Here is a 144,179-nt window from a genome sequence, read left to right as displayed (position 1 = left end):
CCAGTAGAGGCTTGAGCAGTCGTCGCCACTGGACGTGTCGCACACTCGAACAAGGCGCGAAAGAGCCCCACCTTTTTTATGTTTATGAGTACTTCTTTCTTGATCTGGGGATCAAACTACCCTTCTCCCCTTTTTTTTGCCAGGTTTTGAGGGAGATTAATGTAGCCCCAAGCCAACTTCACTTGAACGCCTGGGCTTTCATTTGATGCTACAAGATTCTGTGTGATGCCGTCAACCTTGAAGCCAAAACCTCCCATTTCTTTTACTTCTACGGCGTAAAGCCAAGATCCTTGAAATCCGAGACTCCCGGGTGGGTCTCCCTGAAGTCCCGAACGGGTCGGCAACGTCTCCAACCTTATAAGAGCAATATCAAGATGGGGCCCGGGCGCCGATATTTTCGCATAGTCGTGCACCCCTCCTATCCTGAAGCTTTCACACGTCGGGATGGGACTGCTTCATTTCCTTTTTACTGGACCGAGGATCCCCGGGACGTTCCTCCGCCATCCGATGTATCACTGAATAATGAAGACAAAGCAATCCTCGGCTTCCTCGCCGGGTTCCCCATCCTTGAATGCTCCCAGTTGCTCGAAGCCGCTCGTGAAAACACACTCCACACCCTCCTAGAAGGAATTGACTTTACTGTGGCCGCACTACAGCGCGCCTTAACTGCCGATTCACTCGAGTGTCCTCCTGTTTTCAATACCCAGGTGAGCAAGAGGAAACGCATCGTCGCCGATTCTGACGCCGAGACTGTCGTTCTTCCGTTGAAGAAGGTTAAAGGATCTTCTTCAATTGACCCTGTTCCAGGTGCAACTGAGTCTGATAAGGCTACACCGGGTGTCGCCCCATTGCAGCCTACTGACGATCTGGTTCCCAGATCCCATGGTGACGTCGCTCCGCCTTCCCCCCCGAAGAGGTCCCAGAAATCCAAAAAAGTTAACCCCGATCCAGACGGAAAATCTGGGGTCGAGACTTCCTCGCCTCAGAAGTAGAAAAAGAAGAAAAAGAAGGGCGAGAAACCTCCAGCTGGCGAAACGTCCGCCCCACACCTGGCCGGCGAAGAGACTTCGAAGCCCTTGGGCGGTGCTGAGTCCTCACCTTGTCCAGAGGGGGTTTCCGCTGGTCAACAACCACCTGAAAATTCTCCCCAAACAATTCCTTTTCCTGATCCAGTCGGGGCGGACCCAGCTGGAGCATCTTTCTCCCGACCGGTGAACCCTCAAGACGAAGGCGCAAACCCCCAAGCATCGCCAGTCTTTTGCCCCCCAGTCCTGAAACCAACCATGCTACTACCGGCGATCAAACGGGACCTTCACCAAGCTAACAACCTTCCACCATCGACTTCATGTTGTCCAACGCCTTTCTCGGCAATATGAGAGCAGCTGAGATTCCTGACCTTGACATCACAGCGTAGGAAGCCCTCAACCACCTCTTGCGAGCGGGGTGCCTCTTTGCCCAACTATCCCAAGAGTCAGCTTCTTCTGCAGAAGTGGAGAAACTTCAACAAGAGGCTGAAGGTTACTGCGTGGCCAAGTAGGAGGCTCACAAGGAATGGGACAAGTTGCTGACCCAGGTGGTAGCTCAAACGAGGAAACTGACCAACGTAGGCATTGAGATGAACTACCACGAGGAGGACCTGGCTGCTTGCAAGGAAAGGACGGATGAATTGGAGTTGGATTGGTATGAACTTCAGCAGGAGGTGGAGGCAAAAACGGAGACAATCAACGCCGGCAGGGCCGCTTGCATCGTTCAAGGCAAGGAAATTGCATTCCTTCAGAGCGAGTTGGGAGCGACGAACGAGGCCCTGGCTGATGTGAGGTCACAACTTGTGGCAGAAAACCAGGCCCTCACGGATATGGACTCCAAGATCAAAACCTCTCAAGCCAGGTTGGTAGCTGACGTTGCTGCTGAGGTCGTGGAAGAACGTGGCCACGGCTTTTTTCTCGCCAAGGCTCAGGTTCAACATCTCTATCAAAGAATTAACCTTGATGGAATGGGAGCTTTCAAGAAGATTATCTCGCATGGGCTTGTTGGCCTTGACGATCCTCCGGGTTTCACTGCCGAGTGTTTCGCCGCTGCTGAAATTGAGAGGGAAAAATTGTCAATGTAAAAATAGTTATTTTTTTTTAAAAAACTCCCTTTTATCATCTTTTGTAATCAATTAATGTTCTTATATTTTTCTTTATTTTGATTTCATCTCGCGTCTGCCCATCGCCATTTAGGCAACTTTTTAGGAATTTTCGCCTTGCGTTCGCCCGTCGCCATTTAGGCAATTTTTTAGGAATTTTCGAGCGATTTTGTAGGTGTGCCGAAGAAACTAGGACTTTTGCTCATTTTGAGGCTTTTATTCACACCAATATTTCCCGTAAGAGCAGGTGTTGCCTTGGCGGTTTCATCCCGCCAAGGGCTTACACTGCTGCGGGCCCAATGGCCATATGGGTTTACCCAGACTTATACCGAGTTTATTTTCTCGCCCATATTTCGGGGATGCCTCGTATTCCCAGATTTCGGGGAGACTAAGGGGATAAGGGACCCACCCCATTTTGGGGATGAGTCGCTTTCCCGCACACATCGCCAACGAGAGGTCAGCGTTTCGCGCCGGACTTTCCCGGAGCAATCCCCAGACATCAAGGTCGTGCTGGGATTGCCACCTTCGGTGATTTTTTCCCACCGAGCAAACGTGACGTGTTAATTGAGTTGCTAACTGGGTAGCATCGGTTCGCGCCGGACTTTCCAGGAGCAATCCCCAGACATCAAGGTCGTGTTGGGATTGCCACCTTTGTTATTTGAGTTAGGAGTATTGCTAATGAATATCCTTTTGCATTTCATCTGAATAGAAGTTTTCTTTCTACATCGAGGGATGTCTCGTTAAAAAACTCCTGTGTCGGAGAAAAAGAGTGCATCTTTATTTTTGATCCTACTTGTTTTGACCTGACCCTTCCGCTGCGCTCTCGCCCTTGTCAACGAACTTCCAGGTCAAAGTATTGTGCCCAGAGCCTCATCCTTTGTTTCTGACGTGCTCGGCACCCACTCCATGCTGCCGCGGATTTGGCGTTCTTGCCAGCGGGTTGTCAATTCGCTCTCTTGCATGCTCCTCTTACCTTTCTTGCCCCTGAAGACCTCTCCTTTCGCCGACTTCCGCTGCCTTGCAGGGCCTTACCCTTATCCTTGATGCGGTAGGTCGGGCCTCTTCGCCCTGCCTCTAGCTTATCCCAATCCTATCCAAACAGCTCTGTTCTTTTCTCCCCGCCTTCCTGGCGTTGGAGAATTCTTAAGTCTGCCCTGGGCTCACCGCCCCTTTTACCTCCCGCACGCTCGGTCCCTTGCTTATCAGAGCTGGTGTCCTGAACTGCGGAAGTTCCCAAAATTCCATATCTTTAGGGCTCCAGCTGAAGAGGTCAAAATTTTCCTCTACCAACTTTTTCAAACGTCGTTCCTGTTCAGACGTGAGCCTGGGCTCAATTGCCAACACTCCTCCACTGAATTTGTACCTTTCTAGATCATCAACTATCCCTGCCCAGCGCTCCTCTGCCATAATGTCTTTGAACAGTCCCTTTCTTTCTGTTTCCTCAACCTCTTTTACCTGCCTTTGATTCTTCCGTTGTCTCTTTACCTTTTCACCGGGGCAGTCTCTCCTATCCTGCGCTCTTATTTACCCTTCTTGTTCTGATTTCCCTCCTGAATCTCTATTTCATGACACCGATGTCCCTCGTCAGCTCATTTTTTTTCCGTACATGCTGAGGCATTTATTGTAACATTCTCTGGCTCGCCTTTGGTCGACTGCAATCTTTCCCACTCTTCCGCACATCAGCGAATACTTAACCGCCAAATGAGTCGTGGAGATTACCGCACAAAGACGGTTAAGTGTGTTCCTTCCTATAATGACGTTGTATGAAGCTACGACCTGTATCACGATGTATCTCACACGAAGGAGCTTGGCATTCTCATCGATCCCAAATATTGTGTCCAAATCTATGTACCCCCGCACCCAAACTTGCTCGCCTGAAAACCCCACCAGAGTTCCTGTATAAGGCATTAAATCTTTATCCGTTAATCCCAGCTGATCGAATGCATCTCCATAGATGATATCAGCAGAGCTGGCTTGGTCTAGAAGGACCCGTCGGACATTGAAACTGTTGATCCTGATCATGACGACTATAGGATCATCCTTGTGCGTTTTAACCCCCTTAAAGTCTGTCGTTGAAATTACTATGTCGGGATGCTGGAACCCAAAAGGAGTCTCGTATTGTTGCACCGACGTCACCGCCCTAGCGTGTCTTCTCCTTGCTGAGGCTGTTACACCACCCCCGCCGAAATCACCTGCAATTGTATTTATCGTGCCAACCGGTGGCTCAATATCCTTATTAAAGGTTTCCTCTGCTCCTTTCTTCCGTGCGGCCAGCGTCTCCTTTTTGTCAGTATTCGGCGTGTGGCGACGATCCTCCCGCCGGCGATCGTCTTGCGGGCGAGACCCCCTGTACCTGTTCCCCTGCTGTCGCTCCCCGTTCCAGCGATCGCCACGTTCATTCAGCTGTGACCCCCCCCGCTCGGATGAGCCTCTCGATCTCATTCTTCAGAGTAAAGCAATCCCCTGTGTCATGTCCTGCTGAACGGTGGTACTCACACCACTTGGTCTTGTCTGTCGTTGCCCGCGGCGGGTCAATCCCTCTTTCGCCCTCCTCAACTGCGTGCGTCGCCTGAACTTCACGAAGCAGCTCTGTCAGGTGGGCGTTCAAGCTTTGCCCTGCCTCCTCTCGGCGACGAGGGTCAGCCTGATGCCCAGGCTGGCGCTGCTCAAAATTTTCCTTTTTGGGATACAAAGATTCCCTCGGCGCCCTTTCCCCTGTTCGAACCTTCTTGTCCCGTCTTCTGCTTCCTTCTACTTTCTCCTTGCTCGGCTTATCTTCAGGTGACACGTCCCTCTGGTCGCCATCCTTCTCTACCTTCGCGCGTCTCCGCTTAAAAGCGTCATCCTCCTCGTCAAGTATGTACGTGTTCACCGGGCTCGCACCTCCGCCATTGACTTGGCTGGCTTTCGGCTCAATTTACTATTTAGCTTTCCTGGCTGCAATCCGTTTTTAAAGGCGCGGGCACAGGCATTTGGCTCGGATTCCTCTATCTTTATTGACGCAGCGCTGAACCGCTTCACGTACTGCTTCAAAGTCTCGTCCTCAGATTGACGCACATTGTACAATTCTTCAATCGTCACCTGCTTAGTTTTGCTCGCCGAGAACTGGACAAGGAATTTGGATGAGAAGTCACGAAAGTTCGTGATGGATCCTCGTGGTAGAGTCGTGAACCACGCCATTGCTGTGCCTTTAAATGTGGCTGGAAACATCCTACACTTGACCGCATCAGAAGCGGCGCTGATCACCATCTTCGTGTTGAAATACAACAGGTGCTCCTTGGGATCAGCCTTTCCACTGTAGGTTTCCAGCATTACATTATTGTCTAGAATGGTAACTTCTCTTACCGCCGCTGAAAACGGTTCGAACTCAGCCACAGCCTCTGCCTCGCGCTCTCCTTCATCTTGCTGCTCAAAACGATAATACTCTAGCTACTCTTGGAGATACTCGTTTCGTTGTCGTATATCGTCAATACTACTAATTAGACGTCTCAAATCTTGGCTGGAGATCGGTGCCTGAGTCTCTCCTCCTGACGCTGTGGGTGACCTCTGCCGCTCTGGCGAGGACGGCGATGGGGGCAACGGAGGCATCGGAGAAGGAGGAGGTGGAGGCGGAGCAGGAGGATTCACCTGATCCGTCTCCTCACGTTGAACCTGCGCACGTCGTGGCCTGCCTCTAACGCGGCGCGTCGGCGAAACATGCCGATGCTCAGGATCCTCATCACGTCGTCTGCGACGTGTTTCCATCGGAATTGGAGAATTTCTTCGGAAAAACTCAGAAACGGAAGAAACTGTACGGAAAATCAAAGAATCTTCTTCTAGATCACAATCTCCGGAAAACTCGAGAACAATTGCTTAGAAGAACAAGCTTCACTCTTCTGAATATTGATCCACGTAGTCCGGGAATGGAAATCAACCGTTCCCCACAAACGGTGCCAAATGTTCCATGCTAGAACATAGAGAGGGAAGGTAGTACCCAAAGTGTGACGAAAGTGATGTGAATACTTAGAGAGAGAAGCTTTAACCGCTAAGAGAGAGAAAATATAAATGAATTTCAATGCTATCATTTCTCAAATGAGCTAAGAGTCCTTTACAATTGACATTCCCCTCCTATTTATAGAGGTGGAGTTGGGCTTTGGTGCCTCTATCCTATCCAAATGGGTCAGTTGGACCTCGGGAAGGGAGGCCCAAGGTCATGGCGCGTTCCCCGCCTATGGTCAGGTCTCCTGGGTGAGGGACCCTGGGGTCTCGCCCAGTCCAACGACGTTACGCCGTAGGAACATCATAAAACCCTCATAAGGTTAGAGTGAGAATTTAATTTCTCCTATGCCCTTATGTTATTGTATATTTAATTTGATGAAGAATGAGTGCGGTAATCTTTGTTGTTATTATTATTTTCTTCTTAAACCAAAAAAAAGAGTAAAATACACTTACCCCCCTCAAGGTTTGCTAGAAAAACACTCCACCCCATTCTTATTCAAAATATACACTCCACCCCACTCATTTTATCAAGTTAACCTCATTCAAAAAGATGCTAACGGAATATTCCATTCAAATCAAAATTATTTAATGTAAACTTATTTTTCCTTTTTTTTCTGTTTTTTTTTTAGAAAAAAACGTCACTTTCTAATATTTGACCAAACAAATATTCTCAATGCTTACATACTGTTGGAGCTGGTATATAAAGTAACCATTTTATAAAATAATTCAAGAATAAATATGTATGAAATAGTTTTAAATTAAAACTTATGGTAAAAGTACGTTAAACTTCCATTCCATAAAAGAATATAAAGTTATATTATTATTTTAATTAATTAATTAATTTGGATAGCGTTGGTTATAACATGTTAAATGTTAAAGTATATATTACTTTTAGTAATTGAAAATGAGGGATGTTATTGATATATGATAAGAGAATTTTATTAAATAATATCCATACATTACTCAATGAATTCATAAGCAACATTTTTTTTATAAATCTAGGAAAAAGAAATTTAATTAGTATTTATTTGGTGAAATTTTAATTAGTATGAAATTAATTTCGAAATATTTTTATATAATTCACTATTTATAAAAATCTTTATAATCTGGGTATTACTAGTAACTGTGATGTTATATTCTTTTTTGTTGAAACTAACGTTTTTTTTTAAATGGAACTGACGTTAAACGATTTTTATTTGAAAGTGAGGTTTTTTTTTAGAAAAAAATAAAATAAAAAATAACCAGAAAAAAAAGAAATGAAAAAATATGTTTACATTAAATAATTTTGATTTGAATGGAATATTCCGTTAGCATCTTTTGGATGGAGTTAACATGATAAAATGAGTGGGGTGGAGTGTATATTTTGAATAAGAATGGGGTGGAGTGTTTTTCTAGCAAACCTTGAGGGGGGTAAGTGTATTTTACTCAAGAAAAAAGGAAAAAAAAAAATAAAAGAAGAAATATTGAGGGAGGAGTCACGTAAGTGACTAGAAATAGCTAATATATATAAAAGAAGAAAAATGCTACGTACACAGAAGTGGTAGAATATATATATATATATATATATATGTATATATATATATATATATATAACTTGTTACCACTTTTACAGTTGATCACTTAAACTTGCTCAAAGTGATCTTAAATTATATTACAGAGTTCCTCATAATTTTTAAGATATTGTTTCATCTTCATAATATTTTTTCTATAGCTTTATGAGTTAAATTCTACACTACCTAATGCAAGTTATTATATTCTTACTCACGACACCTCCACACAATCTGGTAATTTGGTTTCTCGAGGGTCACCTTAGTAATCTTTATCCAAACTAAAGGAGAAGTAGAGTCTTGTGTAAGGTTGTAGCATTTTGGGTAGGGAGCTTACCGTTTTTTGGTTGAAGCTTGTAGGATGATCTTATGAGTCTGTGTTTCTCTTTGATTTAGAGAACGAGTAGGTCTCGATGTGCGTTGTTTTGTGGTCTAGCGTAGAGATCACAGGAAGCTTTTCAAGCATAAGAAGTCTTTCGATATTTCTTTTTAAAGACTCAATTGTATCTATACTTTTGGATATAAAAATATATATTATTGGGTAATTACTGTGCATTCGCTTGAGCATGTTTTGGAAAAAAAAAACTACTCACATTTTTGGACTCCGAAAAATAAGTCAGCATATTTAGTTTGGATAAAGGTTACTAAGGTGACCCTCGAGAAATCGGGTCGTTACATTGTGGTATCAAAGCTGACCTCTCCCAGTACGGTGTGGTTCGGGGACGAACCAAGAGGAAGTTGGTGGGCATGTGATGCCCGGAGCTGACGAGGGCGGGGAGTGATCTCCGGTGCAGTGAGGCACGGACAAGAAGCGGCTCTTGGCAGGCTTCTAGGCGGAGGGGCACATGAATGAACCGATCTCACACCTGAACAAGAGGTATTTCGAGACTGTATGGGGATGGACTATACAATTGAGGAGGGCATAAAACATTTGATTGGTACTACTCATGACATCAAGTTGCAACTTCTTTTCGGGAGCCCAACTCATAAGAACTCCATGGTTAAGTATGCTAGCCTTGAAGTAATATTGGGATGGATGACCTCATGGGAAGTATTCCCGGGAAGCGTGTAAGGGAGGATAAAGCGCGCTGAAAAGGCTCGTGTTGTTAGCGTGAGGCCAGTCGTCAGATCGGGATATTACATATTTCTTAATTAGTGCAGGTAACAATTACTTTTCAATGTAACTTTGTTTTATTATGTCTTTGTTATCAATCTAAATGTAACTTTATCATGTAACTTTATTAATTAGTGCAAAAATAGAAGATTATTTTCAAGAAAAAGAATAACATTGTACGGGGCATATTTTCCAACCAACACGAACATGGTTTTAGAGCTCACAATCAAAGTCAATAGGAACCTTGATGATCTTTGAAGGGTCACCTGTTAGATTTATTTATAATTAACTCTTTTTTTGTTATGTGAATTAACATTATCAATTAATTAAAATATATTTTGTTTGGTCATTAATATCAATTATGTGAATTATTAAATTAATTCAATTACATGTAAACTGCTGGTCTCAATTGGTAATATATAAACTGCTGCCCAATTAGACAGTTCCATCCGAGAACGTATTACCAGGTTCTGAGAGCAGTTCCATCCTTTGGTGTCTCTTTTACTTTCATTATCTGGTCAAACAACATACTCATGGATTCTTCAATCCTTTCAAGTGCACAATTCCTTTTACACTATTGAATCACAACATGCTATAATTTGTATCTATCTCTATCTAATCTATTTGGGTCAATCAAAATTTAGCACCACCATTTTGCACTACAAAGCTTCACATCATTTTGTAGACAAACAACAACCTATATATATAAAACAAAACTGAACAGACCTGTGAGTGAAAACAAAGAGAGGGGGGGAGGCAAACAAGCTATTTATTATAGGCTTAATCCATTATAAATATGGCTTTAGTCCCTCGTCGAAGCAAAGGTAGGGATTGGTCCCCAGTTTTTGGCAAAATAGTTGGCTTTGGTCCTTCCGGCCGGTTGGGTCAACGCCGGAGCTCCGCCAGCTAATGTGGCTCTTGCCATATCAATTAATGAACTTAGGTGGATTTTTATTTAAATCATTAAAAAATTCAGCGAGTTAATTAGGGGTTTAGTAAAACCCCCCTTAACTATTAAAATTTAACAACATTTGCGGGGTTACTAAAACCCCCGCTAAAAAACTTTCACTATATGACAATTTTTTTGTAGTGACTGGATCTGCGGATGACCTCAGCGTTGCTGATTGGTTTTGGGGTGGGGTGGGGTGGAGGATTGGAGAAATTGAAAGACTTTTCACTGGGTTAAGCTGCTCTGCTTAAATTTAAGACCAGTTTCCCTTAGATGAATCATGAATGGGGTAAGTACTGGGATAGTGGAACTAGAGGGGACTCAATTTTTAAATTCCTTCAGTTAGATATCTAGGACTAGGTGTCAAAAATCAACTTTGGGTGTCTGATTTGGTAATATTTTTTCATAATTATTTTTTTCCCTTCCATATGAATGATTGTGCTATCTTGCCATTCCCCTCTCCACTTTTCCTTCAATTTGAATGTGGTCATATTAATGATTGTGCTCTTCACATTCTCATAATTGCTAACTAGTGAAATATTGCAGATCATAAAAATGCCTCTTACAACAGTCAAAACTGCTTATTATCATGGTTTTGTTCGGTTCCTATGTGTGTCTTCAGCTTAAAACCAGAAGCTTCAGTTTGAGAAAAATGGAGAATTCAAGATATTGCAGGTTGCAGACATGCACTATGCAGATGGCAAGACCACACTTTGCTTGGACGTGCTCACTGCCGAGAATGCTTCTAGTTCTGACTGATAGAATAGAATATTCTTGTATTTATTCTTATGTAATTATGCCTATAATTAGGGTTTAGATTTTATTAATAGTCAACAGTGTCATTGTATAAATAGGGTATTTACCCATCAATAATATTCACGGAAAACATTTCCTTCATGGTATCATTGAGCAGGTTCAGATCCTCTCCTTTTCTGACCTAATTTTAATTATTTTTTTTTTCTCCTCCTTCAACCACCCAAAACCCTAGCCGCCGCCTGCAGCCTCCTAAGGGGCCGCCGCCGCCGCTCTTCCAACCGTCGCTGCTCCGTTGCTCGTTCGTCAGCCACCGAGCCGCCGCTCCTCCCCTCCAGCCGCGCGTCTGCCCGGCCCGTGGTTCTTCCACTCTTCGCGCGTCCCTCCACCGCGCTAGAACCACCGCCCCGACCGCCCGCTCCGCCGCACGTCAGTCGCGCCGCACTTCGCCAGCCGCGCCGCCACCGGCCACTCCCTCTCTCGGATCTGCGCCTCACAGCCCAGGTGAGGCCGATCCAGTTGTAGAGAAGAGACCCGACCCACCTCAAGATCCGGGTCTGTCTCTTGCTTCTGGTTCGCCAGCAACCGATTCGCCAGACCGGACCGGTTCAATCCGCCCGGTCCAACCGCTCCAGCCAGAAACTTTCAAAAAAAAAATTAATTTTTTATTCTGTTTTGCAGTTTCTATGGCTACCTCCGACTCGACCACTGGCTCTCCAACCAACGACACCACTATGGTCCCTACGCCCACGGCACCGTCGTCCTCCTCTACCAAGCCGAATTTTCATCCGGCCCTTGCTGTCACCAACATCAAAAACAACATTCCTTTCAAACTCGAGATTGACAAGGATCATTATGCTTTGTGGGCTGAATTGTTTGAAACTCATGCTCACGCCACTCAGGTGCTTCACCACATCATTCCTCAAGCTGGCTTTGAGCCTCCTGTGCGCACCGATGCTTCCTATGCCCGGTGGGCCACTCTTGACTCTACTGTCAAACAGTGGATTTATTCCACCATCTCCTTTGACCTTCTCTCCACTGTTATGGAGAAAGGTTCTACTGCTATGGCTACTTGGAACCGTATTGCTTCTATGTTTGAGGACAATCAGAACTCCCGTGCTGTCGCTCTCGACCAGGATTTCATCTCCACTCGCATGGAGAATTTTCCTAATGTTTCGGCCTATTGTCAGCGTCTGAAACATATCTCTGATCAGTTGAGGAATGTTGGTGCCCCCGTTAGTGATCATCGTCTTGTTCTCCAGTTGGTCTCTGGTCTCACTGAACCTTTCCGTGGTGTTGCCACCCTGATCCGTCAGAGTGAGCCTTTGCCTCCTTTCCTCAAGGTCCGCTCCATGCTGATTCTAGAGGAATCCGGTCTCACCAAGATGACCGGCCCTGCCTCTCAGACTGCTTTGCACACTTTTGCTTCCTATCCACGGGACTCTGATGAATCTTCTCTGCAGCGCACCACCAATCGCAGCAATCAGGGATACTCTAACTACCGTTCTGGGTCAGGGCAAAATCATAACTATCAGGGTAGTTCTGGTAAACCTAAAAAGAAAGGTGGCTCCCACTATACTGAATCATCTGCCTCCTCTGGTTCCCACGCTGCAGCGCCTCCACCATGGCGCCCACCTCCGCAGGCATCCTGGAATCCCTGGGGTTGGGCTCCTCCCCCTGGTTGGGCTCCTCCCCCTTGGGGCATGCCTCCCTGCCCTTACCCGACATCTCAGTGGTCACGTCCCATAGGTCCTCTGCAGCAACCCAACATTCTAGGTCAGCGTCCTCAGGCCTACACCGCTACTGCTTCTCCAGCACCCACTGATATCGCTGCTGCCATGCACACCATGTCTTTGACTCCTCCAGACACCACATGGTACATGGACACGGGCGCCTCATCCCATACTACGGCATCTCAAGGTACTTTTACGTCTTATTCTAATTTAAGTCATTTAAATCAGCAATTGATAGTTGGTAGTGGTCAGGGCATTCCAATTCGGGGTTCGGGACACACTTCTATTCCTACCCCACACAAACCTTTAGCACTCAATCATGTCTTGCACACTCCGCGAATTATTAAAAACTTAATTTCTGTGCGACAACTCACTACTGACAATAATGTTTCTGTTTCTTTTGATCCATTTGGATTCTCGGTGTCGGACTTCCAGACGGGGATGCCTCTCCTGAGATGTAACAGCCTTGGCAACCTCTACCCAGTCACCCGTTCCTCTCATTTTGTTGGTCTTGCTTCTGGTGTCTGGCACAATCGCCTTGGTCATCCTGATTCCTCAGCTTTAAATCACCTTAGGAATAATAAACTTATTTTTTGTGAACCTTCGAGTTCTAGTTCTGTTTGTGATTCTTGTGTTTTAGGCAAACATGTTCTGTTGCCTTTTAGTTCATCTGAAACTATTACTTTGAGGCCATTTGATATTTTACTTTGAGGCCATTTGATATTTTACATCGTCATTACGTTTTGTTTTTGGATGATCACACTGATTTTTTATGGACGTTTCCAATTGGTACGAAATCTCAAGTTTATGAAACATTTACTTCTCTTGCTACACTTATTAAAACTCAATTTTTAGCAAATATCAAATGTCTCCAATGTGACAATGGACGTGAATATGACAATGCCTCTTTCCACCGGTATTGTAATGCTAATGGACTTATTTTTCGCTTCTCTTGCCCTCACACTTCTTCTCAAAACGGCAAAGCAGAACGCAAAATCCGCACCATTAACAATATGATATGCACCCTCCTAGCGCATTCGTCTGTTCCTCCTTCTTTTTGGCATCATGCCCTTCAAATGGCAACGTACCTTCTGAACATTTTTCCCCGCAAGACTCTTCAGAATGATTCTCCTACTCAGTTGTTGTATCATCGTGACCCTTCATACTCACACTTACGTGCCTTTGGTTGTCTATGTTTTCCTCTCTTTCCTTCCGCTACAATTAACAAATTACAACCACGATCGACTCCGTGTGTTTTTCTGGGGTATCTGATGAATCACAGAGGTTATAAATGTTATGATTTGTCAAACAGAAAAATTATAATATCGCGGCATGTCATTTTTTATGAAACCCGATTCCCCTTTGCCGACTTGTCCTTGAATCCTGCCCCTTCTTATGAGTGCTTCACCGAGGACCTCCCTCCTTATTTGATTCACCATTGGCACACTGTGTCCTCCCGACCACCTGACCCTCCGGTCCCGCCGTCGAGTCTCACTAACTCTTCACCTTCCTTATCAGCTCTCGTCTCCCCTCTTGCTTCTCCCTCGCCTTTGCCTTTGCCTCCGGTCCCACCTGCACCACCTGTACGAACCATGACAACCCGTAGCATGCACGGCATCTCCAAACCTAAAAAACCTTTTAGCCTTTCGGTCTCTATTGACGACTCGTCCATCTCACCCTTGCCTCGTAACCCAAAACAAGCCTTATCCGATCCCAATTGGAAGTCCGCTATGCAGTCTGAATTTAATGCACTTATTAGAAATAATACGTGGGAGTTGGTTCCCCATCCTTGTTATGTTAATGTTATTCGCTGTATGTGGATTTTTCGCCATAAAAAGCAGTCTAATGGTTTGTTTGCGCGTTATAAGGCTCGTCTTGTAGGTGATGGCAGGTCTCAGATTGCAGGTGTGGATTGTGACGAGACGTTTAGCCCCGTGGTGAAACCGGCTACCATACAGACAGTTCTCAGCATTGCTCTCTCCAAATCCTGGCCCATTCATCAGTTGGATGTCCAGAATGCCTTCTTACATGGTGATCTCCATGAGACTGTCTACATGCATCAGCCATTGGGTTTCCACGACTCTCAGCACCCGGACTATGTCTGTCGTCTGAAGACGTCTCTTTATGGTCTGAAATAGGCGCCTCGTGCTTGGTATCAGCGGTTTGCTGACTATGTTTCCTCTATTGGCTTCCAACACAGCAGTTCCGATCATTCCCTTTTTATCTTCCGGCGGGGTACTGACGTTGCTTCTTCTCATGATCTCCGCAAATCCTTTATGGCACTTCTTGCATCTGAATTTGCTATGAAGGATCTGGGTCCTCTGAGTTATTTCCTTGGCATCGCTGTCACTCGGCATGCCGGTGGCCTTTTCCTCAGTCAGAGCACTTATGCTAGTGAGATCATTGTCCGCGCCGGCATGGCGTCGTGCAACCCTTCTGCTACTCCGGTTGACACCAAGCAGAAGCTCAGTTCTTCTTTCGGAACTCCTTGTGAGGATGCCACTTTGTATCGGAGTCTTGCTGGTGCCTTACAGTACCTCACATTCACTCGTCCTGACATTTCCTATGTTGTTCAGAAGGTGTGCTTGCACATGCATGCTCCCCACACCGAGCATATGCTTTCTCTCAAGCGTGTCTTACGCTATGATCGTGGCACTCTGACTTACGGTCTTCACTTGTATCCCTCCCCTATTGAGAAACTTGTTTCTTATACGGATGCTGACTGGGGGGATGTCCTGACACTCGACGCTCTACTTCTGGTTACTGTGTTTTCCTCGGTGACAACCTCATTTCTTGGTCATCCAAGCGGCAACCCACTCTCTCTCGCTCTAGCGCTGAAGCTGAATACCGGGGTGTTGCTAATGTTGTCTCCGAGTCCTGTTGGATCCGCAATTTACTTCTGGAGCTTCACTTTCCTCTATCTCAGGCAACATTGGTTCACTGTGACAATGTTAGTGTCATCTACCTATCTGGAAATCCAGTGCACCATCAGCGTACCAAACATATAGAGATGGATATCCACTTTGTTCGGGAAAAGGTCGCGCGTGGCCAGGCTCGCGTACTGTAAGACCCAAGTTTTTAAGCTTAGAATAAGTGGAAGAGATTTCCATTTACGATTAGGTTTGACGTATCGTGAAGGGAAAACCTGAACAAGAGTTTATCGAATGGAATAAATTTGTGAAGGAGAAAGTTCAGGAAAAGTCTAAGGATTGTATCAGAATCGATAAAAGGTATAGCACGATCGATTCGCTAAAACCTAGGACAAGAACCTTAGGATAAGACTATGTTCCACCCTTGGAACACTGTAGGAATTTAGTCCAAAAATCTTCAGAGAAATGTTAGAACTTCTCTTATTCCATATATCACAATCGTTTCGATGCGAAACTCTAGGATCTACGAACGTCCGATTCCAATCATCGGAAGTTTGCCGAAACTAAAACCCTGATAGTTCAAGAACCCTAGAATCAACCGACGATGAAGACTTTTTCTATTCGGAACTTCAGATGAAGATTCTACACGCGTACACCCATTTCTCTTGATGATTTCAATCTTTCTTCAGAAGGAAGTTTTCTCTTCCGACATCCACTGCAAAAAGTAACTTATCGGGTAAAATAGTTTTACCCCGACTTTGCGTTAGTCACCTAAAATACCAGGAAACCTCTTTTGAGTTTTGGATTTATGTCGCCAAAACCTATCTTAGAATTCACGGAGAATGAAGCCGGAAAAATCGGAATCACTCTTATATTTTTATCTTAACTCTGAGTTAAATCCTCCGATATCTAAACAAAACTGTACCAGTTTACAAAATATCTACTCATTCTTATCCTATCTCTGATAAATATCTATTCAACCTTATCCGATCTTTGATATATATCTACTCATTTCTTGGTTAATGGATCATTTTAATTTGCTCAAAGTGATCATAATTTATATTTTACTATTTCATAAAGTTCCTCATAATTTTTAGTATAGTTATATATCCATTAGATATTTTTCTCTTAACTTTATGAGCTAAATTCTTAAGTGTATAAATCAATTTATACCAGTTTACAAATATCTTTCTTAAATATCTAAACATCCCTATCCTCTCTGATTCTTTTCTTTTCTGGCAGCACCCATAAACACACGCACACCACGGTCCCTCTCTTTCTCTCATTCTCGTCGACTGTCTTGCTCAATTCTGACTTTTCCTTCTTTCTCTTCATAATTATCTTTCTTTCTTATTCTTCTTCTTCTCTATTTCTATATATATATATATATATATATATATATATATATATATATCTCACCATCCTTATCCCCCATCCACTGTCATACTCGACACACCCATTCCTTTTTCTTCATTTCTTCCATGCCAACTTCATCACCATATATCATGTTCTTCTTTCTCCTTCAATCAAAGACAAACCACCACCGTCCATTCTTCTCCTTCTCCTCTCTATGGCCTCAAAAGGAGCAGCACCCACACGCACCACATGAGCCACCACCTTCACGTTTTCTTCCTCTCCATGGCAGCACCTCACCATCACCACCGCCCCTCCTCCTCACCATGGCTGTTGTGTCCAGCCAAGAGGCCACCACGAGGAGGCCAGCACCACAAGGAACACGTACAGCCCCATTCATCATATGGTATTGTTCAAGCTTCATCATCCATATCATGACAAGGAGACACCATCACCATGCCACTTTACTTCCTCATGTGGTAAAACCTTTTTCCTTCCTATCTCTGATTGATAAACTTCATTTACATGCTTCAAAATTCTTAGAACAAGATTTGATCATTTCATGAAATAAGGATTTAAGCTCCTTCACCATCATCTTCTCATTTTCCTTGGTAAAAGCCTTAATTTCTTGATTAGTATGTCTGTATATTTGATTTCAAAATTTATCTGGTGTTTGAGATAGTGATATGGTGCTGAGAACATGTTGGAAATTTCAAAACCACGTTCTGTTATGAATTCCGTCACAAACATCAGTTTTTCCGTCACAAAGCTCTGTTTTTCCGTCACTAACAGAACCTGCAGGGGACAATTTCCTGTTTCGGTTCTCCAACTTGAAAATTGCATAACTCTCTCATCTTTTATCCGTTTTAGGTATATGACCACTTTTTAGAAAGCCCCAAGAGTCTACTTTAATATAAAATATATTTGAAACTCTTTCTACTGCTAATTGGCTGAAGAAAATATATATTTCTAACGTAGTATGTTTTACTAATCTCTTTACAAAGGTTGTTGTGGTTGAGTAGAGTTTCATGTTAATGTATTAAGTTTTCTAAAAATTTGTTTTCTTTGAGTTAAGTGGTTTTGGGGTTTTAAGGATTTTGTTTTAAGCCTTAATTAGTTGTTTTAAGTGCTAAAAATAGCTTTGAAATAGATTTGGCGAAAAAGGAAAATTTGTACATGGTTATGTAGGTGTGGCCGAGACTATGGTACGTGCTTTGGGTTTGGAAAATTACTTCTGAACTTGTTTTTTTTCTTTAATGAAAATCCTAAGTTAAGTTTGAGGACTAAAAGTTTATTGTGGGAAAACTTTGGACTTAAGACACAAGAGGTTGAAGAGTTTTGGGTTAAACTTGAGTTTTAAAAGTCTTGGGGTTTGTTTGATAAATTTATTAAAGATTGAGGGTTGAAAAAGAACTTACTCTTAGATGAGGACCTTTGCGTGATTATGTGTTTGTCAAGGGACTAGGGTTGAATTACTTAAAAATTGAGGGGTTGTTTTCCTTATGGGCTTTTGAAGGACCGTTCTTTAACTTGCAAATATCTTCTCTTTGGACTTTAGTCCTTGAAACATAAAGCATATGCATTAACCTAAGTGAGTTAGAATGATTAGCTAAACTTGTTTTGGAACTTTAGATGTGACCTTAGAGGCTAAGGTTTAGTATATGAACTTGTGAAGGGTACGAAGGACGAAAGCGCCTTGCGGCGAAGCTAAAGAATAAAAGGAAGCGAGCCGACGTGGAAAACAAAGATGTGATTGGATTGAAGTTGCAGTTTAGGAAAGAAATTGGCTAAGGTAAGGGCAACTTACCTTACTAGCTAATGCTTTAGGTGTCGACGAATTCGACTTGATTTATTGTTTATGCACTTGTTTGTGATTGACTGGGAAAAGTTTTCTGAGGCTTCGGCTGACAATGTAGATGATTCATCTACTGAATGTTTTTGGAGATTGACTTACATGCTATGTGCTATGTGGGTAATCTAGGATGTGTGGTGCATGCCTTATATGCTAAGTGCTATGTGGTTATTGCTTATTATGTTGATATATGACATGTTGATTGATGGTGCTGAGTTATTTATGCTTTAGCAATGAAATCTGAGTTTCTGAATAGTGAGAATAGCGAGCAGGTCATGCCGATTTTATTTTGAGAGTTTTGGGGAAAGTTTGATAGGACGAATGAGATTTGGGACTTGTTATGGTGTTTTATGGATCGAGACATTCTCTGGTGTCATTTGGGGATTAGAAGATCCCGAGAACTGATAGGATTTGCGATAAGACTAAAAGGATACTATTTTGTAAAGAAAACTCATAAGACATTAAACAACCTCTAAATCTTCACATAAGGATAATAAACTCGAGAGGAAGCTTCGGATGCAAATCTTAGTTTTGGAAAACGAGAAGTGTCGTCGGATCCAAGTGTTGATGGAGTTTGATAAGTTTTGAGTATGTTGATACTCTTGTGCTGTTGGAGCAGCTATGTGTTGTTGGGCTATCCGGGGGATAAGTCCGGAAAATTGATATTTTCCGAGTATGTTGATACTCTTGCTCGTTGAGCAGTTTTGACCATCGGATGGAGATGAGTCGGATGATTTGGAGATCATCAGGAGATACAGTATATGCCTTCGGGTACAGTATATGCCTTCGGGTACAGTATATACCTTCGGGTACAGTATATCTATATACCTTCGGGTACAGTATATCTATATACCTTCGGGTACAGTATATGCCTTCGGGTACAGTATATACCTTCGGGTACAGTATATCTATATACCTTCGGGTACAGTATATGCCTTCGGGTACAGTATATGCCTTCGGGTACAGTATATCTATATACCTTCGGGTACAGTATATCTTTATGCCTTCGGGTACAGTTTATGCCTTCGAGTACAGTTTATGCCTTCGGGTACTGTTTATACCTTCGGGTAATTCGGACATCGACGGGGGATATGATCAACCGTGAGGTTAGGATCGACCTGTTGATTGTCGGGCATGGCGGAGGGAAAAGTCGACTCGCAGGGTTAGGACTGATCCGGCTATGTCAAGGTTGTAAGTGACACCCGAGGGTTATGGTCGACACAATGCCAGTGTTAGGACCGACTCGATCGTGCCCAGCCTACTTCTTCCGGAACCGTTGAAATTGACGTTGCATTGACATATCATGCACTCTAACTATATTCGTTGAGATTCTGATGATTTGATGTTGATAAACATCGTTATGTGTTTTGATGATTTGATGTTGATAAACATCGTTATGTGCTTTGATGATTGAATTGTATTAGAGATTTGATAACATGCTATGTTTAAACCTTAGGGTAGACAGTGCAGAACTCATACGTATATATACAACATATATATATATACCCCTTATACTTTACTTGTTGTCTTGTATTCTTTATACCATATTCCGTAAGTTGACCCTTGCACGTGCTACCTGTGTTTGGGGGGCTATGTATGCCCTTTTTGTCAGATGCCGTTGACGGATTGTTTCGTGATGCTTCGTCGTACGGGGAAGACCCGGAGCGAAATGACTACTACTGAGCCTTCGACGTGGACCCGGACTGAATGCATGACCAGATGAGGGTCGATGATGGAAGTATAGGGTATGGGTGTTTAGAGTCTACTAAGGTTGGGTGTTAGTGTCCTAGCTCTGACTTATTCTTATTTTTGAGGGCTTGTGTTGCTGACACTTGACCTTTCTTTTGGTTTGTACTTTTGCCTACGGGCGTTACCTTTTCTTACTTCCCGTCACTGGAGTTTTACTCGTGACGTGGTTTACTACTTACAGCGGGGGCTGTAATATATATTGTGTATTAGTTCTGCTATCTCTCGCATTTGCGTTTATTGATTTTAGTCTTGTTTATATTATCAAAAAAAAAATAATCCATGTTTTTCCGCCTTAAGTTTCTTTTGGTTACTAAAGTGACGCCACCGAAATCGGGGTGTTACATTGTGGTATCAGAGCTTGTCGAGTCTTTCGGGAGTCTTTGGGGAATAGGTCTTCTGTGCTAGGTTGTGTGACTCTGCAAAGAGTGAAAATTGATTGTCTGCAAGCGATTTTTCGCTTAGAATTGATTGAAGTTATTGCTTAATCATATTGTATAGCATGCTAGATGCTATCTTATGATGAGTACTAACTGTTTGATTGACTTAACATAACCTAGATGTTATCCTAGGAATGAATTAGTTGTCCCACTATCATTGTCTTTTGGACTGCAACCGAATAAGATGATATGTCTGTTGAGACGCCGTCGGTCAACATTGGGACTAGAAGAGTGAAACAATCGAAGGGAAAGCAGAGTGCTTTAGTAAGAGTTATTTGGAACAAAGACACAGACGGTGCCATATGGGAGTTAGAGGAAAAGATCAAGAACAATATTCAGAACTTTTACTGACCCTTAAGTTTCGAGGTCGAAACTTTCTTTTTGGAGGGTAGTAATGTAAGACCCAAGTTTTTAAGCTTAGAATAAGTGGAAGAGATTTCCATTTACGATTAGGTTTGACGTATCGTGAAGGGAAAACCTGAACAAGAGTTTATCGAATGGAATAAATTTGTGAAGGAGAAAGTTCAGGAAAAGTCTAAGGATTGTATCAGAATCGATAAAAGGTATAGCACGATCGATTCGCTAAAACCTAGGACAAGAACCTTAGGATAAGACTATGTTCCACCCTTGGAACACTGTAGGAATTTAGTCCAAAAATCTTCAGAGAAATGTTAGAACTTCTCTTATTCCATATATCACAATCGTTTCGATGCGAAACTCTAGGATCTACGAACGTCCGATTCCAATCATCGGAAGTTTGCCGAAACTAAAACCCTGATAGTTCAAGAACCCTAGAATCAACCGACGATGAAGACTTTTTCTATTCGGAACTTCAGATGAAGATTCTACACGCGTACACCCATTTCTCTTGATGATTTCAATCTTTCTTCAGAAGGAAGTTTTCTCTTCCGACATCCACTGCAAAAAGTAACTTATCGGGTAAAATAGTTTTACCCCGACTTTGCGTTAGTCACCTAAAATACCAGGAAACCTCTTTTGAGTTTTGGATTTATGTCGCCAAAACCTATCTTAGAATTCACGGAGAATGAAGCCGGAAAAATCGGAATCACTCTTATATTTTTATCTTAACTCTGAGTTAAATCCTCCGATATCTAAACAAAACTGTACCAGTTTACAAAATATCTACTCATTCTTATCCTATCTCTGATAAATATCTATTCAACCTTATCCGATCTTTGATATATATCTACTCATTTCTTGGTTAATGGATCATTTTAATTTGCTCAAAGTGATCATAATTTATATTTTACTATTTCATAAAGTTCCTCATAATTTTTAGTATAGTTATATATCCATTAGATATTTTTCTCTTAACTTTGTGAGCTAAATTCTTAAGTGTATAAATCAATTTATACCAGTTTACAAATATCTTTCTTAAATATCTAAACATCCCTATCCTCTCTGATTCTTTTCTTTTCTGGCAGCACCCATAAACACACGCACACCACGGTCCCTCTCTTTCTCTCATTCTCGTCGACTGTCTTGCTCAATTCTGACTTTTCCTTCTTTCTCTTCATAATTATCTTTCTTTCTTATTCTTCTTCTTCTCTATTTCTATATATATATATATATATATATATATATATATATATATATATATATATATCTCACCATCCTTATCCCCCATCCACTGTCATACTCGACACACCCATTCCTTTTTCTTCATTTCTTCCATGCCAACTTCATCACCATATATCATGTTCTTCTTTCTCCTTCAATCAAAGACAAACCACCACCGTCCATTCTTCTCCTTCTCCTCTCTATGGCCTCAAAAGGAGCAGCACCCACACGCACCACATGAGCCACCACCTTCACGTTTTCTTCCTCTCCATGGCAGCACCTCACCATCACCACCGCCCCTCCTCCTCACCATGGCTGTTGTGTCCAGCCAAGAGGCCACCACGAGGAGGCCAGCACCACAAGGAACACGTACAGCCCCATTCATCATATGGTATTGTTCAAGCTTCATCATCCATATCATGACAAGGAGACACCATCACCATGCCACTTTACTTCCTCATGTGGTAAAACCTTTTTCCTTCCTATCTCTGATTGATAAACTTCATTTACATGCTTCAAAATTCTTAGAACAAGATTTGATCATTTCATGAAATAAGGATTTAAGCTCCTTCACCATCATCTTCTCATTTTCCTTGGTAAAAGCCTTAATTTCTTGATTAGTATGTCTGTATATTTGATTTCAAAATTTATCTGGTGTTTGAGATAGTGATATGGTGCTGAGAACATGTTGGAAATTTCAAAACCACGTTCTGTTATGAATTCCGTCACAAACATCAGTTTTTCCGTCACAAAGCTCTGTTTTTCCGTCACTAACAGAACCTGCAGGGGACAATTTCCTGTTTCGGTTCTCCAACTTGAAAATTGCATAACTCTCTCATCTTTTATCCGTTTTAGGTATATGACCACTTTTTAGAAAGCCCCAAGAGTCTACTTTAATATAAAATATATTTGAAACTCTTTCTACTGCTAATTGGCTGAAGAAAATATATATTTCTAACGTAGTATGTTTTACTAATCTCTTTACAAAGGTTGTTGTGGTTGAGTAGAGTTTCATGTTAATGTATTAAGTTTTCTAAAAATTTGTTTTCTTTGAGTTAAGTGGTTTTGGGGTTTTAAGGATTTTGTTTTAAGCCTTAATTAGTTGTTTTAAGTGCTAAAAATAGCTTTGAAATAGATTTGGCGAAAAAGGAAAATTTGTACATGGTTATGTAGGTGTGGCCGAGACTATGGTACGTGCTTTGGGTTTGGAAAATTACTTCTGAACTTGTTTTTTTTCTTTAATGAAAATCCTAAGTTAAGTTTGAGGACTAAAAGTTTATTGTGGGAAAACTTTGGACTTAAGACACAAGAGGTTGAAGAGTTTTGGGTTAAACTTGAGTTTTAAAAGTCTTGGGGTTTGTTTGATAAATTTATTAAAGATTGAGGGTTGAAAAAGAACTTACTCTTAGATGAGGACCTTTGCGTGATTATGTGTTTGTCAAGGGACTAGGGTTGAATTACTTAAAAATTGAGGGGTTGTTTTCCTTATGGGCTTTTGAAGGACCGTTCTTTAACTTGCAAATATCTTCTCTTTGGACTTTAGTCCTTGAAACATAAAGCATATGCATTAACCTAAGTGAGTTAGAATGATTAGCTAAACTTGTTTTGGAACTTTAGATGTGACCTTAGAGGCTAAGGTTTAGTATATGAACTTGTGAAGGGTACGAAGGACGAAAGCGCCTTGCGGCGAAGCTAAAGAATAAAAGGAAGCGAGCCGACGTGGAAAACAAAGATGTGATTGGATTGAAGTTGCAGTTTAGGAAAGAAATTGGCTAAGGTAAGGGCAACTTACCTTACTAGCTAATGCTTTAGGTGTCGACGAATTCGACTTGATTTATTGTTTATGCACTTGTTTGTGATTGACTGGGAAAAGTTTTCTGAGGCTTCGGCTGACAATGTAGATGATTCATCTACTGAATGTTTTTGGAGATTGACTTACATGCTATGTGTTATGTGGGTAATCTAGGATGTGTGGTGCATGCCTTATATGCTAAGTGCTATGTGGTTATTGCTTATTATGTTGATATATGACATGTTGATTGATGGTGCTGAGTTATTTATGCTTTAGCAATGAAATCTGAGTTTCTGAATAGTGAGAATAGCGGGCAGGTCATGCCGATTTTATTTTGAGAGTTTTGGGGAAAGTTTGATAGGACGAATGAGATTTGGGACTTGTTATGGTGTTTTATGGATCGAGACATTCTCTGGTGTCATTTGGGGATTAGAAGATCCCGAGAACTGATAGGATTTGCGATAAGACTAAAAGGATACTATTTTGTAAAGAAAACTCATAAGACATTAAACAACCTCTAAATCTTCACATAAGGATAATAAACTCGAGAGGAAGCTTCGGATGCAAATCTTAGTTTTGGAAAACGAGAAGTGTCGTCGGATCCAAGTGTTGATGGAGTTTGATAAGTTTTGAGTATGTTGATACTCTTGTGCTGTTGGAGCAGCTATGTGTTGTTGGGCTATCCGGGGGATAAGTCCGGAAAATTGATATTTTCCGAGTATGTTGATACTCTTGCTCGTTGAGCAGTTTTGACCATCGGATGGAGATGAGTCGGATGATTTGGAGATCATCAGGAGATACAGTATATGCCTTCGGGTACAGTATATGCCTTCGGGTACAGTATATCTATATACCTTCGGGTACAGTATATCTATATACCTTCGGGTACAGTATATGCCTTCGGGTACAGTATATGCCTTCGGGTACAGTATATACCTTCGGGTACAGTATATCTATATACCTTCGGGTACAGTATATGCCTTCGGGTACAGTATATGCCTTCGGGTACAGTATATACCTTCGGGTACGGTATATCTATATACCTTCGGGTACAGTATATCTTTATGCCTTCGGGTACAGTTTATGCCTTCGGGTACAGTTTATGCCTTCGGGTACTGTTTATACCTTCGGGTAATTCGGACATCGACGGGGGATATGATCGACCGTGAGGTTAGGATCGACCTGTTGATTGTCGGGCATGGCGGAGGGAAAAGTCGACTCGCAGGGTTAGGACTGATCCGGCTATGTCAAGGTTGTAAGTGACACCCGAGGGTTATGGTCGACACAATGCCAGTGTTAGGACCGACTCGATCGTGCCCAGCCTACTTCTTCCGGAACCGTTGAAATTGACGTTGCATTGACATATCATGCACTCTAACTATATTCGTTGAGATTCTGATGATTTGATGTTGATAAACATCGTTATGTGTTTTGATGATTTGATGTTGATAAACATCGTTATGTGCTTTGATGATTGAATTGTATTAGAGATTTGATAACATGCTATGTTTAAACCTTAGGGTAGACAGTGCAGAACTCATACGTATATATACAACATATATATATACCCCTTATACTTTACTTGTTGTCTTGTATTCTTTATACCATATTCCGTAAGTTGACCCTTGCACGTGCTACCTGTGTTTGGGGGGCTATGTATGCCCTTTTTGTCAGATGCCGTTGACGGATTGTTTCGTGATGCTTCGTCGTACGGGGAAGACCCGGAGCGAAATGACTACTACTGAGCCTTCGACGTGGACCCGGACTGAATGCATGACCAGATGAGGGTCGATGATGGAAGTATAGGGTATGGGTGTTTAGAGTCTACTAAGGTTGGGTGTTAGTGTCCTAGCTCTGACTTATTCTTATTTTTGAGGGCTTGTGTTGCTGACACTTGACCTTTCTTTTGGTTTGTACTTTTGCCTACGGGCGTTACCTTTTCTTACTTCCCGTCACTGGAGTTTTACTCGTGACGTGGTTTACTACTTACAGCGGGGGCTGTAATATATATTGTGTATTAGTTCTGCTATCTCTCGCATTTGCGTTTATTGATTTTAGTCTTGTTTATATTATCAAAAAAAAAAATAATCCATGTTTTTCCGCCTTAAGTTTCTTTTGGTTACTAAAGTGACGCCACCGAAATCGGGGTGTTACACGTACTTCATGTTCCTTCCCGCCATCAGATTGCGGACATATTTACCAAGGGCCTTCCTCAGGTCCTCTTTGATGATTTTCGTTCCAGTCTCAGCGTCGGTGAACCTCCCGCTTCGACTGCGGGGGTGTGATAGAATAGAATATTCTTGTATTTATTCTTATGTAATTATGCCTATAATTAGGGTTTATATTTTATTAATAGTCAACAGTGTCATTGTATAAATAGGGTGTTTACCCATCAATAATATTCACGGAAAACATTTCCTTCATGGTATCATTGAGCAGGTTCAGATCCTCTCCTTTTCTGACCTAATTTTAATTAATTTTTTTTTCTCCTCCTTCAACCACCCAAAACCCTAGCCGCCGCCTGCAGCCTCCTAAGGGGCCGCCGCCGTCGCTCTTCCAACCGTCGCTGCTCCGTTGCTCGTTCGTCAGCCACCGAGCCGCCGCTCCTCCCCTCCAGCCGCGCGTCTGCCCGGCCCGTGGTTCTTCCTCTCTTCGCGCGTCCCTCCACCGCGCTAGAACCACCGCCCCGACCGCCCGCTCCGCCGCACGTCAGTCGCGCCGCACTCAATAATATTCACGAAAAACATTTCCTTCACTGACCTCAACACCACTGCTTTCAGTCACCGGATGATTCTTGGTGCGAAGCAAATTCAGTTACAATCGCATCTAAGTATCAAGCAATTGCTGCTGTCATATATTGTGTGGCACATTTTCTTGGAGAATCTAAAATTTGTAATCATTTATTAATTTTAGTTCGCAAAAGGTCTGCAATTTCTACTTTGAATGCTTTGATAAGTACTAGGAAACAAATGCAGCGAAACAACTCTCGTCTATTAAAATTTGTAAATAGGTGGTGCAAAGTTTCTGCATTCTGGTGAGTGACTAGTGACTCATTTGGTCATATACTATGCAACACACTTTCTTGGAGAATCTAATAAATCTGTTATCATTTATCTTTCGTTAAAACTGTAACGGATTGTAAGAAATATTCGTGGTGCAATAGAACTGAATCTTTATTATAGTGCCCTTAATCTAATTTTAGATGAGTTTTTGTACTGTACTAGTAATTTATAGAGTGATATGCTCATGGACCTTTTCTACAGTATGCATCATATTTCTCCACTTGATGGTGTCTTGGAATGTTATATTATTGCTAAATTAATCTTAACTGTTTGGGGTATTCTTGATAGCATACATTAGACTCCCCCACCGGGATCACTAGAATCATATTAACCTTTCCATTTTAGAGGTATAATAGAGTAATAGTTGTGTTGTGGGTGTCCACAATAGAATATAATGTATTTTTTAAACTATATATTTCACGTACCCTTCCTCTATTTTGTAAAGACTTTTGTGTTACAGGGACTCTCAGGAATGTCATATCCTCCAATTCGATTTGCATTACCAGCTGTAGCGCAGCTATTGCTGATAGGATCACTGAGAAGGTTCTCTGCCAGAGTTTGCCTTCCTCAGTAGGAGACTATCTGATCCATACCACGAAGGAGACTCTTGCTGCTTGAGGTTTTTGAGTCAGGTTTGGATTGAGTGATGTGTCTGCATGTAGGGTTCGAACCTAATCTAAAGACCTTCTTGTTGTGTTGGCTCCGGAGCGGTTGAACATTAGTTTACCCTTATGTCTTTAAAATTGAAGGAATAATCAAGCTTTTATTAATAAAATGGAATTATTCAGTCCATTTATTCCTTCAATTAACTCTTTTATTTGTCAAGTTACGTTTTAAAAATGTTTTTATTTCGGCAAAAACTCACCCACATTTTTTAAAATGGTTACTAAAGTGACACTCGAGAAATCGGAGCGTTACAATATTTTACATAAAAGTGTTTTAATCCATCTTTTCTCTATATACAACGTACTATATTCATTGTGTTTGGCACGTTTGAGGTAATTGTTAGTACTAATGATTGGTTCTATTATGACCGTAAATGTCATAGAGTTGCATACTCTGACGTAACACTCTTTTTTGGTTCAAACGGTAACATTCACATTAATCTTACCACCCGGTAAATTTCAATTATCTTTGTTTTTTTGATTAATTTATTTCATATTCATTTTATTTTTCATTCATGTTTTCTGCAAGTATAAGCTGCAGATTAATGTCGCTGATAATACTGAACTGTAACGCTGGTCATATTTAATCACGATGGATGTGCTCTGATTAATAAAAAAAACAAAGAAATACTGGAAAAAAATAAGAAAGGTGAACATGTTCATGTTAATACAACTTCATTTTAATTTATCAATCAATTAATTAGATATTAATTTGGCTTAATTGCATTTTTGATCCCACACGAATTGCGTTTTTACATTTTTTGTCATACACGAATGAAAATAGCAGACCGAGTCCTAAACGAATGGCTCCGTTAGCATTAATGGTCCTTCCGTCAAAATTCTAACATAAGTTTATTTCTAAACCGCTCATTTTACTATTCTCACCCTTCTCTTCATAAATAAATTAAAAAAATTAAAAAAAAACTCAAAAACTTCTTTAACTCCTTCATCTTCTTCTTATTCTTATTCATCTAGTTAACTTTTGTTTTCCATTAACTAGTATTTCAGAACTTCAAACCATAGAAAACTACTACTACGACCATTTAATGAACATAGTGCTAGTGCCTAGTTATGCTGAAGATGATGCTTGTTTTATTTTTAAACAATTAAGTTGGCTCATTTAATGCATCTCCACTCACTGTTGCTATTTTTGGGTTAAAGAATAAGAATAAGATGAAATGATTGAAGAAAATGGCGTTAAAGAAGTTTATGGGTTTTTTATTTTTTAATTCATTTTTTCTTTTTTATTTATGAAGAGAGGGGTGAGAATAGTAAAATGAGGGGTGTAGTAAGTAATTTCTGTTAGAATTTTGACGGAAAGACCATTAATTCTAATAGAGTCATTCGTTTAGGACTCGGTTTGCTATTTTCATTCGTGTAGGACTAAGAATGCAAAAACGCAATTCGTGTGGGACCAAATGTGCAATTAAGCCTATTAATTTTCTCCGTTTGTTTTCACTTAATCAAGAATGGCCGCATGACACACCATCCCACAAAAATATGTGATTTAGTTCACAAACAACTCATGTTCAAGGTTGAAACGAAGGGCAAATTTGGAAGGGCGTTTGATCCAGGCTTTAACTTTCCGAAATTTGCAAAGACCCATCTTTAATTTAAAGTTCAATTCCAAGGTTAAATTTTATTGCTAAATCATGGTTGTTTAGATAATAGTTACAATCTTTGATGTAAACATGGAAGGGTTTTGAACTTGCCTTTGGGAGCTCTAAAGCCTCATGATCATTGATGAAACTTTACTATAAGGCGTTTATCAAGGTTCACGACAATTGTACACAATAGAAAAGCCTTTGAAGGAAAATTTCTAAAGTTGTTTGCACAGTTTATCTAATTATTTTTGGGTTTTCTAAATACCTTTGAATTTTAATTAATTTATTGTCACATGACACCTTTTGAAGGATTCATTATTTCAAATGAATATCTATTATAATTCATTTTGCTTCATTTATTCAATCTACAAAACACATATTTTATAATTTACAAAAGAACTTAAAATCATGCCGCCGACAAATTGACCCTAAAACGTTGTACTTATAACACCAACTTCCCCAATGTTGACCTCTTTAAAGGAATGTTAGTAACATTTGGATCCCATATTTTCAGTGAGTCCACTTGAATTTTAAAGAGTTGTGTTGAACGGTGCCGTCTATGGTGAAGCACTAGCCAAGTGGTGCACTCGTACAGCACTTGGTTTTAACCATTGGATTTATTATTTATTTATTCAAGGGCTGAGATCTAAGACTGGTAACCTGTTTAATTAGACAGATTTGTGAAAATTCTACTTGCGTCCGCTGAGATAGCAACTTGTGATAAAAATTCTTCTGTATTTAGAATTGCTTAATTAAGTTCTTATGTGGAGGTAAAAAGATAGCAACTTGTGTTGGTGGAGGAAGGGGTTTCTAGATTACAACAAAGGCTCCATATGACACATGTGAAAATCAGTGGTAATTGGCCTTGATGAAGAATTAGAGGAACTCAACAATCAAAGTGAAGTCAGATCTATTCACGGTGTAAAAACATTTGAAGAAAACATGCCTTCTAAGAAAGAACAAATTTATGCTGAATAAAAAAGTTGACTCACCCTCAAATTAATCCTTTACTCAGAAAGACCCAATTTTTCCCTACCCTTACGTCGGCACCTAATTTTCCCATGAGAATCTTAGTTTGGCATGAAGAAGTTTGACATCTCAGGAAGCAGAAGAGAATAGATCTGTGTTTTACGCATTTGCTGAAAATGAAAGCATACTTTTATGATTTTAAAATCTTGGAGAACGTAACAGGTCATTATCAGTGGTGTACTTCACCGTAGAAGCCACCGCATTTTTCTTTCTTTCATCAGATGATGAATTCAGTGGCGGATCTAGGACCCCGGGGTCAGGGGTTCAAATTTTTCACATGAACACAACGGTAAAAATAGTTAGATTTATACAAAAGAAAGAGAAAAAAAAAAAGGAAGTGAAGCTTCATTTTTTTCTTTTTGTTTATTCAATATAAAAAGTGAGGGAAACACGATCATTGGCACATTCATAACCACAGCAAGATATGCAAATACCAGTGCAGAGAAACACGATCATTGGCAGAGAAGCTGCAGGGAAAATATGCAGCAAATTATTTCCAAATCATATGAATATCCTTACTTTACTGCCATTGAACATTTGCAAGACTATACAAACAATAGGACAAAGCTGTGATGGACAAAGTGCAGACAAGGATACAATTCATAGAGGCTTCAAATCCATAACTAGCTAAAGGAAGTGAAGCTTCATTTTTTTCTTTTTGTTTATTCAATATAAAAAGTGAGGAGAAAAAACATGGGTGATAAGGTGTTAAGATAATCATGGAAACAAGATGAAAAAACAGAGGAGAACAAACAGGAAGACAAAATGGGGGAACAAATCAACTCATGATTGCATGAACAAGTAACTATTTACACATGAAACAGAGTTCTAATAATGTTATCATCCTTTAAATTCACTAAAATTTGGGGATTAATGAAATGAAACAAAATCCGTGACCAAAGAAAACAGCTTTATCACATACCACATGAATTGCCTCATCATCATCATCCTCATACCCTGCTCCAGCATGATTAATCTGGTTCCACTTCGCTGTGACTTGCCAGAATTTCTCTAAAAATGAAGCGCGTTCACCTTCAGCAAGGTCAATGTACTAAGATATAGGGAAAACAAAAAAGTTGAATCAGCAAGCACAAAAAATTGAGCAGAAAATTGTGAAGAGGAGAACGGGACCAACCAATGCAAAAGAGGAAATGAAGGGGAGAACGGGACCAACTAAAATTCGTCGACCCACCAAATCGAGAAGATCAACCAGCATTTGCTGCAATGAAATTACGCAACTGTTTTCAGCAAACACAGTTTCAGGTTCACGAATTGAAGAATTGAATAAGAAAATACCAATTTGACTTGAAGCCTGTCTACTGCGAGGTAGAAATGGCGTGAGTGACTGAAGATTCATGAAAAAGAAAGGGTTAGACAACGAGATCTGGAGAAGACGAGAAAGAGAGGCAGAGGCGCGGCGCAGGGTGCGTGGTGAACTGGTGGTGGAGTGGTGGTGGCCGGTGGTGCACTGGTGCGTGTGTGTGCTTGACCTAGGGTGAGAGAAAGAGGGTGAGGACTGAGGGCTGAGTAGTGAGTGCGTGTGTGAGAGAGAGGGTCTTTGGTGCAAATTGAAATTTTCAGGGGGTTCAAAAAAAATATTATATAGAGGGGTAAGTGAGAAATAGTTTTTTTTCAGGGGGTTCATCTGAATCCCCTGGGTCTAACGTGGGTCCACCCCTGGATGAATTGCATGTAATGCCAAATTCTTTTCACATAGCTTTTTAGATTCTACCTCCTGCCACTATACCATTTTTTTACGTACACCTAAATAGGCCATTGAATACTCTATAGAAAAGGAGGAAAAAGAAATCTGTGCCAGAACAAATAGACGTTGAGTCGAGATGTTCAAAGTAAATGAGGAAAAATAGGGGTACACGGGGGCAAATGGTAGAGAGAAGGATGTCTCATTCAAAGAAGAAACCACACCACATAGGGTCGGAGAGGAGCAAACGGTGAAACCACACTACAAGGCTTTTCACAGCCTTCTTAATGTTCCTCTACTTAATTTGTACTGCTATCATTACCTAGCTACATGTAAATAGCTAGTAATTATGATATATATATTCCTTATTTCTATTTTTTTTTTGAAAAGCTCTATTTATCTATATACTTTATAAAAGAAAATCTTTATCCACAAAAATTTAACAAATGACATTCCCACAATGATTTTCCTCCCACCCCTCTCTCTGGCTGACAAGTGTCACAGCCAGAGAGACTTTCACACATTAATTATACAAACATATTTTCCTATAATTTTGATTCTTTGTCCCCTATTAAATGACCTCTACCAAATAGAATTCATGCACGGCCCACCAAGAATTATATTGGATTTTGCTTTTTCTTATTTAAAAAAATGCATTTATTTTCCTTAATGGAGATCTGATATATATATTATTTCCGAAATTAATTTTTAATGATTAAAATATAATAGTGAGATTTGAATTTGAAATATATAATGTCGTGATGCATTTCCTTTGATTTAGGTGGTGATGCTCATCGTTGACAACCTTAATTTTGCTTGACTTTTTGTGTTTAATGCTTGACTTTTTTCATTTAAAATATAAATTAAAATTGATTCTAATTAATGCTTGACTATTATTTGTATGAATTAGAATCTAATCAATGCTGTCGAATTTGAGCTAACTCGAATGGAAAAAAAATCCCTTATGTTTAGTCATCATATTCAAATTATACATAAAAAGTCATTACAATGAAAAAAAATATTCTACTAAAAAGTCAATGAAATATTCTTTTCACCTTTTCTCATCATTAACCCTAATTCCAACTCAACTATAAATACTTCCTTAAGTTGCCTCTCTCCTCCATCATTCCAATAGTTTTATAACGGTTTAATAAGTTGAATGTTTTTTCAATTGCGGATGATGATTATCAGAACATGGTTTGGAACTATATGCACAGGTGAAGTCGATTTTTGATTTTTCATTGTTTATAATTTTCAAATCGATTTTTTTATCTCCCTGTAATGTTCACTCATAACGTATTGATTTTAGGAAAAAAAATTCATGTGATATATCATGTGCGTTGAATGTGTCTAGGATTATAAAAGGTAATTTTTTGGTATATCATATGCGTTTAATGTATCAGGTGGACGATGATGGACTCAAACTTACAAATAATTTTAAATTATGAGTACCAAGTCTACAGAACTCCCCAGATCACAGAGTTCTACTACGACCCAGATTCCAGAGTACCAAATTATCAGCAAATTCACAAACATCACGTCCAGAAACGTTTTAATTTTCTGATTTGATTTCCTAATGCACAAACATCAGCAATTTCCTATTATTAAATTTGTAGTATAAACTTTTGATTTGATTGTGTCTAATTAATTTTCAAATCTCAATATTTAAATTAATATTTGACTAATATTAAATATTTTTTTATTCAAATGTGTATATTTGGTATCAGAATATAATTACTTAATGGTTTAAATCTGCAAGATTTTCCACCATTTAAATGCTATATTCGAATTTTTATAAAAAAATCTTTTGACCAAACTTATTTAATGATTATTTCAAAAATTGAAGTTAGTCAAATATCAGCAAAATTAATGTTAGTCAAAATTAATGCTATATTCCAGGTTAATTAATTTTATTCAAATACTATATCTCTTACGTTTTCTTTTTTAATTTTAGTGATTAGTGAACTTATTTAATGATATTTGAATTAACCTATTTAATGATTATTTCAAAAAATAAGTTAGGTAAATATCAAAAAAAATTAATTGCTGAATTAATTTCACTTTATAATAAAAACAGTTTTAGTACACTTATTTAGTAATTCTTAAATGCATTAATTTTTACTCAATGGTTTAATAAAGTTATTTTTGCTTTCGAAAAAATTGATCAATGAAGACAAATTTTAAAAATAAATAAATGAGAACATGTACCAAATTATGAGAAAACTAAAGTTTGTTACCCGCGCGTTGCACGGGAAATATGACTATTGTATTTGATACATTAATTAATACTTTGATTATTAAAAATATATTAAACAACGAATGAAATAGAAAAGTCATAATTGATGAGTAAAGTGGAGATAAATACTTCTCTTCTAAGCCCGATTGAGACCAAGAGGAACTCATTTCACATTCTTCGTAAATATGAAGACGATAACACAAATCATAGATATAATGAATTATCAACATATTAATCTTAAAAAAAATTAATGTGATAGTAGCACAAATCAGGATTGTGTAAGATATATCATAAAGTATAACATTATTGTGTTTATTCCAACTAAGTAGGGATGACAATGGGTAGGTACTATAGTACCATCTCCATACCCGCGTTTTTAAAAATTACATGTACTCGTCTCCATACTCACGTGGATAGCAACTCGAAGCTCCCCACCTTTAGACAATTCAATGTCATTACAGGAAGCTATCCATCTTTGCCAAAATCTAAATCTATGGATGACAATGGGTCTCAAAATCATAGGGTACCTGTAAAAAATACCCACTATGGGTATGGTAAAAAACCGCTAAATGGGTATGAGGTTGAGTATAGATAATTACCCGCAAAAAATAGTGGGTATGGGTGCGGGTTGGGCACTATAGTACCTAACCGGCCCATATCCGCACACATATGTTTTAATTATTATTAGGCTTAATTCCACTTTGGGCCCCTGATCTTTAAAACATGATCGATCGGGGCCCCCGTGTTTAAACGTAGCGGTCAGGCACCTCAACGTTTCAAAAACGTGCGTTCCAAGCCCTTCTGTTAAGTGTCGTTAGTTTGACCAATGGAGCTAGTGACGTGGATTTTCTTTTTCATTTTAACATTATATTTTTTACCCAAAAATTCCCCCCCAATTCTCTCTCAATCTCGACATCTCTCCCTCTCTCACTTTCTTCTCCATTTTTCTCTGAAAACCCTAAAACCACACAACATCATCTTCTTCTTCATGGTCGCCGCCACTCCTCTTCGGCCAAGCCGCCACCACCGCGAGCTTCCTCACGCGAGCCCGCCGCTGGCCGCATCACCATCATCGCGCATCCTCCTTCTTCTTCTTCTTCTTCTTCTTCTTCCATGAGAGCCACCGCCGGTCACACCATCACATCCTCATCATCCTCGCGCGAACCTAAAGGGCAGCCACCATGGACACCACCTGGAAGCCATCACCACCATGAAACCCTAGGATCGCCGCCTTCAAAGTCCGATCTACGGCGAACCGCTCACGATCTCGACAAACCAACACCACTGCTGTGCTCCTCTCCTCGTCCGCAACAAAACCCACAAAGAAATTTTTGATTCCGACGACCTCTGTAAGACCTGGATTTTCAGAACAAGTTAAGTTTCCGACTCACGCGTAGAATCAGTGTAAGCGTGACAGGAGATTGATATTTGAGAAAGATTAATGAAGAAGAAAGTTCAGGAATTACTTGAGGAATGTTGCGTGGTCGTTTTCGGAGTTAGTGCGAGTCGTCCGCACACTTGCCTTAGGGCGAGCGTGTCCAGAATAGGCTATTTCGCTCTTAAAGCAACGTTTTAAGTGAGATTTCGAACTCTTGGAAAATTTAAAGATTCTCCTTATTTTTCCATCGACCAGTGTTTCATTTCAGAACTCTGGACTGTACGCACGATAGTATTTATTTTTCGGAAGTCCGCCGACGCTAATTTCTTTGCTTCGAAACCCTTGTTTCGAGCGGTGGATGAAGACTTTTTCTATTCGGGACTCCTAACGAAGTTTCCGTCCGCGTTGCCAGATTTGTTTCGACATTTCCAATCTTTCTTCAGAAGGAAGTTTTGTCGTCTGAGCATCACAGCAAAAAGTAGTTTTTCGGGACAGATTAACTTACACCGCCTTTGGGATTTTAGATATCGTTTTTCCCAAATCATAGATACTTGTTTTGAGTTCTGGAATTCTGACGCCAGAATCTCTCTTAGAATTCCTCGGTGAACGTGCTGCAAAAATTGGAATCGCAAAATTTTCATTTTCCCGCGATTTCGCCTGCCTATAAATAGCTCAAAAAGCAAAAATTCCTTCATTTTCTTCCTATTGTGGCCGAATTTCGTGGAGAGCAAGGGGGGAAGAGATTTTCGCGAAAACTTGACTGATCTTCGTGCAGTTCGTCCCTACTTCTAGGTATCGAGGTAACTAGCATGAATCCTACCTCTGATTACTGTTTCTGTTGCGTTTCTGAAGTCGTTTCTGTGCTCACAGTTTTGAGCTTTTTGTAAAACTGTCTGATTTCTCTGATTTCTTGCTTGGGTTATGTTCCTTACGTTCCCATGAGCCTAAAACCTCTGTCAGTAATCGCCGATTGTGATCCAGTTGTCCAGGATCTGAAAAACTGTTTCAAAACCTTTTTGTCTCACATTTCGAAACTTTATTGTCGAAAAGTCATAATCTGACTTCGTGCCTTTAGGATTTGTTGTCACGGATGTCGTTAGGATCATTGCTGTCAAATTTGTTTTCCGAACTGATAACTTTGAGGTTTTGAGCTTTTATTTTGGACCAAAATGCCCCTGGATAGCCGTATTTCGACCCGATTGTCCGAAAATTGTTCCGACAGTTTCTTTGCCTTAGTTTTACCCCAAAACTACCTTGTGAATTGATTTGGTCGAAGAAAAAGAGCCGAAGCCCTTTTTCCTTTGTGGCCGTGACCTTGTAGTGTTGGGGAGGGAGTTTTCGTTTTCGAAAACTTGTCTTTTCGTACCCGATTGTCGTATTCTGAAGCTTTAATGCTTTGTCTATCGTTTATGTGTTGTTTTGTGATCGAACTAATCGATATTGTTTGGATTCTGCTTTGTTTTCTCCGAGGTTCAGTTGAAGGAACTTTGGAAGGTTCAGAGCACTTGAGTGAAGGAGCTTGTGATTTCGAAGCTGGATCAGCTCGAGGTTAGGGAAACTTGCTATATTTAGCTATGATTGCATGATAGGCGTCGATAAACTCGACCTATGCTTTATCTGATGTTGTATATGATGATGATTTATTGTTATGATTGTTTCATAACTTATGATATTGATGATGTGTTGAATTGAGCGTTTTGACGCAACTTCGGAGTGGAGGTTCATTGATCTGGTGATCTTTGACATTCGGGTTGGATGAACAACCCTAGGCAAGTCCAAATGTGGGGTTTGAGTCTTAGCCATTTGTTGGGATTCGTTGGAATTCCTAGACTTTCCCCGGGAAATGTATTTTGGGTGGTTGATTTTTGGAAACTTAGAGTGATAGAGCTTTCGAAAAATAAAGACTTGGGAAACTTAGACTTTGAGAAATAAACTCATAATTTGAATAATTTGAATTGAAATCATTTTTATTAACGTTTAAGCATAGGAGAACTGAAGGGGAAAAATATTTACGAAAGGCGGGGAAAAGTCGACTTATGTTGTGGGTTTGGAGAGTTTGGAATTGGGGAAAGCCATCAAGGTGGGCTATGGTGATGATTGAAGGTCACCGAGTACTCTAGTACTCCTGGTAGTGTTGTTCGAGTCGTGTTGTATTGACCGGCACAGACTCTGGGTTTTGTTTGGGCTGTGTTGTATTGACCGACACTAGACCCTCGTGTATTCTTGTTGGTGGAGTTGTGTTGTATTGACCGACACTAACTCTTGGGTTGTTGTGAGTTTGGGTCTGAGCAGTTTTTGACCATCGAGATTTGATGAGTCAGATGACTCAAGAAGTCATCAAGGGTGATCGCACTCCTTTCATAATTAATTGTCTTTTGTCGCCGAGTCGACATATACCTTCGGGTACAGTATATCTATATACCATCAGGTACAGCATATACCTTCGGGTACAGTTTATCTATATACCTTCGGGTACAGTATATACCTTCGGGTACAGTATATCTATATACCTTCGGGTACAGTATATACCTTCGGGTACAGTATATACCTTCGGGTACAATATATCTATATACCTTCGGGTACAGTATATACCTTCGGGTACAGTATATCTATATACCTTCGGGTACAGTATATCTATACCTTCGGGTACAGTATATACCTTCGGGTACAGTATATACCTTCGGGTACAGTATATACCTTCGGGTACAGCATGCCTTCGGGTAACTCGGGCATTCGATTGGGGATATGATCGACCGTGTGGTTAGGATCGACCTATTGATGTCAGGCATAGCGGAGGGAAAAGTCGACCCGCAGGGTTAGGACTGATCCGACTATGTCAAGGTTGTAAGTGACACCCGAGGGTTATGGTCGGCACAATGCTAGTGTTAGGACCGACTCGATCGTGCCCAGCCTATTTCTTTCGGAACCTTCTTAATTGACGTTGCATTGACATATTATGCACTCTAACTATATTTGTTGAGATATTGATGATTTGATGTTGATAAACATCGTTATGTGTTTTGATGATTGAATTGTATTAGAGAGTTGATACAATACATAACTTATATGTATATATACAACATATATATATATACCCCCTTTATCGCATGTTGATTGTATATCTATTGTATTCTGTAAGTTGACCCTAGCACCTTGGCTTTGTTTGTATGTTTGTGTTTGGGCGGTCGGCCTGCTGCCAGGCGTCCGTCAGCCGGTTCGTGATGATTCGTTGTGCGGGAAAGACCCGGAGCAAAATGTCTATTACTGAAGCTTTCGACGAGGACCCGGACTTCATGGCTGATCGAGGGAGAGTCGATGATAGTAGTGTGAGATATGGGTGGTTAGAATCTTTTGAGTTGGTTGTTACTGTAATAGCTCTGATTCGTTTTGCTTTTGGGACAGGGTAGGTTCCCGACGCGTGGCTTTTGTGTGGTTCTCTTACTGAGGGATCACAGTGAGTCAGTCGGACCATAGGGGTCTTTGCTTAGGCTGTTTTGAGGCCGACTTTCTCCTAGTGGTTTGTAATTATAATTTTTTTCTCACTTACACTTCTGGGTCTGTATATATTTGCCTACGGGCTCACTATTTTGGAGTCACTGCGAGTGCGCGTGACGTGGAAGTGCAGCTGAGGCTGTACATGTCTATATTTGATGTACATTGGTTAGTTAGTGGTTGGGTTATGTTGTTATTTTATATTGCTTTGATTAAAAGGAATCAATCGAAAAAAAAAATACCTGCATTTTCTTTACTCTATTTTCAAGTTACTAAGTGACATCTGGAAATCGGGGTGTTACATTGTGGTATCAGAGCTTGTCGAGTCTTTCGGGAGTCTTTGGGGAATAGGTCTTCTGTGCTAGGTTGTGTGACTCTGCAAAGAGTAAAAAATTGATTGTCTGCCAAGCGATCTTCGCTTTAATTGATTGAAGTTGCTACCTAATCATATTGTATAGCTATGCATAATACTATCTTGTGATTGGTACTGACTGTTTGCTAAACGAATACAGAACATGGTGAACGCGAACCAACTTGCTGAGATGGTGGCCACTTTGGTCCAAGCAATGACTGTACAGACGAATGACAATGCACATAGGCGTGCTACTGAGGATGCACGCGAGCTACACCGGCTTCAGAGAGAAGCAGCCCTGGACCAGAACAGGGGATTGAATGATTTCAGAAGACAGAATCCACCCAAGTTCACGGGTGGGACCGACCCGGACGAGGCGGAGCTCTGGATCCAAGAGATTGAGAAGATTTTCGAAGTACTACAGACTAGTGAAGGGGCCAAGGTGGGCCTGGCAACTCATCTACTGCTGGGCGATGCTGAGTACTGGTGGAGGGGCGCCAGAGGGATGATGGAGGCAAACCATGTTGAGGTGAACTGGAATTCTTTTCGTGCTGCTTTTCTGGAGAAGTATTTTCCTGATAGTGCTCGTGACGAGCGTGAGTCGCAGTTTCTGACTCTTCGCCAAGGGAGCATGACTATTCCGGAATATGCTGCTAGGTTGGAATCTTTGGCCAAACACTTCCGATTTTTCCGTGATCAGGTTGATGAACCCTATATGTGCAAGCGCTTTGTGAGGGGACTGAGAGCTGACATTGAGGACTCAGTGAGACCGTTGGGGATTATGAGGTTTCAAGCTTTGGTTGAGAAGGCCACCGAGGTGGAACTGATGAAGAATAGGAGGATGGACCGGGCTGGAACTGGGGGACCAATGAGGTCGAGTTCCCGGAGCTATCAAGGAAAAGGAAAGTTTCAGATGAAGAAGCCTTATCAGCGTCCTATAGGGGAAGGTTTTACCCCGGGACAGTACAAACCGATGACCATTGCTACTGGAGGTGCAGGGAATCAAACCGGCAACAAGGGTGTGACATGTTTCAGGTGTGGGAAGACTGGACATTTTGCTGACAAGTGTTCAGCGACTGGACCAAGATGCTTTAATTGCAACCGAGTGGGGCATCTAGCCGTGGACTGTAAGGCGCCCAAGAGGGAGCTATCCGTTAACACTGCAAGGGTAAAGCGCCCTGCTGCTAGAGGAAGGGTTTATATCATGGACGGTGAAGGAGCTGAGGGGTTAACCAGAGGAGAGCATAAGAACGATGGTAACCTTCTACCCATTCTTTCGCATTTCAGTATAATACGCTTCATTACTCTCGTAGCGTGTGCAACACGCCTAACTTAGTTATACTGTTTGAGCTTTGACCTTACAGTTATTATACCTATTAAGAATTTATTTGACTGCTACTCGTGTTTTAACTATAGAAGTTACGCGAGGTTTAGAATAACACACTAAGTCTAGAAAGTAGTCTTCCACCAATGCGATTATAAGGAAGCTAGTAGCTGGAGAACGAATCTTAGAGAGATTCCTTATGGGTAGTATACGTGTTATGTTGAGGGTTTGTAGTTCCGTAGCGGGACCGTTAAGGATTGGATGTTGGGATAATTGTGACTACTGGATGATAGGAACTCATTGACTGTTCCAGTGGGTTTTTCTAAATTTCACCTTCGATGTATTGGGCCTGATCAACCTAATATTGAGGGGGTGATATTCGGAATCACAGCTGGTAATGGACTTTGATAGAAGGACGTGTAAGATGAATTTGAATTGATTGAGGATTAGTCGGATTTGGGAGGAAAGTTCGTGTTAAGCATTTGATTGTAAAAGATTAAGATTTAAATCTTTGGAAGTCGATGAGTGTCGTATAGACATTGATTGGTTAGTTCGTGTGATTACTCCAAGTAGAGGTAGACTAAGTCAAGAGATTTAATGCTGGAAAAGTATTAAGTAGTTTCTCGGAATTATGAAGTCATAGGTTATGTGATTACTGAATGGAATTGTTAGAGACTAAATAGGTTGGATTTAATCAGGTTTTAGATGATAGCTTGATGGTAGCAAGATTGAGAAGAATTACCTCTGAATTAGATTGTTATAGTTGAGTTCGAGGAATAAGTTTTGCTAAGCGTTTGATTAATATGTGGAGACATTATAGTCTTAAGAGATGAATTTTCACTTGAAAAGTGTTGGATTAATGATTAAGTTGGAAGAAGAAAGTTTTAGCATAAGTTGAATATTTGAGGTTGTTGATATGGATTCCAAAGAAATATGCTAAGATTACTAAGTGAGATTTACTAAGTTGGAATGAAATCTTAGGGTTAAGATTGATCTTGAGGGTCGAGAATCGCGTACGAGTGGGAGATCTTATGGTTGTAGGTGTGACAATAGGAGTTGAATCTTAGAAGATTGAAGACCTGAAGGTGAGTTTCGGGTTAAGACCATTGAGGTGTAGTATAAGAGAGATCTTGAAGTAAAGGAATTCTGGGTTGTGTGGAGTGTTAAGGTCGGTGATCGATTGATGTTGATTATAAGGTTGCGGACATAATGACATGTGATAAGATTTGAATGATGTTAGCATAATAAGTTATGATTATGGATATCAAGATCAAGTGGTGAGTGTGGAAGCATGACGACACTTATCAGGTCGTTTGGGTAAGTGAAGGAGTTATAGTTTTAAGAAACGGATATTCATTTAAGAAGTATTGAAGGATTAAAGGTCATTAGAGGACCAAACTTGGTGAAGGTTTAGGTTTTAAATCTATGAATGTCTGTCTAAGGTGTGTAGGACTCGAAGTTTGTCAGAATTTGATTGAGAGATTAAGAAGTTGATTGACGAGATGGTGATTGAGTCCCAAAAAGGAAGGTGTTGGTATTAAGATGAATATCTGAGGTTGAATGATGTTTTGTCTTTTGAGACGCCGACAGTTAGCAGTGGGGATAGAAGAGTGAAACAATTAAGGGGAGAACAGATTGCTTAAGTAAAGGTTATGAGGAACAATGACACAGGCAATACTACATGAGAATTGGAAGATAAGATCAAGGAACTGTACTCCGGACTTTTTGCTGAACTCTGAGTTTCGAGGACGAAACTTTCTTTTTGGAGGGGAGTATTGTAAGACCTGGATTTTCAGAACAAGTTAAGTTTCCGACTCACACATAGAATCAGTGTAAGCGTGACAGGAGATTGATATTTGAGAAAGATTAATGAAGAAGAAAGTTCAGGAATTGCTTGAGGAATGTTGCGTGGTCGTTTTCGGAGTTAGTGCGAGTCGTCCGCACACTTGCCTTAGGGCGAGCGTGTCCAGAATAGGCTATTTCACTCTTAAAGCAACGTTTTAAGTGAGATTTCGAACTCTTGGAAAATTTAAAGATTCTCTTTATTTTTCCATCGACCAGCGTTTCATTTCGGAACTCTGGACTGTACGCACGATAATATTTATTTTTTGGAAGTCCGCCGACGCTAATTTCTTTGCTTCGAAACCCTTGTTTCGAGCGGTGGATGAAGACTTTTTCTATTCGGGACTCCTAACGAAGTTTCCGTCCGCTTTGCTAGATTTGTTTCGACATTTCCAATCTTTCTTCAGAAGGAAGTTTTGTCGTCTGAGCATCACAGCAAAAAGTAGTTTTTCGGGACAGATTAACTTACACCGCCTTTGGGATTTTAGATATCGTTTTTCCCAAATCATAGATACTTGTTTTGAGTTCTGGAATTCTGACGCCAGAATCTCTCTTAGAATTCCTCGATGAACGTGCTGCAAAAATCGGAATCGCGAAATTTTCATTTTCCCGCGATTTCGCCTGCCTATAAATAGCTCAAAAAGCAAAAATTCCTTCATTTTCTTCCTATTGTGGCCGAATTTCGTGGAGAGCAAGGGGGGAGGAGATTTTTGCGAAAACTTGACTGATCTTCGTGCAGTTCGTCCCTACTTCTAGGTATCGAGGTAACTAGCATGAATCCTACCTCTGATTACTGTTTCTGTTGCGTTTCTGAAGTCGTTTCTGTGCTCACAGTTTTGAGCTTTTTGTAAAACTGTCTGATTTCTTGCTTGGGTTATGTTCCTTACGTTCCCATGAGCCTAAAACCTCTGTCAGTAATCGCCGATTGTGATCCAGTTGTCCAAGATCTGAAAAACTGTTTCAAAACCTTTTTGTCTCACATTTCGAAACTTTATTGTCGAAAAGTCATAATCTGACTTCGTGCCTTTAGGATTTGTTGTCACGGATGTCGTTAGGATCATTGCTGTCAAATTTGTTTTCCGAACTGATATCTTTGAGGTTTTGAGCTTTTATTTTGGACCAAAATGCCCCTGGATAGCCGTATTTCGACCCGACTGTCCGAAAATTGTTCCGACAGTTTCTTTGCCTTAGTTTTACCCCAAAACTACCTTGTGAATTGATTTGGTCGAAGAAAAAGAGCCGAAGCCCTTTTTCCTTTGTGGCTGTGACCTTGTAGTGTTGGGGAGGGAGTTTTCGTTTTCGAAAACTTGTCTTTTCGTACCCGATTGTCGTATTCTGAAGCTTTAATGCTTTTTATATCGTTTATGTGTTGTTTTGTGATCGAACTAATCGATATTGTTTGGATTCTGCTTTGTTTTCTCCGAGGTTCAGTTGAAGGAACTTTGGAAGGTTCAGAGCACTTGAGTGAAGGAGCTTGTGATTTCGAAGCTGGATCAGCTCGAGGTTAGGGCAACTTGCTATATTTAGCTATGATTGCATGATAGGCGTCGATAAAATCGACCTATGCTTTATCTGATGTTGTATATGATGATGATTTATTGTTATGATTGTTTCATAACTTATGATATTGATGATGTGTTGAATTGAGCGTTTTGACGCAACTTCGGAGTGGAGGTTCATTGATCTGGTGATCTTTGACATTTCGGGTTGGATGAACAACCCTAGGCAAGTCCAAATGTGGGGTTTGAGACTTAGCCATTTGTTGGGATTCGTTGGAATTCCTAGACTTTCCCCGGGAAATGTATTTTGGGTGGTTGATTTTTGGAAACTTAGAGTGATAGAGCTTTCGAAAAATAAAGACTTGGGAAACTTAGACTTTGAGAAATAAACTCATAATTTGACTAATTTGAATTGAAATCATTTTTATTAACGTTTAAGCATAGGAGAACTGAAGGGGAAAAATATTTACGAAAGGCGGGGAAAAGTCGACTTATGTTGTGGGTTTGGAGAGTTTGGAATTGGGGAAAGCCATCAAGGTGGGCTATGGTGATGATTGAAGGTCACCGAGTACTCTAGTACTCCTGGTAGTGTTGTTCGAGTCGTGTTGTATTGACCGGCACAGACTCTGGGTTTTGTTTGGGCTGTGTTGTATTGACCGACACTAGACCCTCGTGTATTCTTGTTGGTGGAGTTGTGTTGTATTGACCGACACTAACTCTTGGGTTGTTGTTGTTGGGTCCAGGTGGGCCAGCATCCTGCCTGCAGGTAGCATTCGAAACGGGGCGCTGTCTGCTACGCTATAAGAAATAACGTTGCGCCCTCACTAACACCAATTGGTTTTGGCGTAGTGGTAAGCGCGTGATCCTACAAGTGGTATCAGAGCCAGGTCCCGTGTTCGAATCCCACGGAAGGCATGCTGTGCAGCTAGTTTGGCTGGCAGGTGCTGGGGGGGGGGGGATTGTTGGGTCCAGGTGGGCCAGCATCCTGCCTGCAGGTAGCATTCGAAACGGGGCGCTGTCTGCTACGCTATAAGAAATAACGTTGCGCCCTCACTAACACCAATTGGTTTTGGCGTAGTGGTAAGCGCGTGATCCTACAGTTGTGAGTTTGGGTCTGAGCAGTTTTTGACCATCGAGATTTGATGAGTCAGATGACTCAAGAAGTCATCAAGGGTGATCGCACTCCTTTCATAATTAATTGTATTTTGTCGCCGAGTCGACATATACCTTCGGGTACAGTATATCTATATACCTTCGGGTACAGCATATACCTTCGGGTACAGTATATCTATATACCTTCGGGTACAGTATATACCTTCGGGTACAGTATATCTATATACCTTCGGGTACAGTATATACCTTCGGGTACAATATATACCTTCGGGTACAGTATATCTATATACCTTCAGGTACAATATATACCTTCGGGTACAGTATATCTATATACCTTCGGGTACAGTATATCTATATACCTTCGGGTACAGTATATACCTTCGGGTACAGTATATACCTTCGGGTACAGCATGCCTTCGGGTAACTCGGGCATTCGATTGGGGATATGATCGACCGTGTGGTTAGGATCGACCTGTTGATGTCAGGCATAGCGGAGGGAAAAGTCGACCCGCAGGGTTAGGACTGATCCGACTATGTCAAGGTTGTAAGTGACACCCGAGGGTTATGGTCGGCACAATGCTAGTGTTAGGACCGACTCGATCGTGCCCAGCCTATTTCTTCCGAAACCTTCTTAATTGACGTTGCATTGACATATTATGCACTCTAACTATATTTGTTGAGATATTGATGATTTGATGTTGATAAACATCGTTATGTGTTTTGATGATTGAATTGTATTAGAGAGTTGATACAATACATAACTTATATGTATATATACAACATATATATATACCCCCTTTATCGCATGTTGATTGTATATCTATTGTATTCTGTAAGTTGACCCTAGCACCTTGGCTTTGTTTGTATGTTTGTGTTTGGGCGGTCGGCCTGCTGCCAGGCGTCCGTCAGCCGGTTCGTGATGATTCGTTGTGCGGGAAAGACCCGGAGCAAAATGTCTATTACTGAAGCTTTCGACGAGGACCCGGACTTCATGGCTGATCGAGGGAGAGTCGATGATAGTAGTGTGAGATATGGGTGGTTAGAATCTTTTGAGTTGGTTGTTACTGTAATAGCTCTGATTCGTTTTGCTTTTGGGACAGGGTAGGTTCCCGACGCGTGGCTTTTGTGTGGTTCTCTTACTGAGGGATCACAGTGAGTCAGTCGGACCATAGGGGTCTTTGCTTAGGCTGTTTTGAGGCCGACTTTCTCCTAGTGGTTTGTAATTATAATTTTTTTCTCACTTACACTTCTGGGTCTGTATATATTTGCTTATGGGCTCACTATTTTGGAGTCACTGCGAGTGCGCGTGACGTGGAAGTGCAGCTGAGGCTGTACATGTCTATATTTGATGTACATTGGTTAGTTAGTGGTTGGGTTATGTTGTTATTTTATATTGCTTTGACTAAAAGGAATCAATCGAAAAAAAAATACCTGCATTTTCCGCTTTACTCTATTTTCAAGTTACTAAGTGACACCTGGAAATCGGGGTGTTACAACCTCCGTCGTGTGCTGCCGCCGAAGGCGATTTCCGGCGACTCGCCCTCTTCTCCTCTTCTCTCTTTCTCTTGCTAAATTAGGGTGAAATTAGGGTAAAAATTGGGGGGAAGCGTGTTTGTGAATTTGGGGGGAATTTTTGGGCGAAAAAGATAATGTTAAAATGAAAAAGAAAAGCCCTGATCTGGCTCCGTTTGGTCAAACTAACGGCACTTAACAGAAGGGCTTGGAACGCACGTTTTTTAAACGTTGGGGTGCCTGACCGCTACGTTCAAACACGGGGGCCCCCGATCGCTCATTTTTTAAAGATCAGGGGCCCAAAGTGGAATTAAGCCTTATTATTATTATTATTATTATTATTATTATTATTATTATTATTATTATTATTATTATTATTATTATTATTATTATTATTATTATTTGGGAATATATTAAAAAATTAACTTAAGCTATAGCTTTCAAACTCACTCTTTTTTAAAAAAAGTTATGGATATATTAATTAATACTCTAAAAATAAATAATAAATAAATTAAGATAAAATCAAGAACTAAACCACCTAAATCCTAATCAAATCTAAAATTTAAAAATGTATTTTTTTACTCTAAAAATAAATCAAAAATGAATTAAGATAAAATCAAGAAATATACAATATAAATCCTAATCAAATCTAAAATTTTAAAATGTATTTTTTTTATGAGAATTAATCTGAGAATGACACATGTTATTTTTTTTTTCCAATTAGTGAATATTCGGCACCCTAGAAGATTTTCTTTTCCTCAATCCTTTTGCTTTTGATTAAGAAGAGAAAAGCAGGAACTCTTGAAGCATATGACATCTTACAATTAGTTTAAGAACAAAATCAATTCATGAAGAAGATTGAAACAGAAACCCAAAATGAAGTCTTGAAGAATAAAATACCCTCCTTCACCAATTTGAAAGGACTGTGGTGAAAGAATTGTATTTAGTGTATTTGTGAATCTTGGGGTGGAACCCTACTGAAACAAAAAATCAAAGACACATTTCAGTCAAGAGAAACAAAAAAATGGTGTATTGCCCCATATGTGCGCACCCCAACAAATTATCTATATATGTGAGAAAAAAACAAAATAATTCTCTCACCCAAAATAATTGTGGTTACTGTAGGATCACGCGCTTACCACTACGCCAAAACCAATTGGTTTTGGCGTAGTGGTAAGCGCGTGATCCTACAAGTGGTATCAGAGCCAGGTCCCGTGTTCGAATCCCACGGAAGGCATGCTGTGCAGCTAGTTTGGCTGGCAGGTGCTGGGGGGGGGATTGTTGGGTCCAGGTGGGCCAGCATCCTGCCTGCAGGTAGCATTCGAAACGGGGCGCTGTCTGCTACGCTATAAGAAATAACGTTGCGCCCTCACTAACACCAATTGGTTTTGGCGTAGTGGTAAGCGCGTGATCCTACAGTTGTGAGTTTGGGTCTGAGCAGTTTTTGACCATCGAGATTTGATGAGTCAGATGACTCAAGAAGTCATCAAGGGTGATCGCACTCCTTTCATAATTAATTGTATTTTGTCGCCGAGTCGACATATACCTTCGGGTACAGTATATCTATATACCTTCGGGTACAGCATATACCTTCGGGTACAGTATATCTATATACCTTCGGGTACAGTATATACCTTCGGGTACAGTATATCTATATACCTTCGGGTACAGTATATACCTTCGGGTACAATATATACCTTCGGGTACAGTATATCTATATACCTTCAGGTACAATATATACCTTCGGGTACAGTATATCTATATACCTTCGGGTACAGTATATCTATATACCTTCGGGTACAGTATATACCTTCGGGTACAGTATATACCTTCGGGTACAGCATGCCTTCGGGTAACTCGGGCATTCAATTGGGGATATGATCGACCGTGTGGTTAGGATCGACCTGTTGATGTCAGGCATAGCGGAGGGAAAAGTCGACCCGCAGGGTTAGGACTGATCCGACTATGTCAAGGTTGTAAGTGACACCCGAGGGTTATGGTCGGCACAATGCTAGTGTTAGGACCGACTCGATCGTGCCCAGCCTATTTCTTCCGAAACCTTCTTAATTGACGTTGCATTGACATATTATGCACTCTAACTATATTTGTTGAGATATTGATGATTTGATGTTGATAAACATCGTTATGTGTTTTGATGATTGAATTGTATTAGAGAGTTGATACAATACATAACTTATATGTATATATACAACATATATATATACCCCCTTTATCGCATGTTGATTGTATATCTATTGTATTCTGTAAGTTGACCCTAGCACCTTGGCTTTGTTTGTATGTTTGTGTTTGGGCGGTCGGCCTGCTGCCAGGCGTCCGTCAGCCGGTTCGTGATGATTCGTTGTGCGGGAAAGACCCGGAGCAAAATGTCTATTACTGAAGCTTTCGACGAGGACCCGGACTTCATGGCTGATCGAGGGAGAGTCGATGATAGTAGTGTGAGATATGGGTGGTTAGAATCTTTTGAGTTGGTTGTTACTGTAATAGCTCTGATTCGTTTTGCTTTTGGGACAGGGTAGGTTCCCGACGCGTGGCTTTTGTGTGGTTCTCTTACTGAGGGATCACAGTGAGTCAGTCGGACCATAGGGGTCTTTGCTTAGGCTGTTTTGAGGCCGACTTTCTCCTAGTGGTTTGTAATTATAATTTTTTTCTCACTTACACTTCTGGGTCTGTATATATTTGCTTATGGGCTCACTATTTTGGAGTCACTGCGAGTGCGCGTGACGTGGAAGTGCAGCTGAGGCTGTACATGTCTATATTTGATGTACATTGGTTAGTTAGTGGTTGGGTTATGTTGTTATTTTATATTGCTTTGATTAAAAGGAATCAATCGAAAAAAAAATACCTGCATTTTCCGCTTTACTCTATTTTCAAGTTACTAAGTGACACCTGGAAATAGGGGTGTTACAACCTCCGTCGTGCGCTGCCGCCGAAGGCGATTTCCGGCGACTCGCCCTCTTCTCCTCTTCTCTCTTTCTCTTGCTAAATTAGGGTGAAATTAGGGTAAAAATTGGGGGGAAGCGTGTTTGTGAATTTGGGGGGAATTTTTGGGCGAAAAAGATAATGTTAAAATGAAAAAGAAAAGCCCTGATCTGGCTCCGTTTGGTCAAACTAACGGCACTTAACAGAAGGGCTTGGAACGCACGTTTTTTAAACGTTGGGGTGCCTGACCGCTACGTTCAAACACGGGGGCCCCCGATCGCTCATTTTTTAAAGATCAGGGGCCCAAAGTAGAATTAAGCCTTATTATTATTATTATTATTATTATTATTATTATTATTATTATTATTATTATTATTATTATTATTATTATTATTATTATTATATTAAAAAATTAACTTAAGCTATAGCTTTCAAACTCACTCTTTTTTAAAAAAAGTTATGGATATATTAATTAATACTCTAAAAATAAATAATAAATAAATTAAGATAAAATCAAGAACTAAACCACCTAAATCCTAATCAAATCTAAAATTTAAAAATGTATTTTTTTACTCTAAAAATAAATCAAAAATGAATTAAGATAAAATCAAGAAATATACAATATAAATCCTAATCAAATCTAAAATTTTAAAATGTATTTTTTTTATGAGAATTAATCTGAGAATGACACATGTTATTTTTTTTTTCCAATTAGTGAATATTCGGCACCCTAGAAGATTTTCTTTTCCTCAATCCTTTTGCTTTTGATTAAGAAGAGAAAAGCAGGAACTCTTGAAGCATATGACATCTTACAATTAGTTTAAGAACAAAATCAATTCATGAAGAAGATTGAAACAGAAACCCAAAATGAAGTCTTGAAGAATAAAATACCCTCCTTCACCAATTTGAAAGGACTGTGGTGAAAGAATTGTATTTAGTGTATTTGTGAATCTTGGGGTGGAACCCTACTGAAACAAAAAATCAAAGACACATTTCAGTCAAGAGAAACAAAAAAATGGTGTATTGCCCCATATGTGCGCACCCCAACAAATTATCTATATATGTGAGAAAAAAAACAAAATAATTCTCTCACCCAAAATAATTGTGGTTATTGTAGGATCACGCGCTTACCACTACGCCAAAACCAATTGGTTTTGGCGTAGTGGTAAGCGCGTGATCCTACAAGTGGTATCAGAGCCAGGTCCCGTGTTCGAATCCCACGGAAGGCATGCTGTGCAGCTAGTTTGGCTGGTAGGTGCTGGGGGGGGGATTGTTGGGTCCAGGTGGGCCAGCATCCTGCCTGCAGGTAGCATTCGAAACGGGGCGCTGTCTGCTACGCTATAAGAAATAACGTTGCGCCCTCACTAACACCAATTGGTTTTGGCGTAGTGGTAAGCGCGTGATCCTACAGTTACTTCACCAATAAACTTATACTAACAATCAATTTAAATTGAACTTAAAGGAAATATATAGAGTAAAGTAAGATAAGTCACCCAATTGGCATACTAAAACATGAGTATATGCAAAACTAATGAGTTTGAGGAAAACATGAACCAACCTTAAGAATGAGCTTAACATACTCATGAAGATTAAATGTGAGCTCTTCATATGCTTTCATCAATTTGACTGACATGTGCATCATTAAAAAAAATAGTAAGTTGTGCATCATTCACATACAGTGCAAATAGTATGCTTATACACACAGCTCAAACATGAAGAATAAAAACGAGAAAAATTTGAGAAATGAATATAAATTCAGGCTATCCTAAGTTTCGTAAATTTCTATAAATTATACCAAAATCTGGTTTAGAATGGTTTCACACGCATGGATTTCTACAAACTATACTAAAATCTGGTTTAAAAAAATACAAAAGCGGAAGAAGAACAATAGAAAAAACATTACATCAGAATCAAAACATTACGTCTTCAACAATGATTCGTCAAAGGGTCTATGCAAAAATTTGTAAACTTTTGGATCAAAACACAAAATATGTGAAATTTTAGAATCCAGGATTGAATTTACGAACAAAGGATAAACTGAAATGGCACAAACCATCAATCACAACATGATAAACTCTTCTTCACGGAACATCATCTTACGGCATACCTCTGTCCTGATCGCGACATGTGGCAGAGGTAGAAATAGCAGCTATCAAATCTCTGCGTGTCCATGGTAGCTTTGTGGACCCTCAGCACCAAATCAACTCTCTTTTCTTAGAATTAGCATTAAATAAATAATAAGATAAATTAAGATAAAATAAAGAAATAAACAACCTAAATCATAATCAAATCTAAACTTTAAAAAGGTACTAAATAAAGATAGATAAAAACTACCTGCAATTCGTATTCACCTAGGACAGATGTGATACACAATGTTGAAACAATGTGTAGCACAACAAAACACAATCAGAGTATTAAAAATAAACAAACAGTTAAACAGACAAACACAAGGAGTTGTTAACCCAGCTCGGTGAACATCACCTACGTCTGGAGGATACCAATCCAGGAGTCAATTCACTATCAAATAATAGTTCTCAGGTCACATGAAAGTCCCTCCTATACCTAAGTACTCCCCCTTAGTATAGAGCCTCTTTTATGTCCACCACTATTACACAAGTGAATCTAGCTTAGCCCTTCTCCTCTAAGCTATGAGAAAACTTTCTCTAACCCCTAATGACCACTGCCACAGCGATCAAATCATGTTTATCAATAAACAAGTTTGATGAGATTACAACTCAACTAAACAAATCAACTTAGTACTTTGATGAACGTAAGCACTAAGTTGGTACAAAACTCACAAGAGGACTCACAAATAAAAACCCTAAGATCAGTATATATCTCTCTTAATCCGTGTGCAGCTAGGGTTTATAAGTTCCTTTATATAGACGTTCACTTGAGGCTTGGATCTTCAATGGGCTGAACGTCATAGAGTCCACTAACACACCTCTGGAAAGAATCTTCAAGGAATCAAATCTTACCAGAATAAAATAACAGAACCAAGTAAAACAGAATTCAAACTTTGAGATAGACTTGGTTCACACGTTATCAATCTTGTTACTTCAGCCAAGATTAAAACAAACACGCCTTCAGAAGATAAAACGCACAGCATAGAATAAATCTTCTGAATCCCCATACAATCAGCAACCTCACAACAAACTTGACTTTAACGACTGAACCAACAACATATGTAATTCCACCATGTTGCTCCAGATGTTGGAACATATGGTTGCACATCATGGTTTGAGCAAAATGCAGCCAATCAAAAGAACTACAATCTCCCCCTTTGGCAAATTTTTGTTAAAACATGATCAGAAAGCCAAACAATGCAAAAACAACAATACTCATCCATTAACACAAAACAGCACACAGCATATGATGAACTGAACACACTACTGAGTCAGAATACAGAGCACCATACTTAGTCTGAATACCAGAAACACTCAACAACAGCAACAACAGCACAAACACAAGCAACAATACCATTCTCCCCCTTATTAGTAGAATTTGTCAAAGGGTGCAGAGAGCCAGCAGAAGCCAACAAAATATTACAACCAGATTGAATGAAGAATGAACAAATACACTAATCACTAGCAATAGTGTCATCATCAGAAGTACCAGCATCATCTTGATCATCAGCAGCATTGTCTTCACGAGGCCTCTTGCCTTTAGTCAACTGCAGAATGAGAGTGTCCACATTCTTCTTCCTCAATGTACAACTAGTAATTTTGTCCTAAAGCATCTTAGACACGGCAATGAGCGCAGCAATAGGAGTCTCAGGAGTCTTTTGAGAGGAAGCACCCTCCCCCTGAGTCATCTCAGCCAAACCAGCAACATCAGAAACATGGGCACCAACTAGCAGCCTGTAATCAATAGTGAGAAAACTAGCCTTCTTGCTAGGAACCTCATCAACAAGGAGAATTTGAGGATGTTGACTCAAGATAATCCCACAAAGTAAACAAGGAAACCCAATAGGGAGCTTAACAGCAAAGGTGTCAGCATGCTTCATAGTTTGAGAAAAGACATATTCACCAAAATCAAACTGAGCCTTAGTACCAATCAGATAAATTAATTTTGCCAAACCTGAAGAAATATCTGAGTTGTGGGTGGTAGGAGCCCAATTTGCAGCACTAATGCGATTCAAGATAGCATACTTCACACTCAAATGAGTAGAAGACAACAAGCCTTTGACAGGCCATTCCATAACCTGACCAGCCGTGAGTTCATGAGTGATAGCACTCAAGGACAGCTCTTCATTTCCTGTGGCAATAGTGCTCCTTCCCAAATACTGATTAATGTTCTCAGGTGAAAAGTGTACACACCTACCATGCACAAAAACTTTCCTGAAATCAGGATGTCCAGACACAGTGCACTTTGTAGTCACATTCACAATAAATTCTCTCACCAACTTGTCATAGCAGCCACCAATCTCAGTAACAGTTTTCAACAACCCAGCAGCCTCAATAAGTTCCATAATTTCTTGACAATGCAAAATCTCACCAGTCAATTCCCTCTCTTGAGTAATCCTACGCTGATAAACATACTTCCACTTACCAACACTTTCTTCAGAGTGAAAGGAAATGTTATCCAAAGGAGCAGCAGACCCATTTTCTAGAATTCGTTTCCCAATCTTGCGCTTTCGAGCAGTAGAACCAGTATCTGACTTATCCAACTCCACAGTTGGAGTCTCATCAACAACAGGAGTAGCATTATCTTTGTGAACCTTTCTTTTGAAATTCTGTACAACAGGAGTATCATCATCAAGAATAATGACCTTCTTGCGCTTCTTGTTCTCACTCAAACCCAAACCTAACTTCTTGCCAGAGGAACGCGTAGAGTACTTACGAACAACAGTCATCTTTCGCCTCTTTGAAGCAACAGAAGCAGAAGTACCAAGGGTGTTAATCAACACCTCATCAGATTCTGAGTTTTCAATGACATCCTGAACATCCTCGACATGCATATCTTTATCAACAGAGGGAGTAGAGTTGGGAACCATTACCTCTTCCTCAAGATGATCAGAATCCTTGTTGCAATCAGTATCAACACCGTGGCTTGATTGATTGTTGCTTGGTGATGGAACAATTGGATCTACATCTGCATGTAAAACTTCCTTGAGAGGAGTTTCCAACACTTCAATGATACGAGGATCAGCAACATCATCACCTGTACTTGGGTTGATTTCAGCCTCGGAATTCACTCCCTGGGTAGCCTCAGAGCTTCTCGTTACCATCTTCTTCTTTGCTTTGGACGCATCTGACTTGGATCGTGCCTTTTTCCCTTTCTTCTTGCACGGATCAGACGATGGTTGAGGAATACCTTGAGCAATTGCGATTTCAGAGGTATGAGGAGAGGATTTGGAAACCCTTGAAGATTTTGAGGTTTTGGATTTCAAACCCATTACCTTTACCCCGTAAGCATTCATCTCAGGAGTGAGTTTCTTGCTAGAATCTTGACTCATGGTGAAGAGGACACAAAGAAGGAAACACGGGTCTTCAAGAAAAGGATGGACGGTTTTGGAGTGAGTTTCAGAGATTTGAAGTTGTGCAGTGGAGGTTGCAGGAGAGGTTATCAAGAAACAATGGAAATTCCTGATTAAGCGTGCCTCAAAAGTAATGACAAAATAGTCGTTGGCACACCAAAATCCCTTTGATTGCTATAATTTCTCAAATAGGCAGATACCCAATAACTGTCTCAATTTTTCAAACTGTGTGGCATCCAGAGCTTTGGTAAAAATATCTGCTAACTGCTTTTCAGTTGAGACATGTTCCAAAGTAACAGTACCATCTTCAACCAACTCCCTGATGAAATGATGACGAATATCAATATGTTTTGTTCTGCTGTGCTGAATTGGATTTTTGGATATGTTGATAGCACTTAGATTGTCACAAAACAATGTCATAACATCTTGCTGCACATTATACTCCTTTAACATTTGTTTCATCCACATCAACTGAGTGCAACTACTTCCAGCAGCTATATATTCAGCTTCTGCCGTAGAGAGAGAGACACAATTTTGCTTTTTACTGAACCAAGAGATCAGATTGTTTCCAAGAAAAAAACATCCACCTGATGTGCTCTTTCTATCATCAGCACTTCCAGCCCAATCTGCATCACAGTAATCTGTTAGCACTGAATTAGTGTTGTGAGAGTACAGAATGCCATAATCACTTGTACCACTGATATACTTAATGATCCTTTTCACTTGAATGAGATGACTAGTCTTTGGTTCTGCTTGATACCTAGCACAAAATCCAACTGCAAAAGTAATATCTGGTCTGCTGGCAGTGAGATACAAAAGACTTCCAATCATACTTCTATATAAACTAGGATCCACATCAGTACCTTTCTCATCCTTTGTAAGCTTGATATGAGTTGCAGCAGGTGTTCTTTTGTGACCAGCATTCTCAAGACCAAACTTCTTAACAATCCCCTTAGCATACTTACTTTGTGTGATGAATAAGGTATCTTCCATCTGTTTTACCTGAAGTCCCAGAAAGTAAGTTAATTCACCTACAAGACTCATTTCAAACTCAGATTTCATTTGTTCAACAAATTGTTCCACCATCTGGTTCGACATGCCACCAAACACAATGTCATCAACATAAATTTGAGCTACCATAAGTTCACTGCCATTTTTCTTAACAAACAAGGTCTTGTCAATGCCACCTTTGTCATAACCATTGTTGATCAGAAATTCTGTTAATCTTTCATACCATGCTCTAGGTGCTTGTTTTAAGCCATACAAAGCCTTTTTCAATCTGTACACATGATCTGGAAAGCTTGGATCTACAAACCCTTTAGGTTGTTCCACATAGACTTCTTCATTCAAGTAACCATTCAAGAATGCACTCTTGACATCCATCTGATATAGTCTGAATTTCAGCAAACATGCTACTCCCAACAGCAACCTGATAGATTCAAGACGAGCAACAGGAGCAAAAGTTTCATCAAAGTCTATTCCTTCTATTTGAGAGTATCCCTGAGCAACTAGACGAGATTTGTTCCTTGTCACACTACCACTTTCATCAGACTTGTTCCTGAATATCCACTTAGTTCCCACAACATTTGCATCATCAGGTCTTGGAACCAATTCCCACACTTCATTCCTCTTGAACTGTCCCAGTTCCTCTTGCATGGATTGAATCCAGAACTCATCATTCAGAGCTTCTTTGACGTTCTTTGGTTCTATTTTTGATATGAAGCATGCATTAGAAACTAGATCCCTTGACCTTGTAATAACCCCATCATTCAGATCACCAATGATATTTTCCTTTGGATGTATCTTCTGAATTCTAATAGAGGGTTCTTTGGTAGCTAAAGGCGGTTGAGAGACAGTGTTTTCTTGCTCATTTGGGAATTGAATTGCTGGCTCATCTGGTTCCACATTTGTACACTCATATGGTAGATCATCTTCATCATGAGCTTGTCCCGTTCTCTCATTGGATGTATCATCAACAACTACATTAATGGATTCCATCATGACTTTAGTACGAATATTATAAACTCTGTATGCTCTGCTGTTTCCAGAATACCCCAGAAATATTCCAACTTCACTTTTAGGATCCAGTTTTCTCCTGTGTTCTCTATCAGACAGAATGTAACACTTGCTGCCAAAAACATGGAAATACTTCACTGTAGTTTTTTTCCCTTTCCATAGTTCATACTGAGTGACTGTATCTCCTTGACGAATAGTGACGCGATTGTGAATGTAGCAGGCAGTGTTGATAGCCTCAGCCCAAAAATGATATGATAGATTTTTAGCATGCAACATAGCTCTGGCAGATTCTTGCAATGTTCTGTTCTTCCTTTCAACCACTCCGTTTTGCTGAGGAGTGATAGGAGCAGAGAATTCATGTTTGATTCCTTCAGAGGATCAGAACTCAGAGAATTGACCATTCTCAAATTCTTTTCCATGATCACTTCTTATTTTAACAATCCCACTCCCTTTTTCCCTTTGCACTTGGAGACATAGTTCTTTGAACACTTCAAAGGTGTCTGACTTCTCCTTCAGAAATTCTACCCAAGTGAATATGGAAAAATCATCTACACAGACAAAAACGTACCTTTTTCCTCCCAGACTTTCCACTTGCATTGGCCCCATCAAATCCATGTGCAGTAATTCAAGCACTTTTGATGTAGTCAGATGTTGTAGCTTCTGGTGGGACATTTTGACTTGCTTCCCAATCTGACATTCACCACAAACCTTTCCTTCTTGAATTTTCAACTCTGGTATTCCTATAACTGCTTCCTCAGCAACAATTCTTTTCATACTCTTAAGATTCAGATGACCTAACTTTTGGTGCCAGATTCTAACTTCATCTTCCTTAGACATCAAACATCGAGCAGACAAGGATGTTGTTTCAGAGGTCCACATGTAGCAGTTGTCCTTTGATCTAGCTCCTCTCATTAGCACATCCTTGTTCTTATTTTTGACAACACATCCAGATTGTTTGAACACCACCTTCAAGCCTTGGTCACAAAGTTGACTTATGCTGATCAAGTTTGCAGTTAATCCTTCAACTAACAGAACATCATCAAGGTTTGGAGATCCTGTGTCAGACAATTTTCCAATTCCTCTGATCTTTCCTTTGGCTCCATCACCGAAAGTAACAAAGCTCTTAGCATGTGGCTTCATTTTCTCAAGATAACTCTTCACTCCTGTCATGTGTCTGGAACATCCACTATCGAAGTACCAGTCTTCTTTTGATGATGCACGCAGAGAGGTGTGAGCAATGAGAGCAGTAGCATTAACCTTAGGCTTCCACCTGATTTTGCCTGGACTTTTCTTTTCATACTCTCGTGATACATCTTGAAGTATAGGATATCCATAAAGCTTGAAGCAATATGGTCTAATGTGACCAAATCTCCCACAATAATGACATCTCCAAGTTGAATTTTGATAGTTCCTGACTTGAGCATACGAATGTGTAACTGATTGCTGGGGCCTGCGGTTCCACATTTTGACATTTGACTGCTTTCCAATCTGCACATGTTCCTTGGTCATGTTCTGGCTTGCCTTGTTAACAGCACGATAATCAAATCTTATCCCAGTCTTATCACTTGCACTTTTTCCAACATCAAGAATTTCATCCAGAATATCAGTGCTTTTACTCATCATGTGAATGGACTTGGTCATTCCTTCCATTTTTGAGTTCAATAAGGCCACTTCTTCAGTTAGCTTCTTCTTCTCAGCTTGAAGCTCAAAGACTTGCTTCTTTTGTTGCTGACCGTAGATACATGCTTCTTTCCACTTAGTGTAGAGAAGCTTATAGGCTTCAGCAAGTTCCTCATCAGAGATCTCCTTGTCACTGTCCCCATCATCTGAATCACATCTAACCATGAATGAAGTTACTCTGTTTGCTGTTACATCTTCACCTTCTGTATCAGATTCATCATCAGACCAAGTGGTGACCATCCCTTTCTTTTGTTTCTTCAAATAAGTGGCACATTCAGCCCTGATGTGGCCAAAGCCTTCACATTCATGACATTGAACCCCTCGTCCATTTCCTGTCTTGTCTTCATCTTTCACTTTTCTTTGAAATTGCTGATTCTTGAAGTTGTCAAGCCGTTTGTCTTGCACATTTGGCCTCGATCGCTTATCCAGCCTCTTCAAAACCTTGTTGAATTTTCTCCCCAGAAAAGCTATGGCTTCTGATATGCTTTCACCAGTTTCATTATCAGACATATCATCATCTAAATCTGTGCTTGAGACAAGAGCAATGCTTTTATTTCTTTTCTCAGGTCTATCATTTTGAGTCATTTCAAAAGTCATCAAGGATCCAATAAGCTCATCCACCTTGATACTGCTTATGTCTTGAGCTTCTTCAATAGCAGTTACTTTCATGTCAAACTTCTTAGGAAGAGATCTGAGAATCTTTCTCACAAGCTTCTCCTCTGACATTTGTTCTCCCAAAGCGAAAGAGGAGTTTGCCATATCACGCAGTCTCATATGAAAATCAGAGATGGTCTCATCTTCCTTCATCTTTAAGTTCTCAAACTGAGTTGTTAGAATCTGAAGCCTTGACATTCTAACCCTGGAAGTCCCCTCATGAGCAGTCTTGAGAATCTCCCAAGCATCCTTTGCCACAGTGCAAGTGTTGATCAATCGGAACATGTTTTTATTCACTCCATTGAATATAGCATTTAGCGCTTTAGAGTTACCCAACGCCTCCTCATCCTCTTCTTTGTTCCATTCATCCTCAGGTTTCAACTCACCGACAGATGACCCTTCCTTGGGTATGTTCACCGGATGTTTCCAACCTTTGACAATAGCCTTCCAGGTCTTGCTGTCAATTGATTTGAGAAACGCAATCATACGAGCCTTCCAGTAGTCGTAGTTGGTGCCATCCAGAATAGGTGGTCTATTCACAGAGCCACCTTCCTTTGAGTTGTCCATTGGAACCGAATTTGTCTTCCCTGGAGCTCACCCAACCAGAACAGGGTGCCTGCTCTGATGCCAATTGCAATTCGTATTCACTTAGGACAGATGTGATACACAATGTTGCAACAATGTGTAGCACAACAAAACACAATCAGAGTATTAAAAATAAACAAACAGTTAAACAAACAAACACAAGGAGTTGTTAACCCAGTTCGGTGAACATCACCTACGTCTGGAGGATACCAATCCAGGAGTCAATTCACTATCAAATAATAGTTCTCAGGTCACATGAAAGTCCCTCCTATACCTAAGTACTCCCCCTTAGTATAGAGCCTCTTTTATGTCCACCACTATTACACAAGTGAATCTAGCTTAGCCCTTCTCCTCTAAGCTATGAGAAAACTTTCTCTAACCCCTAATGACCACTGCCACAGCGATCAAATCATGTTTATCAATAAACAAGTTTGATGAGATTACAACTCAACTAAACAAATCAACTTAGTACTTTGATGAACGTAAGCACTAAGTTGGTACAAAACTCACAAGAGGACTCACAAATAAAAACCCTAAGATCAGTATATATCTCTCTTAATCCGTGTGCAGCTAGGGTTTATAAGTTCCTTTATATAGACGTTCACTTGAGGCTTGGATCTTCAATGGGTTGAACGTCATAGAGTCCACTAACACACTTCTGGAAAGAATCTTCAAGGAATCAAATCTTACCAGAATAAAATAACAGAACCAAGTAAAACAGAATTCAAACTTTGAGATAGACTTGGTTCACACGTTATCAATCTTGTTACTTCAGCCAAGATTAAAACAAACACGTCTTCAGAAGATAAAACGCACAGCATAGAATAAATCTTTTGAATCCCCATACAATCAGCAACCTCACAACAAACTTGACTTTAACGACTGAACCAACAACATATGTAATTCCACCATGTTGCTCCAGATGTTGGAACATATGGTTGCACATCATGGTTTGAGCAAAATGCAGCCAATCAAAAGAACTACACTACCAAAATCTAGAAAATCACAATAAAAAAACTCATAAAATCCTGAATTAAATAAAAATATGAAAATTCAATAAAAATACCATAAAAAATCATTTATACTCTAAAAGTAACTCAAAAATAAAATAAAATATTTCATGAAATTAAAATTAAAAATAAACAATAAATAAGGATAGTAAAAAACTATCAAAATCTAGCAAATCACAATAAAAACTCATAAAATCCTGCATTAATTAAAAATCCCAAAATTCAATAAAAATTAATTATTATACTCTATAAATAAATTTAAAATAAAATATTTCCCGGAAGTAAAATTAAATAAATAATAAGATAAAATTAAGAAATAAACAACCTAAATCATAATCAAATCTAAAATTTAAAAAGGTACTAAATAAAGATAGATAAAAACTACCAATTCTAGAAAATCACAATAAAAACTCATAAAATCATGAATTAATTAAAAATCCGAAAATTGAAGAAAAATTAATGAATATACTCTAAAAGTAAATCTAAAATAAAATAAAGTATTTCCTGGATTTAAAATAAAATAAATAATAAGATAAATTAAAATAAAATTAAGAAATAAACAACCTAAATCCCAATCAAATCTAATATTAAAAAAGGTATTAAATAAAGATCCATAAAACTAACAAAATCTAGCAAATCACAATAAAAACTCATAAAATCTCGAAATAATAAAAAATTTGAAAATTCAATAAAAATTAATCAATATATTGTAAAAATAAATTTAAAATAAATTAAAAGACCAAATCTTATCTTTTAAAATAATATCAATCAATTATTTTAGAATACATAAAATTAAAACATATATCAATTGAAAATAATATCTTCTAAAATAATATCAATTAATTAGGTTAGAATATATAAAATTAAAACATATATCAATTGAAAATTATATCCTCTAACAAATTGACACGTGGAATAATTTTTATGAGAATTAATCTGGTGCTGACACGTCACTAAGAATTAATCTAGTGCTGACACGTCACTATGGAAGTTCTTCTTTTCTAATATATATTGATTGATATTGATTGATATTGATTTTATGAAAAAAAATTCAGAATAATAAGATAAGTTAAGATAAAATCATGAAATAAACAAGCTAAATCCTAATCAAATCTAAAATTTAAAAAGGTACTAAATAAATATAGATAAAAACTATCAAAATCTAGCAAATCACAATAAAAACTCATAAAATCCTAAATTAATTAAAAATCCGAAAATTCAATAAAAATACCATAAAAATTAATTAATAATCTAAAAATAAATAAAAAATAAAAAATAAATAAATAAAAAATAAATGAAGATAAAATCAAGAAATAAACAACCTAAATCCTAATCAAATCTAAATTTTAAAAATGTAATTTTTTATGAGAATTAACTTGAGAATGACACGTGGAATTTTTTTTATATGAGAATTAACGTGAGAATGACACGTCACTAAGAATTAACGTGAGAACGACACATCACTAAGTCAGCCTGATGGAAGTTCTTCTTTTCTAATATATATTGATATTAATTGCGATAAATAGACTTTTAAAAAATAGTGAGATATTCTGTTTAGGAATTTATGCTGTTTTTTATGGTATTATTTTTCACTACAACCTAACATAAATTTTGAAAACCATAATAATAGTAAATAATTTCGATGAGATATTATCAAGCTTAATTTCATGTTTTTAATGTGCAAAATATTTAATAGGATAACAAAGGTTTTTGCATACGATTAATATGCTTTCAAATGAAATTCTTTAATGAAATCAATTATGATTAAGCTTCAAATTTGGCATAATCCAACAATCTATGCACATATTAATTATGATTTGTTTTCTTAAATAATAACTAACGTTTTTACCCCGTGCGTTGAACGGCGATATTTGATCTCATTATTTAGGCACGTATTAATAAATTAAAATATAAAAAAATGAACATTCAACCAAACAAAATCACAATGAGTGTCACGCACACGCACACGCACACGCACACGCACACGCACATGCACACGCACACGCACATATATAATAGTGTTTTCAATTTCAATTTATCATACCATTACTTATATTTACTCTTAGTTTTTTTAAAAAAATACTTAAGTAATATGAAAAATCATTTTGATAATCACACAAAATTTTACAAGTTGTGTGACACTCATTGTGATTTTTTTTTGTTGAATTTTTTTTTCATGTCTTAATTTATTAATACATGCCTAAATAATGAGATCATGTTCACCGTGCAACGCACAGGGTAAAAACGCTAGTTTCTTTTGAAAGTCAAATCATTGTATTCATTGCAATCGTGAGTGTTGGTTCATTCAGGTCTAAAGGAAGAAGAAACATTCTCAATAATAAAAACTACCCCAAATAAACTCCATCTTCCTAACTATTTTACCATTTCATTCTCTGTTATTCTCACATTTCTCCAACTGAATCACCCTCTTCCTCTACTGCATCCGGTCTCCCAGGAATGGAATTCTCCAATGGGCATTACCCGTACAAGCTCCTCCACCGTATATATATGTGCATCACTAACTTGACACATAAACATTGTAACTAACTTCTCACAACTGTAACATATACAAGTCTCCAAAAATCACCTCTTCCTCTACTGCATCCAGAAATGGAGTACTCTATATTCATGCTCCCGTTGCTCATTGCTTGCTCCACTGTTACTTCTACTGGTAAGAGTTTTTTCATACTTTATTTCAACTCTAGTTCTTTCATATCTTGTTGAAAATTACTCATATTTTTAATTGAACTACTTTCCCGGCTTGTTCATGTACAGAAGGATTTGATACATTCGACCCAACAGGCAACATAACTATAAGATGGGATGTTAATGAATGGACATCAGACGGCTATATTGTAAGTGACCAGAATTGATCATAGGCATTAAGTAATAATTAAGACCATATATAATATTTCTTTTGAAATAATTTTTTATTATGAATGCATTAGATTATTTATAGTAGTTGGTTTACTATATAACTACTAGTTTTTAACCCGTGCCTTGCACGGGGAATTTAATTTTGGATTTTTTTTTATTTTTGTTAATCAATTAATATTTTTTTTAATTTATTCTATATAGGTATTTGGTTTATTTTTTGTTTTTTATACATTTGTGGTGTAGGTTATTTTTTTTTGCAAAGTAATGTGTTTAAGGGTCGAAAGCACATTTAAATTGACGTATGCACGAATATTTGCAAACATAAAACGATTTATTGAATATTTTAGTAACATGGTCAATATACGAAAAACAAATGTCAAAATGTTTGAAAGTTACCACCGAGGTCAATTTATCAAAAAAACACATTGTCAACGTGGGTAAAGACATAAAAGTGAAAGTTTAGTACATAGGCTCTTTATTTGTAAACCATCTTGAGGAAATGCTACTAATTCTTTGAAAACTTGATCTTTTTGAATATTTTTGCATCGTTACTTCCAACAACTTCTGTTATGGATCCATCGTCTGAACGACGTTTAATAAGTGTGTTGGAGTCTTCAATTATAGGTGGAGGTGTGTTTCGTTTAACACTTTTAGTGATTGTCTGAAAAACAAACATATTTTGAAATAGTGATGACCAATGTCTAAAACAAACCTAATTGACAATAGTGATGACCAACACCTCAATCAGAGATTTTACATTTGAATCGGAAATATCAAAATTCATTATGTAGATATAAATAATCATTATTTAGCAATAAGAGTTTAAAATTTTACCTTTGTTTTGAATTTTGAAATTATTTGTGGGTCCTTGCAAATTTTCAAGACGTTAAATGCTGATTTAAACCACCTTCCGCATTTATCCTTCCCTTCAATCTTCCATGTTCCCGATCTAAACTGAATTTAAATTAAAATGAAAAAATTAATATATTATGAATTAAGTGAGCAAGGAAAATGTATCTTTTTTTACATGACTATGTTTACCTTTTCCATTTTTTCCAATATCTCGTTGTCTTTTTTGTTCATCAGATAACAACCATCGCGATAAAAAACGGTAAACGTTGCAGATCCAGTATCATCAGCAACATTAAGCAACAATTTGTACCTGATGTAAACATTAATAATTAAATAAACTGAATATCTTACAAATTAATTAATTTATCGAATTTGTAGATTATCGTATGGTAGGAGTGACATGCTTGTTACATTTTTCACAATAATATTGTGCTCCGTCAGAGTATGCTGCTGAGTGACATTCACAGTTATGGTAATATCAATCATTTGTGCTCTAAATTTTCTTAATCATGGCATATATAATGAATATTGTATGCTGTAGAAATGAATAAAATGCAAAAAAAAAAAAATCGTAGTTACAACTGATTGTTAACAGTGATGATAACATATGTAAATGTAATACGTTTAAATGTAAATACTTAGTAACATGTTTTTTTTAAATGGGAAATGATTGTACTTGATTTTGTTGTTATTTTTTTAGATAGTTATTTTTTTATAGAAAAAGTAATTAAATTTGTATAGTGTAAACTTTATTTTTCTAAAAGGAGTGATTATAGAGTCTACTGTTTTTATAACTCAATATAAAACACACCATTTAAGATCCATTAAATATGTTTATATAGTAACAAAAAAAAATACGTTTATATAAGAGTTTTTATATTTATTAAATGATAATTAAAATACTCGTTAAAATAACTTTAAGTAGCTTTTTTTTTCTTTTTTAAATATGGTATTTACTTTTACAGAATTTTTTTTAAAATTGATTAAAATTTAAATTTTTTTTAAAAAATTAAATAAGTGTTCCATCATTTTTTTTACAATAAAAATTAAAACCTTTTTTTTTAAGAATTGAATATATTAGTTGTTGTTTTAACTGTTGACTATGAATTAATCTTTTTAAAAAATGTTCAAAACGTGTATCAAAATCTTTTTTCCTATTATAACGTTATGAATTTAAAGCAATTAAATTCAATGAAAGAGTATAAGAGTTTATGGTCTAATTAATTGATATTTTATCTCATTATTCATGTGTTGTTAATTTCCCATAATAGGTGATTATTAAATTAGTTTAATAAGTATTTAAGTTTGTAGTTAGTGTTTAAAAAACTCTAACCCCATGAATTTTGTATTTAAAATGCATTTTTGTTTAGTGTACTAACATTAAATGTTTATTTACTAATTTAATAATTTATTCACTAATACTAAGTTAATAATATAATAAGTAATTGTTTTATTTAATTAAAACATTGAATGAAAATCAATGTCTGTTTTTTTTTAATAAAAAAATGTCTAATAAATTAAATTAAAAGTGATGAGAACATACCGATCTACAAGTAACTAAATTTTTAATACTTGTGCTTGGGAAAAGCGTTAGGAACTCATCTTTTTCAGTAACGTTTAATCTTTCAATCACAACGTTCATTACTTGAGTATGAACTGCGTCACACTCAAATAATCTGCGAAGAAACAGAAATTATGTTGTTATTTGTCATCTAAATTTGTTCAAAGTAATGTGAAATCCACAGTACATACATACCTTTCTCTGTAGGACACTGCTTGTGGAATGTCAGGATTGAACAATACTTTAGTGTAGTTTAACCCAGCAGTTAGTTTATATTCCACTGGAAAAAAAATTAGCGATCGATTGTAAGTTTAAGTTTGAACATGTTGATTTATCATATAGAAGTTTATGTTTGTTTGTTGCTCAAAATAATTAAATGTACCTTGATGAATTGTTAAAATTCCCAACAATATGATAATAACAACATGTTTGTGGTCTTTTGAATTTAGAAGTGCATCTAATTCGTCGACAAATTAGCCGTACAAAAAACATTTAATTTTTTTTGCTGGAAAAAAATTAAATAAAAGTTGTTAACTTTCTTCCGTAGGAATTTATAGAAATTAATAATACTAATTTGTTATTGATAAAAGCAAATTTACCCTTGAGATTCAATTTCAATGTCTCTGCTCTGTGTATGGACTCTGTTCCGCTCAAATTTGTTGTAATATCCGACGTGCGTTACTTCTCCCATAACATATGTTTAATGGTAATGTCAATACATGGAAGTGTTGATGTATTTGAAGTTATTTAAATGAAGGTATTTACATACCAACTAAGAACCGCTCATCAAAGTCAGGATTTAGAATTTCATGCACGTTGTCAAATATCAGATCACGCATAGGAAACACATCTTTATTATATCGAATCATCCTTGTCCTACTTTGCAAGTGTATCTTGTAGATATTCCTAGATGCACTAAGACCTCGGAAATTATGTCATACCCAGAAATATTCAAAACGCTATACCAAACCTTCCGTGATTCTGTTGGCAAAACGTTCATGAAGGTTACGCCTACACTCTGCATGGATTGTTTGACCCTAGAAATGAAGGAGTTACATATGAATTTATGTCCGTGAATTAAATTAAAATACAATTACATATTTAATAATAGCGAAATTGTTTCTGGTTTACATACCTTTCGATCCATCAACAACAGATTATAGAACGAACTGTCGTGTCCTTCCTCTTCTTCAGCAAACCACACCCTTATTACTCGAACGACAATTTTCCAATCATGTGCTTAAGGAGTTAGTTGGTCAAGTAGGCTATAGTTCGGATTCATGATGCAAGGAAGTTTTGGAGATGAAAACTAACGTCTATTGATTTTGGCCTGAAATTGTGTATCAAAGGAGATGTATACTAAAGTATATATATAGGCTTATTGCTCTACTGTGATTCCTAATTGATTTTGTTTTGATTTTTATTTTTGGTTGAAGCTCGAATTTTTATTAGTATAAGTTGAAAAATTTAAAATTTTAATGCGTTATTCAATTTTTACTTGATTCCGAATTTTTCATTTATGTATGAAGGTTTTATTTACTTAATTAACGCACATAATTTTGTATAATTAATTTATATAATCAAGTAATTGTAATTAAGGAATTATTACTAAGTTGTTGCTTATTTTTTAAAAATAAATAGATGTAATTAATGTACTTAGTTGTGATGGATGAATTTTAAAATTAAATAATGTTATTATTTTTTTTAATTCTATTTAAAAGTATTTTTATTTGATTTTCCTATATAGCAATCAACGATTTTAAGGAAATATATTTTTAACGAATACTTGTTAAAAATAATTGAATGTAATTAATGCAGTTAGACTATTTTGTTATTTTGAATTTAATGCACTTTATCGCGTTATTAATGCAATAAATTTGGTATATTTTTAATAAATATGGTTTTTATTACGCATTAAAGGTTGAAAAATACCTTTATTTAAATTTAAATTTTTTATATGCTAGATATTATAAATGCGCTTGATTATATATTGACTAAAAGTTAATGTAGAAAAAAAATCATTAAATGCGTGACTAATAATTTTTTTGTAAACGCAACTTAAATTATATAATTAAATCATTGTAATTAAGGAAATAAAATAATTTTGTCATCAATTTTTAAAGATAAGTTAACCGAATTAATGAAAAACTTTTACGGATTTATTCTAAAAATAATTGAACGTAATTAATGTAGTTAAACTATTTTGTAATTTTTAATTTATTTTACAATATGTCGAATTTAATGCAATAAATTTGGAATAAATGATGGTTATTACTATTTTTGCCCATTAAAATTTAATTAAATTATAATTTCTTTGTAGTTAAGTACTTTTTTTAGTAACAAAGGAGTAACTGCAATTAAATATATTTTATTTTATATTATAAATTTTAATAATAAAATTGTTAAAAAAAGTCAAGCATTAAATCATGTTTTTTTGTACCAATAAAGGTTGAAAAATACCTTTTTTAAAATTTTAATTTTTAAAGGTTAAAAATCATAAATGCGCGTGATTATTAATTGACTAAAAGTTAATGCAGTAAAAAATCATTAAATGCATGACTAATTTCACGTTTAAGCATTAATTAAAGTATATAATTAAATCATTGTGTTTTCAAAAGAGAAAAAGTCTAATGAAATCATTGTAATTAAGGAAATAAAATTAATTTTGTCATGAATTTTTTAAGATTAGTCAACTAAATTAATGATAAACTTTAATAGATTCACTATAAAAATAATTGAACGTAATTAATGCTGTTAAACTATTTTGTTCTTTTGTATTTATTTTAGAATATCTAGTTATTAATGCAATAAATTTGAGATATTTATAATAAGTGATGGTTATTCATTTTTTTAAGCATTTAAACATTAATTAAATTATAATTTCATTATATTTATGTAATTTCTTTTTTTTTTGAACAGGAGTACACCCTTGAATGAAATTATAAGTAATTAAAATTTTAGAAATTTTATTTTCTAAAGTTTAGTAATCAAATTGTTTAAAAAAGTCAAGCATTAAATAATTTTTTTTCTACAAATTAAAGTTGAAAAATACGTTTATTTAAATTTAAATTTTTAAATACAAAAACACATAAATGCGCGTGATTATTTAAGGAATAAAAGTAAATATAGGAAAAAATCATCAAAATGCGTTTATTAATTTTTAATGTGAGAAGTTATGATTTTTAATCACTCCTTTAATTTATTTATTTATTATTAAATTCACAGTGAAATATGTTTCAATACGATTGTTCAACAATATTTTTGGGCAATTAGTAAAGAAGCAAAACGTATAAAGAAAACCAATAATAACAACAACATAAAATAGAATTGCTAAGCAAATTAAATATTGTCGTCAAAACTAAAATCTAGCCATCACATTTGACTAATTTATGTAAATTTGTGATGCCTCATAAATTTTACTGTCATACAAATTTCATAAAATTCAGAATTATTTAGGTTGTGAACTGGATAACTTCGGAAAAATCAACATCCGAGAAACATGTAAATTCTTTTAGAGACTTCTCATTAGACTGAAGGGCTTGTCAATGTAACTACTTAATAATGCAGTAAATTTTTAATATTTGTAACAAATGATCGGAATTAATTTTGGTACGCATTAAAACGAACGTCAATTTTTTTTTTTACAGTTATCGACCTTCTTAAATGTAAGTGAACGTAATTTTTTTTGGTTACAAGTTTTTTTTTAAAACTGGTTACAAAATTAATTGTAATGTAATTACAATAATGTTGTTTCCCTTTTTAATAAACAATAGTAAAAAACATTCAAGAATTAAAATAATTTTTGTTTCTATAAATTAAAGTTTGATAAAGACCTTGATTTAAAATTTTGAATTTTAAAAATAGGAAACCCGTGTTATTATTAATTAACTAAAATTTAATATCGAAAAAAAATCATTAAATGCGTGACTATGTATTGTTTTTATAAAAAATGATTGAGCTATACTAATCATTATTTTTATCAATGTCTAAAAATCAAAAAAAATGTAAAATAGTTCAAGTTCGTGTAATGCAGCCATTAAGAAACAAAACAGATCGTCATAATAGTACTGACAAAGGAATTAGGTTTATCATAGTGAAGAACAGAAACAAAGTTCATCAAAATTACACTACAACTCAAATGCTAAATTTGCTGGAATTTATGAAGACAATTGGGTTTTCATTCTGTTAAGGTGAAGACAACGATCTGGGAGCGTTACTTCACCATTAAATCTTCTTCAAATAGCTGCTGGATAAAAAATTCTGGTTGGACCAAATATTGCAGCTATATATCTGTCAGTAGTGCCTACATCGGTGAACAACATATATTTTATAAATTAAGAAATAACTAAATAGTAAATTTAAAAACACTAATTTGGCAATGAAACATTGTACACGCAACATACATGGGTGCGTCTTTACTTTCCCAAGTGGAATCAAAACCATTGCTCCGTGTGCACAAGTAGTGGAGACGAAATCAATGTATTCGTCTACAAAGTTCCTTATCAAAGCACATTTTATTTTGGCTCTACAAAATCAAATAATGAAATACATTAGACTTTTCGGTCTAAAACAAAAAGATTGAAATTATTTTCACATCAAGGCCAATACAGTTACCCTGCTGTAGAAAGCTCAAATTGAACGATCTTCTCGACATTTCCGTGAACATTGTATTCTTGAACTCTTCCAACTTTAGTTAAAACTCCAATTACATCTATAATTTTTAAAAATCAGAAAAATATAGAATAAATGTAAACATAAAAGAAAAAAAGAATTAACAAAGTCTCACCGATTAAACAGTTGTAGCCGACATCTAGGTTTAGAACATCGAGTAATCAGATAAAAGAGTAAGGTGAGCGACTTATGGGAAAATCATTAATTTGATGGAACCAAGTATCATCCCGGAAGTTGAGTTAAATTCCATAAAGCATTTAATGTCTTTTATGATTTTATATAAGGAAATTAATACAATTAAATAATTTATATACGGAAATTGAAGGAAATAAATAATTAATTTTGAAAATTAATTTCCTTACATAAGACTTAGCTACCCAATTTAAAAAGTTTTTAAATATTTTTAACCTTTTTTTTATAATTTAAAATTTGAATTCTTTTACAACCAAGGAAAAGGGGATTCATATCATTAATTTTTTTATATAAGGAAATCGATTATTTAATACGTAATTAATTATTAAAATTTTTTTTTCCAGTTTGAAAATGGAAATTATTTTAAAAGAAAGAAAACATGTTTCACGTAATTAAATGTTTTATATAAGGAAATAGAAGAAATTAATCAATTAATTTTGAATAATATTTTCCTTAAATAAATAGACAATACATTAAAATTTATTTAATCATTTTAAATTTCCTTATTTAAAAAAATGAAAATAGCATTTATTCCATAAATTATTTAATGTCTTTTTTAATAAAATTAAAGGTTTATATAAGGAAATTGAAGAAAATAAATAATTAATTTTGAAAAATATTTTCAATAAATAAATAGTCAATGCATTAAAATTTATTTAATTATTATAAATTTCCTTATTAAAAAGAAAAGGAAAAAAACATTTATTTCGTAAAGCATTTAATGTCTTTTATAATTTTAAATAAGGAAATTAATATAATTAGGTGGTTTATATAAGGAAATTGAAGGAAATAAATAATTAATTTTGAAAATATTTTCCTAAAATAAATAGTCAAGGCATTAAAATTTATTTATTTATTTTAAATTCCTTATTTAAAAAAACAAAAATAACATTTATTTCATAATGCATTTAATGTCTTTTATATTTTTAAATAAGAAAATTATTATAATTAAGTGGTTTATATAAGGAAATTGAAGGAAATAAATAATTAATTTCGAAAATATTTTCCTAAAATAAATAGTCAAGGCAGTAAAATTTATTTAATTAATTTAAATTTCCTTATTTAAAAAAAACGGAAATGACATTTATTTCATAATGCATTTAATGTCTTTTATAATTTTAAATAAGGAAATTAATATAATTAAGTGGTTTATATAAGGAAATTGAAGAAAATAAATAATTAATTTCGAAAATATTTTCCTAAAATAAATATTCAAGGCATTAAAATTTATTGAATTATTTTAAATTTCCTTATATATAAAAAACGAAAATAACATTTATTTCATAATTTATTTAATGTCTTTTATAATTTTAAATAAGGAAATTAATATAATTAAGTTGTTTATATAAGGAAATTGAAGGAAATAAATAATTAATTTTGAAAATATTTTCCTAAAATAAATAGTCAAGGCATTAAAATGAATTTAATTATTTTAAATTTCCTTATTTAAAAAAACGAAAATAACATTTATTTCATAATGCATTTAATGGCTTTTATAATTTTAAATAAGGAAATTAATATAATTAAGTTGTTTATATAAGGAAATTTAAGCAAATAAATAATTAATTTTGAAAATGTTTTCCTAAAATAAATAGTCAAGTCATTAAAATTTATTTAATTATTTTAAATTTCCTTATTTAAAAAAATGAAAATAACATTTATTTCATAATGCATTTAATGTCTTTTATGATTTTAAATAAGGAAATTAATATAATTAAGTGATTTATATAAGGAAATTGAAGGAAATAAATAATTAATTTCGAAAATATTTTCCTTAAATAAATAGTCAATGCATTAAAATTTATTTAATTATTTTGAATTTCCTTATTTAAAAAAAACGAAAATAGCATTTATTTCATAAAACATTTAATGTCTTTTATGATGTTAAATTAGGAAATTAATACAATTAAGTAGTTTATATAAGGAAATTGAAGGAAATAAATCATTAATTTCAAAAATATTTCCTTAAATAAATAGTTAATGCATTTAAATTGATTTAATTATTTTAAATTTCCTTGTTAAAAAAAACGAAAATAGCATTTATTCCATAAAACATTTAATGTCTTTTATGATTTTAAATAAAGAAATTAATACAATTAAGTAGTTTATATAAGAGAATTGAAGGAAATAAATAATTAATTTTGAAAATATTTGTCTTAAATAAATATTCAATGCATTAAAATTTATTTAATTATTTTAAATTTCCTTGTTTAAAAAAACTTAAAATAGCATTTATTCTATTAAGCATTTAATGGTTTTTATGATTTTAAATAAGGAAATTAATATAGTTAAGTGGTTTATATAAGGAAATTGAATAACATAAATAATTTATTTCAAAAATATTTTTCCTCATATAAAACTTGGCTACCGAATTTAAAAAGTTCATTAATTTTTTTACCGTTTTTATCATTTTAAAATTTGAAATTATTTTTAAACCAAGAAAAATGGGATTCTCAAAATTAATTATTTAAACGTTTTTTTTTTCATCTTAAAAATGGAACTTATTTCAAAAGAGATTTTTTTTAAGAAAATCGTATAAAGCAATAATTTGACATGAATGATATTGATATTAGACTAACTTAAATTGGCTATTAAAAACAATTTTTATTTTTAAAAATGTATGGTAAAAAAGTGTTTTTGGTATTTGACTAAAGTTATTTTTTATATGTAATCTTGTTTGGATCTTGACCGTAAAAGGATGACAAAGAAAAAAAGCACCATTGGGCATATATGAGTATCTTATTATTATAAATCGCCGGTGAATGCAAAATTGTCAAATATATCAAGCTTGATTCAGCCCACAAGACAAAGTGATGTAGTCAAGGAAAAAATTGTACGTGTAAAACAAAGGAAAAACAAAGTAAATCATGAGAACAATTCCAGAATGAAAAAAATAACAATTAATCTTGGATTTTATTTGATAAACAAATTAAATCATGAGAACAATCCTCTCATGTAGATTCAGAAAAACAAAACCACGAAAAGATACCCAAGACAAAACAACAACTGATTAAATTTTGGAATGAATAACAACTAACTAAATATTTCCATACACCACCTTAACTTCAATAATTCTATTTTATATTCTTTCAAACCTAAAACAAACTATGTCACCGTCTCTAATTTCCATTAATTTGCTGAACACTCACGGGATCAATAATACTCCCTCCGGTCCTATTTATAAGCATGAAAGAGAAGAAAAATCTTGGTCCTTTTTATAAGAACCAAATGAAAGTTTGAGCTATATTAATTAATTTTTTCCAATGATGCCCTTATTAATTCTAACTTGTAAAATGTGTCTTATTAATTATTCTCTCTCTTTTCCACTTTCCAACACTAATAACAAAGGGTGATTTTGGAAGTTCATTTTAATTTAAGACAAATTTAATGCATTTCATCTAGTTTAACTACATTTCTTAAACTATGTGAATTTTTTTTTTGTTGCTTATAAATAGGACCGGAGGGAGTAATAATATACCCTTGATCCATATTCGTGAAATTGTTATTTTCAGCGTCTATAGGTCTAATGACACCATAATCCTGTAAAAAAATTGTTGAAAGGGAATGAGGAGAATAACATATTAGGGTTAGTAAAACATGAATTTTGAAGGAATGAGATTAGATTACAATAACACATCAAAGACATGAAAAATTGATTTCATTTGAGAAAAATTACATACCTTGTATAATCATGAAGAACCACAAAGTGAGATCTTGAAGCCATGTAGAAAGGCTCAAAAAATACAAAACGCAGGAGATGATTGAAGAAGCAGTGTAGGTTAAGGAGAAATCCAAATAATGGAGAGATGAATGAAGAATAAGAGTTTTATATAGGCTTTTAAATAGAGAGGAGTGTAGGTTAAGGAGAAGGATGTACATTAAGATGAAAGGAGGAATGATTGCCATGTAGGATTTTTAATGAAATTAGACTATTATGAGATGTCACGTATGCGATGATTGGACCTAGAAAAACCCCTGAATGTATATATTATGGATTCTATATTTTTAGGAGAAATATGATATACTACGATTATAAAATTGATTATATTTTATTAATTTTTTAATTCCAGCAATTAAAAAATTATTAAAATTGTTAAACTGGCACATTAGATGGCGCTATTAGAAATTTAATTTTGTTGGTTTGCTTTCAAATATTACAGGTTTCTTAAATGAGTTTAATTGTCATTTCAAATAAATATAAAAAAAATTGTAAATTTGAGACGGAACATTCTGTCACAAAGTTTATGACGGAACAAATTTGTAATGGAAAGTCATCCGTAACAAAATTAGTGACAGATATGAGTGTCACCGCTCATTGAAGAAAATTATCCGTCACTAATTTCGTAACCAAATAAAATTCCGTCACAAACAAAATTCCGTCAATAATAAAATTCTGTCACTAGTTTGTTCCATATCTTAAACAGCACTTCAAGAATTTAGTGACGAATTTTAGTAACAAATAATAAAATTCCGTCACCTATTACACAATAAAAGAAGGCAACAGAGATGGGCAAAACTAACGCAAAAAAAAAAAACAAGGTTGCAGCCTAATGGTCTGCATAATACCCAAATCCTTCAGCCTGATGTAGAGACGTTACTGTCCAATATGTTTATCATTCTTGTAACATATTGTAATTTGTAAGCCACCATTACTGGACTAAACAATGAATAACTTCATATGTCAAAGCATCAAACAAATTGTTTCTATTTGCTTTAAATTCAAATGTAAATGAAATATCAGCTGCTTCTATTTGTTTCTGTTGCTTAATTCTTATTGAGTGTTCTTGCTTGGGTTGAGCAGGCTATTGTGACAATGTACAACTTTCAACAGTATCGCCATATTCAGGCCCCTGGATGGTCATTAGGGTGGACATGGGCAAGAAAGGAAGTAATTTGGAACATGGTGGGAGGCCAAACCACAGAACAAGGAGACTGTTCAAAGTTCAAAGGCAGCTTACCACATTGTTGTAAGGAGGATCCAACAGTAGTGGACTTATTGCCAGGAGTCCCTTAATTACAACCAATAAACCTCAAAATGCTGCAAAGGTGGAGTCCTGAGTTCTTGGGCTCAGGATCCAAGCAGAGCAGTGAGCTCATTTCAGTTGACTGTCGGATTGTCGGGAACAAGTAACCAGACAATTAAACTACCTAACAAATTCACCCTAAAAGCACCAGGACCTGGTTACACTTGTGGTCCTGCGAAGCATGTGGCTCCAACAAAATATTTTTCCAATGACATGAGGAGATTCATCCAAGCCTTTAGTAAGTTACTTTCATGGCTGTTCATTTTTTCCCAAATTCTGAACTTTCAGATTTTGCTTGTGATTTTTATTATTAACCTGCATATTTTGTGGCAGTGACCTGGGAGGTTTCCTGCACATATTCACAATTCCTGGCTCAGAGGACACCAAGTTGTTGTGTTTCCCTCTCATCCTTCTACAATGATTCTATAGTGAACTGCCCAACCTGCACGTGTGGCTGCGAAAACAAAACGGATCCTGGAAGCTGTGTAAAGTAAGCCTCAAATTAATTTATTATAGATATCTGAAACTTCCTTTCCTTTCTTCTTTTTGTTCTTCAAAGTTCAAAGTATGTGGCAATGATCATTCTGTTCTAAATCACTATAAGTTCTATGCTTTCTTAATTTATTGTCAGTCATGTCTAGAACCTTCATTTACAAATCCTGAATATATGTTATGAAGATAGTCTTATCTCATGTTGTCACTTTAGGTAGTGTTGATATTGGAAGAATGTTGTTGTTTGAACAAAGTTCAAAGTATGTCTCAATAGTATATGATAGAAAACTAAGAGGAGAGAAAACTTAGTTTAGATCTCAGAAACTGTATTATTCAATCCTAATTAGAAACACACAGTGGTGTTGTATTTATTCAGATAACTAGCTTGTGCTAGAAGCTAAACCAAGTAGCTGTCAATAACAGAAACCTAACAGAATCTCAGTCTGTGTACACGTATACAGTAGCTTAGGCATTGTTAACTCACTAACTCTAATATACATCTAACAGTATAGTAGCTTTCATTTTTTTTTATCATTTTCCACATTTATGTAATTGATTTATTTTTCTGAAACCATCTTGCAGTCCAAACTCCCCACACTTGCCTTCACTTGTATCATCAAGCAATGATTTAACTACACCTCTAGTCCAGTGTACCAGCCATATGTGTCCCGTTCGAGTGCATTGGCATGTGATGGTTAATTATAAAGAGTACTGGAGGGTCAAGGTTACAGTCACAAATTTTAACTACAGAGTGAACTATTCAGATTGGGACCTTGTTGTGCAGCATCCCAATTTCAATAATGTTACCCAAATTTTCAGCTTCAATTACAAGTCCCTAACCCCATATGATGGTTTTAGTAAGTTTTTCCTTCCCAGATTCCTACATGCTCTTAGTTTTGAAGAAAACATTCCAATTCTGATTTTATTTCTTCGGATATGTTTTACAGATGATACCGGCATGCTGTGGGGATTGAAGAACTATAATGAGGATCTTTCTTCACCTTCGAAAGGAAGTGTTGGCTATGTGCAGTCAGAAATTTTATTTGGGAAGAATAGATCAACCTTCACATTTCATGCGGGATGGGCCTTCCCAAGAAGATTGATTTTCAACGGTGATGAGTGTGTGATGCCTCCACCAGATATCTATCCTCAGCTGCCAAATTCATGCTCAAGACTTGTATCATCAATCCTAAGTATAGTCATGGGCACTTTGGCATATTTTGTAATCTTCTAGAACTAATGAAGGCATGTGATTTGGTTGCATGAATCAGGGTCGTATCTCAATATGTATGGTGCTTTTAATCAGTAGACTTTCCTGTGATTATAGAAATTCTAAAGAGATATGACATATGAGCTTATTTATTTGCTTCTTTATTAATCCTGAGTGATCTTCAAAAAAATGTTTGCATGAGATTAGTAGTATATATTCAATACAAATTAACAATATGTTATCAGAGTCACACTCTTCCTCTAAAGTGTTAGCTGAAATTAAATTTCAACATGATATATATACTAAATAAGCCCTAGTGAGTCAATAGGTTGTAGAAGTAGCTGTGTTATTTTTTTTATGGAAGGCCAAAGAATGCTTTCAATAAGAAGTACAAGAAACAGAAAGCAATAGAAATAGATAAAAAGAGAGAAAGAAAGTGCAGGCGCAGCTGCACTTGGCCAAAGAGCCAAGTTCATAAAATTCCTAATTCAGAGGTTCCTTGGAAGTGATATTGCAACACTCCAACTTCTGCCCTGCCTTTTTATGTGCTAATCCAATCTCTGATGTTGTACAGATGGTGTATATTGAAGCCAACTCCAGCCATGACCAAATTAAGATAATACCCCTTTACTATGGCAAAATCATGGACTAGTATACCACTTTATAACACCAATTCAGAAACATCCATAGCTCCCCCCTCTTCTTCCCTCCCTAGACGTGGACCAGTCAAAGCAAATAGCATAGTGTAGAAATTTCTCAGAAGCCTTTTTTACATTTGATTCATTCTGCACTATTCCTCTTCCATTTCCTACTGTGTCATGCCCACTTGTTCCACAGGTGACTTCTTATGATCCAAGCCAGCACACCCCTTTAGGCTAAGACCAACCAATCCAGACAGCACTCAGGATTTGACAGCCATTCAAAGTGAGAGTATGCAAATCCTTTGGTTTTACACCGCCAATTCAGGATCTAAATTTAATAGCCTCAACTATGCTTTGTTTGTCAGGAGCTACAGATCTGAAGATAGCTTCATTTCTTGCTAACCAAATCGACCATACACAGGCACACCATATCACCTTCCATACCTGCGCGTTGTTTCTTCTCCCCTCCATGCCATGCTGTCGAAATTGCGCCTTGCAGTCCTGTGGTAGCACAGTTTGAAGGCCGAATTACCTATAACACCTCATCCAATCCTTCCACCCAAACTTGCATGAGAATAGCATATGATTTGTAGTTTCCTCCACCTCTTCACACCACACACACACACAATCTGGACCAGGTGGGATTATCCTTCTTTTCCTTAGATTTTCACGGGATTGGATTCTATTTAGTATACATTTCCAGGCAAACGCCAAGACGTTGGATGGCACTGGCACCTTCCACTGAATTCTGAACATATCACCATCTATGCTTTGATCAAGAAGGCTTTGTTCGTAATAGGAAGATTGTACTGAGAATCCCGCATCATTGGACAGCAGCCATCCACCTCATTTGCTCGCACCGGTACCGCTTGAATGTCCTTCAACAGTTTCTCTAGTAGTTGCAGTTCCAACACAAACAGATTCCTTCTCCAGCTTAACCTTCATTCCCACCGTCCATTTGACCACCCTCCCATACCTGAGATGTTGCTTTGTTGCTGATTTGATACACCAAAAAGCCTTCTAAAAACAACTTTCAAAAAGCCTTCTAAAAACCTTCTTTGCTTCCTCCACAATCTCATTTGCCTTCTAAAAACCACCTTCTAAAAAGCCTTCTAAAAACCACTTTCTAAAAAGCCTTCTTTGCTTCCTCCACAATCTCATTTGCTATGACCACACTATCTAACTGTATTTTCCTCCAATAAATGCAGCTTGTCAATACTTTTTGACAATACTTTTGGCACTATTTTGTATAGGCAGGCTACCAATGATATTGGCCTGTACTCCCCTAAGTCCAGTGGATTATCCACTTTTGGGATCAATGTAATAAACTAGATAGTGACCCGTCCGATGCATGGTTGCTATTTTTTAATTACAATCAGTAATTTGTTATGAATATAAATTAAATACTATTTAATAGTTATATTAAACTATTTTGAAATCTAGTGTATGAAAACATATTTTCCTCAACAATATCTATTTCAAATTTAATTTTCCACAATACATGTGTGTCATAATTGTTTGTTATTTAAAATATGTGATTACAAATTTAGAACTATGTTTTTTAAAAATAAATTCCACTGCTTAATAATGTCTTTACTTTTGTTTGAGTAAAATATGAAAATACTATATATGTTTTGTTGTTCAGGATAAAATGGTTAACAATAAGGTTTTAAATTGGATTTAGAAAGATGTGGTAGCTGGTATTGTATATGGAGTACGTCAACCTCATTGATTCTTATTATAAATACATCAAACTAAATCTCCTACTTCACTATTTCTTAATATGAGTTAAAAAAATAATTTTTAAATATACCATTAATAATTGTCTTAGCTGTTAAACATAATCATTTTATCTCACAAGGAACACAATCATTTCTCTTCTCATCTATGAGTCAGAGATAATGTCAAAACTCCTTTGTTAGTTTGAGGAACGAATTCGCCGCACATCATTCTCAATGAAAATGTGGTGATATTGAAAATTTTAAGAATGTTACCAAATTCTTTGTTTCTCTATAATGTCAACTACAATACTAAGTAGAAAGAGCAAACATGAAGCACCAGATATTTATCTCTTCTTCCATATCAATATATCTATAGTCAAAATACTCGAAAGCGTAACAAAAAGAGCAACACAACAGATGGGGGAAGGGCTAAATCAGTCCAGCAATATCTGTTATATACTTATATTATAAGGGCTCCATAAACATAAAGATTAACTACCACACGTCTAATAAAACTCATGGCTTTGTGATTCTATATTGCAGACCAACAATTCAGTGCACGTAATAAGTCATTCCAATTTACTAACCCCAAAATGACAAGTAGCCTATCTGGAGTCCTATTCATTTGTATGGACCTGGAAAAAGAAATTACAACTTTGCTTTTATTTGTGCAAAGGAAGAAAACCAGTGCACTAAAGTTTTCAAGCTTTCCCATGCAATAGGATTTCTAAATCATTTAGTAATGAAGGAAATGATATTCAAAGTAATAAAGACAACAATTGGCCAATTAGACAGACATAAGGAGAAGCATCATTAAGATACATCAGTACTTCTTGAAAGAGTATCTCAAAATTCACCAGGGCAAAATGGTAGCACGTCAACCTGCAATACAGAAAGATGAGGCTGAAGTAAAAATTATAGTTTTATGCATGATAAATAAGATTATTTAAGTAGCACTATAGTGGTTGTATATATGCCTGCAACTTGTATGAAAAATTACATTCCTCTGAATCAAATATAATGAATGAAGTCAATGAATCAAATAAACAGAGCATAGAATATAAAACATAAATTTGAAAGATGTTGTTGAAAAGACTAAGCTTCAAATTGATTTTATAGTTTTATACATATGCAACTATATAAAATGTGTTCAGGAAAGAGGTAAGAGGCAAACCTGATATAAAATGTGCATCCAATTAGCACCTCGAGGACTGACAACATGTTCCAAAACTTTAGCACATTTTTCGAACTTCATTAAAACTAAATTAGTATCACATGGAAAAAAACTGCACATGAAAACCATTTTCAGTACCATGCATATATGAGTACTAACTTTTCTAATATATTTAGCTTATTGATTTCACTTTGACATCTCAAACACAGCTATAAAAGTTCAAAAGAGTATAGACCATGTCAAAGATGTCCAACAGAACAACATAAATGACATAAATTTATAGTCACATACTCACATAGGCAAACAACAAATAAGCTTGAAACCAATGAGCATATGTGCATTAAAATGCATTTAATTCCTTAAAGTCCTAAATCCAATTAACTTAACTGCTTTCTTAAATTCTTCAGTTCCTTGGTTAGAGTTTTTGACAACCTTGGCCGCAATTTCTTGTTTTTATGCTAATCTGTATTGGTCTAGCCATAATCACTGCCATTAGTCTGGGCCTGTTATGTGTGCTTTGTGATTTTGAATTATGATGGCAGCTATAAAAACAACTTACCCTATGAACAACATATAATTTAAAGACCAAAACTGTTCAATTTCACTCAGTTCTCGAGCATCTCTCCAGCTAGAAGACTTTAATGATGTTATTTGAAGAAAATTTTAAGTTTTATGACTGTCAAATTACATTAAACATATACTTGGGTTTTTAAGAGATAGGCATACAGAAAGAAAAAGGACTAAAAAACTGTAACATCACTACTACAAAAAAGACCTTTTGCCACGCCTCAATTGCCACGGTTATAGGCGGAACCGTGGCAAAAGGTCAGTTACCACGGTTATAAACGGAACCGTGGCAAAAAGAGACAATATTTTATTATATTTTTAGGAACCGTGGCAATAGACAATTTTTTTGAGGTTTTCACTTACCCCCAACACTCTCGTTTTTTCCCTCCCACTCTCCAATTTTTTCTGAGAAGAATAACCCTAACCCTCTCGATCCCTGCCTCCCTGTTCTCTCCGTTCCCTCTCTTCCCTCTACGTTCGCTGCAATCACTCCTTCTCTCCCTCTCGTTCTCACTGCAAGTCAGTCCTCCTCTCCCTATCGCTTCTCAGTCACTCTCCCTCTCCTTCGCGCGGGAGAATCGCTCCTTCTCCTGCTCGGTGCCGCCCATTCCACTAGCGCCGCTCGTGTCCCTCAAGTCCTTCAAGTTCCATCGCTCCCGGGCTCTAGTAACATCCGCTGCCGATCCTTGTTCGTCGAGATCTGAGTGTTGATTCTTCATGTTGATTGATCGTGTTCGTTTGGTGATTTGGTGAAATACGGTGAAGTTGTGGGTTACGGTGAAGTTGTGTTGGGTATCGATTCAGTTCATGGATTCAGAAGGTTCGAAGATTTTCTTCTCTGATCTGCCTAAGGTGATTGCTTTGTGTTTGGGTTGTTATCTCATCACTTCATTTTTCTGCATATTGGTGTTTTGTTTTCTCTTGTAATGGGTTTCTGTGATGAATATTGTGTAACTGAACTTATACAATCACATGTCAATATTAGATTTAAGCTGAAAAATCTCAACTTGATAATCCATGTATGATTATATGGTTAAGAGTTAAGATTAATGCTTATCACCTTTGATGCTCTCACCAGAAATGTGTGTTTGTTTATTTTCTTCTCGTCTTAACAGAATTTTATAGGTTGGGGGACTTTTGGATTCTGGATACTGGTATAACATTTTGTATAATATTTGTCCAGTTCATGTTCTGTGAAGACTTTGATGTTGTAAGACTTGACATGTTTGGGACTAATGCTTTGTTGGCATGTTGGCATTTGGAACAAATGATGGTGTTCAAGATATATGGCAATGGTCTGAATTAACCAGCTTTGGTGACTTGCCTTCACCGAGGGATTTCGCTGCAGCTTCAGCAATTGGAAATCGGAAAATTGTTATGTGAGATCTATAGCATTTAATTTGACTTTTTATCCTAATTGGCTGTATTAGGATCAAATTATAACATGTGATAAGGTGGGGTTTATTTGGATGCAGGTATAGTGGATGGGCTGGAAAAAAGTGGTTATCTGATGTTTATGTCATGGACACAAGTATTTTCCTCTGGGACTAAATTTAATAAGGAATATGTAATTTCCTTTTAATACAAGTTGTAACATCATCTTCTTACTCTCGTAGTATCTCTAGAACGGGTGGAGCTTTCAGTCTCTGGAACTTTGCCCCAGCCTAGATGTGGGCATACTGCCACAATGGTTGAAAAGCGGTTGCTTGTATATGGTGGAAGAGGTGAAGCACCATAGTTCTCCTCATTTAAGAATTGATTTTCTTAGATGTTGATTTTTTTTAATTGAGTTTGTATTATGCAAAATTCAAGTTCTGAATCAACATGTTTTGTTTGAGATAGTCTCTCTGGGTTTTTGATAAGAATTGATTGTGTCCTGCTCTGGAATAGTCCCCCAGCCCAACTAATCTCATTGCTTTGATTTCTCTGACTTACATGTAAATAAGTAACTGTTATGAGATAATGGAGGGAGCATATATATTAATTGCTGCCATGTCAATCTCATTATAAGTTATCAGCTGAAATGAGTGATGTACCCCGACTTAACAGGAGGAGGTGGACCAATTATGGGTGATTCCTGGGCATTGAAGGGCCTTATTGAAGAAGGTGTGTATGTTTTTGCCATCTTTATAGGTCTATCATGTATATTGCTGTTTATATAGTTGCAGGCTGCAAGTTGTTATTGGCAAAGCTCAGTGACTATGGATTGTCCGTTATCTCAGAGGAAAATGATGCAAGTGGGGTATGGATTCTTTGTTTTTCTTCTTTTGAATTTTTTTGTTCACTTTTCCCTCTACTAATGATCCTCCAGTGCTATGTTTATCACCATCAATGATTATGACTTGTATTTTGGTTTGTAGGTAAAAGGAGAAAGTCACAATTCATGGTAAGAACTCATGTATTTCATAATCAACTAATGATTAGGACCTATATCATATTGATCCTGGAATTTTTCTAAATTCACTACCTCCCCACTCAATATTCTTGGTACATTTAGCAAGTTGGATAACTTCTGATCCATCTATAAATTAGCAGGAAGTCATCAGTAGTTTAATAATTTATTTGTGGATTCTTCCTAAGTTTGTGTCTTGATTTTGTCAACATGTGTAATTTCAGGCAAATGAAAAACTTAGAGGATGATGCTTATAGCTTTGGATTCATACTACTTGAGGCACTTGTTGGAGCCTCAGTATCTGCTAAAAGAGAAGCAAGTGTGCTCAATGCCACAGTATGCATAAAAGATTACATGATACATAGAATTGATTCTACACAGATTAAATGATACATAAAAGCAAAGTTGTAGCTCAATTAGCATTAGTTTAAGTCGTTAAGACTTAATGCATTATGCTGATTTCTAGCAGTTTTTTGTCTTTGATACATTATGCTGATTTCTAGCAGTTATTGTATTTGATACATTATGCTGATTTATAGCAGTTAACAAGTTATTGTCTTTAATTATTATGTTCCATGTTCACAAATGGGGCTGATATTCTGTGTGCTATAGCTGGGGTTTTTAGCCGGTTTCTTGTATATACTTCTCTTTTTCTTAACACTGTAAAAATTAATTATTGTTGATATGCAAGCAGTTGAGAAATTCCGCTCTAAAATATTGCAACGATTCCCCAATTGACCGTGGCAATAGAAAATAGTTATTGCCACGGTTCCCCACTTGACCGTGGCAATAGAAGATACTTATCGCCACGGTTCCCCACTTGACCGTGGCAGTAGATGCAACATATTGCCACGGTTGCCCTTTTCCACCGTGGCAACAGGTGAAGCAATTGCCACGGTTCGCTCTTCAAACGTGGCAACAGGTGAAGCAATTGCCACGGTTTGCTCAATTGCCACGGTAGCTATCGCCACGGTTAAACCGTGGCGAATGGGCGGGCCGAACCGTGGCTAAAGGCCTTTTCTGTAGTAGTGCATAAAACTGATAAGATTAAAATTATTGTTCACATAGCTTCTTCATAGTTTGTCAGTTGTTAGCTACAAAGTATCGACAATATGGAAAATAACTTAGCAACCACACAATTAAAAAGTTGACTAACCTTGATCAAAGAGACTAAAGTTGAAATTCTGGAATAAAGCTTATGTGATAACATGAGATTATACTGATAATTCGCCTAAACCTTTGAAGTCTATATAATCCTTTCACCTCATTGTCATCATTCCATTCTATGCCTATTAATAATTTGCTTTCAGAATGCTCTGGGCTCTAACTCTTTCTTCCTTAGAATATAAATCCAGCCAAGATTCAAAGTTGCTCATTTGCTATCAGTTGGCACTTCCATTGGTAAAATCATACATCTGACTTCTAGTAAAAACTCTATATACCAAAGCTGGTTCAATATTTTATTGGTGTTACTCTTGCACAAATAAGGAAAGGAATAATACCAAGTAAGCATCAAGATGTGGAGGATAGTTGTTGTGTCAAACCAACTCAATACCATATTGAGATAAACTAAAATCTTGAATGTAGCATGTCATAACCCCATAGATAAATGATACAAATTGTGCAAGAGTAAGAATGCCTAGAGAGTTTTTCATGTACCGGTTATCATTACATGCTCCTAAGAAGCACTCACAGAGGCCTGTCATAAAAAAAATCTAAATCTGAGAAAAAAAAACACCTTTTCTTTAGACAAACATTAAGGAGCATTATGGACTATCATGGTTATTTGCAAACCTGAAGCCAAAGAATAAGGTTTAATAAAATGCAAATATAAGTTGTGTGGTTTTTAAGGATCTCCAAGTTGGCTTTTTTATGGTCTATGATGGATATTCCCTAAGATTTTGAAAAAATTTGGTTCAACTTCCAAGTCAGGTGGGCTTCTTTGTTTATTGAATGAATCCCCTGTTCATGCATCTAGAACCAATTCCACATATCACACACATAAATATTAGAACATTGCAAAATTTATAGACAAAAGAACCAAACAAAAACAAAACTAAACAAAAAAGATGGACATAAAGAACCTTCATTCCTATCAACAGGACTGCTTGATCGCCAGTCCATCTTCACCGGTTTAATCCCATTATCCAAGCTGTTATTTTTCCTAGACGAAACTGCATTGGCTGGTTCGATTCAGAATCCTGCAACCTTTTCTCTGCCTCCTCAAGCTGCACATCATTCACAATCTTATATTAACCACCCTATAAAATCTACACCTTTAGTAGCTATAACACACAACAAAGCTTCACTTCAGAACAAACAAATCTATGATAACAGTGATAAAAAACAACATTCTTGTATACACCACAAAAAAAAACAAGCATGATATTGAAAGGGAAGTAGTAATAGTAGTTGTAGTAGTGAAAAGAGTGACCAGAGATTGGTAATAAGCGACGCGTTTGTGGATGTTTTCGACTTCATGGGTGCGGTGTTCGATTAGAGCGACTACTTCCTCTTCTTGTTCCTCCTTGCTGGTGGTGCTTTCGTATTGTGCCACAAAAAATCTGAATTGGAGGGCCTTATATATGAAGCAATTGGCCAGAAAAGTGATGTAAAGTATACTCCTAACTTGAATTGGTGCAGAAAAGTGAAATTAGATGTCGAAAAGTTTTCACTTACGGGTCTGTGTTCAGAAAAGTAGAAAAAAATCAGATAAAGGAGGAAAGGGTTTTTAACCTGTCAAAAAACTGGGATTTGCGGTGGTTGTGTCAAAGGAAGGGGATGCTTGCGGCTGTTGAAAGGGGTGTTTGCCGCGATAGAGAGTGAAGAATAGAGGCAGATTTGGGTTGTCTGTGATGGTGGTGCTCGCAGCGGAGCTCGCGGCAGTTGCTAGGTTGAGGATTCCGATGAAGGAGGGGGAGAGAAACGTAGAGGATGTTCAGAAGAGAGGAGAGAGGCTGAGTAACCTACCTTTTTTATTTACTTTATACATAAATAAAAAAGTAATAAATTTGGTGCAATTGTAATCGGAAAAGCAACAAAAAGGAACCAGCTTATAAAAAAAGAACAAAAAATAGCCTTACCGTGGACCTTGACACACTGAATAAAACTCTTAAAGTGAACAGTAGATTTTATCTATTTCCTTTGTAGTGTTTATAGGGAAAAATTTATTATGGTCATCTAAAAACTTGTGCAAGGTTGCACCAAGCACTTTTGACCCACTATAACAGGTTTTTTTAAAAAAATCAAAATTCATATTTTCTTAATTAAACATCTATTTTTAATAAATATTTTCAAAATGTTTTTTTCCTTAATCTGTTCCTCTTCTCTCTCCCTTCTTCACCAGATCCAAACCCCAAAACTCATCCCCACCATCTCTGCAAAAGCCATCCCCTTCTCATCATCAACCTCCTGAAACCACCTGAAACTCAATAATATCTGTAATACAAGTGATTGCGTACCAAAAAAACTAAGTTACTCAATGATTTTCTAATCTAAAACTATACATCTCATCAACAGGACGAGACCCACAAACAAATTCACTGTGCCATGACTTTCCTTTTGATAATCTCATACTCAGTTTCCCATTTTGATCAAAACCCCTCTTTTTTTTTGGAATTTCGAATCGGAAATTGGCACCCTTCATGATCTCTGAACTTGTTGAGACATATCCCCCAACAAGATCCTGACTTTGTTCAAAACCCCTTTTTTGAGGATTTTGTTCAAAACCCATCAACTCTTCAGCCTTATGAGACAATTAGATCTGAACTTTTTGCTCCATATCCCCCAAATCCACGAGAGAAGGGTTGAGCTCTGCTTTGACAACAAATCCACGAGAGACCCATTGGAAGGTCACGTTGGATGGCTTCAGGAGATGGATTTGGGACTTCTGGATGGTGGGTGATAAGGCTGGAGCTACTGTCATGGATGGTGGGTTTGTCGTTGCTTGATGCTTCTCGGCCAGATCCGCCCCATATGAAGCTCTCCTCCCACCTGGAACGGTCCCAGGTTCTTGCTCCCTTGAAAGGCTGATTTTTGCTGTGAGTGGTGGCACCACGCAAAACGGCGGCGAGAGCCCGACACAGTGAGGTGAGGAAGGAGAAGGAGGTGGTGGCAGTACTGGAACGAGTCTTGGGTTGGTGTGGGTTGGGAGTGGGTTCTGGGTGGTGGCATGGAGAGAGATTAGTGATGGAGGTGGGAGGAGTAAGGTGAGGATGATCTGAGTTTTTTTTGGGTTTTAATTACTGAGTTAATAATTAACCTAATCCTTCGTTAATTAGTTTACTAATATATACTCCCTCCGGTCCTATTTATAAGCATGAAAGAGAAGAAAAACCTTGGTCCTTTTTATAAGAACCAAATGAAAGTTTGAGCTATATTAATTAATTTTTTTCAATGATGCCCTTATTAATTCTAACTTGTAAAATGTGTCTCATTAATTATTTTCTCTCTTTCCCACTTTCCAACACTAATAACAAAGGTTAATTTTGGAAGTTTATTTTGATTTAAGACAAATTTAATGCATTTTATCTAGTTTAACTACATTTTTTTTTTTGGTCAAGTTTAACTACATTTCTTAAACTATGTGAATTTTTTTTTTTGCTTATAAATAGGACCGGAGGGAGTATGTTTTTTTATTCTTTTTAAAAAAAACCTATTAAACTTGCTATTGCAGGTTAAAAAACAAATGTGCAACCATGCACAAGTTTTTAGAGGTGTATAATAAATTCCTCCTGTTTATAGATGATGCATTTCCACCTTTGGGCCATGTTCCATTGTTATGAAAATCAGCCAGCACCCGCCTCAGATCCTCCTTTAATACATTCCAAAAGCTTTTAATAAACCTGAAGTTGTAGTCCTCTGTGTCAAGTAGCTGTGTTATTAAAGTTTGGTAAATTGAACAAGCATTTTTTATAGTATTAATTAAGACTCAAAAGTAAAGTCGGGGTTTCAATTGCTAGTTTACTTAAGGTTTCTTTGCCTGAAACACATCTAACTGGTATTTCTTGTACTGTTGTTCCCTTCATTTTTATTAATCTCATACTCCATGGCACAAAAAATCTGCTATGCTTGTAATAGTAAAAATTAAACATGTTGCTTAGTTTATAATAAGATAAGATGTGGAAATTATGTTCACTAAAGATAATGAATAAGGATTCTCAGAGGATTTCATTTTACATATTTTATCCATAACACTTTCCAGATTCCTTGGAGAGAATTCATATCTTTTTTTTTGGACGAAGAATTAATAGCATTGGATTTACGTCTTTTCACTGATAATAATTCCAACTACAAAACTGGACATTTCGTGGCGGAGAAAGTCAATATTAGCGGCGGTTGAAAACGCCGAAAATGGACAACTAAAACCCTACATCAGTTGCAACCGCCGCCAATGTCCTGGAGAAATTAACTGCATTTAGCAGCTGTTTAAACCGCTACAAATGACTCCTATGATTTGTGCTTCAAATTAGACTACCCTGATGCTCTCTATTGGATACAGGTGTTCCCGGGACAAGCTAAGGAAGAACGCTCCTAGATGAAAATATAAAGAAGAGTATCAGTGTATGTATATAGCCTTTAAAGGTAAAATACAAAAAGATAACAAGGGTTGAAAGAGGATGAAAATTAAGCAACCTTCAATGAATAAAACAAGGGAAAAGTTAAGACAATGAAAACAAAACTTAAATGGTGCAAAACTGTCCAATCCCTTTGCTTGTTTATGTTAAGGAAACTGCATTTGGAAATATTGCATTTCTTTAAAACAGCCAATTGGAACAAAAGTCACCATATAGAGCTGCAACTAATCAAGGTTAATTTTCTGTGGGGATAAAATCATGAACATAACAATTTTCTCTCTTCATATATATTCAAGCTTAATTTTTTGAGCTGACATTCAATCAAATGTGTAGCCTATGTTATGTATCCTTGCAAGAATCACAATATAAATGATGGATATATGACTGATATTATACCTCCTAGAATTGTTACCCGATGATTTCTGAAAGCCAAACCACACAGATGCACCACCCTGTAACACGCATAGATTCACCATAGCATTTAGCAAGATAAAGTCGAGTATATAAACATTAGATATATGAAGCACTAAAATGCATATGAAGAATAAACACATTAATCGAGATCAAGATACTCTGTCCCTAAATGGTGTCTCATTTCCTGTACCATTAATGAGAATCTCTAATTAACATGACACAATCTCAGTAATGAGACAGGAAATGAGACGTCATTTGGAGACAGAAGATCTCAAATTCTCAATCCCATTAATCAAAGTTATCAGGAATGTCCAATAATGTACATGAAGTATATTACATGTTTTTAAACTTTCTCTACACTATAAGGGGGCCAAATATATGAGTTGTCAAACGATATGTAATTAGAATTACAAGAAAAGTTGTGTCTTAACCAAGGGCAATGGAAATGCAAAAGGAGTTAGTTGTATTGGAGGATAACTTGGATAGTATCACTTGCTTTAAGAAAATATTAGTTCAATATAAGAAGTTATCATGGAATTTTCCTTACAGAGAGGCACATGGGGCACCTTCAGAAACTAAGGTAATTCAAAATCTGCTTTTTATGGGACAAACAAACAAATGGAATCTGAGGAAAGAATCAAATTAATAGACACTGATTCTTCAACCATTCTCAAAGGAAACTCACTCTAACTTCAAATAAATAGCTTTAAGGAGTTCATTTTATTGGGGGATAATTTGGGTAATAGCACATGCTTTAAGAATTGATTAGTTCTGTATAACAAGTTATCATGGAAAATGTATTATAAAAAGCCACATAGGGCACCTTTAGAAACAAAAGTAAAATTAAAATCAGCTTTCAAGTGGCAAACAAGTGGAAGCAAAAGAAATAATCAGATTAATAGACATTAATTCTTCAATCATTGTCAAATGCAACTCACTCTGACTTGAAATCAATATCTTAGAAAATCATGTAATCCAGACTATTTCTCATAAAATTGAAAAATTAGAAATTGAAAGTTGAGTACTTACAATAGAATTCTGTTGTATAAGGTAGTCATGTAGTCTTAAAACCATAGATGTGCCACCAGGAAAGTCCAGACTTGCTTGAGGAAAAACGTCAGTGACACTAAACACAGTAGAGAAAAAAAGGTGTTGGGGAAAGTCAGTATCAAGATGATACATTTTTTAGCTCCTAATCAGAAAATTGATTGAGTGGTAAAGCAATCTAGGAAAATGTCTAACCTGGTAGTGATTAAGTTGTCAAACTCAGGAAAATGGAATGAAAATACTGTCTTGATGCTGAGTACACAACATATAGCTAACTTTATAATGATAACATATTACAACTATGGAAATAATAACTCTCCTAATTATGGGAATAAATTCCCTGATCTGTAACAGCTAATCCTAATTACAGGTTTGGTCAACTACAATTATATACAGCAATTAATGTGGTCAATAACTGTAATTCAATTTCTTAGTCAATCAATTCCTTTGACATTCCCCCTCAAATTGATGCTGGTAAGTCTACAAGCATCAATTTCCTAGCTAGGACATTGTGGCGCTGACGTGTCAAGGATTTGGTGAAAATATCAGCAATCTAAACAGCAGTTGAGACATGCGGTAGAGTGATAACTCGGCGGTCATAGGCTTCTCGTATAGAGTGACAATCAACCTCTATGTGCTTTGTTCGTTCATGGTATACTGGATTTGCTGCGATTTGTATGGCACTGGTGTTGTCAGCATGTAGTGGAATTGGTTGTGTTTGAGAGAACCCAAGATCTGAAAGAAGACCACGCAACCAAATTATCTCATAGCAAGCAACAGACATGGCGCGATACTCTGCTTCAGTTGATGACTTTGAGACCGAATCTTGTTTCTTGCATTTCCATGAGATTAGAGCATCACCCAGAAACATACACCAACCAGTAGTAGATTTCCTCGTGTCTAGACATCTGGCCCAATCAACATCACTGTATGCTTGGAGCTGAAGTGATGATCCAATAGGAAAGAATAAGCCACGTTTAGAGGTACCAATGAGGTATCGAATGATGCGGTGTACTGCTGAAAGGTGTAAATGTCGAGGTGATTGCATGAACTTACTGACTGTGGACAGCAAAAGAAATGTCAGGTCGCGTGGTGGTGAGGTAGATAAGACTACCTATCAACTTGCGATATAAAGTGGGATCTTCTAGAAGGTCACCTTCATCCCGTCTATACTTCACATTAACTTCCATGGGGGTGTCAACTGAGGTCACATTGGTGAGGTTAGCTAATTGGGTTATGTCTTAAATATACTTGTGTTGATTTAAAAATATGCCTTTGGGCTGATAATGTACCTCTAACCCAAAGAAGTAAGTGAGTTGTCCAAGATCTTTCATGCGAAAAGTTGAATGCAACAATTGTTTAATTGTAGAAATAGCCTCTTGATCAGACCCTGTCACCACAATATCATCCACATAAACTAGGAGTACCATGATACCTTTTGAAGTCCTTTGTAAGAAAAGGGATGGATCATATTGGCTCTATGTGAAGGAAAATCCAAGTAGTGTGGATTGAAACTTATCGAACCTGTCTCTTGGTGCTTGTTTCAAACCATACAAAGAGCGCTTAAGTTTGCAAACTTCATTAGGGGAGAGTGTGGGCATACAACTCAGAAGTTTGATTTAAACTTCCTCCTTGAGATCACCGTGCAAGAAGGCGTTTTTGACATCCATCTGATGTAATGTCCAAGACTGGGAGGCAGCAATTGCTAGAATGTTACGCACCGTTGTCATCTTGGCGACAGGTGCAAAGGTCTCATCATAGTCAAGTCCATATTGTTGCTTATTTCCAAGAACAACCAGTCGAGCCTTGTACCGGTCTATTGAGCCATCTGAACGAAGTTTTATAGAAAACACAAACTTACTGCCAAGAGGTTTGACAAATGATGGACACGGAACCACATCCCATGTCTGATTTTCTTCTAATGCTAGAAGTTTTGTTTCAACAACTTTTTGCTAGCATTCATGCTCCATTTCCTGTTTATAAGAGGAAGGGATAGAAACAGAAGATAAAGTTGCTGTTAAAGACAAGGGAGAGGTGAAACCATACTTTTCAGGTGGTTTACGAACGTGAGAACTACGTCGTAGAAGGTATGGTAGTGCAACATGTACTGGATCAGTATACAGGGAAGGACCTTGAAGAGGCCTTGGAGGTTCTAGTGGCAAATTTGGAGTGACATTACCACACCTTTGATACGTCAAGAAAGGTCTTTCTGATTGTGGTCCTATAGAAGAGTTAGAAAACAATGGCAAAACAGAAATTGAAGGATAAATATGGTCTAGGTGAGATGCAAAAAAATATTTATTTTCTTGAAATATGACATTATTAGAGACCTGAATCCGACATTGACTAGGATCATAACATAGAAAACCTTTATGGTGAGTAGAGTATCCAAGGAAATGGAATGAAAATATTGTCTTGATGCTGAGTACACATCATAGAGCAAACTTTATAATGATAACATATTAAAAATATGGAAATAATATCTCTCCTAATTATGGGAATAAATTCCCTGATCTGTAACAGCTAATCCTAATTACAGGCTTGGCCAACTACAATTATATACAGCAATTAATCTGGTCAATAACTGTTATTCAATTGATTAGTCAATCAATTCCTTTGACATAAGTAACATCGAGTTCCCCTAGAAACAACACTGCGTACAGATTGTGGGATTGCAGCTGTAATCTACATTCACAAAAAAAAGATTTTGCCATGAATATTTAGTAAAACTCCAACGAAAAGCATGTAGTCATTGCTAATTAGTTCATGAAGCAACAAACCTACATAGAGCAACATAGGCTATTGATGAATTGATAACATGCAGTTATCTAAATGAAACTCACTGTTTTAACAAAGGGATCATAAGCCTCTTCTGCAAGATATGCTAAAGTTGTTCCAGAATCAACAATGACACCTCTATTGTTTGATGTTGCAAAAACTGAAGAATCAATTTGTAATGTCTGGCCACTGACAGAGATGCTCTGTAGTTCTAAATTGTAATGAGGCTGAAATATTTGCAAAGGAAGCATTTAGCCTGAATACCTTTTCAGATGGGCATTCTTTCAAGCCACTTAGTTCAAACAGCTAATGTGAGTGATAACTTATTTAAATTCTTCCATTCCTATTCAACTTCTACACAACACGTTGAGGACAAACTGATGAATGCACATCTAACTCGGAATGGTAGAATATATTTCTTTAGGGCATGCACCAAACCCGAAAACATACTATCCACATAGCTTTACACCGGTGCAAAATTCAATATCTTCTTTCCATTTTATCAATTCGCAATCACATTTCTAACCTACTTGCTATGAAATATAGTGATTTCAACATTCAATATTGTCAGACATGGACTTTGTTTTAATATCTTGCTTAGATAATAATAAGCCTTGAACACAGGATGACTTACAATATTGAATACTTGCCATCTATTAGCAGGTTTAAAACTTTTAGGAAAACCTTTAATAACTGCTAAGAACAAAGGAACAAATATACATTTTCTAGCTACCTTTACTGAATAATTCAGAATACCTTCAGCTTGGATTTAGTACTTAACAATCACTATAGAAAAAACAATACCCAATTCCAGCTTGGCCCTTCTGCATCATTAGCGTATAGACTTGAGAATCTTGTCTTTGCCTTGAAGGTTGATTACTAAACCAAAAACAATACCCAAATGGCTCAGACATAGGATCCAAACCCCATCACATAAGAGAGAAAAGGCTCAATTCCAAAAGACATCTCAATCCTAGTATAATTCGGATAGGAGTATGATTACAACTTATCATGCTTTTGAAAAAAATGATTACCTCTTCCCTTAGCAAAACATAAGTAAAAAATAAAAGAAAAACCAAAAGACAAAACATGACAGCAATAACTGTTTCCTAACTCCTAAGTATGAGAAATTTGCTACATTATTTCTGCACAAGATCTTAAACACTTGTGCAATCTGTCTCAAACTGAAAGCAAAACACCTCTGCAAAAACAGTTCATCTAAAATGTGGATGGGATGACTCTGAGGACGGTTCAGAAGATGACGATGAAGACGATGATGAAGATGCACCCTTTGCACTCATGGCATCTGCAAATAGTTCAGACGATGATGAGGATGATGAGACTTACTCAACAGAACAAAGGAAACACCAACAATGGTACCTAGATAGTGGATGCTCGCGGCACATGACGGGAGAAAAGTCTATGTTCCCAAAATTCTGAACTAAAAAGGATGGTGGCTCAGTCACTTTTGGAGGGAACCAAAAAGGACTCATTGTCGGAGAAGGTAATGTTGGTAAGGAACCACTTCCTGTGATTAATAATGTTCTATTAGTTAAAGGATTAAAGCACAATCTACTTAGCATAAGTCAATTATGTGATAGTGGGTTCACTGTTTCCTTTAATAAAGTGAAGTGTAGTGTCACGGATACCGATGACAAGAACATCTTTGAAGCTCAGAGACAAGGGAATCTATATAAGACGAACTTGGAAAATCTGGCAAATCAAAATGTAACTTGTCTAGTATCATCAGAAGACAATACTTGGCTTTGGCATAGGAAGCTAGGGCATGCTTCCTTAAGGACCATCACTAAAATCATAAGTAATGACTTAGTACGTGGTCTGCCAAAACTAACTATCAAATCTGATGTTACATGTTCTGCTTGTGTTCAAAGCAAACAACATCGTACCTCCTGTCGTGCTAAAAACTTTGTCAGCACTAGCAAACCTCTGGACCTTTTACATATGGATTTGTTTGGACCTACTAGAGTAGCTAGTATCTCTGGAAGAAGATATTGTTATGTCATAATCGATGACGACACGAGATTTTGTTGGGTTTTCTTCATAACATGTAAAGATGAAACCTTCCAAGCATTCAAAGTTTTCAGCAAGAGAGTTCAGAACGAAAAAGGCTACTGCATCACAACTATCTGCAGTGATAGAGGAGGAGAATTTGTAAATGAAGAATTCGAAAAATTTTGTGAACAAGAAGGTATCACCCACCAATTCTCAGCTCCCAGAACCCCTCAGCAAAACGGTGTTGCTGAACGGAAGAACATGTCACTTCAAGAAATGGCAAGAACGATGTTGAGTGAAACTCCCCTACCAAAATACTTTTGGGCTGAAGCTATTGAAACCACATGCTACATTCAAAACATGATTTCTACGCGACCCATGCTAAAGAAGACACCTTATGAGTTATGGCGAGGAAGACGTCCAACCGTATCGTACTTTCATCCTTTTGGTTGCAAATGCTTCATTCTCAACACAAAGGACAATGTTGGAAAGTTTGACAACAATTCTGATGAAGGTATTCTCCTTGGATACTCCACTCACTCTAAAGCATACATAGTTTTTAACTCTAGGACGAAAGCAGTCGAGGAATCCATCAATGTCAAGTCTGACGATCACTCAACCGAATCAACTGATCGTTTGGAAAGAGACTTTCTAAATCTTGATCTATCTGATCGAGAGGATGAAGAGATCTCCAAGGAAGTTCAACCTTCTGACGTCACACCTTTAGAGTTGTCCACTCCATCTCAACCAGATTCTCCAGAACCGTCTGATCAAGTAATGACATCAAGTGGTATTTCTCTACCAAAGGAGTGGAAATACAAATCTGATAATCCACCAGAACAGATTATTGGAAATACAAATCTGATCAAGTAATGACATCAAGTGGTATTTCTCTACCAAAGGAGTGGAAATACAAATCTGATCAAGTAATGACATCAAGTGGTATTTCTCTACCAAAGGAGTGGAAATACAAATCTGATAATCCACCAGAACAGATTATTGGAAGTGTCTCAGAAAAAGTCAAGACAAGATCAGCCTTCAGAGAAGAATCCAACAACGCTTTCATTTCAGAGATTGAACCTAAAACTGTAGATGAAGCTTTACAAGATGAAGGGTGGATTCTAGCCATGCAAGAAGAACTGAATCAGTTTAAAAGAAGCGAAGTCTGGACAGTTGTACCAAAACCCAAAGGAAAATCAATCATTGGTACCAAGTGGGTTTTCAGGAACAAGATGGATGAAAATGGGAAAGTAACGAGGAACAAGGCAAGATTAGTAGCTCAAGGGTACAATCAACAAGAAGGAATTGACTACACAGAGACCTTTGCTCCTGTGGCAAGAATTGAAGCCATTCGTATTCTTCTAGCTTTTGCATGTCAACACTCCATCAAACTATATCAAATGGATGTCAAAAGGGCTTTTCTGAACGAAGTAATTGAAGAAGAAGTTTATGTGAAGCAACCTCCAGGATTTGTAGAACCATCAGCCTTAGAATTTCCCACTTCGTTGGATCCTTTTCAGTCCAGTCGAAGAGATCCATGTTGCTGCTTAACAATCTTTCCAAGCGCACCTCCTACTCCCCGGTGAGCCTGGGCCCATTCGCCAAAACTCCCCGGCTAAACTGTTGCTCCTCAAACTCTGCAATTAGGCTCGCCCAGCGTTCCCCCGCTGTGGAATCAGTGAACTGACCATCTTTTCCTGTCCTTCTTGAGCTAGGGAGATCCTGCCAAACCTCAACCTCATAACACCCATGCCCGATGACAGCGCTTTTCTTCCCATACAAGCTCAAACAACTATTGTAGCATTCCCTAGCCCGCTTCTGGTCGACTGTGATCTTTCCTACCTTTCCACTGTTCAGCAAGTATTTGACCGCCAGATGAGCGGTGAAGATCATCGCTCATATGCGATTCAATGTGTTACGACCGATGATCACGTTGTAGGAAGCCACCACCTGCAAGACCAGGTACCTTACCCGCAACACCTTTGCACTCTTGTCCAAACCAAAAATCGTGTCAAGATCCAGATACCCCCTCACCTAGACTTGCTCGCCTGAGATGCCTACCAGGGTCCAAGTGTAAGGATTTAAGTCTTTGTTTGTCAGTCCAAGCTTGTCAAATGCGTCGCCGTAGATGATGTCCGCCGAGCTACCTTGGTCCAGAAGCACTCGTCTGACGTTGAAGCTGTTGATCCGTAATATGACTACAATAGGATCATCTTTATGGGTCTTGATACCCTCAAAGTCTGTTGTTGATACCACTATGTCTCGATGTTGGAATCCGAAGGGAATCTCTTGAACTGAACTCACCGCCCTTATGTGTCGCTTCCTCGTCGCATGGGTGTCGCCGCCATCTCCAAATCCCCCTGCAATTGTGTTTATGGTGCCGACCGCCGACTCCATTTCCTTTTTGAAGGTTTCCTCGGCTCCTCGCTTTCCGGTAGCCAATGTTTCCTTTTGGTCCTTTCTCGCAACTTACAAGCGGTTTCCCTGCTGTCAATCATCCTGCCGACGATCTCCCTGCTGGTGATCCCCCTGTTTGCGACCTCCCCAGTCATACTACTTCAGTCGCCCCATCTTGATCAACTTCTCAATCTCCCTCTTTAGGGTGTAGCAGTCGTTAGTGTTGTGCCCTATCGATCGGTGGTATTCACACCACTGGGTTGTGTCGATCCCGCTGCGTGGCGGGGGGCGCTGCTTGCTCAGACTCTCCGACCATGTGCGTAGCCTTTACCTCGCGGAGGATATTCGTCAAATGCGCATTGAGTTCCATGTCCTCCTCCTCTCGCCGGCGAGAGCCCGACTGCTACCACGGTCGGCTACGGTCAAAACCCTCTCGCCACAGATATAACTGCTCCTTAACCGACTTTACCACTGACTTACCCTTCTTTTCCTTGTGTCTATTGCCTTTATTCTTCTCCTCGTCGCGCCTTTCTTTTCCCGATTGTTTCCCGCGAGCGCCATCGCCCTCCTTCTTAGCGCGAATTCGTTTGAACGCATCATCTTCCTCGTCCAAAATGTACGTGTTTGCTCGCGCGCATATCTCCGCATGGATTGGGCTGGTTTCCTGCTCAGCTTCCTATTCAGTGAGCCAGGAAACAGTCCATTTTTGAACGCCAAAGCACAAGCACGCGGCTCGGAGTCCTCAATCTTTACAGAAGTGGCGCTGTAGCACGCTGTGTATTGCTTTAGAGTTTCTCCCTCAAAATGGCGCAGGTTGTACAGATTGTCAATCCTCACTTGCCTGACCTTGCTCGCAGAGAATTTGATCAGGAACTTCGATGAAAAGTCACAGAAGTTAGTGATGGAACCACGAGGCAAAGTCATAAACCATGTCATAATCGTACTCTTGAAGGTTGAGGGAAACATCCTGCACTGAACTGCGTCCGATGTCGCACTAATCACCATTTTTGTGTTGAAGGGAAACATGGTTGAGGGAAACAACCTCAACTATTGAAGGTTGAGGGAAACATCCTTCGGATCGGTTATGTCGTTGTAAGATTCCAACACTAGGTTTTTGATGTGGTATGGAATAGCAACCTCCCGCACCTCCGTCGAGAAAGGTTCAAATTCAGCAACCGCTTCCGCCCCGTGAACACCTTCATCATGTTGCTCGTGGCGAAAGAAATCGAGTTGTTCTTGGAGATAAATCGACGTTGCGCATCATTCGTCGCCAGTCCCTCTGAGTAACCGTCAATTGCGGCGATGGAGTCAGTTCCACCGTCGGAGCTGGTGAAATCACTGGAGATCCAGGCTACGAGGGCGGAGACGGCGGAGTTGGTAATGGCGTTGTCGGAGAAGGTGGCGGAGGAGGTGGTGGAGGCGGAGATGGAGGAGGTGACAGGGCCGATTGCTCATGTTGAGCTACTCGCACCACTCGTTCTTGAGCTCGAACGCGACACTGAGGCGATACACGCCTCCGCTATGGAAAATCACGACGTCGTCGGCGACGAGTCTCCATTAGAAACCTCTTAGAGAACACTGAAAATCAAGAAATTCGTCGGAAATCAAGGAATTCACCAGAAATCAGAGCTTCCCTCAACTGTGCAATCAATCCACGTGATCCGAGAGTAGAAAATTTAACACTCCCCACAAACAGCGCCAAATGTTCTTGCCATGCACATTGAGAAATGGTGTAGTCCTTAGAATAGAGATAGATTGCACTTAGAGAGAGAGAATAACTGAATTTCATGTGTTATATGACAAATGAGCTAAGAGTCCTCTACAAATGGTAACCGCTCCCTATTTATAGTAGGGGAGATGGGCCTAGCATTCGTAACTGCCTCGGTTAGGCCTCGCTGGAGGAGGCCCAATCTCCAGGCTGGGCAACCGCCGCTTGGCGGGTAACCCCTGGGCGTAGGCCCCTAGGGGGCTCGCCCAGTCCACTCGTTTAAATAATTTTGAACTTTGATTGCCGTTAACTTGGATTTTATTTTCACGCTTTATTTATTATTTTGGATATTTGAGCGGTTTATTTTTTTAATAATTGGGTATTTATCTAAATTGCGATTGAATGTTATTAGTTTTGAAAATAAATTTTATCAGACAAGTTTGCGAAATGTTTTTGAAACAGAGAAAAAAACTAATTGAATTCAAGTAAGAAATCTGGGCTGTTCTATCTGAGGAATAAGGCTTTTAACCAGGCATTGTACCGGACCGGTTAATTGGGAACATTTCGGTCTATTGCTTGGGTCATGATGGGCTTTGATTTTCGAAATATACATCACTTTTTTGGAAAAAAATTCCGAGTTAGTCCCTAGATTTGTTGAGTTACTAATGTGATCCCTTATTGAGAAATTGCGGCGTGACAACCATTACACCCTCCACCTCCACCACCGCCTCCCTACCTTCCATCGTCATCGCTACCACCACTACATACTTCCATGACCCACCACCACTACTATCGCCACAACCACCTCCCTCCACAATCACTTTCCAACACCACCACCACCAAAACCACCACCGCCCCACAACACCGCCGCCACTAAAATACTCTCCAACAATACCATCCACCACCACCACTTTTCATCACCACTGTCATCGTCATCGCCACCTTAACTATCTACCGCCACGACCCACAACCCCAACTACCGCCACAACCACCTCCTCCACCGTTGTCACCACCCAACATCACCATCGCAACCTCTACAACCACCATCACAGCCACCACTTTCCATCACTGTCGTTATCGTCACCGCCATATTTCGCAGCCACCTTGGCCGCCATCGCCATCCTTACCACCCACAAACACCATCCCCATTTTTATAATATCGATCATTATTTAATATTTCGCGAAACATAAGGTTATATTAATTTAAACAAACACTGTATATGATTAAATTTTTATTAGGACTAATATTATCAGGCCTAATACAATCAGGTCTTATACTGTCAGACCTTATATTATACAACATACTAAACGAGTCCTTACAATCTTAACGAATATACTCTTAAAATCTTTTTAGATTAAGTTAACTTGTTAGAAAGGTGGGATGAAGTGCATATTTTAAATAAGAATTTGACGAAGTGTAATCGTAGCAAACCTTGAGAGAAGAGAATGTATTTTAGTTTTTACCGAAAAAAGAAAGAAAAGTGTTACAGGTGGCCACTAGGGTGGACCATTAATATTTTGGTCCACCGGTGCACTATCATTTATCACCATTAGATCTCAGCATCTTAGAATATTCTTTGATTGAATGGTGAGGATTTGATGAATGTAAAAAGGGTAAAACTGTAAATGACTTAGACACTTCTTCCCCACCCTTCCCCTCCTTGCTGGAGAAGTGAATCACGGTGACACCTTCCATGAGGTACTACTTCCATCAATTCCATGAACCACCATTTCCATTATTTTTGGGTAAAGACAAAAAAGAAAACCAATGCAGAACACTGGTTGCAAACACATGGGAGAATTTACAAAGCAAACTAACGAGCTCAAAAGAAAAACTCAATTGCTATTCATGCCTAGCTTTCCCCACCCAGTACAGAACTCGATGTGCAGCTGGAAGTTGAAATTAAAAAAGAAATAAAATTCCACCAGATGCAAAAAAAATCTCAACCTCATTCAACCCTTCAAATCCCAAATACCCTTGATCAAGCCTCTCAAATACATCCAAACCCAGGAAAAAAATTAAAGCTTTCTGAAACCCATAAAACATAAAAAAACGGATCTGGTTCACCAAGAGAGATTGAGAGCGATCTGGGTCAGAGTTTTGAGTCAAAGCTTCAAAAGGGAAGGGAACCAGACGTGTATTCTGAAACAGTAGGAGAAATTGAGATCTACTAAAACTCACTGACACTGAAACGTACATGAAGGAGAAGATGAAGAAGAGAACCAAACACACACCCAGACTTCTCCGCTCCTTGCCAATGAGAGCCGGACCAGATTGCCTGATGGTGTTTCAGACCAGATCTACCACTCTCCCCTTCCATCAACTCCTCTGCAATGTCATGCTTTGGTGAGGGGGAACTCTCCCCTTTTATCAAAATTGAAAAGAAAAGAAAAACAAAAGGAGAAATCAAAGGTGATTTTTGACGTTTTCTTCACGGTGGTGCTGATGGTGTTTGTGGGTGTTGTTGGAGATGACCGAAGTGAGAGGAGGGGAAAGTGGGAGGGAGAAAGAGGAGAAGGAAAAAGTCTAAAATACCCACAATAAAAAGTCTGAAATGCCCCGGGTGCACCGGTGGACCAAAATACTAATAGTCCACCCTAGTGGGCACGAGTGTTACAAATATGAAATATCTTTCTTGCATATACATGTCTTTACAACCTCTCTCCAGCCAGCACCGACAGATGGAAGGAGAGCTTCTCAACTTTTATTGATTAGTTTATGTTCCACATGCTCTTTCTGTCGGTGTCATTCTCTATACCCATATTATCCCTTAACTAATTTGCTGTGACAAACAACTTTAGTAATAAAAAATATAAACCAATAAGTTTCCGTTTTTATTTTAGTCTGCACACCACGCCACACACTGGTAAGAAAAAGTTTCTGTATTTGTCGGTATAAGTGTTTATGCTGCCTACTACAAGGGTATTATTGATATTTGGTGCTGAATGTCTGTATCAGATCCCAACTGTGTGTTTCCAATTTCTTACATAATAAGACAGTGATTATATTGAAGTTTTCATCAAGATTCTTAGTTCATTATTGTTCCTATAGAGCTGAGAGTCCCTTTTAGTGTTGCAGATCTTTAAGTTGAACTAAGTTTTCAAAGCAAATCTACGACCAGAAATGGAGTCTATGAGGTTATCTACAATTGGATCTCGTGGTGGCTTGCCATTCTTGCTCCTGTTGGTGCTTTCTTGCTCCACATTCACTTCTACAGGTAATAGCTATAGCTCTCTCTCAAATAGTCTCTTGTCAATGGAGCTTAAATCTAGTTCTTGGAGGTTTGACTTTTGTGAGTTCTAGTTCTGGTCCTATATCACTGAGTTAATAATGAGTTCCCATTTTCTGTTTTCTCAAAAGTTTGACTCTTTTGATAGAACTATGGTGAAGGAGCTTCATGGTATATTGTAGTGCGTGTTTGGATCAGCGTTTGTCACGATTGATTCTTAGTAAAATTGATTTAAGTAAAAGTGATTGAAAGTAAAGCGATTTATATTTGGATACAATTATGAAAAAGCGATCTTTGTTGAGTAATGATTTGAAATTCAGTTGTAAAATCTCACAATTTGATCTTGTTGAATGCATAAGCTTCTATGAGAAATGTTTTTGGATCTGAGATTAACTCTTCAAAAGGACTCTCAAACATCAATATTTTCATCTAGAATTGATTTTACTCTACCAGAATTGATTTGTGGGTAGCCAAACACACTACTAATTGTTTCCTTCAATCTCCTTGCTGTCAATTTGGACCATCCCTTCTTTATGTCGGTTCAAATATTCTATTTTTGGCATCTTAGCTGATAGGTAAGAGCTCTTGGGTATTTTCAAATCAGACATGGGGCAAGTGTGATGTTACTCATGGATACGAATTACACTCACTTATTTTTCTATATTTGTTTGAATCTCCACTTGAAAAACAATTGAGAAAGATATATGCAGATCTAAGTTGTTAAAACTTTTGCATTGGAGATTACTGAGAATTTCAAACTTACCAATTTTCCCTGCTTGTTCATGTACAGAAGCCTATGATGCACTTGATCCAACTGGCAATATAACAATTAAATGGGATGTCATTAGCTGGACTCCAGATGGCTATGTTGTAAGTGACCAAAACTACTTCCTTAATGTGATAAAGTTCTAGGAAAAGCATATAGTGGGTATGACTTGCGCAATGGAAACTTCTATGGAATCAGTAAAGACTTTGAATCTGTTTGTATGCGGACTGAAGAATGCTTATTGGAGCTTAGCAACTAGAAAAGCACTAGATAAGCTCCAATAAGTTTGCTAGTCCGCATTCAAACCGATTCTATGTAAGACTAGGACTTGCTTTTAGCTTGACTGATCTTCTTAGAGTTACATACCTTGTTTGAGAAGGACTTGAAAGGCTGTCTGATTAGGAAATTTTAACATTTTATCAGCCATTTAACATATTGTACACCGCCATTATTGGACTAAACAATGAATAACTTCATATGTCAAGGAATCAACTGAATTATTTCCATTTGCTTTAAATTCAAATGTAAATGAAATATCGGCCGCTTCTATTTGTTTCTGTTGCTTAATTCTAATTGAGTGTTCTTGCTTGGTTGAGCAGGCTACTGTTACAATGTACAACTTTCAACAGTATCGTCATATTCAGGCCCCTGGATGGTCATTAGGGTGGACATGGGCTAAAAAGGAAGTAATTTGGAACATGATGGGAGGCCAAACTACAGAGCAAGGAGATTGTTCGAAGTTCAAAGCCGGCATACCACATTGTTGTAAAAAGGATCCAACAGTAGTGGATTTATTGCCAGGAACTCCTTACAACCAGCAGGTTGCAAATTGTTGCAAAGGTGGAGTCTTAAATTCTTGGGCTCAGGATCCAGGCAATGCAGTGAGTTCTTTTCAGATTAGTGTTGGCTCTGCCGGAACAACTAACAAAACGGTCAAATTGCCCAAAAATTTCACCCTCAAAGCACCAGGACCTGGCTATACTTGTGGCCCTGCAAAAAATGTGAGACCGACTAAATATATTACCAGCGACAAGAGGAGAATCACCCAAGCCTTGAGTAAGTTACTTTCAAACTAGTTCACTTAAGCTTTTTAACATGTTCATTTGTCTCTTGTAAACTTTCTTGATAGAACCAACATCTAGATTTCTAGATATCAGATAAGTAAATAGTATTCTTCGTTATACAAAACTGAGATGACTCACAAGTTATAAAGTTGAACCTCCTTTTGATGTTTTATTATTCTTTTTAACTATGGCAGTTCATGTTTTCCCATTTTCTGAGCTTTCATAGAATAGCCTTTGTGGATGAGATGGATTTAAATTTCATCAACAAAATAATTAGCAATATGGATAATTATTTAGGCTTTACACATTGGTGAGAGTTGAGCATGAAAATCAAATTTTAGCTTCTATTATTAACCTGCATATTTTGTGGCAGTGACCTGGAATGTTACATGCACATATTCTCAATTCCTGGCTCAAAAGACACCAAGTTGTTGTGTTTCCCTCTCATCCTTCTATAATGACTCTATTGTAAACTGCCCAACCTGCACGTGTGGCTGCAAAAACAAAACAGATCCTGGAAGCTGTGTTAAGTAAGTCTCAATTTATATTTTTACAGATATCTGAAACTTTCTTTCCCTTCTTCTTTTTGTTCTTCAAAGTATGTTTCAATACTATAGTAGCTTTTATTTTTGATCATTTCCTCATTCATGTGATTGATTTATTTTTCTGAATCCATCTTACAGTCCAGACTCCCCACATTTGTCTTCTGTTGTATCATCATCATCAAGCAAAGATATAAATACACCTCTAGTCCAGTGTACCAGTCACATGTGTCCTATTCGAGTGCATTGGCACGTGAAGCTTAATTATAAAGAGTACTGGAGGGTCAAGATCACTATTACAAATTTCAACTACAGAATGAACTACTCACAATGGAACCTTGTTGTGCAGCACCCCAATTTTGATAATCTTACCGAGATTTTCAGCTTTCAATACAAGTCACTAACACCCTATGAGGGCTTAAGTAAGTTCTTCCTTTCCATATTCCTACATGCTCTTAATTGTGAAGAAAACATTCCAGTTCTAATGTTATTTCTTCGGATATGTTTTACAGATGATACCGGTATGCTGTGGGGAACGAAGTTCTACAATGATTTTCTTTCTTCAGCTTCTGAAAAAAATCTTGGTAATGTGCAGTCAGAAATCTTATTTAGGAAGGACAAATCAACCTTCACTTTTGATAAGGGATGGGCCTTCCCAAGAAGGATTTATTTCAACGGCGATAACTGTGTTATGCCTCCACCAGATGCCTATCCTTGGCAACCAAATGCAAGTTCGAAACTAGCTTTCTCTCTACTATGTACAGTCATGGCCACTTTGGCATATTTGGTAATCTTATTAAACTAAACATAGATAATTATCTATGTTGAGACATAAAGATACCTTCTTCTCTTTTGGAATATTGTATACTTCTTTTCTGCACCAGATTCTCAAAGCTGAAGTGAACTCCATTGTAAAAAATGCCTAGGAACTACCCTGGAGCAATAAAAAGTGACAGCTGCATGATTGGTTACCACAAGAATTGTCTCCTATTGGCTTTGATTTACTTTGGGGGTTGATTTTTACCTCCCATAATTTATTTGTAGCTTTTGTGCTGTATAATTATTTAAAGTTATTTGCCTGGATGATTATTATTTTCTCCAATTATAGAATATCCAATTTAGTTTTCAGCGTTGATATGAAGAATTAAAGCAGATATTCTAGGTAGGACTTCTGCTTCCCCTTGTTAAGTTTTTTGTTAACCATTTATGCTCATTTGGCTATTTTGGCAAAATCCAAAAACCAAAGCAAACGGCTTTATCTGTTTAACATATATCTAAAACCACTGTGTAAAGGGAATCCAATATACAGAAACATAACTTGCTGTGATGCAATGTTGTGGGGATCAAGATACTACGATCGGAAGGAGGGAGGAGGGGGTGCAGAAGTATATAAAGTACACATACATATGGTAGTGCACTAGAAAAAATGCAACATTGAAACATGTTAGTGATGACAAGAAAGTCCATCTTGCATATATATCACCCCATCTACATCATCAGTCTGAGCTGTGTAAACTTGATAACTAAGATGCCAATATTAGACCTCACAGAAGACTCACAACAAAATGAAAAAATGATGTGAAAATGACATAGGCTGCCATCAAAACAGTACTTGGTAATCTATGAGCAGAGTTTGGCAAGAAAGGGTATGAATCAGGAGGTGGCAGCATGCATTCATCACCATTAAAGTAGACCCTCCTAGGAAATGCCCATCCCTGCTTAAGTGTAAATGTGTTCTTGTCCTTCTTCATAAGCACCTCAGACTGAACATTCCCCTTAGGCCCAGCTTCCATCAATAGATCATTGTAATATTTCAAACCATAGAACATGCCTGTATCATCTGCATATATACATATAAACGTAAGTATATGCACATGGTTAAGAAGTATTAAAATATTTTGTCTCTGTTTGATTTCTCATTTCTTGTCTCACCAATAAAATTGTGTCAAGTCATTTAAAAAATGTATGAATATGACAGTTATAACTTTATGCGAGTAGTTTTAAATGACATGACAATTTTTATTATTGGAACATGAAATAGGACATCAAACGAGAACAAAGAATTTCAATCCGGTTAAGAAACCTCTTTATGCCTATGGAGCTATAACACCGAAATTATGTGTTCATTTCAAAGAACTCACTTATGGCCTGATATGGAAGAAGTGGCAAGTACTCAAAGCTATAGACTTGGGTGACATTATTGAGATTGGGATGTTGTACAACAAGAGACCATTGAGTGTAGTTCATTCGATAGTCGAAATTGATGATGGCAATCTTGACCCTCCAATAGTCCTTGTAGTTTTCTTTAATGTGCCAGTGCACCCGAACATGACACAGGTGGTGTGTGCATCTTAGCAATGGTTTTGGTGTGATATCTGTCTTATGTGTCTTAGTTGTATTTTCTTGCAGGATCTTTGAATCACTCCTGCATGCACATTCATCATGAGAAATCAAAATCAGCATTCTTGTTACCCAATTAAGTACATAAAGTTGGTATGAATTTAATATACTAAGGTGAAACTATAGAACTTTGATCCTCTCCCGCAAAATCTTAACCCTATGTTTATCTTTAATGGCTCAGATTATTTCATGATTAATAAATTTATTTGGACAGGTAGTTAAAAGCATATAGTATTGCTGTTGCAGAAGAATACAGAGAACAGTTGGCCGAAGAGGATACAAAAGGGTGGCTTACGTCACACAAGTATCATTATTCTGGCAACCACAAGCACAAGTTGGGCAAGCTGTCACTTTATCATTGTAGAAAGATGACAAAGAAACACAGCAGCTTGGATTCTTGTAGGCAAGAAACTGTGAATAGGTACATGTCACATTCCAGGACACTGCATAGAAAACCAAAGAATAGATGCAATAAATACTAGGACTCGGGTTCCCTGCCGTTAAGGATAGAGATTCAATGCATTCACGCAATCATGCAATGTGAGCCATGCGATTAAGATCGGCTAGTTCATATATTTCATCAAGAAGTGACCATAGATATAAATTTAAAATATGAGCCATACAAATTTATAAGTGGAATGTTCAGTTACACTATAGCATGCACAGTTAAGGGATGAAGGGAATTAGTAAGCATACTCAAAGCTTGAGCTTTTCTCCTGTGATCATCTGTGGGGATTACAGTGGATGGAACCATCTTTGCAGGGCCACATGAGTAACCTGGTCCTGGTCCAAGCAATTTGAAGTTCTTGGGGAGTTTCACTGTCTTGTTAGAGGTTCCAGAGAGCCCCACAGCCATCTGAAATGCTGAGACAGTACCTGAAGGGTCCTGACCCCAGGATGTTAGCACACCCCCTTTGCAGCAGTTGGTGTACTGCATGTTGAAAGATGCTCCTGGTAGCAAGTCAACCACTTGGGGGTTCCTCTTGCAGCTGTGAGGAATCTTCAACTTGAACTTGGAACAGTCTCCTTGTTCTGTAGCCTGAGCTCCCATCATGGCCATGATGACTTCTTTCTTTGCCCATGTCCATCCTAGATTCCACCCAGGGTTCATAATGTTCCGGTACAGTTGGAAGTTAAACAATGTCACAGTGGCCTGCCAGAGTTTAATTATAATGATCACTTTGATGATAACTGGACCACTGTTTGGGTGAAATCCAAGTTTCTTTTTAGCCTAAGGGTATCGGTGGCCGATGTGATCTTGAGCTAGTTTAGCTCATTGGTATTCATTCACATAAAGCCAGTAATTTCTATTTTCTAGAGGCCTGTTGGCATTTGGTTGGAGTTCTAAATTGCAGTTCGAAACCGCAATTGCGGCTGGAATGTAAAGGGTTTCAAGATCTCCGCATCGGCATCGCAATCGCAGTTTCGAAACCCATATTTGTTCTCAATTCTGCAGTGCCGCAACCGCAATTTAAAGCTTCAAACCATTACACGGGCATTTACTTTTTCTTCAGTTCAGATATATAGTTAACAATCAATACAAATTAATATAAAATGATCAGAATTTAGAAGTTACCATATAACCATCTGATGTCCAGGACATGATGTCCCATCTTATTGTCACGTTCCCAGTTGGATCCAAAGGATCAAAAGCGTCTACAAGCACAAGACAAAGAAGTTAGAATGAATCCATGAGAAAATAACATATATATTCTCACTTCTAGTTTCCCATGTTTTGCATATAGGCAAGTAATTTACCAGCAGGAGAGATTAGAATGAGACATAGAGTAATGAAGGAAACCAACTTCAGCTTCTCAAATGTGCAGCTTTGCTGCTTTTTACCATTATCTAATTCCATGCCTAAAGATGATGTTCACTGAATCACAAGTTCTAATGTGGTACACAATGTTCTAATAATGTGCAAATTTGCTAGTGTGTTTATAGCAAAAAGTGCTTATACCCTTGTAGTTGTTAGGTCCTTGTAATATCATCTTCACATGAAATATTCTGTCTCCCTCTCTTTTATCATTCCCTGGTAATATCTGAGTTGAGGCAAAACATAGACAATCGAGTGAAGAAAAGCTGGTGGGGAGTTTTTCTGTTTGCCTCAGTACACATCAAGTGGTAACTAGTTTTCTGTTTCTTCAGTTTTCACTTACTTTTCATTCATGAATAAAGATGAAACCATTAACTTTAAATTGATGCTTATGTTTTATGGGGAGGGATTGCAATCGACATCAAAATCACTGAATTGCTGTAAATTTGTTGATTTGCTGCTATTTCTGATTTTTTGTTGTTTTAGTTATTATGTAATTAATAGGACATCATGTAATTAATAGAAGAGTTAGAGTTAATGGTTAAATTAGTCTCTCTGAGAATAAATGATATTTAGTAGCGGTTAAAAACGCTGGTAATTGAAAACACAGAAGAAACAAAAAAACTAATTACCACTTTAGCAATCATTTCTTTTACGCATTATTTTGGCTTATATTATTAGTTATCAATCCTGAAACAGTTCTAAATCTGGAATTATTTTTTGTGTCTGGGGTTTATACATCCACATCTATTAGCTAAATCATATGTTATCACCATGATAAAATATGGCACTCACACCTTGAAGTGGCTTCAGGAATTAGGGTGTAGGGTTACCATCTTCGGATTGATTGAAAACAATTATAATGCTACCCAACAAATATAATGTAGCAACACGTTCAAATTTAAACTAATACATTGAACAAATTCGATGTTGCTAGCCATCGATGCATGTGTCTCGATTAAAGCTAACCATATATCAACCCTTGTTTTTTTTTTTATCATAGGTTTCCTCCATGGGAGAAAATCATGTTTATGCCGGGAACATCAACATCACGGTGAGGCTAACTTTCGTAGCTAGATTTTATCCATTCGCAACACTCAAACCTAAAACGTTACTTAACGAAAATTAAACATGTATCATTTGAATATACTTAAATAGAGGGAGTATCTAGTGAGATGAGTGGTTTTTATGTGAGGGTGAGAAGAACAAATATTAACCCTTTGAGCCACTCATTTTAATCTGAGCCACTCATTATAATCAAAGGGTTAATATTTGTTCATCTCACTCTCACATAAAAATCACTCACTCCCTCGATAGATAGGTAGATAGATATTGATTGATGATTGATGATGATAATTGATATTGATTATAAATGAAAGATAAATAAATATGTGCAGCGCACAAGTTATTTATTAAAAGTAGTAAATATAAATTTCACATAAATTAGAATAAATATTTTAAGTTGGTAGGTTTTTATTGGTAGGATTGGATTTTTTTCTTTGTGTTTATCTGATCTGAGAAAGTTGTTCTCGCAAATTTTCTTTTAGTAAAACTCTTCTGCTTCCAAAAAAAAATAAAAATGATTCATCCTCTAATATTATAATTTAAATCAGTTTATATAGAATTTGATACTATTGGTCAAGAAAACTTATTTATATATACAACAATTTATATATACAATAATTTATAGCTTAAATACTCTAGAGGTCCCTGAAATTGTATGACGTATGAAAATAGGTCCCTGAAAAATGTTTTTCCGGTTCGGGATCCTTGGAAAAAAATTTAATCTAAATAAGACCCTACCCGGGTTATGAGCTTATGTGACTCTTATTTTGCACAATCATCATTTTCACGTGGAATTTTTTATTTTAATGCTTACATGCCTCTATCTTATTCAAATTAATCTAACTTAACACTAACCTAACCAACATTAATTTTCAATCCCTCGTCTTCTTCATTCCTCATCTTCTTCTAGGAAAGAACCATCAAAATTTTCTGGAATCTAAACCCTCAAGCCACCACCACCACGCTGAAGCCAAAACCCACAACCACCATCCTCAGCACCAACACCAGCTTGCCAAGCCGTGCTCCACCACTCCCTCCATGCAAACCACCTCCAACTCCTCTCTTTTCTCTTCAAAAACTCAGCCACATCCAAAACTTAGAACTGAAAACAACAAACCGAAACCCAAATTTTTCAAAACCCAGACTTGTAAACGAAAATAGAACAAGGTAATTCAGGAAATGTAATATCAAACTGTACTTTCAAGCCCATAAATCAACCGCCCCAACCCAAAACCTTCAACCACCACAACCGTTCCCCAAACCAAAACCTTCAACCACCATAGAACAAGAAAATGAAGAAAGGGAGAGGTAGAGTGAGGCACAAGAAGCGCATCCGATCTGCTCAGTTTTGTTTGGTGCATCCATTTCCTCTCATGCCTTGATCTCTTTTTCTTCTTCTCTTGATTAGAAACAGGGCAGATCTGCTTCAAAGATTGGGGTGAGGGAGCGATTGTGCGAGAGAGGATATGCTTTCTTCAGCGGTTGATCCTTCTTTGTTGCTCCCACCATGGTTAATTTATGCGATCTCTTTTTCTCTAGGGTTACCTTCTCCAGCGACATCAACCCCCACCCCCACCCTCATCTGAAACCAAAAACCCCAAATCCTCCACCACCACCAACTCATCTTCTGGTTTCTTGGGTTTGGGTTAAGAAGAAGAGGAGGAACAAGGTGGATGAGAATAAGAAGAAGAAGACAATGAAGAAGGCGTTAATTTTTTTGTTTTGTTTAAAGAAGGCGTTAATCAGAGATAAAGAAGATGAAAAATATGTTTTAGTTAAAGATTATGATATTTTGTTAATTTTGTTCGTTATCAAATTAAGTTTTTTTTTTGTAATGTTGTTTTTTATTAAGATTAATTTGTTAATTATAATTGATTAATACATGTGTAATAAAAGAAAAATAAAAAATCCACGTGGAATCGATGATTGTGCAAAAGTCTAGCAAATAAGCACATAACACGGGTATGGAGTTATTTAGATTAAAAAAAAAATTAGGGATCCCGAATCGGAAAAAAAAATTCCAGGGACATATTTTCGTAAGTCATACAATTTCAAGGACCTCCAAATTATTTAAGCCTAATTTATATGACTTATTTTTCCAACATCAATGATGATTAATATAAATAAATTTTAAGTGTATTGATTGAATATTAATGTAATGATTAGTAAATATAAATTTCAAATATCACAAAAATGAAATTGAAAGATTACCAATATGATATCGTTTATGATTAAAATTTATTAAGATAACTTCTTAGGAAGATATGTATTTATTATTCATATTAAATGTATTAAAAAAGGTTGAGTAAAGAGTGTGAAAATTTGAGGTTCTCATTTATTACCTTTCCTTTATTCATGACGGTTTTCACTGACCAAACCCTCTCCTATGCATGCTCCATAATTTTGAGGCTTTTTAAACCCTCCGCCACCAACCATTCTTCATTTCTCTCAAGCCTTTGATTAAAACTCCATTGTTTTCTCAAATATGTTTACGCTCTCTTACTCTCTCATTCCTTTGATGCAATAACATTGTTTGCTGCTTCTTGAGATCTAGCATCGAGTTTGAGTTACAATTTTCAGGTAAAGTTTGTCCTTAAATAGTTTGTTCCATTATTTTTTTTAGGATTTTTAGAAAATATTTTCTTGCTTAAGCTCTTCATTTTAAATGTGAATTCATGTTGTTGCCTTGATCATTCGATTGATCGACCTCAAGTGATCAAAATTTTGAAAACTTTTTTACTTGAGATTTGGGTTTTCTGTGAAAACTCTGGACTGAAGCTAAAAACTGTTACAATGTGAGATTTGTCTTACTTATGAAAAATGATACTTTAATTTAAGGGTTTTGAGACTTTAGACTCACTTTATCTTCCATGTCACATTTCACTTTCATTCATTATGACATCATCCATCATTTTTCTCCCTTTTATTTCTTTATTTTCCTTGATGGAATCAAATTTGGGGGTGAATATTTTTCTTAGTTTGATGACCGACTCCGTTCTTATAATAATGTAAGAAAGTTAGGTTTTTTTTGGAAAAGAAACAACTATATATGAATTTGTTTATCTTCTGAAAGGTATTCATAATTTCAAGATTTGTATCCATAATTTTCCAAGATTTTTCTTGTTTATTATGCGAAATAAATGAGGACTTTGTCTTAAATGGAAGTTTATGTACTAATATTTATTTCTTTAATCACCTAATACAGATGAACATCTGTCAGGATGGAATGGACTCTTGTTATTTGTCAGTATCAAATTCAATGACACTTAGAAAAAGAAATTTGCATCAAGTGAAGCATCCATTCAATGCTTATCGTAATCTTTTCCTCTTCTTTTTATTGATTCATCATTATGCATGCAAGAAAAAAGAAAAAAAAATATATGAAAATTAAATACCAATAGATTACCAAATAAATTTTATGATATTCAAAATATTGCCTTTATTTACACAACATGTGGACAATAATCTATTCTTTAATTTCTATTGTATATACCAAATTTTTTCCATAAACACACTTGCTAAATAAATGAGGCTTTTTTGTTTGGCTCATGGAAACCCGTGAAGTTCATTAGAATTGAATCAAGAAGGGTGACCTTTCATTTTGTGGATAATCATGAGATATAGATAGAGAAAGGTTTTTCGGACTTACGAACAAGGTCAACGATAACTACTTTTGCAGATATGCGAATAAGGTCAAGGAAAACTACTTTATCTGATTGATTATACTTCTTGCGATGTGGGATTAATGTGTGTGTGTTATCAACCTTTCAAAGCAGAGATGATTCAAATCAATCAAATTTTACTACGGTAAGTTGAGACTATTGGTGTTTGCATGAATTTATAAGATGATCATTTTGGCGTTTCTTGATATCTTTTTTCAGCATGTCTTGAAACGTATTGGCTATCTCCTTTAAATTGAGAGTTGTAGTTTATGGGAAAATAATTCCTTGCAGTTACGAATCCTTACATTCACTATGTCATCGAACATGAGTCATTCAATCTGGATCATATGACTTTAGATATGTTTACAATCTGACATGATAAAAAATATGAGCCTACCGAATTAAGTCGTATGGTCCATATTTAGTGACTAAGTGAATTCAGGGATTCCGTGCAAGTGACCTAAATCCTAGTTTGTGGGACATTAAATCAGATAAACTCTCACTTTTTTAATTGCATGTGTGGGCTGATGCTAAAATAATTTCCATTGAGAGAAAGCCCCACAACCCTGAATGCTCATGTGAGTATCGTGTAATCTTTTATACAAATCAAGGTTCCCTTGGTTCAAATCAAAATACTCTGAGTAAGGATTTCAAAGTAGTTGGGTTAAATCAATTTTCTATCCTTCAAAGGCTTGGACGTAAAAGCCTTGAAGATCAACCATTTAGGTGGAACTCATCAGAAAACTGCACCAAGAGACCACAAACGAGGTTTTCCTTAAGAAATTTCGCCTGCGACATGTCATTGCTAGCTGGTTTATCACTTCTAAAGAACATGTCCTTATGTGCGAGATCAGAGCAAAATAAGATTCTCTACCAAATCATGGAAAATGATACTAGTAACTCTGATTTTCCCATAAAAGCTATGAACTTCAAACTAAAAGGTGGCAAATCAATGCCCTCTATTTTTGAACTTGATACATGGAGTATTGTCCTTGCAATGCAAAATTATGAAGTACAGGTGTTGCCACCATTACAACGTTTGACAGGTCGAATCAAGAATCCTGAATTTTACTTGGGCTATTGTGATGTTGGTTCAAGTTCTGTAATTCAAAATCGGAAATATAAGGTGGACACGAGGAAAAATGATGACAAGTTGGCACTAGTGAATTACACTGCTGAAGGGGATGTTGAAACTAGTGTTCAAAAGTTTTGTGAATCTGATGCCATCGAAAATGAACATATAAAACCAATTTCTATTGTTCTAGCTCCTAAGAAAGGTGGTTTAGAGGCTCTTGAACCCCGCAATCTCCATGAAAGTGGTCAATTTTCTTCCCAGTTTGTTGATATTTGGGGATCGAACAACAATGATGATACTGGTATGTGTATAAATCAGCCTAGTGGTGATACGAAAGTAGTTGGTGCAACCTTTTCAAGACATTATTATAATCTTAGAAGCGGTAAGAAGCATCAGAGGAAGGATTCATCAAATTCAGATGATACAATGGAAGATTTGGAACCCAAATGGGAGGGGTTTAATTCTATAAGAGGAGCTGAGCGCAAGAGGCTACATGGTTCAGGATTTTCGAAGACGTAGGGCCTTAAATGTAGATGCATCAAAGGAAATTATATATTCTTACTTGAAGGATATTGAAAAATTACCCACAATAGAAGAGGCTCCTATTAATGAGAAATGGAATGAAGCAATCAACTTTGGCAAAGACAAGGAAACTGAGAAAATTCAAAGAGCGGAGCAGGTGGAGGAAGAAGTTTCTGAAATCGAAATGTTATGGAGAGAAATGGATGATGCAATGATAGAGGGTTTTCTTCAAGAAAAAATATAGGTGTGTTATTCCTCCCTCCTCTACTTGTTTAATATTTATGATTCAACCACACTCTCACTTCATTTTCACCTTCATTTTCAACCTACTATGTCTTCTCTTTCAATCACAACACATATCACATCTCTAAGTTTTTTAGTTTTTCTTCATATCTCTGTTTTATCTCCACTCCATTTATTCTTATTTGAGAGTGTGAGCGAAATTTTTTTCTTAATTCCTTGTTCAATTTATCAATGCAGGGTTCAAGTGCTCAACCTAAGGACGAGACTACTAGATCTTGTGAGCACGATTATAGATTGGATGAGCAACTTGGAATCTATTACCATAAATGCGGCTTTGTGAATGAAGATATAAGATATATCATGCCAGGCTTTGTAAGTGAAATTCAATACTTTATTAGAATCTCCGTGTAGTTTCTTTAACATTAAGTTTAAAATTCTTCTACAATTATTGGTACATTCTCTTGATTTGTCTATATATTTTGGGTGCATTTAGATTTAAATAATAAACAAAAATTTTAGATCAATAAATACTTACTAAATAATATCACTCTATTCATAATTTTTTAAAATGAATTCAAAAGAGCGTATAATAGATTTAAGTGGTTCATTGCAAGAAAGTGGTTATAAGTGCTTATTTATAAGACCTTATAAGTTCTTATTTATAAATTAAAATAAGAAGTAGATCCAACCACTCTTCATCTAAAAAAATTGTTCATTTTGGTAGGCAGAATGCCGATCACGGTGACACAAGGATAGGGAGTGCATTTATGAAGAACCAAAGCCAAAGGTTGATGATGAACCAAAGTCTGATGATCAACAAAATATTGATGATGAACCGAAGGGTGAAGATAATGATAATGATATCCCTTTGGTTCCTATATATGCTGCTTGTGATGAGCCGAAGGGTGAAGATAATGATAATGATATCCCTTTGCTTCATATATCTGCTGCTTGTGATGAGCCTATATCCATTGAAAATGACAGCGTTTGGGGATACATTCCTGAACTTAGAGAAAACATGCTCCTCCACCAAAAGAAAGCTTTTGAGTTTCTTTGGCAAAACATTTGGGGGTCCATAAACCCAACACTTATGGAAGCACAATATGAAAACAGAGGAGGCTGTGTGATATCTCATGCTCTTGGAGCTGGAAAAACATTCCAAACCATTGTGTTTCTTGTTAGATATTTGAAGTTATTCCCAAACAAAAAACCCTTAATCCTTGCTCCAAAAACCACACTTTACACTTGGTACCAAGAGTTTATCAAGTGGAAGATTCCAATGCCAGTTTATCTGATTCACAATCGCAGAAGCCAAAGAAATTTCAGTGGAAATGCATTGTCTCTTCCTGGAATTCCCAATCCCAATGAAGATGTCAAGCATACTTTGGATTGCTTGGAAAAGATTCAAAAGTGGCATGCACACCCAAGTGTTCTGGTCATGGGTTATGTGAGACTCGAATTTTTAAAGCTTAGAATAAATTAATTAATTTCCTGTTCACAATTAGGATTTAATACAACGTGAAAGGAATTTACATAAGTGGTTGCTGTTTAAAAATAATTTAATGAAGAAGAAAATTCATGGATTAATTAATTCTATCCCTGTAGTCAATTTAGTCGATAACTTGACTCATTTACATGACTGTCTTAGAACGAGAGCGTTTATATAGAGCCAAAGTACTCTTAAAACACTGTAGAAATTAAGTCATAAGAATTATGGAGATATACAGAATTGCTCGAATACCTTCCTACGACAAGCAGATTAATACGAAACCCTGGAATTTACGAACACTCATTTCCGATACCGGGAGGTTTGCCGAAACTGAATCCCTGGTTTTTCTAGAGCTATTAAATTAACCTACGATGTAGACTTTTCCTGTTCGGAGCTTCAAATAAAGATTTCATCCGCGAATGCCCACTCTAATCGACGTTCCAAATCTTTCTTCAGAAGGAAGTTTCTGCATCCGAGGTCAAAACCATAAAGTGCATTTTAAGCCGGTAAACATTAAAAACAAGCCTCGAAAACCAAAAATCATACTGATATTTCTTGGAAGAATTAGAAGATTCAGCGGGAAGAATATCGTGTCTAAAATACGTTGGAATCAGTAGGAAAAATCGGAATCGCGAAATAATCATTTTCTCACGTTTTCAATTTCCTATAAATAGGACTTCAAAAACTCAAAAAAATCACACCATCCTTTACATTTTCTTTGTTGGCCGTGGGTGAGCTTGAGGGAGAAAGGAGGAAGAGTTTTTTTCCGGTTCTTGCCTGATCATTGCTACGCGTAGGCCTCGAGGTACTGATGTTATTTCTTTCTTCTGATCTTAAATTCCGTTGCTTTTTGCTATGTCTTTCTGTGCTTCAAGTTTTGAGCTTTTTGTAAAACTGTCCAAATAGGTTGATTTTAGTGTCTAAATGTATTCTCTTCGTACCCAAGAACAAGAATACGTCATTAATATCGCCAAATTCCAGCCGGTTTGTCCTAGATCTCTATAACTGTGAAAATGACCCATTTCTTCTAAAGTTTCTGTTTTTATCATCTAAAACTTGCGACTGAGCTTAGCCTCAGTAGGATTAGTTGTTCTAAATAATTTTAGGAACGTACCCATCTAATTTATTTTCAGAAATTCCAACTTTGAGTTTTCGAGCTAAAAACACTGACCAAAATACCCCTGTGTTAGTTTTCGACCCGATAATTTTTCTGAGAGTTTCTCTGGCCTAGATATTGCCTAAGAATACCTAGGAATTAATTTAGATCGAAGAAAAAGTTTGGGAAACCCTGTTTCTAGCACTGGCCGAAACTTGTAGTAATTGGACCGTGTCCAAAAATATTTTTTTGGGTCTGTATGGCCTGAGCTATAGCGAAGCTCTCTCCGTTGTCAAAATTTTGGCTTTGGTTTCGTGTCATTCCGAGTTCTGTAGCTTGAGTTATGCACATTTTAGCGAACAAAGGTTCTGTCGTCTATTTGTGCTTAAATATTGTACTCTAAAGCTTCTTAAGCTTTGTCTAAACGCTAGTTAGTATTGTTTTGACCGAATTGACTTGTTTTGATTGACTTTCGCTTCGTTTGCTCAAAGATTCGTTTGGAGGAACACTTGGAGCAGGAAAAGAGGATTGTGAAGGAGCCTTGCTTGAACACACTGGACGAGTTCGAGGTTAGGGCAACTCACCGTTATTAGCTAATGACCTAGAGTCGACTTGTTCGACTTATTTGTTAAATTCTGCACAAATATTGCATGAACTGTTCTGAAAAATGTTTTCTGGAGGCTTCGGCCGAGTGAACTGATTGAGACGTGTGTCTCTGTTTTATGGGCTTCGGCCGACATGGGAGATTAGGATTTATCGCATTGATATGTTGATAATTGACCTGCATGCTTAATTGTTAAATGGTTAACTATAGGCTATGTGATTATTTGTTCACATGATATTTGAATTACATATGGGATTACTTGTTCACATGATATTTGGATTATATTGATTATATTGTGTCTTTATATTACGCACTTGAATTGCTGACTATATTGAATATACCGTGCAATTGTGCGAATGAGTGAGGAACGTCAAGATAGTGGATAACGGGTAGTTATGCCAGACTCCTGTCGAGTTTTTGGATAAAGTTTGATGAGATGGACCGAGGTTTGTACCCTATTATTGTTTTATGGATCGAGGCAATCTCAAAGGAAAATTGAGTTTGAAAATGATATTGGAAAAAACCCCATTTGAATTCACGTAAGAACTTAGGTTGTTCTGTCTAAGGCAAGAAGGGCTTTTAATGGGGCATTGTGCCCGGCCAGCTTACCTAGGAACTTCTCGGGCCATTACTTGGGTGATGATGGACCTTTTGTTTTGAGACCTTCTCCAGGGAATCATTGAAATTATGGGATCTTTGAAACTAATAGGATTAGAAACGAAACTTAAACAATTTCATAATGAACCTCCATAATGTATTAAACAACCTCAAAACCCTTAATATAATGATAAAAGACTCAGACGAAAGTTTATGGCTTGAACATTAAGTTTTGAAAATGAGAAGTGTCGTCGGATCCAGGTTTCTAGGGAAACCATTGTGCGTTGGCACTTTGCTCGAAGAGCAAGTTTTATTGGTTGGCCAATCCAAGGGATAAGCCGGGGAACTAGTCAGTTCTGAGTATGTTGATACTCTTTTGCTCGTTGAGCAGTTTGTTTGGCCATTGAGATGGTGAGCCATGGTAAGTTGAAAGGTCACTGAGTGCCAGCTGCATTCTTTTGCTCGTTGAGCAGTTTGGTTGGCCATCGAGACGGTGAGCCCAAGTGACTAGGAAAGTTACCAAATGCGATTAGCACTTCTTTGTTTACCTTAGGGTATTGTAGAAACAATGTACTCTAGCTAGACACGCGTACCTTGGTGAGGACGATTCGTTGTTTGGCTAACCATATTGCATTCATTCATACATTTGTTGGGGAGCGTGCAGCTTTCCAAAGGACAATATCAGATCGGACTTCATTGAAGCGAGATGCTTCACAGGAGCGAGATGCTTCATAAAAGCGAGATGCTTTACAGGAGCGAGATGCTTCATAAGAGCGAGATGCTTTAGCGGAGCGATATGCTTGGCTTGTCCCATCCATCGAGATGGTGACATTTTATCCGGATCATCTTTGGAGCATGACATAGCATTGGCACACCATGCACTTAACTATATTTGTTGATATATTGCTTATCGAGTTTTCGAGATATAACTTATTGAATTGTTGAGATATTGAATATTGAATTGTTATTAGAAATTTGATAACATGTTATGTATATACCTTAGGGTAGACGATACAAAACTTATATGTATATATACAACATATATATATATACCCCTTTATTCATCAAATGTTGCTTGTATTATCTATTATATTATGTGAGTTGACCCTCGCGCCTTGGCTTTGTGTGTATGGTTGTGTTTGGGCGGTCGGCCTGCTGCCAGACGTCCAACAGCTGATTCAAGATGGTTCGTCGTTCGGGGAGGATCCTGAGCGCAATGACTACTACTCAGCCTTCGACGTGGACCCTAACTTCATGCATGATCGGATGAGGGACGATGTTAGGAGTGTAGTATATGGGGGATTGTTTTCACAGCTCTGATTGTCATTTCTCATTTTGGGGCACGGTAGGTCCCCGGCTATTAGCTTTTGTGTGGTTCTCTTCCAGGAGCATCACAGGGAGTTTTTCGGGCATAGGAAGTCTTTCGAAGGCCGTTTGGGGCTGACTAATCTTCTTGAAAACTGTATTCATAAAACTCATGACTCTGACCATGGGATGTACTTATTCGCATGCGGGCACTATCTCCAATTACTTTATGTTTATTATCTTTGGGTTGAGTCTTCATTATGTTAAGTCTTCTATTTGAAAAGAAAACGAAAAAAAATATTTACGCATTTTCCGCACTATTGATTTAAAGTCACCAAAGTGGCACCACCGAAATCGGGGTGTTACAGGTTACACTTCATTTTTGTCATTAATGCATGAAAATTCAAAGTATGAACACAAAAATTTCATGGCTAAAGCATTGAGGGAAAGTCCTGAGATTCTTGTGCTGGATGAAGGGCACAATCCAAGAAGCACCAAGTCGAGTTTGAGGAAATAGTTAATGAAAGTGAAGACAGAACTGAGAGTACTCCTCTCTGGCACATTGTTTCAGATTAGTTTTTGCGAGTATTTTAACACACTTTTCTTAGCAAGACCAAGGTTTGTTCATGAAGTGCTCCAAGAGTTAGATCCAAAATATGTGAAGAGCGAAGCTGAAAACAAAGGTCCCCATTTAGTCGAGTCACGAGCAAGGAAATTCTTCATTGATAAAATTGGGGTGAAAATCGATGCTGGTAATGACAATGTTGAGGAGAAGATGCTGGGTCTGAACTTGTAGAAGAAAATCACAAGTGGTTTCATAGATGTGTATGATAGTGTGAATGCAGATAGTTTACTACGTGGTTTACAAATTTACACCTTGTTGATGAATAACACTGAGAAGCAAAGTGAAATCTTGCAGAAACTGCATAAGAAAATGAACCGGAGTGGCAGGTACCTTCTTGAGGTAGAGTTTTTGATAACCCTTGGGTCAATACATCCATGGCTTATCTCAACAACAAAATGCGCCAAAAAGTTTTTCTCTTCGAGCCAATTGAAGCAACTAGAAAAATGCAAGATTGATTTGAAAATAGGGTCAAAGGTGAAATTTGTTTTGAGCCTTGTCTTCCGTGTGGTCAAGATGAAGGAGAAGGTTCTTATCTTTTGCCGCAACCTTGCACCAATGTGGCTGCTTCTGGAGTTGTTTGAGAGGTTCTTCAATTGGAAAGCAGGAACAGAGATCTTGACACTACATGGGGAACAAGAGTTGTTTCAGAGAGGGAAAGTGATAGATAAGTTTGAGGATCATTGTGGAGCCTCAAAGGTTCTCCTTGCTTCAATCAGCGCTTGTGCGGAAGGTATAGAAAACGAGAAATTGTATTATTTTGTTACATCACATGAGTTGGTCCTCCCTTTATAAAAGAGTAACACATAACAATTACATAACTACTCACTTTATATACTAAATAAACATAATTTTAATAGGGGTTAGTTTTATTTGTCAATAACAGGGGTTAGTTTGGCAGTAGCTTCTCGCGTGATTTTCTTGGACTCAGAGTGGAATCCGTCCAAAACGAAGCAGACTATTGCACGGGCCTTCCGTCCTGGCCAAGACAAGGTTGTTCATGTTTATCAACTATTAGCAGCTGGATCATTTGAGGAGGATAAATATAAGAAAACCAACTAGAAAGACTGGGTTTCTAGGATGATTTTCAGTGAGGACTTTGTGTAGGACCCTTCCGAATGGTAGGCAAAGAAAATTGAAGATGATGTGCTCAGAGAAATGGCTAAGCTGGATAAGACTAAATCAATCCACCAAATTGTGAAGAATGAAAAGGCTTCAACAAACCTATGAACCAGGTATTTGCTAATTTTTTTAATATCAAAACTTGTCCGATTAATTATTATTTACATATCCTACATTTGCTTGTGTTAAAATTGTAAGTCTCACGTACATTGATTGTATAAAAAATAAAACTAGTAAAATTTTGGAATTTTGGAAATTTAATTTTATATACACTTATGAATTTATATCTAAATTTTGGGTTCAGACTTCAAAATCTACCAGTGTATTGTGTAATGTTTGCACTAGATCATATGAACACATATTCAATGTTGCTAAAAAATAACCATATATGTCATTTTAGAATTTGTTTTCACGTGAAAAAAATGCATCTTATTTGATACCAATCATGAACATGAATGTATTCTTTGGAGTACTTAGAAGTTAAGGATTTCTATATATTGATGTTTAAATTGAGTGGATTGTATATATTTTTGAAGTTTTTACAACATTATTGTCTGATATAAGTTCAAACTTGGGAATCAAATAACTTAGTAATTTATTCAAACTCTTTGTAACATTCTTTAAGTTGTTGCTACAGAACAAAGAATCTTGGAATAGCAGAAGAAACTACTACAAAGGATCCATGACACTTCTTAACATGAACGCTTGTTTATGGATCTATATTGGCCAATAATTTTTTATTTTATCATGTATTGCAATACATTTCCTAACCTGAAAAAAACAATTTTAATTACCTTCATGTTTTGTTATGATATCCGTAGTGAACAAGTTAGCGTTGTGGTATTTGTTTCGCAAGTAAAAGAAATTTTATTGAGGAATATCTATCTTATATGGTTTCTGAGATATATGATCGAATTTATTATTTTATTTCTACCATCTTACTCAGACTCTTCTTCGTCAAAATTCGCTCTCTTTTCATCCATTCAATTCATTACCCTAAAACAACAATCCAATCTCGTTTTCACTCTTTGACAAAGACTGTATAAAGGGTACTTATTTTCCTAAACGCAGGGGTATATCCCTGCAAATTGTTTTGTTATGAACAAAAATTGAACCGAGTGTAAAACTCAAGGACTAATGTGATATTTAACTCTATAAAACATATGGATATTATTGTAGACGTAAAATAGTTTTATACTGACAACCAATCACAACATGTCACATAGAAGGAATAATAATTGTTGTTTTAAAAATAAATCAAAGCAAAAATATATTTTATAATGTGGCAAAATTCAGTTGGATGAAGGTACACACCGTTAATCCATATTATAATAGAATAGTACGCAATAAAATAGAATAACATATATAATTTTATTGTTTGAGTATTAGTATTGAATAAAGATAATAATTTAGTGTTTGGATAATAAATAGAATAAAAAAACGTCAGCGAGCCCTATGTTTAGTGCGATGACTGTGGGGTGAGAAATTGATCTCAAAACTATCGGTTGAGAGGATACTTTTGTTGAGATAAAATAAAATAAATACGATACACACAATTATAATATTTTTCTTTATTCGGCCCACCTTAAAAACTCTTAAAATAACATTTTATTTGAATGATTAAAATATAATTAGGATAAAAATATTACTTTATAATTATCAAAATAAATTCAATTTTAATTCCATCAATACCCATTAAATTAAAAAGGAAGAAAATGTGAGGATATATTATAATAAAATAACCGTTGAAAAAAAAGAGATTTCAATATGTTTTTTCCCTTTGGGTTTTCCCTAGTAAGGTTTTAATGAGACACAATTTCTATATTTAGTCTTTCAAGGAGGAAGGTAATGATAGCTTGTGTGGGGTGGTTTGTGTGGTTGTGCCCTACCTAATGAGGAGGTTGTCCTCATGTTCTTTTCTCATCTCAATAATATCCTTTTGCTTTAAAAAAAAACTAATCAAAATAATTAAACTCATTTAATGAATCCAAATAAACACTAAATAAAAGATGAAACATAGAAAGCGAAGACCACTATGACATACTCCCTTCGTCCCTAATTATAAGGTAAAGTTGTAAAAATCACGCTTATTAGGAAAGTCTCAATTGATGCATTGGTTTTTAAAAAAATGGTACAATCTTTCATATTTACCTCTATTTAAGTGGGTAGTACTAGGAGAAAAGAGAATAAAAGTGAGTTTCAATTTCAAAATTTTGAAATTGAAAAACCAATAAATGCAAGGACAAATATGGTAAAAAAAATTACATTTTGCATAGTTAGCTTATATTTAGTGACACCACATAGATCTCAACTTTAGCTTATTTAGGGACGGAGGGATAAAAAAAGTCTTAAATAACCTTTTGGTCCTGAAAATCGTCAAGAAAATCAAATTGCGACTCTGAAAAATTTCGCATCAAATTGGATCCCTAAAATTTTTTTTAAATCAAATTTAATCCTATCAGCTTTTCCATGTAGATTTTTTTTATTTTTTTAAATCTAAGTTACGCCACATTGTTCTGATTAATTTCACTACAAACTTAATCTCAAATCTCAAATACAGCAGTTAACCCCAAATTAATTTTACACATGCACTCCCTCCGTTCCTATATAACTCACACTTTAAGGTTGTTGCACAAGTATTAAGAAATAGCAATTAATGTTATTTTTTTATTAAAATTACTACTCTAACTTCCTATTACACCCTTTATCTATCTGTAACATCCCAACTTTCGGGGGTTAATATAGTGACACATCTTAAATGAATATGCAACTTGTCCTAAAGATGCAACTAATTTTTTTGAAATATAAGTAAGTCATATGCCATTTTCAAAACATGGCATGCCTAGATATTTATATATGACATATCCCAACCCTAACATATATACATAATGCCCAAGGGCGAGTTCCAAATAGTCAAGTTTTCAAAGTAGTTAGAGTTCCTAAATTACATAAGCTTCTAAAGAATAGTCAGTCCAAAATGGTCTCGCAGACACCACGCCAAAAAGTCACGAACTCATCTCCATCAGTCCTCCTGCTTCGGGTCTTGCTCTCTAGCATCTGGCAGTTTGCCGACCGCCGAAACACAAACTGACAAACAAGGCATTTAAGGGTCAACTTTCCCAACAGATGACATAATACATAACAACAGGTCTTATGTATATATAACAATAAGAGCATTAATAAATGAGATCAGCTGCACATACGAAGGGGAGCATGTGACATAGTCAAAATATATTATCACACCACACTCTCAAACACCATAATCAAATAATGAGTTAACTGCACGTATGCTAGTCCAATGTATGCTCCAAAAGATTATCTGGATAAATATTTTACGTCTGGCGACAGACAACATGCTTAGCAAGTCGGGCGAACCACCTATCGACACCTCAGAATCAGTTCGAACCACCTATCGATCGTTCTGCTTGCATGTGTCGTAAACACTATTGCCTTTCCCAGAACACTATTGCGTTCTGAAGGTTCAGGCCTGATCAAATATCAGGACCTAGGTGAGACCTGTTCGAGCCCCTTATCGACCGTTCCACCCTAGAAGGAATGTATGCATGAATGCTCAAAGTTAGTGAGACAATGGATCGGCCTCCTACAATACGTCTCTAACTAAAGTCTCAGTTTCTAATCGTTCCCTAAGTCAACATGAATTCAGGTTACTTTTATGAGTAACGAGTGTCATTCGCACTTTTGTGACCCACCTTGTCACTACGGTCCATACCACCTAATATCCGTATTTAGGAACAAGAAGCGTCTTATGCGCCAACAGGTTTTCTAACCTTCACTGGAACAAAATCCACCCACAATCATAGCTCGCTAGTCACTTAACCCCCTTTTAAGCCTAATAGGCGATAAACTCTCCACCTAAATCCATTGTACTATTACGTGTCTCCATCACCCATGACCCCACACTGATCAATAGAATGCTTAGGATCCCCTAACCTCAAATATCTTTGCTTGACTCGTATCTTCCGGGATGGTCATACAAATCAACCAGACTTAGAAACTCTTAACTATAGGTACTAATCCATAAACATCACTCTCCATAAATTAAGTTATCAATATCAGGGACAATCAAAGACAACACTTGCAACCATGATCAAAATTCCTAGACTTCTCTCATGTAGTACCACAATACTCAACACATTTTCAAATCCCTAAGTCTCTTCATAAAAGTTATCTTGACATTTAAAAATAGGTTATAACCGACATTAGTGAAAATTACGTAGTTCAGAAGATCCCAATTCCTTAACCCCGTAGTAGGTAACTCTTGGAAACCCAATACAACAACACTAGTAGTCTCTAACACTCGTTGAACTCCACCTTTCAACTCTCCACAAGAGCCACCCATCTAACGCAACGACCATAACTGATAAGCTATGAATCTGCATCATCTATGCATTCCATATCTTCGCGATCAATAAAGCAGTCCAACAGAAAAACCATATGCACAACATCATCATATTTGCATAAACAATATCATACAATGCAGTACGATAGAACACCACCGTACACGGCCGAAGCCTCAGGAATTAACAATGATTCAATGAATCAACCAGTCATAACCACTAACAGTTCAATAATTCTCAATATCACAATTGCCACCGAAGCGACATTAATATATTAATATATACATATATATATATACATACATATATATATATATATATATATATATATATATATCTAATCTGATGGTTAGTTGCCCGTACCTTAGGGACTTTCCTTACTAAGCTGCATCTCCAATCCAATCACATCTTTGCGGCTCGCTTCTATCCATTGTGTACCTTCGATGCAAAGCGTATCTGTTCTCCGTACCTTTCACAAGCATACTTGACGAAATCACTGATTAAGTTTACCTACTAACTCAAGGTCTAAAGGTACGACTTCAGGCAATGGGCTCGAAGTAAAAACATGTTAAACTCAATCTACATAATGGTTATAAACCATTAGGATCAATCTTTGAAATTAAGACAAGTCGTCATAATGACAACAAAACAATAACAGTACTCAATGCTTCAAAAGCTTTTGACCTAGTAAATCGACTTTTTAACCAAAATATACATTTTTGCTAAATTAGAAAAGTTCACATAACCAATACTTATTCCTCTCGTTTTCCTTAGAGTTTTCAGTCTCTATTAGGATACTCATTGAGGCTTTTCACAATAATACGCACACAAATCTTTTTATTAAAGCAATTAACACATCAATTTTAAAATAACGTCTACCTTTCCTCCTAACTCACTCGCCAAATCACTTACATCAACATATGCTTCGAACGCCACTTTTACAATCTAATCCTCAAGTTAATCATTCATTCTCATGTTTCATTCTCACAAACCTATCCTCAATCACAAGTGAAACTTACATGACACATCTCCATTCTGGTGCATCCTTTAATCAAGCAATACAACTACCCCATTATAATTCCACAAGCTTACATCTCATAGTTTGATTCACTAACCGTCATCAAATAAGATCTATCCAAAATCATTGTCTGATCATCACTTATTCCTCTATAGGCTAACTAGGTGGTAATTCATCTACTCTAGTCTCACAACTGTATGTACCATTCGATAATCATTGAAATTCTAGTTCCCTTATAGCAGATGTTCTACGCGATGTTGGAACAATAACTTTGTCAATTGAACAACAGTAAACAACAAAAGCAATAAAAGAAACAAAACACAACACAAAGAGTTGTTAACCCAGTTCGGTGATATAGGAAATCCACAACACAATTGAACTACGACTGGAAGGTTTTCACCCAAAGAAAGGAAATCCACTATCTCAAAATATAGGAACTACAGACACTCATGAACACCACAACTCATAGTTCTCTTCCTAATCTACCCAGTGTATTTCTACTTAGTATTTCCCCATAAGTATGAGAACCCTCTCACTTTCTCTCAACTACTGCCACAGTAATTGGTAAGAACAATAACAATCAGAGTTTTAACGCTCAAGAACACAGAACACAACCTTGCCTTATAGAATCAACGAGCAAAGCTTGTTCAAAACGAAAACAAGGACTAACACAAATCACAACCCTAAAACACTTGATTTGTTTCTCACAAAAAGCTTCAGTCGTCTTCACGTTTTAGGTCTTCATAAATATATATGCTTCAGCATTCACACTAGGGTTTCCAAAGGCTGAAGCAAGTAGTCCAACTGCAGCAAATCAAAATGCAATCTTTCAGAATCATGATTGCGTTACAAGTCAATCAACCATTAACACAATAGAGTCAAATCTTCAATCAGAGATTGTCTCAACAAATAAACCAGCCCACAATTTATTAACCAAGATGCAGTTACTTAAACCGTAAGTAACCACAAACAAATCTTCACCAGATTTTCAGGGCACACATAAGCGCTCCAAGTAATGGACCAATGTCTTGTGCTACACAAAGGCAGATGTCACAACATCTGCTTCAACATCAGATTATTTTTTACAAAATGCAAGACAACCAAAAGTAACAACAATCTCCCCCTTTGTCAAATTTTTCTGAAACAACTTGAGTATTTGAGAAGATAAACATACCTCCCCCTTAGCAGCGCAACTCCCCCTCAAATAGTGCAACCCACAACACACATACAGAAAGCACATCCTTGACAGCTTCCTGATGTACATATCACAATAAAGTAACTAACAACGAGCACAAGTTAACTAAGACTTGTAAACAGTAGCAACTTGGAGAACATCACATAATCAAACTTGTCTTCCACAGAAACAAACAGTACACAACTAATCTTGAATTATTGACTGTTGGCTTCAGATTAGGACAAACTGATTAATTACTACTCCCCCTTTTTAACACAAATTTGGCAAATGGTGCTCAAATACAGTCAAACAAAAAGAAATAACAACAAGAAGAACAATGCCTAATTAGCTTCTCCAGAATTGGATTCCTCCCCAGTCTCTTCTCCACTCTCATCAGATCTTTCCTCTTCATCAATGCTTGCATCTGCAGCAGCAAAAGCAGCACTTGGCTCACCCTCTTGGCCTTCTTCCTCTTGAAGCTTAAGCAGCAACTCATCCACTTTGAGTTTCCTAGAAGTGCTTACATTGATAGTCTCCTGAAGAGCCTTGGAAACTGCCTGCAATTCATCAATGATAGCCCTCCTTCCAGACTTCCCACTGGAGCAGAAGCATATGTCCTGCTGGATGGTACAACAATATCTGGGACATGAGGAATATGTCTGGGACATGTTTTGGAAATACTTTGAAGAGAAAAAAAATACTCGTGTTTATAAATCTTTTTGGAAAACATTGCATATTTATTTTAGCAGATTATTAACGGTGATCCTTGAAAGTCGGTTGTGTGGATGTGGTGGTTAGGGTAGGAGGTAATGGTAGTGCATTTCGAATGGTGGTGATAGAGGATAAAAATAAGATGGTTCGGGTGAGATACAAAGTTAGTGGGAGGAGGAAGAAAGAGTGTGATACATTATTACATGGCATATATGTGACACGCATCCATTATGATATCCACGTCAATTAATGAGTGTCACAAAAACTCACTCCATTAGACTTTGGACGTCCCTCTAACAAAAAAGACTCAATTTCACGTGTTAAAAGAATATGGAACAAAATTCGTCTGTTTTAAACATAAGAGAAAGTGCAATTAAACCAAAATATATATAATGCGCATTATTTTTTACTTATATCAACTTCAAACTTAATTTCTCATATTTCAAACAAAATAGAGAAATAAAATTTCATGCCCTTTATGATATTAAGTACAATTGTGTTCAAAACCTATATTAAACACTCTCATTATATCGTGTATTATATCCATTATTTCTTTCTCTCCTTATCTTTTCTCACTAGATGAATGAAATTACGATTAATCTCAATTTTGTTTTTTCAACTGGGGAGGAGATCTCAACCATTAATTTTTTTCCCTCTAATTATAATATAATATATAAACTAGGTAAATATTTTTTAATGAGAAGATCATAAACCAAAGTCTTACTAATTATCCTCACCCCTCATTAAGTATCTACACTAATTGGGGGTTGACTTAACATTGTCCTAAAAAAAATGGATGTAAGGGAAATAGGTTGTGTGCGACTGTGCGAGTGTCTTTCATGAGAAAATCCGGTCAAGATTTGTTTTCTAAAGATTCGCATGTTCTGGAAGATAGGATATTAAACCAGTGGGGTTGTCTAAATGACCCATGACAAAGTTTGGGTTAAACAATCCATCATCCAATCACATTGTGTAGAAGAGAAATTATAAAAAAGTTTTTTCATTACTCAGCAAACAAATCTTCTTTTGTTTTAAAAAAAAAACGTTTTACTTGTTTAGTGCTAATAATCATTAACAGGAATGCATTTAAAAAAAAACGTTTTACTTCATCCGTACTAATAATCATTAACAGGACTGCATTTAAAAAAAAACGTGTCATCCGTACTAATAATCATTAACAGGAATGCATTTAAAAAAAAAACGTTTTACTTCATAATCATTAACGTGTAATTAAACCTAATTATTCAGTTTTCAGTGCACTATTATTAAGATACATTTAAAAAATAAAAAACGCATTTAATTGTAAACATATAAGGATGGGGAAAAAATCAACACACCAAAAATTTGAATTCAAAATTATAACTAATGTCGAAAAACAGAATAAATTAAATGACAAGCCTCCATTAAAAACAAATCTCCCGTTAATAATGCAAATTATTCTGCTTTAAATCTGCATTATCAAACAATATCATGAAATATTAAATAATATTATGAAGATTGAAAAAAAAAATGAATAAAAAGACTTGATTAGCAATTAAGTATTTAAACACAAATAAAATATAACGTCCGTTTTCAAAAACGCACATAAAGTCATAATGTTAAAAAGTCATAATTATTAACCATAATTTGAGGAATAATAAATCAAAACTGGAAACAAAAAAAACGGAAGTATAAAAATACCAGCGCATCATTTGAAAGCAACCAATATATATAGATATATACTTCCTTGCTCATAACATAACACCAATCTCTTCTCCACCGCAACACACGGTAATCTGCCATTTTCTTCGAAGTAATAACATCATGAATCGTCGCATCAACACTCTTGATGAAATAAATCCTACCACTCATAACTGGAAAGTTGTTGTCAGAGTCATTAGGGTGTGGAATACAGAAGACAAAGGAGAAGGAAATCACCCATCAACCTATAATCTGTTGTTGATGGATCGAAAGGTTAGTAACAAAAAAATCTCGACTTTTAAATCAAATATCCTGACATAGTTTAGTTTTCTTCATAGGCTTACATTCATATCAACCTTCCACATTTGTAGGGTCATACTATACATGTTGAGTGCTGGCTAATCAATTCAGAACGTCATTCAAAAAAAATCAATGAAGGATTAGTATACAGCTTTGCACATTTTTTCGTATGGCATAATTTCCAAGGTTTAAGTTCATCTAGGCACCAATATAAATTACACTTGGTGAATAGTACAAGGATATTAAAATATGATCAAAGTATGGTTCCTTTCCGTGAGTTGAAGTTTGACAACATGCATGATGTTCTTAACGATGATTTCAATGAGAGGTACTTGGTTGGTAAGTAAATCCCTTGATTTAAATAATTTCACTCATGTTATCACTTGCAAGCATTTACGTTAACATTAAAATAGATGTCATGGGGGAAATTACACACGTCGGAAACTACCATGGATATGAGCGGAACGGAGTATCGACTGATATTAGAGACATTGAAATCGAATCTCAAGGGTAAGCTACATTTTACCATATAAACTGGGTAAAAAAAGTATTTTTACCATTCCAAAAAATAAATAAGTGCGATTTATTGATTATTTTTGCAGGAAAAAAATTAAATGTTTGTTATACGGAGAATTTGTCAAAAATCTAGATGAAGTTCTAAGTGGAGAAGATAACAAACATGTTGTTGTTATCATATTACTGGGAGCAGTAACAAGGCATCAAGGTACATTGTTCAATTTTTTTGTAACTTCGAAAATAAACTTCTCTATAAAACACTAACGTGTCCAATATGTAAATAACATCTGACCACTAAAAAAATTGGCAGGTGAAAATCAGTTAACTACTGGGTTAAATTGCACAACAGTCATGTTCAATCCTAACATTCATGAAGCGGTTTGCTACAGAGACAGGTTAGTTTGTAAAAAATATTGAATAATCGTTTCAACAACTTTAAACGACAATTCAAACTAATAATTATTTTTTTCAGGTTATTTGAGTGTGACGCGGTTCAAACACAGGTAATGAATGTCCTTCTAGAAAGCTTCAAATCTACTGAAGAAGATGAGTTTCTAAAATTATTTCCACGGGCAAACCTCGAAAATTTGGCCGCGTGTAAATCGGTATGTTTTTCTCCTTATATTTTAAATAAATAAGTTAAGTTATATTTATAAAAAATAAATGTAGTTACATGTACAAAAAAATAAAACATTGCCTCTAATAAACGATCATTATATTGACGTTCAAAAAAAAATCATTATATTTGATTAATTTTAATTTCAATCATTAATGTAATCATTAACAATACAATTAGCGTTGATATAAATAAAGAAACAATGTATACAAAATAAAACAATTATTTAATGGTATTAACAATCACCTTTTTAAAACTTTTATCAATACATTAAAAGCGCTCTTTTAAATTTTCTGGATATAAAATACATTAAATGTTAGTCAATTTAAAAAACTACTATATTCCTATCCTATTTAAAATAAAATAAAAATGAAGCTCAACTATTTAACAGTTTTAAATAAATATGTTAATAATTATTTCATTAAAAAAATTACACCGAAAATACCTTTTTGATTTTATAAAGAACCTAAATAGTATAGTTAATTGCGTTTTTTATCGCTGATATTTTTTTAAACTGATAAATACATTAAGTAGAAAATTCCATTACTATTATGAATAAAATAGTATCAGTAAACTTATTTAATATTTTTTTTTTCACATTAGATTTTATCTAAATAATAACATCTAAACCTACTAAAATACATTCATAATAGAAATAACATGTCATTGATTAGGTACATTTAAATGTATTAAATATACATATGTTATTATCATTGTTAATATTAGAAAAATTTGTATCTAGAACAAAATTTTAAAGCACAGATTCATTACTGCAGCGGACAATATTCATTGTGTATGCTGCGATTGAGAAAATTGTGAACACAGATGATTGGTATTATCATGATTGCAAATGTCACACAGCAGCATACTCTGACGGATCACAATATTTTTGTCCAACATGTAACAAACACGTAACTCCTACCATACGGTAAACTCCATTTTTAATAAATAATTACTTTGTTCAATAAAGAGTACATTTAATTTAAGTATTGATGTTTGCCTAAGGTACAAGCTGTTGATGAATGTTGCTGACAATACTGGATCTGCAACTATGATAATTTTTGATCGCGATGGTATTTCTCTGATCAACAAAAAGAGCAATGAAATTTTGGATGATATGAAAAAGGTAAACATATACATTTAAAAATAAGTACTTTTAAATTGACAAATTAAATCATAAATATTAATTTAATTCAATTTATTTTAAATCCATTGTAGAACGGCTGCATGGAACACCCCCCAAAAGAAATTGGTGATTTAATTCACAAGGAAATTCTTTTCAAGGTCGAAGGGAAGGATAGATTCGGAAAGTGGTTCAAGTTGGCATTTAATGTGCTCAAAATTTGCATGGACCCAGAAATAATTTCAAAATTCAAGTCAAATTTACAAGTGCATATATGATGAATAAGATCAATGTGGAGAAGATTTAGAACCATTCCCTTTATGTTGCTTACACATAAATAGCGATTGTGCTAAACGTTTCTTTATATTTGTTTATTCGCATTGACAATTCATACTTTTTTGGGTATATTGACCGCGGTGGTCAATTTGAATCATTTTGACAATTTTTCAATTTTTCGTATATTGACCACGTTTGTCAATTTTTCAATGAATCATTGTTTGTTTGAAAATATCAATGCAGATATACATCTCCATATATATATATATATATATATATATATGTATATATTGTTTCCACAAAAAACACATTCCTTTAAAACAACAACAGGGGAAAAATTGACCATTTTTTGGAACACTAAACCTATATGCTAAAATAATAAAATAACACCCACAAAACTTTAAAAAACCAATAAAAAAAACCATAACTATAGTTAATAAATTAACCTCAAACAATTTGTTAAACTATTTTTTTTAAAAAAAAAAATCAAGAACAAATTCCCCCGTGCAAGGCACGGGTTTAAAACTAGTAATATATAAACTAGGTAAATATTTTTTAATGAGAAGATCATAAGCCAAAGTCTTACTAATTATCCTCACCCCTCATTAAGTATCTACACTAATTGGGGGTTGACTTAACATTGTCCTAAAAAAAATGGATGTAAGGGAAATAGGTTGTGTGCGACTGTGCGAGTGTCTTTCATGAGAAAATCCGGTCAACATTTGTTTTCTAAAGATTCGCATGTTCGGGAAGATAGGATATTAAATCAGTGGGGTTGTCTAAATGACCAATGACAAAGTTTGGGTTAAACAATCCATCATCCAATCACATGATGAGTGAGTTGGAATTTCTATATTTTATTTATTAATTTATTTCCAACTCACTTATCTCCAATGTGATTGGATTATGAGTTATTTAACACAAACTTTGTCATGGGTCATTTAGACAACCCCTTTTGTTCACGTCTCATAGTTCAGAAGTGCAGCGAAGAAAGAAATCGCAGTGCATGTACGATTGAAGTGACATAAAGAAAGAAAGAAAGAAAGGTCTTTTCCCTTTCTCTGTTTTGTTTTCTTTCATTTTCAGTCTCATTTTAACCCAAAATTTCACAAGCCAGAACAGAGGAAAATAAAAAACCACACATGATCAAAATCATGGAAGCTCATTAATTGTTTCTGATTGATCTGAACAATCTTTCGTCTGCTTTGGTTTTTTTGTTTTTCTCGCTAACCAAACAAGGTCTAAGATTCTGGGTGCAACACGTCATCCGCCTATCATAAGGCAACAAGGAAAGGAAGGAAGGAAACAAGTGTCTAGAGATAGTACAACTTGCTCACCTTAAACAATCAAATATTAACTGTCCGTGACAGAACCCTTAATGCAGTGCCTGTCTAAGCAGCTTTGACATACTTTGTATAAAAGTAACATGAAGCTTTGTCACTTCAGGGGGAGAAGAATTCCAGCAGGACATAGGCATTAATCATGTTACCGGAGCAGCCACAAGCCAAGAAATAACTTGTATCCAAGGTACTACTAAAACTAACTAATCTTCTTTTTCAGAAAAAAATAGAGATATAGCGGATCTGGAAACCCTAAAGCAAATTGGGATTGTGCCCAAAGAGAGACTATGCCAACCAAACTAAAGAGGGGGACTAATTCTTTTAGAATTCTTTTAACCTAGGTCTTTGACCAAACAAAAACTCGGTCTGTATTAATAAATGCAGAGCAACAGTGAATTCTTACCACAAAGCTGATAAGACAACTATTGTGGCATGTATTGAAGCTTCTCTTCATGCAAGTAACACAGGGTGAGGAAGACCTAAAGAAGAAAGAATGGTAGCACTGAGAATAATCATCAGTAATTTGTGAAATTTTTTAGTGAAGAACATGTAGAATTTGATAAATTGGAGATTGTTGAAGAATACAAAGTGAATGTGGTGTGGACCGGGCGCGTTAGTACAAGCCCATGCACCCGCCCAGTAAGACTGACACCCTCTGGATAAGGTCATGGGCCCCAACGCAAAGAGGTGGGCCCGAGTTGCTTTGTATTACTCATATTGATGATGTATGTATTTGTCTTATTCCACATTGGGATTTGGGCATTGCATGTAAGGCCTAAATCCATGAATATTCTAGATAAGGACCACTCCCACTATAAAAAGGGGTGTCCTCACCTTGTACTAGGTACCTTTTTGATCATTAATGAGATAATTTCCTTATTCTTACATCACATATATTCTTTTAGCTCTGTAAGAGTTTATAAAGTGTACTCTATATCCATTGTTAGACCTTAGACCAGAACATTGGCGCCGTCTGTGGGGATCGAACAATCAAAAATACCAATCATTGAATTTCTAAGGCAGCAACCTCAAGATGAAAGCAAAAATAGCAAGGAGAAAAGAAGAGAGGCTAGTTTTTATACTCTGGTCGGCGAACAGTTGTATACGCGGGGGATTATGTCCCCAATCCTTAAATGTGTAGATACCACTAAGTCTCAAGAAATAATGGCTGAAGTCCATGAAGGAGTCTGTTCAAGCCACATTGGAGGGCGGTCTTTGGCTGTGAAAGTGCTCAGGACGGGATTTTATTGGCCAACAATCAAGAAAGATTGCCTAGAGTATGTAAAGAAATGTTCAAAGTGTCAAATGTTTTCTGATGTACACAAGGCACCGCCAGAACAACTCACGACAATGACCGCCCCTTGGCCTTTCGCCATGTGGGGGATGGACATCTTGGGACCTTTTCCCAAAGCTAAAGCTCAAATGAAATTTATCGTGGTGGCAGTGGACTATTTTACCAAGTGGATAGAAGCTGAAGCACTAGTCACTATTACTGCCGCCAAGATAAGAAATTTCTTGTGGCAACGTGTTGTGTGTCGCATTGGAATTCCAATGGCTTTGGTCATGGATAATGACACACAATTTACAAGTGCATTAACCAGAGACTTTTGTGCTGATTTAGGGATTGACATGCGTTTTGCACTTTTGCTTCAGTTGAGCATCCACAGACAAATGGCCAGGCTGAAGCAGCCAACAAAGTCATACCGAATGGGTTGAAGAAAAAACTGGATAAAGCGAAAGGATGGTGGGCGGAAGAATTTCCAGGAGTTTTGTGGGCGTACAACACAACTGTACAGACGAGCACTGGGAAAACGCCGTATAGGCTAACGTATGGTTTCGATGCTATGTTGCCCGTGGAAATAGAAAACCAAAGTTGGCGGGTTATGAACAGGAATGAAGAAGAAAACAACGACAATTTGATTGCAAACTTAATCATGTTTCCCGAGTTGCAAAGAGAGGCACACTTGCGCAATGTAAGGGTCGCCCGTAAGTATGCAACTAAGGTCGTCCCCAGGAAAATGAAGGCGGGAGATCTAGTGTTGCGTGAAAGGATGCTGACTTCAGGGAAAAACAAGTTGACACCAAACTGGGAATGACCTTTTAGGGTTAAAGCTGAAGTAGGTGCAGGGGCGTACAAACTTGAACAACTTGATGGCGGTACAGTGCGCCGCACGTGGAACTTCTCCAGTTTGAGACAATATTATAGTTAAGTAAAAGAAAGGCACACTATTTTTCCCTTGAAAAAGGTTTTTAATACGGTGACCTATGTAAATAAAGGGATGAAACTCTCATGTATCTATAGATCCTAGTTTTTATTTAAAGAAATGAGAAGTGTTTTACAGTTTGATGTTCGTCACAACTGACAAGATCTAACTTGTAAACTTTCTTAACCAATTTTTCTATGGCAATGATCTAGTATGACTAAAACTTTCACAATCAGAAAGCGTCATCACTGAGCAAACATAGCCTTGACAATTCTAGTGGCCACTAGAATCCAAGCCCCGTCCGTAAAACGACTAAGGCCAGTAAAATGTGCCTCAGCCTTGGCCATCGTGCCAAGCACAAAAAAGCCTCGCCAAATGGCGAGCAAAGCCTCAGTAAAAAAGCCAACATAATTATAATAACGGCAACACAAATTGTAATTAAAAATAGAAAAGGGGCAAGGCCCCAATGTCATAGTCATTACAGAAAAAGGGCGAGGCCCATGGTCTAAACAACAACAAAATAAAAAGGATGAGCCCAATTACAAACAGGTAGGAAAATTTAAACTTAGTCATTCTTTGCTTGCTTGTCTGCATTGGCGGCATCTTTCTTCACACCCTCATCCTGGTTTCTCTCATTGGTGTGGGAAGTACCTTTCTGCAAGCCCTCAGTCTCTTCACCTTCTTCATCATCTAATTCTTGCATAAAGGGAAGGCTGCGAACATCAGGATCGGCGGGACCAACAACTTATCCATCCACGATTTTCTACATGAAGCCAAATTGGGAGAAATCAAGCTTAGGATAGAGAATCTGCAGTTGAGCCTTGGCGCTCAGATGACCGAGGATATACTGGCGATAACTCTTTTCCAAAAGAGTCTCGTCAGATTGCTTCAGCTCGGCCTCAAGCTTCTGGATCTTTTTCTCTGCAGTATTAAGTTTGGTCTCAACACCCGCTTTGGCAACCCTCTCCATGGCGAGGTCCTCCGTTGCCCCTTGCAACTGTCGGCAGACGCCGACCAAAGCATCTTTAGTTTGCTTCTTGGCAGTATCAGCACGCTTAGCGGTGGTCTCGACCTCAGCTTTCAGGCGGGAATAGGCCAACGTTGCCTCTTCAAGCTTCAGTTGGGCGCGAGCCTTCTCAGTTTCAATGCTCTTCAGATGGGGGAGAAGACCAGCGGCACAGCTGGCAGCGGCGAGGGCTTGGTTAACGGCAAGAGTCACTACGCCCCGAACACCTTGATGGGCCACTTCATGAGGAATTTGGATGTTGAAATTCCTCTCCATAAAGTGGAGACCATTGAACTTAGTGTCAAAAACACTGTGAAGGGCGTCAGTTTCGCTACCAAGCACTGTGTCCCTCGATGATTGAGGAACAGGGGTGGCGGCGGCCACCAAGTTGGCAAATGCACCAAGAGTTTGATGCTTGGGCGGGGGAACGTTGCTGTGGGACTTCTTCTCTTTGTGAACCTTAGACAAAGACTCGTTCAAAGTCGTTTGCTTAGGATCACTTTTAGAGGAACCAGGTTTTTGGCGTTTGGGGTCTCGGACATCAACCAACGACGATTTCTTTCTGTCGCCCTTGGTTTCCTTCTTCTCATTTTTCCTCTGTCCCTTAGCAGTTTCGACCTGGCTGGAGATGAAGGCCTCCATGCTATTAGGATTGACGCCGCCTTTGTTCTCAGCTGCACATAACAAAGAATATGCAAGTCAATAACAGGCGATTCAAGAAGACAATAATTCAAGATGTGCATTTGGTAAATCTAAACTTACTAAAAAATTCTTGAAGTTTTTTTGGCGGCTTGGAGAAGGTCACAACAGGAAATTTGAGGAAGAGTAAGGATGTATAAGGCGACCTGTTGCTCCTCCTCGGTCAAAGCCTCGAGCACAACAGTAATATCGCTGCGCGGATTGACAATCCAGTGTAAAGGGAACAAGGCGATCTTTCGAGTCAAGGATAAGGTTAGGAATTTCAGGAGAATGGACAATCTTAAAAAACTTCTATTGCCAATGTTTGAAATTACTCTTCAAAGGCTTAAAGACGGCCATGTTGAGGCGGGCCGACAAGGGGACAAAAGACTCACAGGAGAGTTTGGCGATACATGTTTTGTAGAAAAAGAAAAACAAAGGATAAGTAGGGGCGACGTTTAGTTGATCACATAACAACTCAAAACATCGAATGAAGCCTCAGGCGTTTGGTAAGAGCTAGCAAGGGGCGACGTTTAAGAAAGTAAGGATGTCACAAACGAATGGAGAAAAGGGGAGCTTCAATGAAAGCTCAGTAAAAATATAGTCATGGAGATAAAACCAAGCGGGCGCCCCATCGACTCCTGAAGGTTTAAGTGTAACGACGTCGTTATCGTCACAGGAGGAGACATTTAAAGACAAATCGTCGTTATGGCCGGTTTTAGGGTTCACTTTGGTGAAACCCTGGGCGGTGAGACGGTTATTATTCAGAGATTGGACGCTATTCCAAATGGAACGGAAAAGGCACTTATCATCCATACACTTTTCACGGGTGCGCCAATAGGCCGAGGTGGATGGATTATTAGAAGAAAGGTGAGAGGTTATGGAACGGGTTCGTTTGTTGGCGAGGTCAGAAGTAGAGGGCGAGTTCTTAGACTCAGAATCAAAATCAACCACGATGACAACTTCTTGGCTGATGGTAGTTCTATCGTCATCGGACACAAAATCAAGAGAAAGGGAGGAATAGGTTTGACTTTGTGAAGACATTTTAGGAAGTCTCATGGGAAGAAGATGAACAGAAAAGTAAAAAGTAAAGAGAAGAAAAGGAAAAGAGAAAATTGACCGAAAGCAAGAGAGGTAACGGGAAAGCAACGAGTTATGGTGGTCGGAACAACGAAAAGTCACCGGAGTAGCAAGGGTTGCCGGGAACGGAAAGCTTCAGATACTCAGAAAAGAGCAAAGGTTTGAAGTGAGTTGAAGTAAATGAAGAAAGAGAAAGCAAGGGGAAGCGACACGATCGGTTTTGAATGCTTTCACGAAACGAGGCAATCCCTCGAATCCCGCGTGAGAAGACATTAATAGTTGAATGCTAATGATGACAATTTCTTGGTAACGGTGCAACATGTGTCATACGAAACGGTGTAAGTTATGTAAATGGGGCGGTTGAAGATAAAGGGCGGTTACACGTTTCAGTTTTGTAAGACATCTCAGCTCCTAGGGAAGTAAAGCTTCATGTCTTGTGGGCTAGGTCAGGCGAGGCGAGTTGTTCGTATGGAGGCAGTGTGGTTTCTTTGCTCCGATCATAAGACATTTCAGCTAAAGAAGTGAAGCATCATGTCTTGTGGGCTTGTGGACTGGGCGGGTTAGTACAAGCCCATGCACCCGCCCAGTAAGACTGACACCCTCTGGATAAGGGCATGGGCCCCAGCGCAAAGAGGTGGGTCCGAGTTGCTTTGTATTAATCATATTGATGATGTATGTATTTGTCTTATTCCACATTGGGTTTTGTGTCTTGCATGTAAGGTCCAAATCCATGAATGTTCATAAGGACCACTCCCACTATAAAAAGGGGTGTCCTCACCTTGTACTAGGTACATTTTTTATCATTAATGAGATGATTTCCTTATTCTTACATCGCATATATTCTATTAGCTCTGTAAGGGTTTATCAAGGGTACTCTATATCCATTGTTAGACCTTAGATCAGAACAAGCTGATATTGGTTTTGTTTCACAAATATCTTATAAAAGAACAAGGGAAGAAGGTGTTCAAGTAAGCTGCTGGTTAGACAAGCATCAACATGACGAGAGGAAGGAGAAAGGGAGTTGTGGAAGAAGGACAGAAAGGTAACCTCTACACTTACGTTAATAGCAAGGGTTTTTATATGCATCTGACAGATTAGGAGTGGAACGTAACCTTTTCGTAGTAATTCGGGTACCACTGGTATAAATTGATGACACAGCTTCTTCTTTGGAGAGCAACGTAATATTGTGCTGTGTGAAGGGAGTATATTACGTCATTTACTGTAATTTGAAAGTCTCATTATTTTTAGGGCAAAAACATGCGATTGATGTAAGATGAGTGAAGTTAGAATTTCTGTATCTTTCATGGATATATGATGCAGTATGGATACACAAGCACGCCATCACAATCAAGGATCAACGCTACGGGTGTAAAAACCACTCATTACCACATCAATAATCAGCACAGCAAACACAGATGCAAACAGAACACCATAACAAAAATCATAAAAACATTGATATTACTTTGAGAACATTATAAACAGACAGAATTTAAAAGAGTTACCATAGTTCTGTGAGAAACCTCCATACGGCACACCAGAATCTCAAGTAGAGTCAAGGAGAGGGGGAAGAACACTATAAACCTGGCAAACAAACTCAACAGTGGAATAGCATGTGAAATAAAGCGCCTAAAATACTTTATACTAAAAAAGGAGGAAAAGAAATTACCATGTACAAGAAGCAACAATAAAGAAAGATTATGTGTGCATGCTGTAAATATAAGAAGTAATAACCTTAGATAGAGGATGAGAGATGACAGCAAAGTAATGCCACAAAGATGATAAAATATGAATACAAATAAATAAATTATTGATATTCATTATTAGTACACTGATACTTGATACACATACACCAATATCTGCATGGTATAAGAAGAATTTGTTATATTCTGCAGTGTAACTTTAAACACATCAGTTAACTATTACCCTCAAAGAAATAGAATGTTCATGGTGCGCTCTGCTGTAATAAAATAGGTGCTTCCACGTACTTGTTAAAATAGCATAAAGCATTTTTCAAAATAACAATTTTCCATGCCTTAAATTTTCTATGGCCACTTCTTCAGTCACTTTCTATATCAGTCTCATCACGCCTTGAAGCCTTATGAGCTGCTCTAACACCACTCATAATATTTGCCAATTCATGGATTGAACATGAAGTACCCTGCCTCATCTTATCAGCAAGTATGTCAATGTGATCCAAAAGCCCTAAACCCAAGAGCCGATTCCTTAGCATTTCAACTGTAGTAACATAAGGCGGTATTCCTTCATCAATCATCATCTCAAAGTACTTACATGCCTCCTCTAGCTTTCCCTTCTTCTTACAGAGACCATGAATCATGACAGAATATGTTGAGACAGAAGGATAAAAATTCGTATGCCCCATGTTCTCCCAAACTTCAGTTGCCTTATCAAACCTTCCTATCCTAATCAGCAATTTGAGCACCATGTTATATGTATGTCGATCAGGAAAACAGTTATCCTTTTCCATTCTAGACATTAACCTTAGAGCCCTACTGACCTCACAATGATCACAATGGTGAGCTTGTATTGCATTATAACTCCAAG

The 144,179-nt window shown here is 37.1% G+C and overlaps 6 protein-coding genes, 2 long non-coding RNA genes and 2 pseudogenes across 11 annotated transcripts in view; 5 read left to right on the top strand and 5 right to left on the bottom strand.

Moving 5' to 3' along the window:
* The first annotated feature begins 16,258 nt into the window (after positions 1-16,258).
* LOC130734077 (uncharacterized) lies at positions 16,259-27,703 on the top strand. 4 transcript variants are annotated; one of them, XR_009017811.1, is made up of 4 exons: positions 16,259-16,904; positions 19,890-22,508; positions 23,705-23,821; positions 27,359-27,703. XR_009017811.1 is itself a non-coding variant. In XM_057586405.1 (2 exons), the coding sequence occupies exons 1-2, from the start codon at positions 22,158-22,160 to the stop codon at positions 27,470-27,472; spliced, it is 465 nt and encodes a 154-aa protein (XP_057442388.1). In that variant the 5' UTR covers positions 22,073-22,157; the 3' UTR covers positions 27,473-27,695. The 4 variants fall into 4 exon arrangements, 1 of the variants encoding a protein (XP_057442388.1); XR_009017777.1 differs by lacking the exon at positions 27,359-27,703 and adding an exon at positions 25,511-25,865 and having other exon boundaries at positions 16,260-16,904; XR_009017772.1 differs by lacking the exons at positions 23,705-23,821; positions 27,359-27,703 and adding an exon at positions 25,511-25,865 and having other exon boundaries at positions 16,263-16,904.
* A 25,613-nt stretch (positions 27,704-53,316) lies between these two features.
* Positions 53,317-55,044, bottom strand: LOC130736900 (uncharacterized). The gene has a single exon (XM_057588675.1). The coding sequence runs from the start codon at positions 55,042-55,044 to the stop codon at positions 53,317-53,319; it is 1,728 nt and encodes a 575-aa protein (XP_057444658.1).
* An 8,321-nt stretch (positions 55,045-63,365) lies between these two features.
* LOC130736882 (protein COBRA-like) lies at positions 63,366-77,913 on the top strand (annotated as a pseudogene).
* Positions 77,914-80,819: 2,906 nt separating this feature from the next.
* On the bottom strand, positions 80,820-87,128 carry LOC130734022 (uncharacterized). The gene is made up of 3 exons (XR_009017726.1): positions 86,469-87,128; positions 81,426-81,537; positions 80,820-81,133 (listed from the first exon to the last, which is right to left on the bottom strand). It is a non-coding gene; the product is annotated as an uncharacterized LOC130734022 (long non-coding RNA).
* Positions 87,129-89,532: 2,404 nt separating this feature from the next.
* Positions 89,533-91,502, bottom strand: LOC130731868 (uncharacterized). The gene is made up of 3 exons (XR_009016858.1): positions 91,404-91,502; positions 90,357-90,412; positions 89,533-89,916 (listed from the first exon to the last, which is right to left on the bottom strand). It is a non-coding gene; the product is annotated as an uncharacterized LOC130731868 (long non-coding RNA).
* An 11,724-nt stretch (positions 91,503-103,226) lies between these two features.
* Positions 103,227-107,047, top strand: LOC130733931 (protein COBRA-like). The gene is made up of 6 exons (XM_057586255.1): positions 103,227-103,535; positions 104,338-104,417; positions 104,913-105,369; positions 105,751-105,907; positions 106,061-106,341; positions 106,432-107,047. The coding sequence occupies exons 1-6, from the start codon at positions 103,442-103,444 to the stop codon at positions 106,722-106,724; spliced, it is 1,362 nt and encodes a 453-aa protein (XP_057442238.1). The 5' UTR covers positions 103,227-103,441; the 3' UTR covers positions 106,725-107,047.
* A 320-nt stretch (positions 107,048-107,367) lies between these two features.
* LOC130733853 (COBRA-like protein 4) lies at positions 107,368-110,238 on the bottom strand. Its single transcript, XM_057586158.1, has 6 exons — positions 110,078-110,238; positions 109,896-109,975; positions 109,016-109,472; positions 108,615-108,762; positions 108,061-108,344; positions 107,368-107,759 (listed from the first exon to the last, which is right to left on the bottom strand). The coding sequence occupies exons 1-6, from the start codon at positions 110,175-110,177 to the stop codon at positions 107,464-107,466; spliced, it is 1,365 nt and encodes a 454-aa protein (XP_057442141.1). The 5' UTR covers positions 110,178-110,238; the 3' UTR covers positions 107,368-107,463.
* Positions 110,239-114,358: 4,120 nt separating this feature from the next.
* On the top strand, positions 114,359-123,645 carry LOC130736875 (SNF2 domain-containing protein CLASSY 2-like; annotated as a pseudogene).
* A 9,393-nt stretch (positions 123,646-133,038) lies between these two features.
* Positions 133,039-135,311, top strand: LOC130736868 (uncharacterized). Its single transcript, XM_057588647.1, has 8 exons — positions 133,039-133,117; positions 133,192-133,288; positions 133,381-133,502; positions 133,605-133,689; positions 133,767-133,899; positions 134,687-134,742; positions 134,916-135,036; positions 135,129-135,311. The coding sequence occupies exons 1-8, from the start codon at positions 133,039-133,041 to the stop codon at positions 135,309-135,311; spliced, it is 876 nt and encodes a 291-aa protein (XP_057444630.1).
* An 8,092-nt stretch (positions 135,312-143,403) lies between these two features.
* The window catches only part of LOC130733773 (pentatricopeptide repeat-containing protein At1g52640, mitochondrial-like), a 3,374-nt gene continuing 2,598 nt past the window's right edge, over positions 143,404-144,179 (bottom strand). Inside the window, exon 2 of the mRNA XM_057586061.1 lies at positions 143,404-144,179. This exon is cut by the window's right edge and continues 1,152 nt beyond it. Within this exon, the coding sequence (XP_057442044.1) occupies positions 143,674-144,179 (506 nt within the window). The 3' untranslated portion in view covers positions 143,404-143,673.

This window comes from Lotus japonicus, chromosome 1, assembly GCF_012489685.1.
Source record: "Lotus japonicus ecotype B-129 chromosome 1, LjGifu_v1.2".
Lineage (NCBI taxonomy): Eukaryota > Viridiplantae > Streptophyta > Magnoliopsida > Fabales > Fabaceae > Lotus > Lotus japonicus.
Note: the sequence above shows the minus strand (reverse complement) of the source record. Positions and strands in the feature narration are given on the sequence as shown.

Coding starts and splice junctions, on each gene's coding strand:
- LOC130734077 (XM_057586405.1), top strand. CDS start 22,158: ATGCCAACTTCATCACCATATATCATGTTCTTCTTTCTCCTTCAATCA. Junction 22,509..27,358: donor CCACTTTACTTCCTCATGTG/GTAAAACCTTTT, acceptor TTTGTGTTACAG/GGACTCTCAGGAATGTCATA.
- LOC130736900 (XM_057588675.1), bottom strand. CDS start 55,044: ATGAGTCAAGATTCTAGCAAGAAACTCACTCCTGAGATGAATGCTTAC.
- LOC130733931 (XM_057586255.1), top strand. CDS start 103,442: ATGGAGTCTATGAGGTTATCTACAATTGGATCTCGTGGTGGCTTGCCA. Junction 103,536..104,337: donor CTCCACATTCACTTCTACAG/GTAATAGCTATA, acceptor GTTCATGTACAG/AAGCCTATGATGCACTTGAT. Junction 105,370..105,750: donor GAGAATCACCCAAGCCTTGA/GTAAGTTACTTT, acceptor ATTTTGTGGCAG/TGACCTGGAATGTTACATGC.
- LOC130733853 (XM_057586158.1), bottom strand. CDS start 110,177: ATGGAATTAGATAATGGTAAAAAGCAGCAAAGCTGCACATTTGAGAAG. Junction 108,763..109,015: donor GAGAAAAGCTCAAGCTTTGA/GTATGCTTACTA, acceptor TTTTCTATGCAG/TGTCCTGGAATGTGACATGT. Junction 107,760..108,060: donor TCTTCCATATCAGGCCATAA/GTGAGTTCTTTG, acceptor GTATATATGCAG/ATGATACAGGCATGTTCTAT.
- LOC130736868 (XM_057588647.1), top strand. CDS start 133,039: ATGGTTCCTTTCCGTGAGTTGAAGTTTGACAACATGCATGATGTTCTT. Junction 133,118..133,191: donor CAATGAGAGGTACTTGGTTG/GTAAGTAAATCC, acceptor ACATTAAAATAG/ATGTCATGGGGGAAATTACA. Junction 133,690..133,766: donor GCGGTTTGCTACAGAGACAG/GTTAGTTTGTAA, acceptor TATTTTTTTCAG/GTTATTTGAGTGTGACGCGG.